The 144179-nt window shown below is 40.6% G+C and overlaps 1 protein-coding gene across 1 annotated transcript; it reads right to left on the bottom strand.

The window, feature by feature from the left end:
* Window positions 1–32579: 32579 nt before the first annotated feature.
* Window positions 32580–114109, bottom strand: LOC149289180 (E3 ubiquitin-protein ligase HERC2-like). The gene is made up of 93 exons (XM_089490854.1): window positions 113706–114109; window positions 106124–106217; window positions 99571–99685; window positions 98426–98563; window positions 90436–90655; window positions 89687–89787; window positions 87707–87860; window positions 87308–87418; window positions 86461–86632; window positions 85823–85996; window positions 85457–85645; window positions 84904–85055; window positions 84621–84778; window positions 84241–84354; window positions 83527–83778; window positions 82975–83168; window positions 82481–82681; window positions 82100–82328; window positions 81645–81769; window positions 81378–81556; window positions 80902–81086; window positions 80667–80822; window positions 80362–80547; window positions 80070–80240; window positions 79823–79926; window positions 79240–79390; window positions 78786–79000; window positions 76469–76601; window positions 76259–76386; window positions 75973–76168; window positions 75358–75488; window positions 74426–74599; window positions 73694–73830; window positions 73451–73602; window positions 73146–73337; window positions 72223–72410; window positions 71726–71918; window positions 71366–71548; window positions 70898–71082; window positions 68983–69130; window positions 68699–68895; window positions 68131–68361; window positions 67455–67593; window positions 66884–67027; window positions 66152–66294; window positions 65787–66057; window positions 65185–65324; window positions 64441–64539; window positions 63978–64146; window positions 63762–63887; window positions 62726–62834; window positions 62479–62618; window positions 61408–61598; window positions 60921–61026; window positions 60743–60834; window positions 60455–60630; window positions 59949–60060; window positions 59228–59309; window positions 58809–58952; window positions 58596–58686; window positions 57267–57444; window positions 56671–56752; window positions 56418–56589; window positions 56043–56187; window positions 55735–55960; window positions 55362–55539; window positions 54487–54673; window positions 54097–54234; window positions 53476–53667; window positions 52649–52802; window positions 52168–52275; window positions 50921–51052; window positions 49893–50051; window positions 49630–49748; window positions 48845–48970; window positions 47873–48028; window positions 47652–47767; window positions 47360–47558; window positions 47059–47273; window positions 46718–46895; window positions 45700–45861; window positions 43961–44052; window positions 43276–43415; window positions 42809–42996; window positions 42254–42451; window positions 41592–41675; window positions 41107–41248; window positions 40598–40792; window positions 39734–39846; window positions 39100–39290; window positions 34445–34550; window positions 33347–33559; window positions 32580–32852 (listed from the first exon to the last, which is right to left on the bottom strand). Exons 1-93 carry the CDS (start codon window positions 114107–114109, stop codon window positions 32580–32582), a joined length of 14943 nt encoding a protein of 4980 aa, XP_089346980.1.
* Window positions 114110–144179: the final 30070 nt, after the last annotated feature.

Raw genomic sequence — 144179 nt, 5'->3', positions numbered from 1 at the left:
TGTCCCCAAATTTTCAGCCAAACCGAATGGGCAGGGAGTGTTATTTGTTGCCTGAAAACTAATGGGCCAAAAATGTGTCTAAATAATTTTTGGTCCATTGGCACATGTCTAGGATGTATGTTTATATGTATGAGCATTAATGTGTATGTCTAAGGGTATGCGAGTATGGCTGCCTATGTCTAAGGGTACAGGTGCATGTGAGCGTGTCTGTCTATGTATATGTGTATGTGAGCACGGCTGCCTATGTATATGTGTATGTGAGCATGGATAAGTGAGTCCAAGCATAGATCCCTATGTATGAGTGTGTGCAAGCACAGATTCGTAGGCGTTTGTGTGCAGGGACAGATGCGTGGGCGTTTGAGTGCGAGCATAGATGCCTAGTGCTAGAGTGTATGTTGGAGCGGGGTAAGGGGCAAAAATGGCACAGACAGGATGTTTGGAGGTTAGGATGGCACTAATAAGCTGCTTGTGGACAATGGTGGCACTCACAAGCTGTTTGGGGTCAAACATTGTACTGTGGGACATGTTGCTTTGTGGAGTTGGAGCCCCAGGGCAATTTTCACACCAGGCCCTGTGATTTCTAGTTACGCCCCTGCTCAAGGTATAGAGAAAGAGGGACAGATGAGTTGTATTAGTGGCAGATACGATCAAACAAGGTTCTAGCTGGGGTTTTGAGTTTTTGTTTGATTATTGAGAACGAGGATAAGAGCTGGAGGTTAGCTGGAAGTGAGTTCTATAAGTATGAATCAGCACAAACAAAGTCTTGTAAGTGTGAAAAGGAAGGGTTATTAAGGGAAGAGGTGTACCTTAGTCCACAGGTAGAAGAGATCAAGCAAGGCAGATTAAGAGTGCAGAAATTTATGGGGTAGCAGTACCATGCAGAGCTTTGCATGTTAGTATGAGGAGTTTTAATTTAATTTTAAGGCAAGACAGGAGGCTCATATTTACTTATCTTCCTTTACTGTCACGGTAGCAGCAAAGACAAAAATAGAAACAATTTGAACCAATCCATATAAAGACTCAACAGAATATAGCTGGATGCAGCTATTCCTTCCTCATCTTTCTTTGCTGCTCACCATGACTCCAGTCAGCTCAATTATGTTACTGGTATTTGTTTCTCATTAATATGTCACTTCTGCATATATATCTATTTAATCTTTAATATTTAATCATACATTTTATTGTTATTTGATCTTTGTTTTATATGTGATTTCTCTATTTCATTTTTTCAATTTGCTATGGCTCTGTTTCATTGTTATTATTATTCCATCAGCATTTCCATTATTTCCTACGTTGCCATATATTTGTTGTTCCCTCTTTTTCCACATTGGATTGGTTTACAAGGCTGGATCTAAAAGATGCATATTTGACCGTTCCCATTCATCCAGATCATCGGAAGTTTCGTCAGTTTTGATAGGGTTGTCAGCTCTGGCAGTTCAAATGCCTGTCGTTTAGTCTCAGTTCGGCCCCTTGGTGCTTCACCACACTCCTTGAAACCGGTGATGGATCCAGGGGTATTCGATCCATCATTTACCTTGACGACATCCTTCTGTTTTTGCAATATCCGATTCTTCTTCAAAGCCACACCTCGCTTTGTAGTGAATACTCTCCATTAATTAGGCTTCTTAGTCAACATCCCAAAGTCAGAACTTTCTCCTCCTCAAAAGATATGGATTTTGGCATTCAAGATCAATTCAGTGTTGGCTCTTCTCCATCTACGTCTTCAAAGACTGTGGCCAACAAGTTGATTCGCTCCTTACTTTATCTACAGGCTTGTCCACTTCTATCTTCCAACATCCAGGCAATTTTTCCAGGTCCCCATTATTACCATGCACTACAATGTCTCAAAGGCAATTTTCTGACACATCTCCCATCCTATAACCAGCCGGTCGATATCACCGAGGATATACATCAAGAACTGCAATTTTCGGGTCCCAACCAGTTTTAATTCTGGAATCCAACGCCAGCATGTTAGGATGGGAAGCGATATCTTCAAGAGATGCCACAGGAGGTCGTTGGTCGTTACGAGAACGCAATCACATCAATTCCTTGGAGCTTATCACAGCCTCTTCTGCTATCCGCAGTTTAGCCAAAGACTGATCAGGTTGCTGCTTCTTATTATGAATGGACAATTTTTCAGCAGTTCGTTATATCAACTGTCCCGGTGGCACAAAATACAAGAAACTTACAGAACTGAAGAAAGAGATATTTCCGTTCTGTTTCGACCAGAACATCTCGCTCCAGTCAGAGTACGGTCCGGGAGTAGAGAATCAGTTGGCAGATTGGTTCTCCAGACACTGGATGGATGCAATTGGAGACTTAACCAGAAGGTCTTTAAAGATCTCAACCGACGTAGGGATCAGTTGACTCTGGATCTTTTTGCATCTTGCAAAAATTATCAAAACCAATTTTTTTTCAGCTGGCTTCCAGATCCGGACACATTTGCAACGGATGCGTTTCTTAAAAAATGACTGGTGTCAGGAGCTTATGCATTCCCCCCTTTCACGTTCATTCCCAGTGTCATTCAATATCTCCTCAACTCTCGGACAATGGTGGGTCTGGTGACTCTTCTATGGTGCTTAGAACCATGGTTCCCAGCTCTACTGGAGCTATCGGTTCAGGATCCTCTGGCGCTTCTTATTTCCCCCTCTCTCCTGTTAGGTCCAGAGGGTCAGCTTCATCCGCTTATCTTCAACGGCCATTTCTCTTTAGTTGCCTGGAAAATGTTGGAATATCTTCTCCAGTCCTTGATCTATCGCAGGACGCTAGAGATTTGCTGTGAGATTCCTGGGCACCCGGTACCCATAAATCTTATCGAGCAGCATGGAGAACCTGGTCCTCTTGGGGTGTAGGATGACTTTTTTCTTCTGAGAAATTTTACAGTTTTATTAATGTTTTTCGTTATGTTATTTCCAGCGGTCATATTGGATCTAAAGAAGGATCCATTGGCAAGGATACGTTAGTCTGCCGTTTACTTTTCGCACCTTTTATTTCAAACCGTTATCCTCTGCAGTTGTTTTCTCGACGCTAAAAATGCAAATATGGCCACTTACCTTCTGATGTAATAGTGAGTCATAAACTCCCAAACAGGCTAAAGTTGAGTAATAATTGTTTAAGAGTGCTGAAATCAGTTAAGGTTTATCTCACATGTGACACTGTTCATGCAACGTTTATTAAGCGTGAATGCAGGCACTCTGTCTGCAGTACAGGGGGACAGAGTTTCCACCTTACCATTATGGTGATCAGTCACTTAGGAAGGGAAGCCTCTTACTCTCTGGGTTCTTCCTTCAGTTACTCTGGCTGGCTGATTAAACTCCACAGTTTCGCAGCTCCTGGGAAACACCACTGAAGGTATTTCACAACCTCCATCCAGGTCTGCTCCAGCCTGCAGGATCAATGTCTCCAAGTATGCCTCGTGCAACCTCAGGCTTTGCACAGCTTCTCGCCCTTCTAATGGATTTGGGTCACCTGACCCCCAGCTCAGGAGTTGGTTATGCCACACCCTCTACTGTCTACACTGTACTAGAGGCCACAGTCCTAGAAATGCAGAGTACAGTATCTGAGTGACTGAGGGTAATATGTGTTGCTGCTTTAATTGAAAAAATAAATCCCATGCAATGCAATACACAGGAAAATGCTTGTAACACATGGGGTGCTACATTTGCTTTATTAAAACATCTTAAATTGATGGGTGATGAAATAATTAAACATTAACAAATTACAGTATTTGAAATCCCTGCATGGTGGAATCAAAAGCATTACCTCCACATACGTGATTGCATACAATTACACTATTTATTAAATTCATAATTTAATTTTGCAGATAAAGCAATGTAAGCCCACAATATTTAATAATATTTTATATCAAAATGTTGATTAGGGATACATAAATTTCAGGAAATATTATAAAAAGGATTTTTTTCCACTGTCATTCTAATGCATTTATTAAAACTGCAGGAATTCACATATAGGAGGGTACTCATTCAGGATTTTTTTAAAATTTTCTTATTTGAGAACAGCTATTTTTGCTGGAATTCTCACAATTTTATGTACAGATTCATTGAACGGTTAAAAGCATTTGCCTTTTCATTTTTTAAGGAAATTGTCTTTATGATCTGTACTTATTATGCTCCAATTGCAAAGGGATGTCAAAATTATATTTCTACTCTCTGTCATTCAAATGGTTAAATTTACTCTAAGGCTATTTAGCCCATACTGGTTATAAATGCCAGGTTTGTTATTTTTAATTTGCAGTTTTCCTTCTAGCGGTTAGGGACTCATTTAATCTCAATAAGAAGCTGGGTTTCTGCCTTTTCGTCATATACTACCACTTATGGGTTGCCTGGCAGCATATGTAACTTAATAGTCTTTATGGCTAGTCTCCATTTAAGAGCTAGGGAAAAACTTCCATTTGAACTCCGCCTCAAGGAATGTCATAAACATGATATTTAATGCAAAATGAAAGTATACTGTATGTCTTAATGTGTTTAAGCATACATATGAATATGCCTAATAAGAGCTAGGCACACACAAGCACACAAAAATGACATTCTATCATGGGCGTAGGAACCGGGGGGGGCGGGGGGGACAGATCCCCCCCAGTAACTCATGCGGGGGGGACCGATAATGAAGAAATCCCCCCCCGGGCCGTAGGAACCCCCCAAAATAGAAACGCCGCAAATGCGCCCCGCGAGACCTCGAGGTGCGGCCCGCGTAAGATCGCCAGCCAGGGCAACCGATCTTACGCGGTCCGCACCTTGAGCCCTGCTACTTGTGGGAGGGTCTTCTATACTGCACAGAGGAAGCGGAAACCAGCAGAGTTCACGTGACATCACATCACATCCTGCTTCCTCTGTGCAGTACCAGAGAACGCAGAGGGAGGCCGCGCCTTCTGAAGTCTGTGAGCGGCATCGAGGAGCTGCAGTGCAGGTAAGGGGGTGGGGAGGGTGTTTGAATCAGTATGCGTGATTGAGGGAATGAATCTGTGAATGAATGAGTATATGAATGAGTGTGTGTGTGTGTGTGTGTGTGATAGCATGGATGTGTAAGTGCTGGAATCTAAGCATGATGGGACTGTGATTGCTGTTAGCAATCACACTCCTATCATGCCAAGTCAGCCAGTACATGCTGAAACCCAGCTAGCTGCCCCCCTTGTGTATTGATGCTGCCAGCAGTATGGGGTCTGCACATCACTTACAGCCACCCTGTACCAGCATGTACTGGCTGACTTGGCATGATAGGAGTGTGATTGCTAACAGCAATCACAGTCCCATCATGCCTAGGTTCCAGCATTTACTGGTAGGATGTGTAAGTTGTCCAATTGTGGTGTGTTACCTACTTTTAGTAAAAATGTGAGTTTTTATTATTATTTTTAAAAGTGGGGGGTCATTTTCGGTTTTGGCTAAGTGAACCGTGAATGTTTTGGTCCAGAATTTTCATTTTGGTGCATCCCTAGAATAAATAGAACTATTTTATTTTTAATTATCCTGAGTCCTGAATTTGTAGTCACAAAACATTCTAGGCCCAGAAATCAACGAGAGGAAAAGTAAAGGTTTTGTGTCATTTACTTTATTTTAATCTGCATATTTTATTAAAGGCCATATTTTCTCACAGTGAAAAATGAGTGCGGCCTGCGCACATATACAATTCTGATGAAGTGGGCCACTGCAGAAAAAACTTGGACACTCCTGGGGTAGACAGTGAGAAGGGGGGTAAGGGAGAGGGTAGCTAGTGAGAAGGGGGAGTTGGGAGAGATTATCTAGTGAGAAGGGGGGTAGGGAGAGGGTAGCTAGTGAGAAGGGGGGTAGGGAGAGGGTAGCTGGTGAGAAGGGGGGGTAGGGAGAGTGTAGCTAGTGAGAAGGGTATGGAGAGGGTAGATAGTGTGAGAAGGGAGGGGGTAGATAGTGTGAGAAGGGAGGGTAGGGAGGGGGTAGATACTAAGAAAGTGTGAGAGGGGGTAGATAGTGTTGTAGTGTTTTGGAGAAAGTGGGGATCTGATGGGGGAAAATGCTGTCCCCCCCAGATTTTTAGGGGTTCCTACGCCCATGCATTCTATGTATATGATATATCTATCACAAAGGGCAAAAATGAATGCATGTAAAGATTTAATTTAAAAAAAAAAATTCTGCTACAATAAGCGCTGCTTTACATACAAGAGCAACAGGGCCAGTCCTAGACCAAATCTCACCCCAGGCAAGAAGATTTTGTTGTCCCACACCAGTACATTCATGTCTTTTAAATTACAGTTTAAGCATGGATTGCTTGTTCATGTGTCCCACATATTATCGAGGTTTCTAATGCACCCCTGCAAGGTACCAAACCAACTTCTACATATTGGGGCAGTTTCTTGGGTGACTGTCTACACCACCAGGTAGTTGCCTGACTAACCAGGCAGTAAGATTGACCCTTTACAGTAAACCCCTCTGCTCACTGAGTGGACATATAACCTACCAGTAACCCACTCCCTTATCGGTTCTACACTTCCCAACATTTCAAATGGCCACAGAGGGACTTTTTGTTTTAAGATGTGACAATGGGTATAGTCAGGGGCCAGGACAGCTATTTATGTAAATGTGTAAAGCATTGAGAAGAATAAAAATATGCTATTTACATAATTTGATTTATGAACCAGTTTTCTGTTATTTCTATACATTTTATTTTGTCATTTAAGGTTGTATAACAATGTAATGCACTCATACCGACCACAATGTGAGCTCTTAGAGTGGGGGACATCAAGAAAGCAAAGGGGTACCTTAAGTAGGTAATTTGGGAGGTATGGCTCCCTGTTTTTTTCCTGTTTCTGTATTTTTCTGTGGGATGTGTGTACTGTTTAATGCTAGATAACTCATTGTTCTTATTATGTTTGTCCAGTCTATACAAGCTTAAATGTAAAATCTGTGTCAATTAAGTGCACATGGTCTACAGAATAAAGTAGAAGGAAATGCAACTTTTTGAAGCATTATATTCATTATTATTTGTCCAGTTGTTGGCACTGAAATTGTAATACGGTTGCTGGTTTTGAAACCGTGTGGATCCAAACAGTGCAATCCTTTGGGAAGAATACAGATTATTCTTAAAACTTTGGATTTCGACATTGTGAAGTCTTCCTGAATCTTCACAACATCTAGTTTTAGAAACTAATAAAACTAATAATTAACCATTTTAGCCTCTAACAATACTTCTGTAAAAGAGTGGAATTGGCCCTAGGGTTTCTTTATAGAAGTTCAAATTCTCAATGAAAATAAAAAAAACATTTCAGACAACTCATTCTTTCATTTGTTTCATTTCATGTGATGTCCATAGAGACAGAAGTTTATAAGTTTGATTCACAAGCATCATACCTGGCAGGCAATCTGGAAAGCTCACGCAGTGAAAATGAGCAGACTGTAATCATGTGCTGAAAGGCTGCAATCTCTATGTCAGATGACATGTTGACAATGAACAATCGCTTGGCCAAAGGACTAATGAATTAGCTTTATATATTCAATGTAACTACCTCCAGAGATTTCAGTAGGAAGTGACATTTTGCAACTTTTCAGTTCTTCATTAACTTCAAATCCAAAGGTTTTTTTATTATTATTAACTTGCATTCTTCATTCCATTGTAATGCTACAGGAAGTAAAGCTAATTCCAACCTGATGATGTCATAGCGCTTAATCTGAAGAATGAACATTAAAGGCTATGCATGTAAAGTATGCTAAATTAACATACAAATTGTGTGAACTGATGGAGATATAAATTATACAGAAACCTAATATGGCTGCACAGAAGTATTGTATACACTGTGAGCTGGGATCATGTAACCATACAGTCTTAAGGTTTGAAATACCACATAAGGCTGAATTCTTTTTAGAAATTGTAGTCCTTTTATTAAAAGGTCTGTAAACAAACATAAATAAAACAAACAAAAAGAAAAACCTTGCTCTCTGAGCACTTACTGACAAATAGCAACTGACTCTCATTGGACGGCTTACCCGCTACCAACAAAAACATTTACCACAGACCTTTTCGTTTAGGAACCATTCAGTAGATTCTTTAGGAGAACAATGCAGTCTCACTCACTGCTTGTGTTTCTCACCTGACTAACTTACAGGGCTCCTTTTTGTAGCAGCCCCCTGCTGCTCATTGGTAACAGGTGAGTAAATCTCTGGGATAACCAGAACTCCTGGACTGGCTGCATCACCTGCTGCAAGTAAACTGTGGAGTGGAGCACTGGCCCTCCCTTCTCTCCAAATGCTCCACCCAGTGGCGGATCTACCGGGGTCGCGACTGCAACCGGGCCCCGGCGGCAGGGGGGCCCAAGCCAAGGGGCCGCCCGAAATCTTTTTTAAGTTTTTTTTATTTTTTTTTAATAAGGCAGGGGCGTCCAACATGCGGCCCGCGAGACCTCGAGGTGCGGCCCGCGTAAGATCGGCAGCCAGGGCAACCGATCTTACACGAGCCGCACCTCAAGCCCTGCTACTTACTTGTGGGAGGGTTTTCTGGACAGCACAGAGGAAGTGGAGTTCACGTGACATCCTACTTCCTCTGTGCTTTAGCAGAGAAGGCAGAGGGAGGCCGCGCCCCCTGCTGAAGTCTGTGAGCGGCATCGAAGGGAGATGCAGTGCAGGTAAGGGTGTTTGAATGAGTGTGTGTGATTGAGGGAATGAATCTGTGAATTAATGATTATATGAATAAATGTGTGTGTGTGTGATAGCATGGATGTGTAAGTGCTGAAACCTAGGCATGATGGGACTGTGATTGCTGTAGTCGCAAAACTTTCAAGGCCCAGAAATCAGTGAGAGGAAGAGTAAAGGTTTTGTGTCATTTTACTTTATTTTAATCTGCATATTTTATTAAAGGCCATATTTTTTGTCACAGTGAAAAATGAGTGCGGCCCGCGCACGTATACAATTCTGATGAAGTGGCCCACTGCAGAAAAAACTTGGACACCCCTGGATTATGCCCTTTGTACATGCGCCCCTTTTTCTTTGATTTTTTTACAGATATGATTCAATATGTAAATTGAATTTGTTGAATTAGTTGAAAAAAAATTGTTGGGTAAAAATCATGTTTTTTTGGGGGGGGTGAGGGGGTGAGGGGGTGGGGGGGCCCTTAACAGATTCTCGCACCCGGGCCCTGAGGCGTCTAGTTACGCCCCTGGCTCCACCCCAGGGACCCAAACATGACTTCAGTATTACCATTATTTTGTTGGTAACAAAACATTCTCGAATACATTGCACTGCAGTATTTTGTGGGAAATGTACATGTTATCCACCACCATGCCCTGTTCCCTGTCACAACACTCAATGTATTTACTAGACTTGGGCACCAGGGGGCTCTTCGTGTTCGTCTTCGTGCTCGTCTTCGTCAAAAAAAAATCTTCGTATTCCACGAATATTCGCCCGTTCCTGTCTTCTCTTCGGGCGAATATTCGTTTTTTCTTCGTTTTTTCCGGTTAAGGGGTTAATACGGGGTTAACGCGTACCGCAGCAGCTCTGCTGCAACTCTATTGGTCGCCAGCAGGGGGCCTCCTGCTGGGGACCAATGAGCTCACTACCATATATAGCTAATATATTCTCGGGCAGAATATTATGCTACTCAGAGTAAAACCAACAGAGGGCAGCATTCTGTCCGAAGATATATTAGCCATATGTGGCAGTGTGTTCATTTTCATCTATTAATTATTTAAATAAAATATATCCCCATGATCCGCTGGTCTCACCGCTGCAACAGTTAAATGTCCGCACTCGCAGACATTAATTCTGTCGAACTTGCAAACTCTTTTTTTCTATTTATTTTGGGGTTTTTTTTGTATTAATCCATTACACGAAAGGATCATGGGAATATATTTTATTTGAATAAATGCAAATGAGCACACTGCCACATATGGCTAATATATGTTCGGACAGAATGCTGCCCTCTGTTGGTTTTACATTAAGTAGCATAATAAATAACTGGATTTCAAGCATATGGAACAATGCTACTTAATGTAAAACCAACAGAGGGCAGCATTCTGTCCGAACATATATGGCTAATATATGTTCGGACAGAATGCTGCCCTCTGTTGGTTTTACATTAAGTAGCATTGTTCCATATGCTTGAAAGAAATCCAAAGTTATTATGCAACTTAATGTAAAACCAACAGAGGGCAGTATTCTGTCCGAACATATATTAGCCATCTGTGGCAGTGAGCTCATTTGCATTTATTCAAATAAAATACATTCCCATGATGCTTTCGTCTAACAGTTTAATACAAAAAAACCCCAAAATAAATAGAAAAAAAAAGTTTTCAAGTTCGACAGAATTAATGTCCGCGAGTGCGGACATTTAACTGTTGCAGCGGGGAGACCAGCGGATCATGGGGATATATTTTATTTAAATAATTAATAAATGAAAATGAACACACTGCCACATATGGCTAATATATCTTCGGACAGAATGCTGCCCTCTGTTGGTTTTACACTGAGTAGCATAATAACTTTGGATTTCAAGCATATGCTACTTAATGTAAAACCAACAGAGGGCAGCATTCTGTCCGAAGTTATAGTAAGTTATTTATGCTAAGTTAAATGTCCGTACCGGCGACTTTGTTGGTCGCTGGCACTGACATTTAACTTACACAGCGGGGAGACCACTGGTGTCCCTGCTGTGTCAGTTAAATGTCCGTACCAGCGACTTTGTTGGTCGTTGGCACGGACTTTTTACTGTTGCAGCAGGGTCACAGGTTGCTTTATTTGTTTTTTCTGCCTAGCAACTAGTGGTAAAGGGCCGTGCGAGTGAGCCTATTGGTCGCTTGCACAGCCCTTTACCCTACGGATTTCTGCTCCCGTTATCCAACGCAGCATCGCAGGGGTTAACGGGAGCGGAAATCAGGAGTTAAAAAGGCCGTGCGAGTGAGCCCTATTGGTCACCTGCAGGGTCTTCCTCTGGCATCAACCAATTGGTTGATGCCAGAGGAAGACCCTGCAGGTGACCAATAGGCTCACTCACACTGCCCTGTAACCCCTGACGACGAACCTGCGGATTTCCACTTCAGTCAACTCCCGCGATGCTGTGAAGATAAGGTAAGTTAGATGGGGAAGGGACCGGGGAGAATAGTAGACGAAGGCGAAGATTCTTCGTGTGTGAGTCTTCGTCTTCGCCTACGTTTTACCGGCACTGTCTTCTCTTCTTCATGTCTTCGGAACGAACACGAAAACGCACTCTTCGTGTTCGTTTTCATGTTCGCCCGAAGACGAATGCACAAGTCTAGTATTTACTAAGGAAAACCTTTGTGCATGCTCAAAATTGCAATACATATTCAACAGATTAACAGTACGGAATTTCATAATAAAGTATTTTTAGAGTTTCATTAGTTTTGGGGGCCAACAATGTTTTAAAGGCATTATAATTAAATATAGAAACAAATCTATACCAAATTACATTTGCAGAAAGTTCCATCAAACCATCGACAGGCTAGCCATTAGGGTGTATACCATCAATTTGTTCAGCAGGCAAGTTAGATTCAATTCCAATGTAGGGAACAATCAATATAAAGTTTCTCCTTTTGTTATCAGTGAATTAACAAATCTTTTGAACCAGTCAGGACATCTTACCAAGTACTAGCCTTAATCAGTCTAAAGCAGTCTTTAGTTAAGTGTGACTTACGTAGGCCCTAGTGTTTGCCTAGCATTTTAGAGACTGGAGTATCTTTTAGGTCAAAAATAGGATTTACAGGATTGATTTACAGATGGGTACAAGTAGCAAGGTCATGCACTCTGAAGGCAGCTGCAGGCAGAGAAGTACATTGTAATGAGGCGTGCTGGTCAGATAGTTAAGTGCTAACTGAATATATTGAAGAATTGTCATGAATATTTTTTAACATTGTATAACTTATATATTTTATTGTAAATAAAATTCAAGTGCATGTAACTGTCAGCCTCATCATATTGCAGCCCTTAACTGGATGTTGGAGTCCAGGAGCGCAGGAGTGTAAGAATGCAGTGATAGAAACACACTTCACAAATGACGGAATGCTTGGTTATAAGTATATTACGCAAAGCAGACATCTCACCATAAGCAGCAGAGTAGGAGGCATATCGTGTATGCAGACTACTAGGGAGTATGAAGGTAGAAAAGTCCAGGTAAGTATCCACAAGGGGTCTGGGACAGGTAGCAAGCAAAAAGGGGATATCCAGTAGGCAGTCCAGGTCAAACAGGTAACAGGCTGGCAAAAGGGTAAATCCAAAAGGCAGTCCGGTTCAAAGAGGTAACAGGCAGGTAGGTAGGTAGGTAGGTAAATCCAATAGGCAGATCCAAAGTCTGTCACGAACTATGGCTCCAAAGAACTTAATGAACTCACAACTCTGTTACTGGGAGGCAGGAATATAAAGCCTGTTCATTAGGTCAGGTGTGAGTGGTCTAGGCTTCAGGTGAGTGAGGCAGGGTAATAGCAAAACCAAACACAACTGAACAGAAAAACACAGCACATTCATTATAGCAAACGAAGGGTAAAACTTTAACTATCCTGCAGTCAGGATAGAATTCTGACAGTAACTTGAGCCTGTAGGTGGAGTTAACATCTACCACATCAGTGGTAGCTACACCAGGAAGTGATAATCATACCTGGGAACTTCTGGGCTCCGGCTACCCAGAGCCCTCCCTTGCGGGACGCGGCCAGGACTGCCCACTGATGTTGGCGGGTGGTCCAGCTGATGTCGGTGGGCGGTCCCGTGACATCGTGGGAGATCCCGCTGACGTCAGTGGGCGGTTACGTGATGTCCGTGGGATGTCCCTGCGAAAATACCCCCATTTGAAGGGAAAATGGGTGGGGAGCGGTGCTTCACCTGGCAATCTCCGGGTCAGACCTGGAGAGTTCCCAGGCATGCTGATAATGACATCAAGTGGGTGTGTTGCACAACATTTTAAGGGTACACGTAAAAGCTATAGGGCTGACCAGTACTCTCCTGGCGGTCCTTTTTTGTTGTAACAATACCAACTGAGAAGAAATCAGAGACCATAAGATAAGAGAATAGATAAGAATGAGAGATACGAGTGGTGAAGAAAGGAGAAGAGTAGAGGAGAGTCCTCAATTGTGGTTGGACCTGTGTCTTTAATTGTTTGCTTCAGAGTATAATCTTCCTCGCTGATGCTAGTGATTTGCAGGCCTGCAAGCGGCTAATTGTATCTTGGGATCCCAATAGGGGGAGAAAGTTTAGTCTAAGTAAGCTTTTCCAGAAATACCACAGCTTTTCAAATGTTAGAATAGACCTTGTGGAGCTATAATTGAGTTTTGTATTCTTAAGATGTGATCTATAAAATAAATTATAATTGGTTAACTGATGGACACCTGACTTCCAATTTCTAGTTTTCAGAGTTTGGGCTGCTATTAAGATATGACCCATTAACAACTATGATCTCTGGTAGTATATCCGGTCATATATGTAGTAGGGAGATTTTAGGGAGTTGTGAAAGGTCTAAGGCTGTCTTGGCATTTTATTAAATAAGAAACTAGCTTAAAAGCTACATTAAGCTAAATCTATTGGCCTTGCATTCTCTTTATATAGTATTATGTTATCAAAATGAGAGCCAAAAAAGGAGAAGAGAAAAGAGATGTGTCTGGTTCACTGCACTTTAGTCTACCTTTCTCTGAATGCTGTTGGATGAAGCAGATGTCCTGTCCCTGAGTATGGCGAGTCAACACTTTTATACAAAGTCGAATTGTTTTTGGTTCTTGGTTTTCTTTCATATTAAAAACATTCCGTATATTATTATGTAAGATACAAAATACACAAGTGTTCTTTAGTTATTACAATAGACATGTTTTATTTAACATTGTTTACAATGGTTGGGTTTGCAATAGGTGTAATTATACATAATAGTCTATACTTAGCTACCTCAGTCCTCAGGTTGGGGATCCATAACTGCTCATACTTATACACTGTTTTATGATTGTCTTACACTACTCCATGCTTGCTATCTATAATTTCATGTAACAGTAAAGATGAAAGTAAAATTCACAGACTTTAGGTCAGCAATCAAAAGTATTCATAATGATGGTTCTCAATGGTATATAAAAGTGATTCTGTATCATGAAAATTGGTCCATGCCAGATACTTATTCACAAAAATAACCTAATACCTCACAGTGGGGTGGAAGAGGACAGAGCAGTATAACTGTCCCAAGGAGAGCAAAAAAAATCAGCCTTGAATTGGGAAAGACAGCTGAGACAGACAATATCCCACATGAGTGTTGCAATGCAACAGCCTCAGGGGATAACACAGTGCATAAAGCCTCTCAGGCAGAATATACAGCATCAGGAAATTTGGTACGAATCCCAAGAGTGTTTGATGAATGTAGGCTGCAAAACCAAACAAAACCACTTCTTTGTGAACCAGGGACAAATTTAATTTTAAAATGTTATTCCTGTATTATGACCATTGTTCTTGTGTCACCGCTATTGTTGTACCAGTATAATAATATTATGATGTGCAAATTTTATTCTAAAAGATTTCACAGTCATTGTGCAATTGTGAAATATATCATATAATTTATATTGCTTTAAGAAAAATAATTTCAAAAAAGGGTATTACCGTATTTCCCCATGTATAAGATGCACCTTTTTGGAAAGATTTGGGGTGTAAAAACAGGGCGCGATTTTTTCCCGGCTTACCTCTGTGTTGCTCAGCAGCGTCTCTTGTTCGGTCCAGGAGACACAGGAATCCAGTGGAGTCACATGAATGTACATCACATCACATGACTCCACTCCTTTCCTGCTCGCCTGGGCTGGACAAGAGAAGTTCATTCAGAGTTCGAGCAACGCAGAGGGAAAGATAGTCTGCGAGCGGCACCGGAAGATCTGCAGTTCAGGTAAGGGTGGGGGAGGGTGTATGAGTCTGCATGAATGGGGGAATGAATATGTGTGTGTGATAGCATGGATGTGTAAGTAGGGGGGGCTGAAAGTAATGTGCATGTGTTTACTGCTTGTGCATGATAGGAGTGTGATTGCTATATTACATATACATGATTGCTAACAGCAATAATACTCTTTCATGCCCAATGCCTGGACATGAGAGGAGTGTTATTGCTGTTAGCAATCATGTATATTTAATATAGCAATCACCCAGATTCCAGCACAGCTAACATTACACTCATCCTTTAACCTGGGCATGATAGAAGTATAATTTTCAGGCCCGAAAATTAAGGAGCGTCTTATACATGGGGAAATACGGTAGTTCCTTTTGTAGTGGTTATTTAACAAATGGTATATTTTACAATATGAACATTTAACATAACATATGTATGCTGAGGGGATGACCTGAGTAATATGCTATCAACAAACCAATTCATTTGAGACTAAGCTACGAAAAGGAGAATTGTCTTGACAAAAGGCCACAAGGACCACCCTACGCAAATTTGAGTGAGTAATGGGTGATTGCATGTGTGTTTATTTTATGGCATTGTTCCAAATTAGAGTCAGTAAGTGGTACCTACCACCAGTTAAAGAGGTTTCCTAAAAAACAGAGGAATATAAGCAAGTGTTCAAGCCAGCTTGAACTCCTCTTGTTGAGCATGTTGGTTCATGGGGGCATCCATACAGATGATTGTGAGAACTTTGTTTTGTTGCTGCAAGGCTTGACTAAAAAAAAAGAGTAATTTGTCTGGCGCAACCACATATATTTCGTCTGGACATGTTAGATTGACTACTGCAGAATCTGGAAATTACCACTGTACTATGGGTCAGTCTGTCAGCTTCCATGCCCATGGCAAGTATTCACGACAGGTCAAGTATTCAAGACATAGGGCAATTCTATCCTATACTCACTGAAATGAGTCTGAAATGTGCGATTGTACAGAGATATTTTTCGTATTCATAGTTGCTCATCCAAATCGGCTTTCCTTTAATTAAAATGAAATGTCCTGGAAAATGTCTTACCATAATTAATTTAATTAGCACAAGTTCAAATCATCTGTTCATTACCTTTTTAAAATAACTAGAATTACATAGTGGTGTAAAAAAATGCTTGGGAAATGTACCATATCCAGAAAGATCAAGTATATACCAGTTTAAGTTAAAAAAAAAAACAAAAAACCATGACAGCAAATTAGTAGAAAACAAATAACTGTTGTTAAATGAAGCAACAGCTTTAAAATACCTTAATCACAAAAATCAGCAGATTATCATGAATATCCCTTGATCTTGTGCTGATGTGAAAGGAGTTTGTTAAATTAATACACAGGGTAGTACCAGCATTTGCCAGGAATGCAAAGTATGAATGGTTTATTTGGTGTTTCCTGCCTTTGAGGGCACAGCTAAATCCTGATGCAGTTGAAATTACTAACTAATTAGAGAGCAACACTCTACTAAGAGTCAGGTTTTGTTTACAAAAGATACGGCTCAACATTCTGCTTAAAGTAGGCTGCCTATGATTCAATAAAACAATTAAGACGCGTTTATGTAAAATAGTGGCAGCTTGACCACTTAGGGGAGTCTGGGGGGGGGTAAACCTGGCCCTGAATATATGATCAAAAGTGAATGTGTCCACCTGCATTCTTGGGAGCTTCTTGAGTCAATGCTCTCCTTACAACAGTGCAAGGGAGAAATTCCTGAGCCTGCAAATCCTATGGTTCAGTTATCTGCAAATTCAAAGTTAGACACCCCCAATAAAGGAGTGGTTCTGCAGGTGGTGACCACAGACCACTTCTCAGTTCCTATGCTTCCTGGCTGATGTTTTGGTCACTTTTGAATGCTGGTGGTGCTTTCACTCTAGTGGTAGCATGAGATGGAGTCTGCAACCCACACAAGTGGCTCAGGTAGTGCAGCTCCTCCAGGATGGCACATCAATGCGAGCTGTGGCAAGAAGGTTTGCTGTGTCTGTCAGCGTAGTGTCCAGAGCATGGAGGCGCTACCAGGAGACAGGCCAGTACATCAGGAGACGTGGAGGAGGCCGTAGGAGACCAACAACCCAGCAGCAGGACCGTTACCTCTACCTTTGTGCAAGGAGGAGCAGGAGGAGCACTGCCAGAGCCCTGCAAAATGACCTCCAGCAGGCCACAAATGTGCATGTGTCCACTCAAACGGTGGTATGAGGGCCCGATGTCCACAGGTGGGGGTTGTGCTTACAGCCCAACACCGTGCAGGACGTTTGGCATTTGCCAGAGAACACCAGGATTGGCATATTCGCCACTGGCGCCCTGTGCTCTTCACAGATAAAAGCAGGTTCACACTGAGCACATGTGACGGACGTGACAGAGTCTGGAGACGCCGTGGAGAACGTTCTGCTGCCTGCAACATCCTCCAGCATGACCGGTTTGGCGGTGGGTCAGTAATGGTGTGGGGTGGCATTTCTTTGGGGGGGCCGCACAGCCCTCCATGTGCTTGCCAGAGGTAGCCTGACTGCCATTAGGTACCGAGATGAGATCCTCAGACCCCTTGTGAGACCATATGCTGGTGTGGTTGGCCCTGGGTTCCTCCTAATGCAAGACAATGCTAGACCTCATGTGGCTGGAGTGTGTCAGCAGTTCCTGCAAGAGGAAGGCATTGATGCTATGGACTTGCCCGCCCGTTCCCCAGACCTGAATCCGATTGAGCACATCTGGGACATCATGTCTCGCTCCATCCACCAACGCCACATTGCACCACAGACTTCCAGGAGTTGGCGGATGCTTTAGTCCAGGTCTGGGAGGACATCCCCCTCAGGAGACCATCCGCAACCTCATCAGGAGCATGCCCAGGCGTTGTAGGGAGGTCATACGGGTACGTGGAGGCCACACACACTACTGAGCCTCATTGTGACTTGTTTTAAGGACATTACATCAAAGTTGGATCAGCCTGAAGCATGGTTTTCCATTTTGATTTTGAGTGTGACTCCATATCCAGACCTCCATGGGTTAATAAATTTTATTTCCATTGAGAATTCTTGTGTGATTTTGTTATCAGCACATTCAACTATGTAAAGACGAAAGTATGTCATACGATTAGTTCATTCATTCAGATCTAGGATGTGTAATCTTAGTGTTCCCTTTATTATTTTGAGCAGTGTAGATAAAAATGACACCTTTAAAGCAGTTGCTGATGCAGTTAGGGTGCTTCCCATGGCATCTTACACAGAATTTTTTTATAAGACGGCACATGACGTATATTTAACATCGCAATATACCACTTGCGGCTCTTCCGGCTGGGTCTGGGGAACACTAACTATTGCCCAAAATATGCATCCCCTGATGTCCATTCCCTTCACTGCTTCTGGCAATGTGCGTTGATAGAGTCTTTCTAGATATGATTGCAAAATGATCTCCTCATGCACAAAACTGCAGATCTCACGCTATCTCCCGTATTGGCGATATTTGGAATGAAGCAACCACAGCACAAGATTACCACAAACATGGCCCATATAATAACTGCAGTAGCAAGAAAATGTATTTTACAGTACTGGATATGACCCACACCTCCAACCCACAATTTTCAAATCCAAGTTATATTCTTCCTTTATAGACTTTTGGATTGGATAGAGACCACGCTAGATAAAGAGCAAATTACTAAAAAAAAAAAAAAAAAAGTCTTTGAACTCTGGGGGCACTATATTAACACCACATACATTGAGTTGCAAAAATTAATAAAAGCAACCTTTCAATATACCACTTGGTAAAGCCTGAAGTTACTGACACAAAAGAGAGGGCACCGAGTGGTTTTCGCTTACCAAGTTGTCAGTACCCGCTCGGCGCCCCTCTCTCTCCTCTGCGAGCCCTCTAGCTGAGCGACGGAAATGACGTCATCTTCTGGCGCTCCGCATTACAAGCCAGCACCGAGACCGAGCAGGGAGACTCGCTGCAGGACTGCTGAAAGGTAAGTACAAAGGGGGGGGTAGGGTAGATAATAGGGAGGGAGAGGAAGGGTAGATAATAGGGAGGGAGAGGAAGGGTAGATAAAAGGGAGGGATTAGAGGAAGGGTAGATAATGGGGGGGCAGCATTTTAAACTTTGCCCCAGGCGGCAAAGTCTTGGGCCAGCCCTGACCGTGGTTATACAATGACATGGTGGTTCATTAATGCTACCTTTCATGTTTAAAATACCCAGGTTGAGTGGCCTCTGATGTGTACAAAGGGAAAGTTGGGTGCCCTTGAGTTTAGTGTTTGGTTAATTTGTTTTAATCTTTTTGTCACACATTGTCTCCATGCACAAACTATTTATCCTTTATACATGCAAAGTGACTGGTTGCCCAATTCTTTCGCTTCTTCCTCTTGAACTATGTATAGGATGAAAGTACGGATCTGTGGCCTTAGCTTTCATGTAGATTGACAAACAATTGATTATCTGGAGCTGGCCGTCAAAAGTCAGATGAGGGAACAGTAAAGAAAACAAGACACAATTTGTTGTACAATCTTACTTTTTATTGTAATATAGCATATGCAACTATGTACCACTACAGACCATATTTTGTGATATGTGAAACAAATACTTATATGAAACAAGAATTAATAAAAAAAATGAGTTTATTGCATGAATTAAATTCAAAAGTTAACATTCAAACAATGTCATCCATTTCCACTTATATCGTGTCATTTAAAAACTGCACTATTGTTCTTGCACAATTTATACCATTATACCATTTCAAAATCAAAGAAACTGGTAATACTTGTAGCATGTGTATAAGGTGGTCAAATCTCCTGCTGCCTGTGTTATTGCTTAATGTAACATGTATCATGTCAGGCTTTATGCAAGCCACCTTCTTGCCACAAGTTCTAAACTTCCCTTCTCCCCATACTCATCCACTCCTTTGTTCTTAATCGATTCTATTTGACACCCTGCAGCCAATGTTCCCTCTAATTTTTCTTGGGTGATGTGCGCAGAAAATTTCTGTTGTGCAAAATTTTTCCCAGAGCCAAAATTTTGTGCGCACAATATGCTTCTACAGTCCACATAAAGTTGGTGGAGCTGAAAAAAAAATCACATTGCAAGGGGGTGGAGCTATATATTTCCAACCCTTTTGACTCCATGGTCTATTCTAAAGGTGAAATTCTCACCGCAAAAATTAATTATGAGCGAATCATGAGTGGGGGCTCCGGGCTGCATAAAGGATCAATATATATATATATATATTATTTTTTTTTTTATTGGGAAAAACTGCATACCATTGACAGGGGTACAGCATAACACCTATCACTATATACTGAGGCAGACATTGACGGTGGTACAGCATAACACCTATCACTATATACTGAGGCACAGCACAACACCTATCACTATACATTGAGCCAGACATTGCCAATAATGTAGCATAACCCCTTTCACTATATACTAAGCCAAACATTGATGTGGTGTAGGCCTACTGCTTCAGTGTCTGGCTTAGTATATAGGGATGCACCGAAATGAAAATTCTGGACCGAAAATTCAGCAATCACTTTATTAAAAATAACACACCAAAATTGGACAAAAACCATCAACAACAATATTATATATATATATATATATATATATATATACACACATATATATATACACATATATATACACACATATATATATATATACACACATATATATATATATACACACATATATATATATATATACACACATATATATATATATATATATATATATACACACATATATATATACACACACACACATATATATACACGCATATATATATATATATACAAGCATATATATATATATATATATATATAAATGCATATATATATATACACGCATATATATATATATATATATATATATACACATACACTCATTCACAAACATTCAGCATAAACTACAGCATAACACCCATCACTCTCACACACTTACTAATCCACTCTCACTTAATGTTTTCCTACCTTTCCTCTGTTAGTTACTTTTCCTCCTCCTCTTCGTTCTTCCTCTTGACTCTTCTTCTTCTTCTTCTTCTTCTTCTTCTGTGTCCTGTCCTTCCGGTGCAGTAAAGAAGGTGGGCGTGGCTTCAGTGCTGTGTGCCGGGATCTGACATCAAATCCCGACGCACAGCATCAGTTGCCGCGCGCATAGCAAGGGAGCAGGATCGGAGGTCTGTATTAACAGACTGAGATTAACAGAATGAGATTTTTGATCTCCCCAACCGAGCTTGCTCCTCCAGCGGCGGACAATGTCTGTATATGGAAGAGTGCCAGTGTCACCCTGGACAGACTGCCCGCCCCCCCCCCAGCTCCCCGTTAGGTACTGTGCACACAATGTTAGAACGTGTGCGCTCCCTCAAAGACATGCCCCACTCCCCACCCATTTCCCATTTAAATGTGTTTCCCGTGATGTCAGCAGAAATGCCCACTGACGCCAGAGGGAACGCCTACTGAGATCATCTTGAACTCCCTCAACATCAGTGGGGTAGGGTGACCACATGTCCCAGATTGCCCGGGAAAGTCCCGCAACGGGACTTTAAGTCCCGGGTCCCTGGCAGCCTCAATCCGGAACAATGCATTGTCCAGGAATTGAAACGCCTTATTTGTTTTTTGACGCGGAGGAGAGGGGCGCCGAGCGGTCACTCATGAAGTTTTCAGCAACCGCTAGGGCCCCTCAGTCTCCTCTGCAAGGCCTCTAGCTCAGTCGGGGTGCCGGCATGTAATGCTGAGCGACGGAATATGACGTCATATTCTGGCGCTCAGCAGTGAAGCAGCGTGCACCGTGGCAGAGCAGGGAGGCAGAGGCCTCTCCCTCCCACCTCAGGACTTCTGGAAGGTAAGTGAACTACAATGGGGGCAGATAGTGAGAAGGGAGGGAGAGGGGGTAGATATTGAGAAGGGAGGGGGTAGATATTGAGAAGGGAGGATAGTAATAATATTGAAATAAATAAAGTGAGAATAAGTGAGAGAATGAAAGAATTAATGTGTGAATGAATTGTCTCAATGAGGGAGAGTATGAATTAATGTGTGAATGAATTGTCTCAATGAGGGAGAGAATTAATTAATTTGTGAGAATGCATTAATTAATATATGTAAATGATTTGTGTGAATGATTGAGAGAATAAATGATTGTGTGAATGAAAGTGTGAATTAGTGAGTAAATTAGTGTAAAAGTGTTTGTGTGTATCATAGATGTAAAATTGATTTGTGGAAGGCAAAGATGGCACAAGCAGGGTCTAATATTTATTTATATTGACAGCAGGGGCTAATATTACCGTATTTGCTCGACTGCGATGGACGCAGACAACCCCCGCTGCTAACCGCACCTCCCTCCTGTAACTGAATCTTTGCTATGTATATGTTATCCATATCTAAATTGTACACAGCTGTGGCGCAATGAAGTTTAATAAGGAAGAGTAATAATAGTAAAGATGACAAGTTCTATATTTTCTATTTCATCATTTATGAATAGAATCCATAAATCATCAAAGCTATATAAACCTTTTTTTTTTCAAAAAACTGTCCAATTCATGGACTATTCTTAGGTTATCAACATGCTGCCAAGTATAAATACCTGCAATTATTTATTCATATCTATGTTACAGAAACCAACAGGCCAACAGAATAATTTTGCCAAGCACCCTAACCAATGAAAGTCACAACTGCAACAATTTACCACCTGAAAAAGAATCACTGATTGGATTACTGGATGGTTTTGCTTTCTAATCATTTTTACCTTATTTAGAAGCATTGGTAGTGAATTTATGGATTTTTTGAACAAAGCTATAAAGCAAGTATTCAGTGCCATCTTGTGTTCTTTTCCAGGCATGGCTATTATTAATGCAAGCAAGTTCTATGCAAATAATTCTAATATTTAATGCAAGAAAAGCATTTACATTATTAAAATGCAATAGATTTTTTCTGCTGAAATAATTGCCTCTGTATTCTCTTTAACAAATGTGCTATTAATGCAATTACCACATTTTTGATATATGCATATATAAACATATTATTTAGTACACATAATATATGTGCCTTTACTAAAATGCTGTTGGCTGTTGCACCGGGGCTTCTATAACAGAGAAGCACTGGTGGAAAAGCCGGCTGTGGAAGTTGTTTACGTGCATCGCTGCAGCCAGTGAACGTCTGTGCGATGCACTTCGACAACCTCCCCTGCCAGCACTGTGTATCACACAGACGCCGGCCGGCTGCCGGAGAGTAGGATCCAGTTCCCCTGGAGCGCTGCGGGGGATCTGGATTCTAACTCTGCTGCGTGCCCGGCGCCCAGAACTGCATGTCCTTTGCATCGGGCAATACGAATTGCGATTATAGGCCGCACCCCCACTTTAAAGACTTTAAGTGTGGGGGGGGGGAGTGCAGCCTATATTCGGTCCAATACGGTATTTAATGGATGTCATAATGTCCGCAGGTGGTTCCATATAGTTACAAGAGAGATCCATGCTAAAGCAGATGAAACTGTGTGTGCAGGGGGTAGAAGAATGTACCACAAGCATGTCCTAACCCCACCCCATATATATATATGCACCCTCACGCAGACACCAAGATTAAACAACTCCAGGTGGATAGACCGGGTTACAATTCATCCTTATTCTTTAACTAATGTTATCTTCGATTTTGGTTGTTTACCCCTTTTCCTTCTATTTATCACAGTAACCGCAATAGCGAAATATGATTTCACTGTGAACAGACTCAGTGACAACATTTTTCAACCAATGTCTCTGATAATGTGAACCATTATGTTGTCAAATTGAAATGTTTAATTTCCCTCAATCTGAACCTGTCACTCATAAAATAACCACATTTGACTTTGCAATGTGTTTTTGAGGTATCTGAAAAGATAAATATGAATTAAATAAATAGATTTTACTGGTTATTTTCAGACAGTTCAACTCAATTCTGTGTGATTCACAATATAATTTACTATGAGCGTTCGTCAGTTAGGGTCATAAACTAGAGCCAAAACATACCAGCAACATGGTTTGTAATTAGCGGTGGCTCTGGGTTTTTAGACAAAAGATTTATAAGGGCACAGAGAAACTCAGAATTTAAATTTGTACCTCAAATATATTTGTAAGAAAAATTACATTTTACTTTTAAGAAATCTGTCACTTTCTTCCAATCATCCAGTAAGGGGCCATAAGCAGCTGCTTAATCTGCTTAAATAGCCACCTCTGTCAGTAATTCTCAATACCTTGTCTTCATAAACCCTTACCCTTACGATAGTGTCAGTGTAGTACACCATTTACCGAAAAATGAAAGGCACTTAAATTAAATGGAAATTAAAAAAAGGAAAAAAATTTAAAAAAGGAAAAATCCGGTTAATGACAATGTACAGTATACAGAACCCCAAAAGATCACAAAGGAAGAAAACACCTTTTACACAAAGGAATTTTATTGCCATAGCTTTAATGTTCTCATAAATAATACATCACTATTTTATTTCTTATGCTGGAACATAGCATCTGCTTGTAAGGGATCTTTTAAGATTACCTTACCGGCCAAAAAAAAAATGAAAGGGACAGGGTTTCTGCCTTACAAAACAATAGTTACCATATACCTAGTCTTGATGAAATAATATCACAAGGGATGTTTCCTTAAAAGTTACCTATTAATAGGAAGACATTATATGACCATGCTAGTAGTAGCTAAAGGACCAGCATGCACCTGCACAACATGCGACATTTAGTTTACAATAGCTAGGGTAGTACAATTCCTATGGTGTTCAGCCAGTAATGGCTGACCGTATATCATGGGAGCTGCAGCCAACAACAGAAAACTTAGTGTATAGTGTAGGCCGCCACAACCCCAGTTTGTAACTGTAATTCCAATGAAGCTCTGATAGCAATATGACTGACTGAATATTATTGTAGATGCAATCAACAAAAGTTAGTATTTGTAGACCCAGTGTAGCCCCTACCTCCTTAAAGTGCAGTCTACAAGTACTAGCTACCATAATAATCAGCATTCTGAGGCATTAGAGAGTACTAAAAAGGGGACATAAAGGCTTTCAACCAAAATAGGACACTTGGTGAAGGAGGGAGGCCTACAGCCCCTGTAGAACCATGAGCACAGATGAGTATTTCTATATGGCCAGGAGGTAGATCTTGGCAGGTATATTAATTTCTTACTCCTTTTCTCTGCCATTGTCTATCTTTTTCCTCTTCTTAGCTATCTCCTTCTTCTTTGTGGGATACAGGGACCCATGTAGCTCAATAGTGAAGAGGGGAGAGTACCCATTCCACCCAGTTTAGGACTAACACCGCCTCTAGAACCCAACATGGTAGCGACAGAACTCTTAATGCCCTCTAGTTGGACCTACCAGTAAGTTTAGATTGGGCTTTCTCTGCCTGCTCATGTTGATTGGGCCCTTGGGGTGCAGATATGGCTCCTGGGGCCTGTTGGGCCCTTGGGGGTGCACTTGTGCAGATTGGCGGCTGTTAATGGTTGTGGGACAGCCCTAGTGAGGAGATTGGGATCAGCAGACACTGTGAAGGGACACTTAACCCCTTCAGTCCCTGGGCTTTTTGTCATGTTTACCATATGTGGGTTTAATTAAGATTCCCCTTTTCCATGTAGGATGCACCCACACAAATTACACATCCTTCTTTCAGAACAAATAGGGCTTTCATTTGAAACCATAGAAACATGCAAACAATAATAATTGTTATCGCTTTTTTTTTTCCACTTTCTTAGAATTTCATCTACACTTTAGGGGTCACCGTTGAACAATGACCAACTTTATGTTTGACAGCTTCCCCTAATTATAGACAGGGCCAGCACCACCTATAGACAAAGTAGGCGCCCTAGGTCATTGTTCAACGGTGACCCCTAAAGTGTAGATGAAATTCTAAGAAAGTGGGGAAAAAAGCAATAACAATTATTATTTTTTGCATGTTGAGATGAGATATAAAATGAGGAGACATAATGGGCATCAAAGAAAAAACAGAGATAAAAAAAGAAAGTACAAATAATAGACAGTAATAGACAGTAAAATAGGTTCATAATGATGACAATGGCTTGACAATTGCTCCCTTACCCAAAGATGTAGAGGCTTTGGGGTAGTTAAAGCACAAGGTGTTGTTGTTTTTTTTTTTAGTTAAATGCCTGGGGGAACCTACCGAGAGGGGGTTAAAAGGCATATCATGGGGCAGAGTGGCATATAAGAGGGTATAAGGCATATCAGGGAGGCAGAGTGGCATATAGGGAGGTATAAGGCATTTTTGACAGAGTGGCAAGTCTGGGGGCAGATGTGCATAACTGGGGGGGGCAGGTTGGCAAATAAAAGGAAATAAAAACAAAAAAATATTTTCTCATAGTTTTTTTTAAATATGAAAAAGTAGTTTACATGAATTAACAAAGAAATAAACGTTTCTTACAAGAATATCGTGAAAAATAATGTGATCACTGTTTTGTTCCATTGAATAAAATTTAACTTTTTCATCTAAAAATGTTTGCAGTAGCAAATGTTTTTATTCCATTAAATCTAATGTATTTCATTTATTAGGGCCTTTTAACCCTTTTACTTTCTGGCATTTTTATACAAATAATGTGATAAAAGAATGTTTTATAGTTATTTGTAGGGCAAATAGTGTGACTCGGGTATGTATTAGGGGTGTGTGTGGGTATATGAGCTCAAAACATGGTCTCCAAATGTTTCCAGGGCTGCTTTTCATTCCCAGTCCGGCCCTGTCAGCTGTTACACTTAGCTCAACAGATAAAGCATAGTGAGCAGAGGTAGATCTAGCAAGGCAGAAATATCACAAACTGACTTGTGGTATCACTGAGCTCTTCAGTAGAACCCATTCTACTGCTAATGTTTAAAGTGTTTTTTTTAAATAAAAGAGAAATAATGGGTCTTTATCAGATCAATGTGAACACAAACAGATTGTAAAACTAAATTTTCAGAATACATTTGTGGGGTGACGGAGGATGCATTTGGTTACTTTATAATATTTTACACTAGCAGTTTTTAAGGAGTAGGTGCATTTGCAGTTTTATTCTAATACCAGTCAGTAAGGAAATGGTTCTCTCATTGTACAGTTTATGGTTTATAATTTAACATTTGTTGAAAAGTGTTTTAGTTTTTTAATTATTCTGCTGCTTGGCAATTTGGTGCACAAGAGATCATTTCACAAAAAAAGAAGGCCAAGCTCATTACATGATTGCTGTAGCTCATTTTTCCATTTGTGTAGGATGTCACAGGAGACAGAAGACCTAACACCTTTGTACATTTCAATATCACCACACTCATATCCATTTGAAATTTAAAGTTAGCTTGGAGACTTTAAAAAAAATATGCTTATGAAACCTTATCTTGTGTGCCATCATTTTTAAATCAGTATTATTAATCATACTTGTAGCTCTGGGAGCAATTTAGAAATTGCCATTTAGTTTAAAGCCAATTGCAAGTCTAAAGTTGATTGTAGGGAAAAGACTGATTGCCAATTTATCTTAGTCCCGTTTATATGCGTTAAAAGTTTTTAGGTCATTTTAAGTGTTGCATTTAAGATGAGGTAGACTTTGTATTTTAATAAAAAACAGAGCAAAGTATATATGGTAGCTTTTTAGTTTAGCATGTAAATGTTAACAAATGTATGTGTGCATAGGATGATGAGATATTGTTTCCACCATTAAGGGGCAATATTTTTGGGTGTATGTTTATAAACTATGTGCATATACACTGATCAACCATAATATTACAACCACTGACAATCTTGTTATATCCCACCTACTGACAAGTGACAGGATATTAGACAGCAAGTGAACCTTTCACCCTCAAAGTTGACATTTTAGAAGCAGGAAAAATGGGCAAGGGTAAGGATCCGAGGGACTTTGACATGGGCCAAATTGTGATGGCTAGACCCCACAAGAGCTGCAGTTGTGGATATGTCAGAACATCTCCACAACTGCAACCCGTGTGGGGTATTTCCAATCTGCAGTGATCAGTACCTATCAAAAGTGGTCCAAGAAAGCAAAAGTGAGGAACCAGCCACATCGTCATAGGCAGCCAAGGCTCATTGATGCACATGGGTGGTGAAGCCATGCACCAGGATGCATGCATGGAGCCCCCAGTTTACAAGACTTAAATAATCTGCTGCTAATGTCTTGGTGTCAGATACCACAGCACACCTTCAGAGGACTGTTCTGGTAGCAAAGGGTAGACCTGCACAATATTAGAAATGTGCTCATAATATTATGGCTGATCTGTGTAAAGGTGCATTAATAGATTTATTGCATACTTAGTTGAGCTCCTTGGTATAACACAACCAGACTTTCATATTTTTTTAATCATTTTCCACCATCATCAAATGAGTACCTGTGGTGAGAGCATGATCCTCTGGCTTTCACTCTGAGTGCTCCTCACTGTGAAGCACTTAGTTTGTGTTAAAAGGGCATCAATTACACCTGGACTCTTCTGTGCACATTTTTATTTATTTCACTGACATGGCCTATGGCTGGCAGGTGAAGGATACTTTTTTTTTTTTTTTTTTTTTTTTATAATAGCATCAGCCTTGGACTGGGGCACTAAGGAACATTCTAATTTTTATTAATGTGCATTGTACTTTTGTCCACAGGTCATATCCTCAGCTTTAAGATCTCAGTGGTTCCCTCAGTGATCAAGCCAGTCTAGCACTCCAGAAGACCTTTTGCAGCAAGGAAGGGACCTCATATTCCATAGGGTAGCTAACTGAGAAGGATGGTTAAAGTAGTCATTGACACCCAACAACCATATAGACTTATTCAACATCATGACATTTGTATCTAGACATTGTACAGATGATGCTGCATTAGCCGGGAGGCGTAAGTGAGTCAGACAAAACCACCACAATTTTATAAAACCACAGTGGTGGGCACTGTCAAGCATCTAATTACTTCAGTTCATGTAGGATACATTTAAACATTGCTTTGTTTCCTATCAAACAGATTATATTCAAAGGGGAAAAATATAGATATACAGAACCATTGGTTTCAAAGGAATTATTAAAATACAATTTTTTGGACAAGAATGCAATACCTAGTAAGTGTCTGAATAAAGAAAATTAAGACACCGATCAAATTTGCACATAGGGTGCTTGTTTTGTGTTAAGGGGAAACAAATACACCTATGTTCATATTCATAGGGAAAACCCCTTTTTTCCTTGTTCTCTTATTACACAAGCTTTCCATACCCTTCAGTCTTAAATAACCCTAACTTAAATAAACCTAAATGACAGATATCTTACTGAGGCTGCTCCCTAAATTATGTTTTCCCCTTTTGCTTCTTTGATGGTTCATACATGAGCGCCTGATAACCAACTCTTGCTGCTCTAGTTCACATAATCGAGTTGTCAGAACATTGTTTCATGATAAGTGAATACCTTATTCATAGGTGCTGTGATTTCTGTTACAAGATCTGACATCTTGAGCATTTATATTCCCTCTTGGTAATAGAACATTGTGTTTTCAGATTTATTGTTCTTAGACTGATGAATTGCATTTGTCATGTAGGTTAGGTATTCATTTCATAATGTTCTGCATTACACAGGAAGGCTAACTCAAACCTTGTGAATTTATTCAAAAAGTGTTTTACTACCTTGTGATAACCAATGTGATGCATTGGGCCTCTATCCTAATGAGTTGCATCAAAGCATTCAGGTCACAAAATGGATGTCCTATTCTCTTAAGACTGCACAAAAGTATACTCTAGAGCAGCAATGCATTACAACTTCGGTGCTGCCCTGGGTCCGACCGAGGGCAGCCTCTATACTGTAGATTGGCTAGAGATCTAAAATCTCCTCTGTAACCGGCAGATTAAAGAGTGGAATACTGAACGGGTTGATCTATCAAAAGAGCAGTCTGCCCCATGGTTTGACTGCAAGCCCCCTGGACCTAACAGAATGCATCACTGCTCTAGAAGCTGTACAGACCCTATTTGCTGGCTACCAAACTAGAGGTTGCTGAAAGAAAACAACAGATGCAAGAAGACAATGACCAGCTAGACAATGCTCTCTTTTCTTGAAAGATGAATTCTCTCCAATTGTTAAGAGACTTCTAAAGGTTCTAGGGAATTGATGTATCTGCAGACTTTTGACGTGCTCCATAGTCCTTGGACTGAGCACCCTAGAAGTGTAGATACTCAACTGGTCAGACTTACACCCGTGGAGATGACTACCAGGTTCTGCATGTGCCACTGGAGCCCTCTGGACAAAGATGGTCTCAGCCACCATCTTTTATACAATAATCCTCATCTCCAAAGCCATGGCAGAGACATTTCAAAATCCTAAGAGAAATGTTGGAAATGGCCTCATGTGGGCTAGAGCCCAATCAACTGCTTATTTTCAGGCATGGAGAAAGCCCCTGTTCAAACACTGAATTCAAACCTTCTGGTCTGATGGAAGGAAGGCAGAACATAGTACAATATTTTTGATCATGTCCAGAAAAGACAGTCTTTGGCATAGCACTAGATGAGATTTCTTGATGTTGACCAGCCAAGCTCTCATAACAACTAAAGTACTTGGATAATGTGATCATTAAGAACATATTCTTATAGTGTCACCAGGAGCCAGTCATCTAGGTAGGGGAGCATCTTGATGGTGGGCCTGCCAAAAAAGGTGACCACTACTGCCATAATCTTTTTAAAAATCCATAGAGCATAAGCAAGGTGAAATGGAAGTGAAGTAAATTGAAGATGCAGGATCACTCTTGAAGAAGAGAGGGGCAAACCTAGGAACTTCTGATGAGACTCCCTGATGGGAATATGGAGGTAGGTGTCTTGCAAATCCCTGGTGACAGAATCTCCAAGGTGGAGTTAAAGGACTCCATGTTTAATCTTGGATCGATGAAAATCCCAATCCCAAATTCATAATGAGTCAAACCTCACAAGGCCTTTGGAACCACAAATGCCAGAGAATAAGTGCCTCTGTACTCTTCTGGAGGAACCTGCACTAGGACCTTCTCCGGGAACAAAACTTGAATCAGCAGAGACAACGCCTCCTATCTGGGGTGATCCGCAATAAATTGTGAAAGAAACCTCTGTAGGGGCAGAGAGGCATACTCTGACTCAACAATCTCAATGTCTCTGCACTGACGTTTCAATGATTTTTTAAATAGGGCCCTGAAAGGGGTTGAGAGATCTTGGGGATTTCCTTTTACAAGGAAGCTAATACTAGTATTACAGTCAAGGAGAACCTCCAACTTCTTCCTGAATAGCTGCTTCCCTGTAAGAGAATGCTGCACAGGTTATTCTCGGAAACTGTTTCTGCTGACAGCTACAGCTCTGGCAGACATACATACTGATCCCATGGCTGTATCACATATAAAATCAACAGCAGCACAGATTAATTTAGAGTCAGTGCTTGACTCCAGAAATCTCTAAATGCAGATCTAAGTATCTAAGAATCTAAGTATCCTCTAACGTATCCTCCAAATTGAGAGTTGAATGCACAGCTTAAATTGGGTCCTAGAACAAGCATTTAGAAAGGTCACTCAGCATATTTTTACAGAAAGCAGAGGCAGCATGCTTAGATTTAGATTAGGCCTTTTAATCTTATCTTGCCCTAACTCAGGCTCAAATGTTTTGACAGCAGACAAGTAATAACAATAAATCTCAAATTTCAATCCCAAATACAAGAAAATTATACTTGGACGCCCAGTCCAGGAAATCAGGCTGCAGTAGAAAGAAAACCGCATCACAAGCTTCTGGAGTTCCTCTGTACCGTAAGGAACACCAAAATCCAGCAGCCGATTATGTAACCAACTATACAGGTTATGTAATATTACATTTAACCTAACCCGAGGGAAAGTTGCAGTTCTGACATGGCAGCCTGACACAGTGAACATTGGTTATAAACAGCTAAATATTTTGTGTAGGTTATAATATATAACTATATAAAACTATCAAGTAAAAAAAAGTTAAACACAGAAAGGCTGAAGAAAAATAACCATCACTTCAGTTATCAATAAATGGTTATGCCAGGTGTGCAGAATTTATTATATATATATATATATATATATATATATATATATAAAAAGTTACATTTTTAAATAGCAATACATACTATTAAATCTACCCAGTGCTGTGTATTTAATCCCCAAGAACACCTTACTTTTATTCCTGATGAACAATGTTTGCTGGGCACCCAACAGCCCAATCCACCAGAGAAAACAGGCAAATTGTTTTGTGATGTTTTATTTGGAGAGTGAGAAAATGGTTTGCATATATATAGTGGCATTATGTAGGAGCTAAAATATACAGACAAGACAAGTGTTAGGAATGGGAATAACCCCTTGTCCTATGCAAATATAACTCTTTAGTGACTTTGAAATGCCTTTGAAAACACATTTTAATAAACTGAACATTAGCAGAGAAAATGAAAGTGATTAATACTATTCTGTTCTGCACAGTACTGTAATTTGCAACCATCGAGAAAGTACAACACCAAATAAGGGGATTAGGGAACTATTGCACTTACATGTAAAAGGCAGTGCTGCCTTAAGTTTGTTTCTGGACACTGCACTCTTTAATAAACATTACAACACGTTTAATAAAAACACAAAATAGGTGCAGTGCAGCGTAATTAGGAATAGGCACCCTCATCTCTTCAAATACAATGCAAAAATGTTTAGAAGTCTCACTCTCTATGACCCTGTAAAGTCCACTGCAAGCTTTGGATTGCTGGCTTCCATTCTAATGCTAGGGTCTTCAGTGCGATAGAGGAGACTAGGCTTTGCTGGCTTCTCCTCCATTCAGTGCCCTGTTAGGTAGTCCTGAGTGGAGTCCGAAGCAAAAGAATCAGCATCTTCATTATCAGAGTCATCACTGCTGTCATCTGCTGCTGGCTCTCCAGTTAGTGCAATCCGTGCATAGTCATCGGTATCTATGGACTTGCAGAAGTGAATAGCGTATTTTAATTTCTCTTCAAGTACCTGCTTGCAGGAATACCTGGGCAGCTTCAACAGAAAGAAGCAAGTATAGGATTCTGGAAGGAAATGATCCGCAGGGTTGTACTTATCCAAAACCTATTAAGATGAAGGGGAAAAAACCAAATACAAGCAATACATTAGACCACTCATTTCACTCAGAAAAGCAAATTAGATTCTAACTGTAGGGATTTAATCCAGTCTGCTTAGACTGGTTCTATTTTCTGCAAAAGAACAGTCTGTCGATTGGCCATTGTAATAATTTGTATTAGTTTCCCTAATAAAATGGAATTGCTTTGATATTAAGCTAGTGTCAGCTTGTCGCTCTGCTAATATTTTCAGTATCCATTCAGCTGCAGCCACTCAGTGCAGCATCTTTGGTTCTCCTTAATTTCATCTAATATGGGTATACACAATGGTAGAGCACTTTAAGGCATATATAATAATTCAAAACAGACACACATTATAATGTAATATAAGTAAAAACTATTTTTTCGGGTAATTAGATTCAAATTGCATAAAATATTGTGTGATGTTATGAATGAAATCTTAATTTGGTTTATGTAATACAAGAGAACAACAGATCCAAATACCTGAATGACAAAGTCTCTGCCTCTGAAGTCTGCTATAGTCCTGGGGAGCCTGGTCCTGCCCCATACAAACCGAAGGAACAAGGATCGTTCTGTATTGGAGAAAGACTCCATTACCTCCCAGAACCACTGGATGAGTGATGCAGTTGGCTCAATTCCTTTGTAGGTGGCTACAGACTTCAGAAGGTGAAGGGGAATATCTGGGCTGCCACACACCTGAATGAAGATAAATATGCAATGTAAAGGTCACATACAGAAAAACCAAAATTAAAACAATAAATACAGCTGTCCCTCATGTCATATTGTAAAGAAAATGTAGGATTCAAGGTTATGACTAAACTATGAGAGTTTAATAACTTATGTCACTAAAAACCTAATCTTAACAAAGGTCATCACATGGTTACGAATTAATGGCAATATTACAGACAAGCTATAAATTACAGAATATTTTCTGGGGGTGCATGGATTCCTATTTGTGGAAACAGAACTTTTTGAATAATCAAGTGATCTTTTGGGGAGACATACGCCTCTCCTACTGTTTCAGTTTGCTCTTGACTGCCCAATAGATTGTAAATTCCAAGGAGCATTCTTGTCTTTGTTAAATATTTTCACTGTCCTCTATTGTAATAGTGCTACACAACCTGCTGGGGCTATATGAAGAAAAATTAAATGTAAAGGCATCATCCATAAGTAATGGATCAGGAACGTCTTACATAACATAACATAGCCATTGTGTAAAACATTGCAGGAATTCAAACCAAGTTTGTGTTACTTGAACTGTCTACAGACATTAACGTTTGATACTATGGGCACTTTAAAGTAACCATTTCAGTGTATATAAGCCTTGAAGTATACTGTAAAAGCATAATATGGACTTAAGTACTTCACTGAATGACATTTTAAGCATCCGCTTATAGCTCTGTGGAGATTACATTATACAGACATCTGGGATTTGTGCAAATCTCTAGAATTTATGCAATATGGAACATACCATGTCTAAAACCCATTTAAAAGGACACAGAATGTATCTGACATCACCAGTCCGCTACCAGTAGATACCCACAGTAGCCACATACAGTTAACGTAAAACAGTAACAATACCATAGTTTCCAGTTCATAGCCAGTAAAGAGAGACAGAAGGGGCACAGGAACCACACGTGCCATTCCTTCGCGTACCGCAGCAACCTGCTCATCAAACTCATGCAGTCTGTGAATGCAGAAGAGAATAAGGAATCCAGTGAAAACAAATGCTTCCAAATAAATAGCTTTAGCTAACAATACAACTGAATAATTAAAATCACAAAAACACTGCCATTCTTGGTTAGTATGGTGTTATGACCACTTTTTAAACACTGGATCAGAAACACTGGATCAGAATCACTTTCTACACATAACCCAGATTACTCCATCGTATTACTGGAAGGTATGTATAGTCACATTGTACTGCACCAAAAAAATAAAACCTGTTGAGTTTATTAAGTAACAAAATAAACATTATTCAGCCTGTGTTTAAGTAGTTATTTAAAATAATGTTCATTTTTCTATAAAAGATTGCATAACAGGTTTGGGCATGTGATTCAAGTTTCTTTTTCTTTTTTTTTTTTAACCCCTTCGTGACAAAGGCTGATTTTACTTTTTGTACCCTTCATGACAATGGCCGTTTTAACATTTCTGCGCTGCTCGTGTTTAGCTGTAATTTTCTTCTTTCCCGTTTACTGAACCCACACACACATTAGATATTGTTTTTTTCAGGACAAGAAGGGCTTTCATTAGATGACATTGTTATGATTGTATCATATTATTTACTATTAAAAAAAGTACAAAATATGGTGAAAAATTTAGAAAAAAATGACTGTTTCTAACTTTTAGTTGAAAAATCTTTTACGCATCTATAAAAGGTAATGAAAAAACCTGCTAAATAGATTCTACTATTTGTCCTGAGTTTAGAAATACCCAATGTTTTTATGTTTTTTTGCTTTTTTTCTACACATTATGGGGCAAAAAGTACAGGTAGCGTTTTGCTATTTCAAAGCCATTTTTTCCAAATCTGGTAATTCTTCCCCTCATGTGCCATTTCGGGTATCTTTAAAGCCGGCCAATGCAATTTACCCCATCAAGTCATATATTTTTGAAAACTAGACAGCCCAGGGTATTCCAAATGCTAGTATTTTAACCATTTTCAAGCACTAATTCTACCATCAGCCTTTGTCAAACTTTATGGTAGTAATTTTTTTTGCATTTGTTTTTTCACACACATTTTACTTTAGGTATGAATAAACAGGTTCTGGTATATGTCACTATCATAAAACACCCCAATATGTGTTTAGCAACATATCCTGAGTACAGCGATACCTCACATGAATGATTTTGCCTGGCTGTTTGGGGGCAAAAGGGCCACATTTGGGGCATGCGCATTTTTCCATGTTGAACTTTGGCATTTGGGGATCCACTGCCCATGCCCTATTTGGTACATCTTTGAGCCGGGCCATTTCAGTGTGCCCAATAAAGCCATATATTTTTGAAAACTAGACACCCCAGGGTATTTTAAATGCTGGTGTGTTAACTCTTTGCATGCACACATTTTACCACCAGAATTTTTTCAAAGTTTGCAGTAGTATTTTTTTGTGTGTATTTTTCCCCCACACACCTACTTTATGTATGAATTTACAGCTCCCGGTTTATGCCGCTGTCACATGACACCCCAATATGTGTTCAGCAACATCTCCTGAGCGCAGTGATACCCCACATGCATGGGTTTGTCATTTTTTGGGGGAACTAAAAGGCCACATTTGGTACGTGTGCATTTTTCTAATTGGAAATTAGATGTGTGGCCATCCTTCCTCCCGTGTTATTTGGGACATTGTTGAACCCGGCCAATTCAATTTACCCCATCAAATCATACATTTTTTAAAAGTAGACACCCCATGGGCATTTAATATGCCAGTATTTTAACTCTTTCCATGCGAGAATCGTTTTAAGCTAATGTGCTAATTTTAGGACTTGCTCACAAAAATATATTTTTTATATATATATTTAATTTTTTTTGCCTTTTTCAACTTTAAGGTTCCCCTGATAGTGACATCAGTGGGAAATTATTTTTACATTTTACTGTTTTTTTTACTATTTTTTTCTAATTATTAATTTTATTTTATTTTTTAATTTATTTTTACTAATCACACTGTGATTAGAAAGCTGGGCTCCATTGACTTGCATGGTTGAATGCAGTACCTGTATTCAACCTGCAAGTGGAGCCAGAGTTCTCTAGAGGGTCAGGAGACCGTCTAGCGAACTTTCACCTTTACTGGTTTTTTTCCCGGGCCGCCGCCATCTTGCCAAAGGTAAGTGTTTGGTGTCGCTGGATGCCTCCTGATCGAGGCATTCCAGCGACACCATTTAAGTTTAGGAGGCACGTCATTTGTCATAATCGACTTGTTTTTCCGTGCCGTGCCAGAACCGGCAATTGTCATTAAGGGGTTAAAGAAACCCCACAAACCAGAGGATGATGCTGTGAGTGACTGTATTATCTGGTCAGGGCATTTAACAAAATTACATTTTCCCCCAGCGTGTTTTCCATTAGTTACTTATGGCCTGAACTGTAAGACGCACAGCTCTGAGCTGCTAAGCCCCTGCCCTTAGTTGCCCCCAACATCCCAGTATATAGAACAGGAATCTGTACCAATAGCAAAACAGAGCTCTGCTGGGTGCAATGATAAACCCAGATGGAGAGGAAGGGCACATATGCTTTACAACTGCCTAACACCACTGATAAATGCTGCCCAGTTTGCTGAAAGACAGGGTCAGTGATGCCACTTTCTTCTCGTGATCCCTGAAAACTAATACAAACAAAATTGGCATTGTCTGCTTTTAAAGAGACATTCCAGCCATCATACGCAATTTAACGCACATGATAGCCGCATCTGCCCCTCTGGCCACCCTCAAGCTATTTTCCATGCGGGAGATTGGTTTATGAAGATACCGGCTCATTCAAATGCACAGGCAGGGCAGATTTAAGACACCATTTGTGTAATTCCCTTGGCTTTCACTGTAAAATAGAAAGTCTGCATATTCCTGTTAATTCCATAGGCTGAGCTGCTTTTCTAATTCTAGAGCAGGAAATGGGGCCCATTGCACTGCAGTTTTACTCTTTTACTACCAAGTGGTGACCTGTTACAAATTCCAGCTTTCTTCAATTTTCATGCATCTTTATTATCTTGCCAGTATCTAGCCTTTGATCTACCAGAGAATTCACATTTGTAAGATTAAATGATGAAAAATAGTCAGAAATGCCCCCTATGGAGGATTAAGAATGTATCCAGGACACACCACAAGAGTGATGACCTTTACAGCATTACGATTTAATTTCCACTTTAATTTCCACTTCCACCAGTATTTAGGCAGACAAGCAGTTGCAAATCAAGAAGCGAATGCGTATTAGACCTGGAAATGGTTGCTGTTCCACAGCATATAAAACACTCTATTCTGATAAATGGAAAGTTACTAGCCAGGACTTACAGGGACATAACCCAATACGAGATTACAACTCCTGCCAAATATTTTATTACTAGTATCAAAATAAAAATATGTTTTCAAAAATAGGGGGAACACCTACCAAATGTTTTATTACTAGTATGAAAATAAAAATGTTTTCATTAAAAAAACTGTTCATGTTTCTTTGCATAAACGTCTTCAAGGAGCTTCATCTTAGCCATTTGTATGTATCTAATAGACAAGCAGCCAGACACGGCCTATTGTAAACAATATAGCAGTTAAGTATAAATCACCAAGCAGGACATTGCCTAATGAAATTTAAGACGAAGATTTTGTTAGCATTGCCATAAAGAATCGGCTCAGTGTGGAGTTTTAAACCCAAAATATCAAGGTGCTGGCAATGTACTCTGGTAATTGGTCCCTTGAAAAATGATTGAAAAAAACAGTATGATGGGCCTTGCATACATTCTTGCCTTTTCACATTAATCTCAGCTCTGAAAAAAGGGTATTAGATCATGATGTTCACCATTAAAGTAAATTTAAAATATATATTTTTTTTTTAAAGAAAAATTAGAATCATCTAGTTAATTTGTTTCATCCAGAGAAGCTAAATGCTCATTTGTACCCAACTGCTCAGTATGCCTCCTATTCAGCAAATCCTTCCCCCTACGGTGAGCAGTTTTCAGATATTCTATTCTCCGAACGGAAAATTCAGTAAGCGAAACACGTTTCATAAATCCATACAGACAGCTGGCCACAAAGGGAAACGGATTTAGCTGTGCTTTTTACAAGGTATGCACACATCCCCAGACCTCTGCCTAAGACAGAGGGTTGGGACTTCCTATTTCCGATACTGGCTAAAGATGTGTTTTATCTTCATTTACATGGAAAATAAAAGTAAACATGGTTCCTGCTTCAAGGTCCTAGAAAGTATTCTTATGGAAACCTGACAATTAAATAAATATTTGGTAAAACCACTTTGTGGTAAATGCATATACATACACTCTACATGCATTTTTAATGAATAAAATCAGGTAAACAGCATACTCAAAGGATGTAAAGCTTGCTGAACTAGCTTGGATGACTACCTTAAGAAATAGGCTTTATGTAGTGGTTTTCTGAAGATAAATCCTTACCCAAGCTCAAAGGAATTATAAATAAATAAAAAAAATGAATAACTGTTTTCTTGGCAAAGACATGAAACAATGATTTTTTCGTACCAACTACAGTTGCATGTAAAGAAGAAAAGGTAACACGTTGGTACAAACCTGTAGCCGATTGCAAGTCTCACATACTCTGCCCGATTCTCAAGGGTAATGTGGGTATGCTTGGAGCTGAGCTGTATGTCCTGACCACTTGCACTTGGCACAGTAAACGGAAGAATCATCGCTTCAAATTCTTCTGAAGTGGCCTCATTGTCTCGTATGTACATAAGTCCAGGAATAAAATCTTTATCCACCTTTAAATATGGAAACAACCAGACTTGGTATTTTTTACGGATACATCTCTGTTTAGTTTTTCCTCGGAATAAAACAATCTCATACACTTCAATAGGATACACCAGGATTAATGAAATATTTACTATTTATTACAAGTATTGTGAATCTCTGTAGTAATGTGTTGCAACCAAAAAAGCTTTATTCCAGCACAAACTGATTCTAATAACAGCAGCCAGAAGATAATTTAATCCACCATGGGTTTTATTAGAGCACTATTATGTTTTATGCGTTGATATGCATTATAGAAGGAAATTAACGTGACAAAATCTTTATACATGCTGTAACCCTACCCAGACGCCACTATAATGCCTATACAAACCTATATTAATGAACATGGATGAATGATTTAAAATCATTTCACCATGTCAAATCAATTTGTATATGCTATTAGTACAATGCTTACTTCACTAAGGTCAGCAATTGTTAAATTCATGCCTGCCAGCTGCTTCCATACTGGTTCGGCAAGATTAAGGCTCAGAGGACTCCCTGTTCGAATGGCAATTCCAAGAAGCACACCTGGACAGAAAAAGAACACGCTTACTTTAGCAACAGAGTCATTAATCCAACACAAAGGGAGATCATTTCATCCTATGGCACTGACATCCAAATCATTTAATCAGACAAAGCAAACCTCGAGTGCATGAAATCCTTTATAAACAGGAATCAAACTTAATTACTGTTCACCAGAAGTAAAACATTTATTATTTACCAAATTGTGTTATGTTTGACAAACTGTTTTTTGGTATTAAGGAAATCCTGGGTAAGCCGTTTCATAAACTGCTTGATTACATTAACACTGTAGTCGACTTATTGCTTATGTACTGATCAACTGACTTTTCCAACAAAAAGCAGAGGTACCACTAAATTACAACAAATTAAGGCTGCTCTGAGGTGAGGGCCTATATAAGCAGTGTATTTAGGTACCAAAAACCATAATCATAGAATATGGACTTGTGGGAGAGCTAGTAATTCCAGTATAACTTCACACATACAATAATGCACACAGAAGTCTTGGAGAAAACAGATGGCTTCCATATATTTTCTCTTAGACAGAGGGCACACTTTTCACACAAAGCATTGCAGAATACAAACTATGTTATTCTAACCATTACCAGATTTATTACCAAGTATTGGTATTGTACAGATTCTTTACAAATAATCATCAATGAATAAACAAGGACATCATCCTTTTAACAACGGCTGTACGGGCTTCTACATTAAAGTACTAACTCTATATCATAGGCCTCTATGCTAGTGAAGAACTCACCCAAGAATCTGAACATGTTCATGTGCAGCGGAGTTTTAGCAGCTGGGTTTAGCAGGAAGCAGTCCCTGTTAGCACCAGACTCATCTCGACCATTTGGTGTCACAATAAGTAACGGTGTCAGCCCATTCTGAAGTTCCTCACACATCTCAGCGATAGATTCACTGTAACCCCCACCACAGTCATCCACTGACTCACCTACGAATAAAATAACAATTGTTAGATGTGTAGTATTAAAAGTGGAAATTTTAGTAGAATAAGAAAGAAAAACAGTTGGGGGGATAGTAAGAAGTAATATTCAGTGCAAAATTTTTTTAAACCAACGGATTTTATCTAATTTTTTTTTATCGTGTTTTATGCGCATTTAGGGTTAAATGAGGAAAAGTGTTATAATTTATGTAATTATATTGCTCACACCTGGCTGGTAAGCTGAAAGTATCATTTATGCTACAACGTATCCAAGTGTACCGTTGAAACAAAACGACTCTCGAAAGATTCAATGAATCAATTACCAACAAACTTGACCTTCCAAACACGATGAGGTAGCAGAAGGCTGTCAGGGCTGAAGGAAGTCATTTTTGCACACATCTGGCCAAAAACAGATTTGGTGCCATCTGGGCCCGCCAAACCACCTTTACTCCTTGAGCGTTTAACCTAAATGAAGTAACCAACAAAAAATGACACCAGCTGGAGTTTTAATGACTTTCAGCAGAATGTGGTTAGTATTGCAATCAGTGATTTATATGAAAGCTAAGGAAACAAGACCCTGTTGGTATTATGTAAACAATAAATGGATTGTGATAACACAAAGGGATTTATTCACTAAATCTTGTGTTGGCATGAGAGGTGTACTTTCAACCCCTTGACGTCACAACACATTACAAATGGCTAAGTTTCTGCCGCAAGGCTTGGTTTTTCCCAGGTAACCCGCAATTAAAATGAGGCCGATCTGATTTATATGTAAAATGCCAGCATATGAAACAGAAAACAAACACACTTGTATCCTGTTCAATTCCACCACTGGGCCATGCTGTCTGTCTCGCACCATGGTAGCTTGGACAACTTTGCGGAATGCAGCCTCCTAGAAAGACACAAACATTTTTTCTAAATCTATATTCCTGGTGTAATCACATATTTAGCCATTTTATTGACCATTGCTAGGAACTGATGTAAGTTAAACACTACTTTAGCTACAACCTACTTTAAACAAAAAATTTCAACTGTTCTCTTCACATTTTAAGCATCTTTATGTTCATAGTATAGGTCATTTAGCTCTACAACATGTAAAGTACAAAATATAAAAATATGGTAAACAATTGATTCAAAAAAGAAAAACATGAAAATGTCATGAAGTTACTGAAGTCATGAATAACTAAGAATCATGAAACACAATTTGATAGATATCAGCAATCAATGGTATGCACCATTACTACTCTGGAAGGGGAGAATGGTTTTGCCCTACATTGTCTGCTCCTATGTTTCATCTGACAGTACGGTAATGATAGCATCATGCACGCATATCCCCATTCAGTTAAAAGGTCAGTCAATGCATCCACCCATGGCGATGTTAATACTTCCATACATTTACTTTTAGGGTATGACATCTCTACATACACGCACACCTTTTCAAATATTACTGTACACAGGAAATAAACATACCTTTCCTTGTGAAATGAGAATCCCACGTAAAGTGTCAAAACCAACAGAGGGACCCTGGCCAGTCTCATCAAGGCGTCCCTCTAGGTCAAACATGGGGATGCACGGGCAAAATAACTCGGAAATATGATGCAGCAACAGCAACCTATTTCTCAACCCAACAATCATAATCTCTTGGAGATGGTTATATTCCATTGGGACCTACATAAAGTTGAAAACATAGTTATGGTTCCATATTGAAAAGATGATGATGAATAAATAATTTTAAAGGAGCAGAGTTATACAGTCTATGAAAATAAAAACCAATCTAAAATGGTTCCATCTTGTTCTAATTATGTATTGCTGTATATGTTATACTGACCTGTAATCATAGGTGGTACTGCAAAACTGTTGAGTGTTTAATTGAATAAAAAAAACTACATTGTTTTATGCATAATTAAGATAATGAGTAATCACAAAACCTGCATATCAGGAAATTCCTTAATAAATGGGTTGATTTAAACAGTAAAAAAAAAAAGAAGTTACATTGTAAGTGAATAAATGCTGCTGAGCACATACCTGAGTGGGAAGTTTGCCTGCATTAGCAGGTTTGCTAGTAGACCAGGCTAAAGTGTGCGCAGATCCACAAGCAACTCTGTTAATCTTTTTACCCTGAAGTGCAGCGACAAGTCTGGGTCTTTGAATAGCATTGGTGGTCCCATCTCCAAGCTGACCCTCATCATTATCACCCCATGTGTAAACTTCACCTGGAAAAAAGAAATATCTCATTAGTTTCACAAAAGCTTTGCATTCCGAGTGCATTTCTCTATCCCCTACAAAGATTCCTGTAATAACCTCAGGTGGTAAAAGGATGAATATGAAGGAACTTGCCTAAAAAAATACAAAAAACATTTTAGAGGTTGCTTGTTATTAAGCAGGCATCTTATTTCTAAGATATCTTATTTTAAAAAGCTGGTCCTAGGAAAACATAATATTTCATAAATATGCTTTTGCCGTGTTATTTGGGGGATACTTTAGCTATTTACCATCTTCTGTGCAGCATACACAATGCAATGATCCAGTGGCAATGGCTATAACTTTCTTGCCCTGAAGACCCTGTACTTGTCGGGGTCGCCTCACGTGGTCATCAGAACCATGGCCTAACCGGTGATAATCTCCTTTGCCCCTATATATATATAAAACAAAAAGAACATTAGCCATCAACGAAGACAGGTAATATTCAATTTAATGCAGAGAACTATATTATATATCACAGCATGAGGATTAAAAGCAAAGGATTAATGGCAGCATGATGTTTGTATTTTTTGAATTACTAATTTTTTTTCTTTTTAATTTTGTGCGTACATTATGTAGTGCACTTCATAGAAGAGATGCCATATTGTAGTCTGCCTCAACAGAGGAATGCTGGAAGATACATTGTATTCCAGGAAAACACAAGATCACACGCCTACTTAATAGAATCAGAAAAGTACTAAAGGATAACACACAAGTAAAAGATAAGGCAGAATTTAACAAAAGCAATAAAAGCTAAACAAAAGTTGATATAATCATTATTGATTGTTTTATACAGCACTCTCATATGCCATAGCTCTATACAATGGACATTATTGAAAGGCAGCAAGAAACATGGTCATTCCTTAAGCACATGACACAAGTTTGCCATAAAACTGTGCAGAACTAGAACAGTTTACATTACCAAGATGAACATACCACGTATACACAGCACCAGACTTTGTCAGGGCCACAGAAAACTGAGATCCACATTCCACTTTTGTTACTCCAAGCCCTGTTAGAGAGTCGATCTATCGGAAAAATAGGAAATGGAGTTGTACTGAACATGGCCGCCAAATACAAAATATATGTATAAAATTGGTATTAAAAATAGAAATATTTTCAAAAATAGTACGTGTAAAACTACACATTGCTTACCAAGCCACTTACCATCTACATGGACTGCATTCACATAAGCACCTGGTTTCTGAACCAGCATGGCATATGTTTATTTGGGGTTAATTTGAAAAGGTATCTTAAAAACAGACAGGCTGGACCCCAAATAATTATATTTTTATATGCTGTAGCATTCTCTTGATAAAACTCCACTATGTGGAATGAAATGTCAATCTGCATTTGTACTACCAAAACATTTATGATTTTCAGTTTTCTAACCCATGAGTGCCTTGTTCTCAGGATACTTACTTATTGTTGATGAAGTTGCACATAGGCTAGATATATGTTCATTTGTTATGTTAAGTTTGAGCGCAAGAATATTGGAAGAACACAATACAATACAGTACTAAACCTCCACTCCTATTTGATGCAATGAGCTCCAGCAAACTGCTCCTTTGCTTACATATACAAAAATTCAACCATTTAAGATTCACTCCTTAGTAACGGGATTGAATATGGCCTTAGTATCTCTCCGTGTTCTGCACTTTGAGGTCAATTTATCAGCTACCATTTTTGCTTTTGTCATAGCATGCGCTTTGTTTCTGCCAAGTAAAACTGCCCCTTTTAGCCATAATACAGTAATAAAGTCTTATAGCAGTTTAAGTTCTTTTTAGGTTTGTGTTTGTATTTTTGCCAATGGCTTACAACTTTTTTGCCCAAAACACCACTGAGGCCTGCTTAACTGACAACATAAATATTACATATTGGTTAATATTGATTTTATACATGTACAGTATACAAATTACTGTGTAAATATATGAACAAAAATAACAAAATGAACTTGCATGGGGTTCTATTTTCTTTCATCGCATATATTTTAACAAAAAACAAAAAAAAAAAAAAAAAGATTTCCTTCAAGAAACCTTGTGTGTAAGTCCCTGAATTTAAAGCCCATTTATCAAAAATATTAATTTGGTCTCTCTCCTTGGACTGTCACATCATTCAGTGAAGCAATGCACTTGAGATAAACATGTTCAATTACCTTACACTGCATTGCTAAGTAACCTTGGATTCCTGAAGCAGTTTTTAGCAATAGATAAAATGTGTGATAAGTGCTTCAGAGCAACAACGTAGTCAGGTTTTACACTCCTAAAATCTATTCCTTTATCCCTTGATACACGAGTCACCCAATACAAGATTCCAAAGGTCTTTCCCACCTACCTTTTCATGCATGTCTGCCTGAAATAGGTTTATCCTCAAAACAAATGTCCATGGTAAGTTCTCAAAGTATTATATTACATTGTTTTTTTTGTCCTACTGAGGACTTTTCACACTAGCAAAGGCAAAAAGAAAAACGTCCTCATGTATATATTACTATTAACAGAACATATGTCTAGACTGCATGTCGTCTAAAGCCAGGTAGCAAAGCTGTGTTTTTGTATGTGTTTGAGAAAGACTGTCCACACGTGTGCATCGTCTAAGAAGGATTTCTCAGTTTTCTTTTTTGCTTACAAAATGGGAAATGTAAATAACTGCAAAAAGGGATTGAGAAGGCCACATACTTTCATGGGTACTTTGCAGCCATCACTGCCACCTCTTCCTAGTTTTCCATAGTCTCCATCTCCCCAGGACCAGACCGTATCATCGTCAGTCAGGCAAAGCGTTTGTGCATCTCCGCTGCCGCAAGCGATATCTATAACACGATATCCCTGCAGGGCTTCCACCTACAAAAAGAAAACAAAATAGGTTACCTGATAAAGGGCCTCTGCATGTCTATTTTCAGCTACAACTGTGATTTACAACATTAACAATTTTTACACTGTTTCTTATCCATTTGATGTTATTTTAATAATCAAAATTTGCTTTTCTCTGGAAAGACATTTTTGCTTTTCTTTTCTTCTTTGAAACCCATGAAACGTTATCTTCTACACATATAATGGAGATTGAGATCGGAGTGTAATCCACTGACAGTGTAGCTGAGAACTGATAACTGATGTTATCACTGACGGAATGGGGTTATAAATTGAGCTGTTTGAGTAGCATAATGCCAATGGCTCTATGCTGGTCTCTTAGATTCATACAAATCATTGTTATTTCTTTTGCCAATGGGACAGACATAGTTCCACATAACAGTTGCTGCTATTATTGTGTTTTGTGCATATTTATGTATGGACTATTTGTTATTAGTCATTAATAAAAATGTAGTTCTATCTTTATAATGTAGATGGTAATAATGAATAAAATCAAATATATAGATTAATCTGAAGCATAGCAAGATTGCTTGGAGGAATAGGTGTGCTTTTGTCAACCAAGAACATCGGTGTGGTTGTGGCGCTATATATAAAAAGCTTTAACTTTTTTGCACATACACCAAAAAATTGTATGGTTTGTGAAATCTGTTTCTACCATAACTATTACCAGCGAGTGTTCCAGTTCTCCATGATGCAGGAAATAAGGCAGCAGGGCTACCTCATTTGCATACACAGAACCTGATGTCAGCAGCTAGGTACATAATCAAGCAATTTTTTTTTCAGTTACTCATTTATATGGGAACTTTAGAAAGCTCTCCATTAGACTTACCAATTTTGGCTTCAGTTGATCCTCGCTGTCTCCATGACCAAGTCGTCCATATCTTCCCTTGCCCCAAGTATACAACTCTCCTGCAGCAGTAATACAGGCACTGTGTGCACCTCCTGCAGCAATGTCTATTACTTCTGTTCCTCTTAAAGATTCAATAACACGGGGACGGTCACAAGAGCTAAAATAGAACCAAAATTAATCCTTGTCGAAAGAAGTTCCACTATAGCTACACCTGAATGAATGGATCTCTGTAGTTTTTGACACTACATTTTAAAAAGCAGGCACCCTTTTTTAAAATAGGAAAAAGAAAACTATTCAAATGTGCTATTGTTTTATTTTACCTTCTGTTTCCATGGCCTAGTTTTCCATCTTCTGCTTCTCCCCAAGAATAGACTTCCCCTTCAGAAGACAGGGCAAGACAGTGCTTCCCACCTGAGTTGACAGCCACCTTCTTTATGAAGACATGTTGAACAGATTCCAGTAGTGTGGGTGTGGATACAGATTCTGTGCCACCGATACCTAGCCTCCCTCCTGCACCATATCCAGTGGCATACAACTACAAGAACACAATACAAAGTCATCATCTAAGTGGAAAACTATGACATTTAAATGCATAAACCAATAATCCCTTCAATGATTCACCTTTCCGTCGGCAGTAACAGCAAATAGCGTTTGTTCCCCTCCAATTAGCTGTATTGGTCGGAGTGTCGCTAAAGCTTCACATGGTGTAGGCACTTTGACTTTTGCACCTTCAATACCTCCAAGTTGCCCTCTATGATTATGACCCCAACCATATATCGTTCCACTTCCACCAGCTGACAGAGTCCAATCATCAGGCCGCCTTTAGTGAAGAAAAAGATAGAATTAAATAAACACTCAAATATTCATCTGCCATATTTGCCGTTATTTCCAAAACAGACAGCTTTGCACAGACCTGTTCATCCATTGGACAAGTTGTTCGTCTTGTTCTCTTTTAAACACATCGTGGCTTTCATGTAAGGTATTCATGCTCTCATTGTCTCCCATTAATTCACGGATTTTTTTGCTCACCTATATCACACAAAAAGGTTACATACAGCCTGATATGAGAAGAACCTAGTCAAGATTAAGATATACCATAAAATACATGTACTAATCTACTTCTAAAAGCAGTACCTCATCTAGAAATATACGTGGAAGAGGTGTTCTTTTGTCAAGTGCAACAGCAACTCTGGAAGCCATGCAGTATCTTCTAAACCATGCCCATTTGTGGGTCTCTGCACAGCAGGGAAGTGTATCCAACTCGAGGTCACAAGCAAGGGCCACCAAAACCTGAAAATTGAGTAGACCAATAAACAAAAGGAAGAAAAAAAACACTTGGAGCAAGTCATTTCTCCCAGCCTTGTTAAGGAACGTGTATTTAAAACAATAAAAAAAAACTACTAGGTTTTTGCATACCTGAGAATACCCAATAGCGTTGGCTGCCGAGAGGCCCACTCTCCTGGAGGTGTGGTTTGCCCCCAGTTAGACATAAAAGGGATTGGAAGAGGATTAACCAGTGCGGGAAGTCTGTGTGGCCTATCCACTGTGCAGCCAACATTAATTAGCATTGACCAGTACATCCCCGTTCTTGACGGGTTCCACATATATAGCTTTTGTTTTACTCCTACATGGCATTTTGTTTTAGTGACAGGTTCATTTTAAAAATCCTTTAGAACATTGGAAGTGCACACCAGGAGGAGGAAAAATGGCTCTCTCTGCTTATGGTTATATACAATAGAGCTGCAAGAGGAATTCAATGTATGCACCACAAACATTTTAAATGTGATGTAGAGTGAAACATCTATGCTATTTTACCTTACTGAGAGGGTACTAGATTACCGGAAGCGCCTGCCTGGAGAAGCGGTAAAGACTAATACAGTGAGGCAATTTAAACATAGGATAGGCATATGACTATCCTGAATCTGAAACACACGAACGACCGCCCTCTCACTAATTTAACTTTACATTGTGCACGGCTAGCTTGTGAAAAGTCCACTAGTGTCAACCCAACTTAATTATGTTTACCTGTTTGAACATGGCATAATAGCAACTCAAAAGGTAAAATGCATTATGCATCATAGGTTCTTCACATCATTTACACATTACCTTGAAGAATGGGCTGTGAAGAAGCTGCTTGCCCCCTCTTACAACTGGATCTTCGTATTCAAATTGCCTCTGCAAAGCTTCAGGAAGACCTTTGACCAGAGCTGCTAAAGCACTTCCAGTGAAACTCTAAGACCAGGATGTTAAAAAATCATCATATAGAAGCTGCCAGAGATATCACAAAACCTCAAAAGCAAACATTTTGTTTGTTTAAATTATTGGAAAAGCCCACTTTATCGGTTCAGTATACTTGAGCAAACGGGCATGTAGATAAGGACACTGGGTATGCCATTTTTTTATTCCTTACCCATATTACATGGGCTCCCTCAATTTCCTGCTTGTGGCTTGTTGCTGTTTTCAGATTTACCTGCTTGAACCAGAGTTGTTCCTATCATAAGACTGACATATCTGTCTGTAAGTGGATGACTTTGCATTGTGTTTAGTTCTAAGCCTGTGCTGTGCTCTTAAGTGGTGTTTAAAACAGGGGGCAAAAGAGGGAGCCCATGTAACCACTGTTGAGGAGTCAAAACATGACATGTGATGTGGACATAACTAAGGCTAGAGCAAACATACACATTGGTTAAGCGTGTTTGATTTTGCATGCTGCAATCTACATAAAGAAACAATTTAAAATTACATACATTGTATAACTGGAACAGGCTTGATATCATAATCAGTACAAGTCACGACATTTCAAACATTGTTCAATGCATTCAGGGTTTTCCTTTGCATTTACAATCATCTATATATCTGATGATATCCTATAAAGGATAGAATCTGCCTCTCACCAATGTCCGAGCTTCTGCATCAGCATCTCCCAGGAGCCTATTGATGTTTATCGATTGCCCGAACTCGGTGGTTAGAAGTTTCCTTAGCCTCTGAAGGGCCCACATTCTGTGACCTGCAGCTAAAATGTACATTTGAAAATGTCATGTGTGTCACAGATAAATGTAGGGGTTTTATGCGTGAAACTGATATTAACAAAGTTGCAGACCAAAGTTTCAAACACCAAGCATACTCTGAACTGTAGAAGAAAAAGTAAAATATTTACCCAGGGCACTTAATTGAGCACATGCAGCAAGGGAAGCTGCAAGACGAGGAACAATACCCCTGTTGGCTGCAAAGTTAAGTCGGAAATCAAGAAGGCAAGTGACCAGATCCATGGATGGGCATGATAGGATGCAACGATCCGACAGAAGGTCTTTCGGACCTGCAGATAAAAAAAAAATAAAAAAAAATACGTAAAATTAGATAAAACACTGATGAGAAAACAACTCTGTTTCTTTGGAACACTATATAGTAAACCACTTATCACTAAACATTTTGTATTTCACCACAGTTCTGTGTACATTTCACATGAATTCATTCATTAGGGACATAGACTGGAAAAGAGAGGAGTGGAAAGATGAGCAGAATGTAACCTAGTTCAGCATTTCTGTTCCATCTCATTTCCAGTACCTTTCTCCTTAGTTATACAAGTATAGTCCCATCCCTCTGGTTCTAACAAAAGAAATCCTATGCTACAACACATTGTTAACACTAATCAGAGTTTCACTCTTTGCCCTGAGTTCTTTCTTTAAATTCATTGTTTTTGTGTATATGGCATATCTATACTGTGATTAGTGTACCCTGCTAAGAGGTTTTTTTTTGTTTTATTATTGAAGCAATAGAAAAGGAAAACAAAGTTTTGCCCGGGTGTTCCTTAGTTCATGTGTAGTGTTCACTATAATTCCCTGCCCTTCATAACAAAACTTTGGGCACTATGGAGTGGTGGGTCTGAGCTGAGCCGACATGAGAAGTGCCACACGTAAAGCAAGAGAGTATTGCCACAAATAGAAGCATTTTGCTATTTTTGTGACAATGTTTGACTCCATTTGCAGAATAAATATTTAAAGATTATGTTGCACACCGATTCATGCATAAGGCACTCACTGCCCTGTTCGACAAGAGGCTTCCAGGTTGCGAGAAGTAGCTACACGAATACCCTTTAAATAGTCTGGCTTAACTACGCTGGCAAAGAATGAGTGCATTTTCAATGGAGCACCGATTTAAACAGCAACCGCATGAATCACAAGTTACCTGCGGCAGGCATTATAGGATATACTGTGAAGCGCCAGCCCCAACCATTGACTGAACCATCACTAATAAACTTCCACTTTAACTCGTCACCAGAAATCCGCAGCTCACTGGACCAGTCAGACCACTCTCGGCCTATTTATAAGAAAAAAAAGTAATATATTCTTAAGTGTTCCTGTACATGTACAGAATTTTCTTACACACAGCCGCTGAGAACTGTTAGATGAAAATAACTGGAATTGTGAAATGAAATTGACCAGAAAGCACGGTTTTATAGTTTGATGCATGTTTCTTATATTCCATGGTTGAAATGACTAGAAGCCTGCGAGAATGTGTGGGTAGGGAGAGAAAAAGAATTGGGCTAAGGATTGGGTAGAAAGAATGAAAATATAAAGGCAACGGAAAAGGGTCAATACATTTCTTAATGGCAAGCATAATAGGAAATATAGGTTTTTAGGACAATGTGGGGAAAATGAATGATGTTTGGATAGATAATTAAGCCAAGAAGGTTGGGTGGAGACTGGAAGGGTTAAAGAAGATAAGGAGCAGGACAGAGGTAAGGATGCGATTAAAAAGATGATGTTGAGGGTGTTTGTGGGTTTAGGGCTTTATAATGTTCCTCACCAATAAAGATGAGACAATGATAAAAGCAGAGGGGTTGGGATGAATGGAAATCTCCAGTTTCATATCACACAAGTATTCAAATGTTTAAAACATACAATTCACACAAAATTTGAGTTCAAGTCTTTCATGACAACACTCCTAAGCAGGACTAGAAAAATCTGAGTTCAGTATCAATAATGAGTTCGCCTGAAGGAACTCATAAGTTAAATTCTATTACTGTATAAACTGTTGGCACTAGATTAATAATAACAAATAACTGTATCCCAATATTGAAAGTGGTATAAAAATCATGCATTGTCATAAGCCATACCAAATGCTTCACAGAATGTTACGTATGTCTGTGAACATCTAAAACAAAGCAAGAATTCAGTGCACACCCTAATTTAAGGCATAAATATTGGGCATTCTGTCACACTATGTGACCATATATTGCTTAGCCCGCCACTTTGTCTGTGTGCATCTCTCATAATGCTCAAGGAGGCCAACCGTTAATTTAAGTTGTGCAAAAATATGAAAATAAAAATAGTAAAAACATATGACAAATTTAAATATATTTATTATGACGGCACAGCACAGAGGAATACAATAGCGCTCTATAAATCAATAAATAATAATAATTTCATCACCTGATCGGACTGAAACTATCCTGTTGGCCCCATCCATAACGGTGAGTGGGTCGTGACGCCGCTCTGTAGAACATTGGCGGTCAAACTCTACCCTAAGGCCCTCAGCACCTAAAAAGTCACAAAAGAGAATTGCTTGATTTAAACTACAAACAATCAGTTGTATTCTTCAGGAATAAACACTGGAATAATAAATTCCAGTTACACATTGGATTGCATTAAGCCAAGTATAAAGATTGGGGGGGGGTCTAAAATAACCGGGGGAAAAAATGAAATGTGTCACAAAATGTGTCATTTTGTCAAGATAAAGTTACAATAGCAATTCTATAATATTTTACATTTAAAGCAGCAAGAACCCTATATCATGATGCAATCAATTTGCACCTAATTTTGACCATTTATCTTGGACAGAGCATTAACCACATCAAAATGTTTCCACATAAAACATGTGTATTCCATTAATATGAAACAGCTGGTCACATACCTGGTATTTTTACCGTTCCGCTTGTGGAAGTGTCATCTGTATATGGATGGCTGCTTTCCACCACAACAGGCTGTGAGGAGAGGCGACCACTCTGGGAGTCAGTGGCCACATCTTCCAGCTCTGTGACACATAGCTCCAACAGCATGTCAGCCACCTGAATGACAGGTAACGCAACATACAATTAATACTCAACAGCAAGAAGGCCGACGACAGAACACATTGGTATGAACTGGCACTAAATGCTTGTGGAACTGAAAATATTACCTTTACAAGCGGAGGATGCCAGGAACTGAATTTAAATACTAGCCAGCCCTTGACATGAAAATTGCTGATCTTTCCTGTTTCTGGCCGAGTCCACCTTTCTTTGATCAAGACACTGGTGGGTGCTTAGGTGGTTGTGTGTGTGTGTGAGTATATTATATATATATAACATCCAAAAATAGTTACCGGCACTCCAGGGACTTCTTTAAATAATAAATTATATAAAGAAGTCCCTGGAGTGCCGGTAACTATTTTTGGATGTTATATGATTTGCTGTTGCAGCTACTTGGCACCGGGCTAAAAAAGTGGTGATTGGTGTGCAATTGTTGATTTTGGACTGTGTGTGTGTGTGTGTGTATGTATATATATATATATATATATATATATATATATATATATATATATATATATATATATATATATATATATATATATATATATATATATATATATATACATACATACATTTCTTGGTAAGAGTGATCCCCATTTTACAATTAAAAGGGCAGCGTTTCACTCTTGAAAACAATGCTTATAAGCATGTGTATGGGGGTGTGAGTACTGACCTGTGGATATGCTGTGCCCATACCAGATAGCACAGCAGAAAGAACATCTTTCCCCTTCTCACCAGCCCTGTTAGAGACAGCCAGTTTCAGAAGGTCAACCATGACTCGCGTGTCATCAGGGATAAGCAGACTTGTGAATTCATCCAAGCACTGAGGTTCAGGGCCTGATACTTTGCTTTGGCTTTCCACATCCTAAGCAAATAGATGACATTTATTTTTAAATAAAGAAATATTTCAGGGGACAATATAATGACACTTTTTCCACAATTTATTACCATAGAAGGACAAAAAAGGCGATGTGCTGTGTCTAACATGGCCTCTACCAATACAATGGTGAGCATTTTTTGTTTGCTCTCAATTTACTCTGATATGCAGACATTTAACATGAAAAGAAAAATTCAATGTAAGCCTGTTTTTTTTTTACATTTTAATTCTAACAAGCACACTTATTAAATAATTTAACTTTTTTTTTTTAACAAGCCGTGTAAAACTGCTTCAACCTGCTTCAAACAGAAAAGATGGAACACTGAAGTCAAACACAAATTATTTATGAGGTTAGCAACAAGAGGAAGCATAAATCATATTTTATGAAAAATTATGAACCTATGTGAGACTACTCACTTCTTTTGTTTTTGTCATGGTCTCTGCAATGATACTTGCTGCTCCTGGATCATCTGTGACCGGAATGAAAGGACGGGACGAGGCCGCAGAAGCAGAGGGAGTAACAGCAGATGGTGTAACAGCATCTTCAGAAGGAACCTGTACAAAATGGGACACTTGGTGAAGATCAGAGCTGAAGAAGTTTAAAACACCAATGATTTGGAGATCAGATCAGCAAACGCTTGCCCATATATGCGATATGATTAAATACTGATTAGTTAAGAGTTGAGTTAATTCAAGTAAAGAGACACTTCTCCTAATATGCCGTTTCTGTACTGGCTAATTATACATAAAATGTTGTACTGCAACACAAGCATTTAGTGTGAACATTTCAGTATATTTAAATCATACCTCCCCTCGTCTGTCTTGCCAAGGACTTGGGCTCAATCGCTCCTCTAAATCCATAGCCAACCCCACATCATCACTGTTAATAGGACTGGATGTTCCAGACATATCCGATGGTGGAGCTGTGGATAAAGATGGACACTCCACTGGTGCAATCATACTGGCTGGCATCAATGCCGCAACCACAGCATCCCTGCAAAATACAAGCACACAGACTGAGGCCCATACAAATATTTAACCAATTCAGCATAACCAAATGAAGGCATCTACAAAGTGTGTAAAGCAGAGGAAGCTGTCACATGTATATCATTGAGTCTGCAGTTGCCAGGAAAGCAACATATCTTTCAACACATACTGTAAATGCTACAAACGTTTATAAAACAATAAGTAAGCAAAACAAATTCACTTTGGCTTATTTACTTTGGTTTGTTTGATACCTGGGGGGCAAATTTGCTTTGTTATTAGAATCATGCTTTGGATCACAAAAATGTGAATGAATCAACATTCAGGTGTCTCTGTATTTGGTTGGAATACTAAGGTGCCTATAAACATTGACTTATTTGTTTGGATTCCATAAATCATTATCCACTTAAATAACATACTTTTGATTTTTGTTTCTGCACATCAAAAGTGGACAGAGGCTAGTGACACATTATTTTGACATACTGTAAACACACCATGGTTTATAGAACACCTGCATAATTAACATTAAGTTTCTGATCACAGGTGTATGGTCCAACTACTAACCCTTATCCTGAGTCATATGGTTAACTGTGTACACAAACTCAACCTCACCTGATTGGCTAACACGTGCCTTGGCCTATAGCGAATACAAATGATATATACATATATAATGATTGGTGCGATCCTGTGTTTCGTACCTTGCAAACATTATCTGCAGTGCTGTCAGTAGGTGAGAGAGTGCTTGTTGTTTAGCAAGGCTGCCATCAATAGACAGAAGTATTTTGGCTAGGGATGGTCGGTTAGGTTTCAAGTTATTCACTCCACTTATTTTATTGCTGGAGGAGGTGGAAGATGACTCTGAATCTGATGGAACACCTTCACAAAAAAGAAAATGTGCATGATAAGACCAAACAAAATCCAGTCCATTGCTTAAGCAAGTCTACTCTAAAATACGAATATCATAGGTGAATAAACGGCCTGTAATTTCCATTTGGTACACAACACACATGCTCTTTGGGGCCCACATAGCCATGTAATCTGTACGGGAAAATAGTGGAAATTGTATTTTACCAAGATAGGAAGCTCCAAGGGGGTCCCTGGCTGTTTGGAAAAGGACAGGTTCATGAACAGAAGGCGTGGCTACATCCACAGTTGTCCAAGCCACACTGTGAGAGGACCCACAAGCCACACGTGTTATCTTCTGCCCTTCCAACCCATGAACAAGTGTAGGTTTTCTGTTGACAGTAGTTGTCCCGTTGCCTTGTTGGCCATGATCATTGTCACCCCATGCATAAACCTAGAAGATTAATAAATTGGTCACTTCATGCTGAGCCCAATAGCTTGCTGTGTGAAGAAATCACTCCAACACAATGCATTACCTGTCCTGTGTCAGTAACTGCAAGGCAATGGAGAGCACCAACTGCTACATGAACAATCTTCTTTCCTCTGAGCCCTTCCACCACTTGTGGTTTTCTTACATGGACATCAGTACCATGACCAAGCCGGAAGTAGTCACCTTTTCCCCTAAAATGAACAGTTGACATTAATTAATATGTTTACACTGGAAATTCAAACGTGAAACAGTGCTTGATACACCACCGAAATAAATGGTTTAGGAATTTTAAGGAATGGGTCTACGTGCTTCTATACATTAGAAATTAGGATTAAGACACATAATACTGTAGGATTTTGATCATCTTTTACATGTGTCTTCTAGTAAAATATAAAATGAGCTGTACTTATTTTGACCTTACCATGTCCACACAACTCCGGACTTTGTGAGTGCCAAAGAAAACTGAGCTCCACATTCAATCTGGCAAACTCCTTGTCCATTCAGTCTCTCGATATTCTGAGGAATATTGCAGCCTTCGCTGCCCCCACGACCTAGCTTTCCAAAATCTCCATCACCCCAGGAAAATACCAGTCCTGAAACCAAGAAATCCCGCTTTAGTACAGATCACAGATAATTCTGCAGCACAGCATCTGTGTACCTTAAAATTCACATACCCTCATCTGTCAACGCCAGAGTCTGTGCATCCCTACTTCCGCACGCCACCTGTATCACCCTCTGTCCCAGAAGTACCTTTACCTGAAGAGAAAAATTAGTAAATAAAATAGTTGAAATCCTGTGTGAATACCTACAAGCAGGGTGCCCTGGTACAGAACAAATATGAAGACTTATCAAGAGGAGCAAGGCAAGTCATTATTAGTAACAGTTGCTTATTAGAATAGCATGATTAGGGCTACCCTTACTGCTTATGCACAGGCATGCTATCCTAATGCGTCCTGAAGGAAACATACAAAGTAAAATTACTTGAAAACTGCATGAGGCTTTTTTCTGTGAATATTTTACATTGAACCATGAAAATAAGTAAAATCTAATGGAGGATAATAACACATGTAATCTATGCACAAAGCATGCCATAGACAATATTATTTTGTAAATGGCACATTTGAAACATACTTTTCCACATACACACAATGCATGGAAAACATGTTACACTATGCATGGCAAATAATCTAGGTATGGCTTCTATATTCGCCTGGCTCTTGCCTCAACATGATGGTTTAATACACCTATTTACGCTTTTTTTTTGCCTCACCATTTTAGGTTTTAGCTGTGTTGTGTTGTCCCCATGTCCAAGGCGACCATATTCTCCAAGGCCCCATGTGTACAATTCACCACTAGATGTAATCGCCGCGCTATGAGAGCTGCCACACGCAATGTCCCGAATGCGTTTAGTTTTCAGCGCCTCTACAAGACGAGGTTTATCACAGTTCCTAAAGAAAAGAAATACTTAATGAAGCTTTTTTTCCCCCAGAGATTTCGTGATTTAAAATGAGTACCACCGGTCTGCTCCGATAATCCAGATTAACCATCCCATTGCCAAATTCTATTCATGATTTATTTACCACAAATTATATTGCGCAATTACTGATTGTGCCACTAAATGTAAGTGGACATCATTTTTTTATCCATTTAAGATTAACAAATATACAGTATAACAGAAAGTACTAGTTGGTTTTTATTTTTTCATATAAATTCATCTGGACGACATTGCTGATTGATCTTGGAAGATGCAGAAGTATCATTTTGTTTGTTTATTTTGTATTTACCGGGACCAATATCCCTCTTTTTAATTTATTTTCACATTGTCACCCTCCAAGTTTCTTGTTCACTATACCACCTGTCTGTAATTTCATGATAAATTGATCAGTTATGTCATCAACGTGTAGTTAAATTTCACATATTTATATAAGTCACTTTACCAGCACTTTGGTGCTGTACACTGTCAAAGTCAAACAAAGGTCATAGGTGTTCTTAAGCCTGAAAATGACATGTCTTCATGTCAATTTAAAATAATGAAACAAATATAGCTAAAAATTGGAGAACTTCAGAGCCAATAATGTGGGTAAAAATCAAATCCCAAATATTACACCAATGGTATATGGAGAAACTGATTACGACTCATGAGAGATGGAATCAAAAAAGTTATGAAGCCTGGGAAAAATGGATAAAAATTCTTCTAGATTGTAAAATGGATTGGTAAAAAAAAAAAAAAATTAGCACCCTAAAAAAGAAATCTTCATTGGTTAATTTATACCAACGGATTAATAGCAAAAAGATGCCCTAAACAAGTCAACAACACACTGATATATTTTATACTCTTTTGGTGATAAATTGATACATGGAATCCAAATGATGTATTGTCTATAACTGTTTGATGATATGTATGTAATTATGTAACTATGTCTAAATCTTTTGTATTTTTGTATAAATTAAAAAAAAAATTTAAATAAATAAAATAATGAAAATTTACAACGGGTAAAATCCCAAACACATAGGGTGACATAATGCCTGTGTGCTAAGCGTACTTCCAACTAAACAGTCTTTATTGAAGCATATGCAGAAAATATTATAATTTACTTACATTCTGCTAAAATGTCCAAGCTTCCCATCATCACCCTCACCCCAGGAGAAAATCTTTCCATCCACTGTTAAAGCCATCGCGTGCCTTCCACCTGAAAATATTTTTTGCTGTATTATTATTTGCATTATTTGAAGAGATGGAGAGGGGGCAAATATTTACACATTGAAACAATGATGAATTATTGATGTACGTGCACACATATTACTCCATTACCTGAATGAACAGCAACTTTCTTCACTACATAGTTACTAAGAGCCGTGGTTTGGCGCGGAATGGGCACAGTGCCACTGGAAAGGCCAAGGCCCAATCTTCCATTTGTGGCCTCTCCACATGCATACACTTTACCCTCTGCAGTAACTGTAAAAATGAGAAAACAGTGAGAAAACAGTGAGAAAACAGTGAGAAAACAGTGAGAAAACAGTGAGAAAACAGTGAGAAAACAGTGAGAAAACAGTGAGAAAACAGTGAGAAAACAGTGAGAAAACAGTGAGAAAACAGTGAGAAAACAGTGAGAAAACAGTGAGAAAACAGTGAGAAAACAGTGAGAAAACAGTGAGAAAACAGTGAGAAAACAGTGAGAAAACAGGCAACAATGCAGCACACAAAGCTTGCGTTGCGTCATTAAATAGTACCTGCAAAAAGGCTTTTTGATCCACCAGCAACCTGTACAACATTAAGAGCCGAGAGCGTCTCAGAAAACGAAGGAACTTTGATCTGCATTAGAAAACCAAATTCTTATGAGTAATTCCATAGCATGACATGCAGTAGGAATAAGGCTGTGTCTTCCTGTACCATTGGTACAAACTTGCCATTTGTTTTATTAGATTGGCTCTCTTTTTCATCAGACTTTCATATACAAGGAAATTACCTCGGGCTTTAGGAGTAATAGCCTAAATATCTATATCATGATAAAGCTTATTAAAGTATTAAAATGAACTACAAAAGGAACCGGTAAAAGGCAACATATAGGTATGCAAAGGTTAAGCACAATTACAAAACCTGCATAGAAAATAGGTGTTTTAAAACCATCTCCATCTGCTTTGATGAGATATTATGCAGCTAAGTTGAAACAGCTGGTTTGCACGCAATATAGCAATTGCAATTCTGTAAAACATCCAGTGGAACATTCCAGCTCACTCTTATATGGCACAAGAATTGTCCTTTTCACATAACCCAAGTGTGAGCAAATAATAAACAAATCTCTTTATGTGTTTGCCAGCAATTCCGGAGGGTGTACAAAGCAGCTTTAATGTACTATACGCACAATACTTGGATAACAGAAGCTGTCCCCTTCGTGTGTACAGTATGTGTGACTTATGCTAGATCAATGGACAGATGCAGATTGGGCCTTACCTTGGAACCCTTTAGTCCTCCTAGCTGATCTTTGTCATTTAGACCCCACACAAAAACCTTGGTCCTGATCGATGCTGTCGATTCTAAGCCAGCCGTCTTTTTCCTCACAAAGCTAATAAGCGACAATAAAAAAAATATTACTCAAGCTTCCTTCACTCAGATATGACCATGAATTCTAAACAAAGCTCATTTTAATTACAGGACATAGAGTTTGGTAATTACTCAAAGTTATAAAACATTTTATACAATCTGAAGATATTACAGAATAATCCAATTTAAAATAACGATATCTATTTAATTATAAGGTGCTTTATAGAGGTGTGCTCTAATGCCAAGTGCTTTACAACCCTATATAAATCAAAGTGATACTTATGAAACAAAATATTGTTAGGGAAAAGATGGTGATCCAGAAGGTGTAATGTATGTGATGGTTTTCTCCGTACTCACTTTCTGTTACTGATTAAAAGCATCTAAAATCTCCTGGATCTATTTTCATCATCACTCACCTGCCAGTGCTGGCTTTATCATCATCTTCTTCCTCATTATCTGAAGCAAGGAAAGGAACAGTAGCCAAGTCCTCATCTTCTGCCCGAATCTGCCCAATGATGCTCAGCTCATGGATTTTACAGTCTATGCCAGAGCTTCGGCATTGCTTTATCGCAATTTCTATATACCTGTGATACTTAATTTGGCAAAAAAAACAATAGCTATTAGAAACCAAGTTGTAGTAGCTGTAAAAGCTTTAAAATGGTGTTTAGATTACACCCAAAAACATACACAAATTATTTTCTTACTTCTGTAGAGTCACTGAGGAGCAGCACGCTCATATCTGTTGGGTTGATGTTGATTGTCTTCAATTCTATCAAGTTATTGAGGGAATTGCCACCTGTGGTAAAATGAAACAATGAGTCTGTGGGTTTTCTATTATGCCTGTGTAGTTATTTTACATAAATCAGAAATGGAATACCCAACCTGAAACAACAACGAGAGAAGGCATATAGCTGCTGTCTGCAGGATCCACAATCATCATCAGTCTATGAACCAACACATCGGGGAAGATCTCCAAACGGATCCAGTGCTAAACAGGGAAACAAATGAACCCTTGTTATGGACAACAATTACAGAAACCACAAAATCTTCTTACATAGTGGACCAAAAAAAATTAAAAAAAATCAGTAAATTTACTTATAAGAAATCACAACACAATTTTGGTTTTGTAGAAAGTGTGCAAAGTGAATTTATATTTTTCCCATATGGTATAAAGACAGTCCCCCATTCCAAATGTGCAGTTCGTATCTATATTTAACATTTCTATCATGACTGCTTTGTGAGGTTAGTTTGATTCAAAACATGACAAAGGCTTCACTGTCTCTTAGGCAGCAGCCTTCCAACAGCCATTAGCTACAATTTAATGTATAAACCCATTGTTGGTCTTTATATACACACTACTGTAACTTGCCTTTCCTTGTGACCCAGATGATTGCCAGCACTGATCACTACTGTCAATAAGACGTGAGGCTTGATTCACAGATGAGGAAACATTTAGGTTTTTTACAATCCTTGACCAGTCATCAAGGAGCATTCCCCGCTGTCCACTATGGCGCCGCTTCAGCTGTCTGCCGGAGCGTCCGCAAAACACGGGGGACTGGCCTGTAACAAGATGCAAAATATGCATAAATACATTTACCGTATTGGCTCGATTATAGGCCGCACCAGAGTATATAGGCCGCACCCTAAAAGTTAGGTGCTTTTTTAAAGAAAAATTGTAATTCTAAGTATAATAGATATGCTGCCACTCTGTGCCACCCCCCGAGATACGCTGCCACTCTGTGCCACCCCCCCCCGAGATATGCTGCCACTCTGTCCCCCCCCCCCCCGAGATATCCTGCCACTCTGTGTCGTCGTCCCCGAGATGTGCCCCCCTCCCCTAGACTTACCAGTGCAGACTCCGAGTCCCGGAGGTCTTGCGGGGCCGGCGGGGGACATCTGTTCTACGCAATACGCGTATACAACTTCCGGTGCCGAAGTGCCGGCAAGGAAGATTAATAAAGCGCATCGTGCAGACGTTCACCGGCAAGCGTAAACAACCTCCGCTACCGGCACATCTGCACGATGTGCTTTAACAATCTCCCTTGCCGGGACTCCCCCCCGTGGGAATTCCTGGCAAGGGAGATTGTTAAAGCACATCGAGCAGACATGCCGGCGGCGGAGGTTGTTTACGCACATCGCCGCAGCTAGTGAACGTCTGCACGATGCGCTTAGACAACCTCCCCTGCCGGCACTCTCCCTGTGGAAAGTGGTGGCAGGGGAGTGTATCGGAGAGTAGGGTGCAGGTCCCCTGCAGCGCTGCGGGGGATCTGTATCCTAACCCTGCTGCCTGCACCGCACGGCATGTCCTGGGCATCGGGCAAAGTGGTGGGGGGAGTGTGGCCTATATTTGGGCAAATACGGTATATGCAATAAGAGTCACACCCACACAACATATAAATACACAAAAGCAAGCGTATGTTAACACATATAAACTTATTACCTGGTTCATTTATCCTGCCAAACGTGTGTCTTGCATTATGTTTTCGGTTTTTGAAGCATGTTTCACAGAAATCAAAGTCATCACAGTTGCGACATTTGAACCTTGGTCCATGAATAGGGAACATCTGGCAGCCATCGCAGCTGTTGAGACCAAACAGCCATATTACTTTGTCCAAACATCACTTCTCAAAAACAAGCATACTGCTTATAGTTATTCACAAAAAAGAAAGTTGAAATGTAATCCTTACGTTACTCCAGGGTGAATGCTCGGGACCAACTCCATTTCCGACAGCAATCCTGTCCAATGAGACTGCTGAGGGAAATCTACAATAACATCTTTTCCATTGGCACTGAAAGCTACAGAACAAAACATAACTTAGAACTTAAAAATAACTTAAAACATCCAGAAAAGAATACGTCTTTAAAATATAAATCTGTATTAAAGAGAATGCCAGGCCCTGTTATAAGAGCCAAGCATCGTCAAAGGAAACAATGCAACAAGCAAAAAGAAAATGATTTAAACTCAAATTAGTGATGACAGTAACACAAACAAAGACAACATGTACACTAACAAACTGAACCAGAATAGTCTTTTTTTAGTTAAATGCACGTTTTCCCACCAGAGCAAAATTCAAGGAGGGATTCATCTGAAACCACTTTTTGTATTCACACTATGTTCCTACTTGGTTTGTAGATGAACTTAGCCAAAAGCTTCTCCTGTTTATCACTGCTCACAACACACTGACAGCCAGTACCAGCACTGGCTCTTATGAGAGTTCAATGGCATTACTTTCCTGCCAGTAATCGGATGCTACAGGCCTTTTTTGTTTTTGGGTCATGTAAAATACTATGGTGCGTCTTCCCATACCCAATTAATAACCAGGTGATGTTATTTCATTACTATAACCACTATATGCGAAAATATCTCATACCCCAAATAAAAGGAGCATTTTCCCTTCAACTAATTCATTAGTAGTGTACAGTGCTGTACACCATCTGCGGCCGCTGACGGAGTCTGTACGAAAGCTACCAACATTTGTTTCACGACCGATGTATAAGCAGAAGGCTAGCTACATATTAATCCAATTCAAACTGACAGTAAAGCAGTTTGTATGTTTATAATACAAACAATAAAAATACACCAGTGGGAATTACTTTTTTCCCAGCATTCATCTTGAATAAGAGTTCTGGCGCAAAGTATGGAAACATTAAAACTACTACATTCCCAAGGAGATGAATGGTACAAACTAGTGATGTTGACATTCATCCGAGAATGTACATTACCTTTTACAACCCCCACGCTTCTATGAGTTACGGATCCCCATTTGTATTTTGGTGTTGTAACTGAGGCCTTCACCCGCACTTTGTCACCAATTTTGATGTGTGACGGAGAACTCTGTGGTGGGAAACCTGGAGATTTCAACGACAGATAAGCGTGTCTTAATTCTACCACGGATTAACTATACCTAGAAAAACGCACCACAATGGAAGCAGACTCACCTAATAGTTCCACATGGATGTACCGTACCCAATAGGTGCCACCTTTCTGCTGCCAGTCACACTGAACGTTAAGGTCATGAAGCCCATCTCGGTCCAACTTAATAACTTTCCCTACATCGCCCTCGCAAACTTCTTCATATGTTCGGCAACATCGTACCATCATACCAACCTAGAATGAACAATGCAATACTATTAAGAAGAAACCTTCAAATAATCAAACTTCATATTTCTGATATTTGCCTAAAAGAAAAAAAGAGAATTGAGATAAATATAATAGTCCAGACAGCTTTACTGTCTTAAAACTCTGATTTTAAGTAGCAACTGCAGGCAGACTTCATTTGGGTTCATCCTACTAGATATAGATTTCGGTCTGTTAGTATCTAAGAGAAGGATTAATGTAACATTGTTTACAACAACATTTCAAATTACTGAAACAAGGGTATGCCAAGACAATAACACGTACCTGGATATTCTCCCTCACATACACTGCATAATCATCGTTGCTTAAGAAATCAGCTCTTTTCTTATAAGTTTGACTTTCTGTCACAACTGCACCACTGGGCTACAACAGAAAGAACATCACGAATCAACCGCAGTTAAAGTTTTTTATAATACAGCGAGGGAATTAGATGAGCATGGGATAAATCTGGATATCATATGCCTAGACAAGATCAAGTGGCGGTTTTTCTGCCTTTAAACTCTCAGATTCTAACCAAATGATCAGCTTTTGAAGAGGGGGAAAAAATACTTGCATTTTATAGAACAAATTTATGAGAGAAAGTCATTACATCAACATATAAAAACACACAGTTCATTATTTTCCAGAAATGCACTGAAATTCTACCACCCGTGAGCAGTTTACAGCATGATATCAATTGAGTTTTCAAGCATGATTGGGCTGCAAGATGTTTACAACCAAGCCCTTTGTATGCAGATAAAGTTAATGTCACAATTTCAATATAAATTTTTTAAAGAAAAAAGTACTATATCACTTCACTGATTTGCAGAAGGGGGAGTTTTTAAATATCCGTGTCTGTAGAATGGATTAGCAATGAACTAAAATTGAAATATGATTTTATGACCTAAAACAAGTTGTATTGCTTAAACAAAAAAAAAAGTCTACATACTATGAATTAAAAATACCATAAGGTGCTGTTTTGAGGGTGATTTAACCGATTAAATTCACATTAACAACAGTAAAACCAACCACTGGGTATGTGGCTTCCAGCTCTTCGACTTCTTCTACCACTTCATCATCTGACTCTTCTGAAGCTGTGTCAACATCAGACAATTCGGTGACCTGGATGTCAGGGTGATCCACCAGCCACCCTACTAAAGCCTCCACTCCTACAAAAATAAGTCCATATGAGTTATCGATCAACGAAGTTGCATATTGATTATCTGTTGGCAATATTAATCCCTTTCTAGACAAAGAAGTACCAAAAGTTTTATCATTGGAAAACCATATACACTTTTTAAAAAAAAATTCTAATTCTCCTCTTAGGTTGAAGTGTGTGATTTCTTTTTGGTCCCACATCTGACTGGGTGGCTGGCCATGATTAGGCCATGTTCATTCTTTACCACTGTGAACTACTTGTACAAACTGCACTGAAATTATTGTAAACACCAGAAATTGTCCCACACCTTCAAAATGTGTGTATTAAAACATTAAGACATCAGGAGCCGACTGAATGACACACTCATTAACTCTCAGGCAGATCAGGGCTGTGATTTGGTTTTCTGATATATTTGCATATTGTTACTAATAAAAACATGTAGAAAGTTTTATTTAAACATCATTTGAACTACCTGGGGAACCTGATGCTGTTCCGGATGCTCCAGAGAGGGACTTGAGAGCAAACTCAATGTTTTTTCTCTGAAATCCCATGTCCATCAGTTGAACTACAATGGGAACGGGTGGGACAGGAGACTGCTTGCGCTTCTTTACTTTTGGCGGATGGATGTGTTGCACTGTGACAGGCGAAGATATCTCACTGGAGCTACAAAAGTCCTCAAAGAGGGGAGTGGATGGATGTGTAGACTCCACCGCTAAATACTGACAGACGGCCAAAGCAGCAGCCTACACAAAAAGCATAAAATAATTGTGTTTGTGTAATATATTTAATATATAAAAATGGCATGTTAATTTTCTTGCAGTGAACCTGACAAAATACCTCCAGTTCTTGTTTGTCAAATATGGCTTTCACTGGAGAAGGCTGAGTAGCTGCTGTTAGTAACTGCTGCAGAAGTATCATTGGTGGCTGAGGTCCATCAGGAGACATATCACCAATGTCAGGTGATGCTGCAGCACCTTCATCTGGAAAATAAAACCCAGACAGATTTCATATTTCAGCCTAACGTACCAAAGATAGTTCAATGTCCAATTCAGCTGCACAAAGACTATTTATTAAATCAATTTATTATTGCGGCAGAACTCTTCCTATCTGCCAGTCACTATTAATGGGAATGCCTTCTTTCATCAGACACCCTAGAACCGTTACACAAGTCTAGGGCTGCGGAAGACAAGCAGGAGCTGTGTTTAAACAAGCAAAACTGCTTGTGGGAGGGCAAGGCACTGGTGTAGCCCCTCCATGTATTTGCAAGGGAGGAGAAAATGTTTATTTAAAGGGGCCTTAATATGCATTATGACGGAAAAGTGAAAATCCAAAAGAATTTCAAAGGATCCACACCAATATATTTTGTGCATATTTTTGTTCTAATCTATGGCACTAAATAAGGTATACAAGAGAGAAAGGGCAAGGACAAAGCAGGTTTTGGGGAAAAATGGAATTGGTGAGATAAGAGTCATTGATGAAAATCATGCCAGAAGTCAGCCTATAACCAAGTCAACGACAACATAGACCATCATTTTCATTTAGGGTTTCATCAAATGCACTTGTCCATACCAGTTGGAATGATGCCTGCCTCTTGAAGTGATGGCTGGGATAAAATCTGTCTCAATCTGTCCTGGTGAGAGAGAAGGGCCCAGCCAGCTTTCAGTATGTACAGCTTCAACTGCTGGCACCTCAACCTGTCCAAGTCCACTTGGTCTGTTAAAAACAATACATAGATACATACATTAAAGAGGAGTAAAGGTAATAAAGGGTTCCTAAACAACATGAGGTTAATAAAAATGGTTGTAACACAAATCAAAACACTCTGACTTATACGAGCAGAACATTTCCACAGCGAAGCAAGTGGCTACCTCCCCAAAGTTCTTAGAAGAGCCTGTTAATTTTACCTAACATTGTTCATGATTTTAAAATTGGTTTTCATTTACTAAGAAAATCATTGCTTTTAAAATTTAAATCTAATGGCAGATAATATTAACGCTGCAAGATCAGCAATATAAAACAAGAGTTAAGAGAAAATTGAAATGCCTGATAATCTATAATTACGTGTTCACGGTGGTAAAGAGAATATATGAAAGTTATGCACTGCATGCCTAATAGTTTGTGGCTTCACCCAGGAACATACCTACTAGTCCATGGCTAAGAGACTTCTTCAGCTTGTGTTTTTCTACCTTGCACCCTGCCAAATTCACCAGCTGAGCCCAGACAGACAGCATCGACTCAGTAAAGGGCAAGTTGTTCACACTAAATGGAACCACTGGTAACTAAAATGATACAAAAAGAAGAATATAAAATAAACAGCGGTATTGATGTACACATAATAGGAATCCTATGAAAAAATTCTCCACAGTCTTGCACCTGAGCATGAAAACCGTCATATTTTGGGTTTGCAAGAAAAATAAAATGAAAATATGGAAGCTGTATAATTTTAATAATAATCCACTGAACTAGAAAAGCACACGTGCGTTACATTGAAAGAAACCATCTAGTATTTTGATAAAACAGGGCACCTCAACAGAATAATAGCCAAACTGCTGGATTAGGCTAAAATACATCCCATCAGATTCCTCTTATGAGAATTCTAATTACGTATCAGTTCTGTATTCATCTATCGGAGGCATTTTTTGCGTTCACTATGCAGTGACGTTCTATGACTCGCTTCTATGATATATATTGCTATGGTGCCTGCTAGTGGAAGGACAATGTATTAACTATATAGAATTTGATACAGCACATCACTTCTAAGAACTGACAGTCCTGGCCAAACCAACATTATTGAAAATTCACATAAGCCAACTTACCGGGTGGAGCTGATTCAAAGGGCAAACCCGACTGTTTCTCATTTCATGGAACTGTACTGTGATTTTTCCTTTTGGAGTGATCCTTGTAACAGTTCCCTCACCAAATTCATCGTGCACTACGTGACCACCCAGACGCAATCGGCTGTCTATACCACCAATAACTGCCAAGACAGCCATTAGGCTGCCCACATCTGGACTCTCTGAATCCGGAAAGTAGTCTTCTAAAACAGCCTATTAAAGGAAAAATTATGTGCAAAACTTGACATAGAAATCATAAAAAGCTACACTGTTTTAAATAAATAAACCTTTGTTATATAAAAAGAATAGAACATGAGTTTTAGAAGCCAGAAGTCATTCCTACTACCAACTTGAATAATATATCCTTTTTTTAATTGTCAAGCTGGAAAAAAGTTACCACTACAGCCAACATATGCATTCCAATACACATAATATTTGAACATATTTCTTTTTTGGTCATTTATCTATTCTTAAACATCATTCTTGGTATTGCAAATACAGCTGGCATTTTGAAAACTGTTTCATTAATTACAGAAAAAACTAATCTTACCATATCAGCACGTTTTCCTTCAAAGATGCTGGTTACAGAGTTAAGCTGGGAGTTTATGTATTTGTTGATGAGGTTGTTCCACTGGTTCAGGGAATGGAGAGTGCGCAGTAAAGCCACAATCTCTTCCGCCAACGTACTGCTGTGGGTGGCAGTCAACGATGCCTGGGGACGTGCCTTTCTCCTCCGCAAGGTGGACTCTAGAAGGAAAATTACCATTTTTAACAGAGTTCCATGAACTGAACATATCGATGTCCAGTCCAGTGAGCTGTGGTATAGCAACCTACCTCGGAGCAGGGGGATGTCAGAGGAGCAAGTACTCAGCAGACTCCCAAGAAAACCAAACAGCTTTTCAACAAGAAGTTTCATGTCACATAACCTTTCTGTTTTGTCCCAAGATGGAAGCACTGCCTGTAGTAGTCGGACAGCAAGAATCTGTGCAAGATGGGAAGAGCAATACAACATGAAGTAAATCCATAAAAATTATTAAATGTTTTTGGCTATGGGTCCTGCACAAAAAATTATCTGACATATATGGTAAATGCCAGAAATATTCACCTATACATGAAACTTCTAAGGAAAGGTGTGAGTTACATCTGCAGTCTTGCATTGACAGAAAGGACAATCAATACCAACACTACAGTAAATGACTCTTCTGGCAGAGAAAGAGAATCCAGTGAAATGTTTGGGACTATTTTATAGTCCAAATAATGTATCGTGTTCTGCTCATGCTTGCTTATAAAAATAAAAAGTTAAATAAAATGTTTCCCTTTACACTTTCGAACACAAGAAAACCTGAATTATCCTAACTCGCAAAATGTAAAGACTTGAAGAAAAATAAAAAGGATTTAGAAGTTGAAGAATTTTAATACATTTGGTCCTCCAATTCTAACAAGGAGCAAGTGTCATGATTAACTCATATAACGTAGTGGATGCATGGAAGGGTAACCCAGCAGAGGTGGTTAGTTTCTTTGTTTAGGCATTCAATGAGTTAATCTGAGGTTGATGTAAATGTGTTTTTGTGAATGCCCTCTGTATCTGTTCTGGCTAGAGGTGTCATCTTCCCAAAGGACCCCTGTGGTGATTCATGGCCTAACAGATAAGGACCCTGAGTTATAGGAATTCCATTCCTATCTTAAGTGGGGGGTTTCCATCACCTTTACCCCACCATAACTTATTGGCACATCAAAGATGGGACCCGATTCTTGGGGATGGTGTCATATAATTGGACATGTGGTCAGAGGGGCGTTTGCTTGCAAAAGTCTGATTTAGGGACAATGCAGCGACCTCAAAGCAGAACTCCATGATATACTCTGAGCGGAACAACATCGTAAGAATCCATCTGGACTTAAGGAGTTCCCACAGGCCTACTTATTGGAGAAACTCGTGAGTGAGGGTCCTGTGTTTAAGTCCTATTGTTTTTAAGAACTGTTTGCTGTTTTACTTTTATTTTGTATGTCTTGTTTCTGTAATTCTGGCACTGTGTAATCTTTGTCTTTTTGTTATTAAAATATTCATAATCAAAGTCTGTCTTTGGGCTCTAGTATCGATATCCACAAACCCTAAGAGAGGATAACACGTTACCATATTGTTATTAAGTTCTACAGGATATATATATGTTGGTTGCCCAGGGTGGGTTTATATATATATAGAGATAAAGGTTCTAATTCGGATTTCTCACGAATCCGGTATCAAAATCGTGAGTGGTGGCAGACTACCTGGGGGGATACAGGCAGGATTTGGGGGTTAATTTGGTGTAATTTATGCCTTGTTAAGGGGTGAAGTTAGTAAATCCAGAGGCCTGGTGCTATTAACCCCTTCATGCCCACGCCCTCCACACAGTCACGGCTTGGCAAGTAGTCCTGACCGTGACAGCAAGACTTAAACCCAGCGAGCAACACAGGTTCTACTACAATGTATTGCACCGTGTATGTGAAGAGCAGTTTAACTCCATCGCTCGACACTGCCTTTATATACAAAGAAGTATATAATATAAAGAAGCACTTATTGGCAATTGACTGACCATCAATTACATAAACTGCTACGTTCACACTGAAACACCATATGTAGAGACAAGTAACGTGATAAATTATTTCACAGAGGCTTCCTAAAATGTTAATTTCTAAAATGCTGTACAGCAAACTAATTTAATTTACACTTCTCCTTAAAAAATAAAAACAAAACAAAAATAGGTCTGATTACCTGTCTCTGCAGAGAAGCAGCTGTGAAAGATTCTGGTCCCTCCACAATTTTCATTAGAAGTGATATCCACTGTGACATGCTGAGTGTACTACACATCTGGGGCATAAGGGCAATATTACGAATAAATCCCAGAGAGCACCAGTTTTTATGCTGTTCTTTGTACACCATCTTACTGGATGAGGTCACTGGGGAAAACAAAAAACAAAAAGGCTGCACGTTAAATGCCAAGAATTTTTTTCCCTGCAGTAGGCAGATCAATAATGATACAAAAAGCCAGCCATTCAAAAATGTTTTACAATTTAAGTTTGCATACAATGCCCCACTATACACGTGAGGTTACTACATGGAGTAGTACATACGAAAGCTTCTGTATTTCATACAAAAGGTAAGCAACTATGTTTTACAAGCCATGCCTAGAAGATTATTGTTATTGGCATATAAAATTAAGTAGAAGAGACCCACACTCACCAGTCTTATCCTGTGTGCCACTTTCCACCAACATGCGCAACAACCCACACAAAGTTCTAGTGGCTTCACTTTGCATGACCTCAGCATTGACACCTGCTGAAAGGCACAAGTTCTGAAGGAGGTTTACCGTGCTCATCAACATCATTGAGGTGGGATGTAAATTCCGCTCAAGCTGGTCTCCCTCTGAAAGCATAGAGAAGACAATGTGGTGTCAATTGATTTAGTGAAGATTGCGGAAACAGTTGCCTGAAGCCCCTAATGATAAGTGGGTTATAGGAAAGACAGATATCACTTTGTAACTACCACAATAAGGGGCAACAATGACAACAATAACAGTTTTCCCCAAATAGCTCAACGAACCTGAATCATCCTCTGTGTCAGAGTCATCTGCCATAGGCTGAGTAGCTGGGGGAGGCTCAGTGAGCTTCAGGTCATACTTTCCTTCTTTTCCCATTCGGTAAGAGTTTGTGCTACCAGTATCCCACTGTACTCTAATCCAGCCGTCCTCTCCAAGTTCTCCAATAACACGACCCAAGCCAGGTGGTGGTCCATCCTTCAGATATATGAAAAAAACAACAATTTTATTACCAGTATTTTAAGCAGATATGTAGATACAGAATTACATCAGAAAATAATGCATACATTTTACCAAAACATTTGAAATTTTCACCTTGTGCTCTCTCAAAACACTAATTTACTGTACTACAGATCCTTACCGAGACCACACATATATATATATATATATATATATATATATATATATATATATATATATATCTCAAATAAATGGTGGAATATATACAGTTTACAGGTAGCCCTGTTGTATACACTAATAGTAGTTTAATCAACTTTCTCACCTGGTCCCCCCATTTCCAATCAACACCTCTCATCACTCTGGTTCCAATTTTCATCATAGCTGCTAGTTCTGGGCCAGATGCTGGGAGCTGAACCGGCGTGGTCTCTTTTCTCGACTCTTCCAATACTGTGGCTGAGGCTCCCAGGACAAAAGTGCCAGATTCATCTTCAATGTTATCAGAACTAGGACCTGTGTTGTAAAAGACAATGTGTAAATATAAGAAGTTCATTTGTGATTAAAAAGATAAACAGAAATCATGTTAGTCTTTAGATGTCTGCACAGTAGTGTCCTTTTCTCCTGGATCACTTTAGGAAATATTTGTGATTTTTAAAATCATGTCAAAAAAGAAAATTGAAGACAATGTGCCATTCCAACTATACAGACCACATCTGTAACATAAAAAATATAATATTCGGTAAAACCGAAACAAGGTTTCTAATCGTTAACTCTAATAGCACAAAATACAATATTAAAAGGGGTAATCATGGTTTCAATGCTTGAATAATTAAAAATGAAGGGGAAAAAACGGCCTTGATGACATTATATTATGATTGACATGTATACATTAGTTGCTTAAAACTAGTTTTAAAATAACAAGAACAAAATAATAATTCATCAAGGGTTTGGGATCTATACACTAGGGACAGTTGGCAGGAGGTTTGCAGTTTTATCTCCCCAACTTTAGATTATGAAGACCCAAAGACCATTGAGCTTCAGCTACAAGAATAATTTTGATGGCATAAAGCATTATAAATCTGAGGCACCTCATTAACTGAACTAGACATTACGTTGGGCAAGTTCACACCTTCTTGCAAATTAATTTTCCAAATTGGATGGCTCTTTCTAATGCATAGTGAATTCAGGAAGCTGAACACACAAGTCTCCATTTAGAGCTAAGAAATTTGCCCCAGGTTTTGTGCCTACCAATGAGACGCAGGATAGTCTGAGTAAGAGCCAGCATGCCGGAATTGAGAAGCAGGTTGAGGCTGTTTGCTCCATGTTGGCGTGTCAGCATGTTTAACATTACAAGCAAGAAGCGCGCTTGTGGGATTGTCCCCAGGCTTGGTCCTGATGGATTTTCATTAGTTATCATCTGAAGAGGAACAGGCTGAACACCTAATAGAAAATATACAATCAAAGTGTGATATTTTAACATTTACTGCTGCAATACGGCATAAACAGGAAATGCTAAGACATAGCAACATTTTCCTGGAAAAGAAGCTGCTCACCCATTTCCTTGAACCTGCTAATGGCATCCAGTAATATGTTCCTAATATTTTGAATAGCCCATGCATACAGTTTTCCAAAGGTCACCTCAAGAAGCATTCGGTTAAAAGGTGGTATGAGATCAATCTCTTTTAAACAGTCTGTCAGAGGCTCACTGAAACAATAGAAAGGGTCTATATTAGTATAAAAAGGTGATGGAATATACAGAACACATTAAAATAATAAAAAAAAAGAACCCCTTGTACCTTAGGCTGGTTCCCTCAGGGACAAGTCTCTGCCATCCACAAAACATGGCATATTGCACCGACGGGAGTAAGAAGGTTTTTGTAGCCAGTTTTAGCATAGTGTCAATTCCTTCCAAGCGAACCTCTGCTCTCTCCAACTGGAAAAACAATATTTCATTGGAGCAGATTAACGATAACTTAAATAATTATTTAAGTTCAACCGCCCCTCTTAGAGTTAAAAAACAAACTAATCTTTCCTTTCATTTCAGTTTCTCCAAAATATGTTATTCTTTAAAGTGCACAAAATACAATCAGTGCAGCACACTCTCTAGACCAGGAGATGGTGATGGCAATTTTCTTATATCCAGGTATATTTCACATAAATACACTATGTAATAGTTAATGCACAGGATTTATAAAAAGAGGCTTGTAACGGATTGCCAATAATCATAAATGTGCTGTCCCATCTATTCTGCTGAATTTAACATGTCATAACAATAGTATTGGAAACATAATTGATTACACTGCTGTATTCCCATAAATAATTTTTTCAATTGTCATGCGACACAAAAGCAGGCATTTAAAAGGTTGTTGTTGACAAAAGTGGTAAATGTAGTTCATAAAATGATAAACAAATCAGTCCTCAAGAAATGTCTTGAGGACGTACAACACACTGCTTGGCCGTGTGTTTCTTGCCAGTCGGCAAGCAGTCATTACAGCAAGAAAATGTAACTAAGGCAAGTTGTATATTACCTGTTTTAACAAGCATTTCCTCATTTTCTCCACATCAACTGGTTCTTCCTTTAATGCAAATTCAACAATGGTGGATAACAATGCAGACTGTGGATAAGTGCCCTGCACGGTATGTTTTAGCCACTTATATTTGTGAACCCCAGTGACAGTACTCAAAATAGGCTGCAATTTATCCTGTGGGGGACAAACAAAAAATTGTTTAACCTTCCGAATAATCACAACACATTATTTGTTGGCCAACAATCCATATGTCGTCTAATACCAAGAAGACTCTAGAACAGGGGCGTCCAACCTGCGGCCCTCCAGCTGCTGCAGGACTACATCTCCCATCCTCTTCAGCCAGCCCCTTAGCTGAAAGAGCATTATGGGAGATGTAGTCCTGCAGCAGCTGGAGGGCCGCAGGTTGGACGCCCCTGTTCTAGAACCACCCTAAACATATATCAGCCATTCAAAATATCCAGTACATTATTACACATTAAAAATGTACACTGAGCAACAGCTAACATTTTTGACCTGGCAGAGGAGCCCCCTGCTGGCAGCCAATGGGAGTCGCTCGTACAGATCTTTAACTCCTGACGCGGAACTTGTTTCTTCGGTATTCGGGCTGAACAGCGGAAATGGACCTTTCGTTATCGTTTTCATGTTCGCCCGAACACGAATGCACAAGTCTAATGTAAATAAAAATACACATCTGCAAAAAAGGTCCAACTAGCACTAAAACATATGATAACCAACATAATTAACAGACTATCATTTATAAGATGGACAGGATGCAGGCCTTATGGTGACATACAGAAAGCAAAAATAAAAAAAATTACTACCAACTTGGAGTTACTAATTTCCATTTGATGTTGTAGCAGAAGCCTAAGACACAGAATTTTTTCAAAAATGCACAGAGCATGGCACAAGTTGGAGAAACAACAGGTGTTTACCTTAGGAGATTTCACAGTTATGGGTTTCTTATCCAGAGACAAAGGGCTGGATGGGAGGACACAAGGTTCCTCCAATTCACCTTCTTCGTTTACAATTTTTGTGTCTTCGACATCTGAAGATTTTTTGGATACTTAAAAAAAAAAAAAAAAAAAAAAAAAAAGATCAGCGTTAAAATGAGTGTGTAAATACAAAATACATTTATAAATAGTTATTGTCCTTAGTAACATTTTTGGGTGCTGTTCTGCTGCATAGATAAATTATGTTGGGGAGGACAGAGCTTATTAAGTCAAAGTAAAGTTTTACTTTAGATTGTAAGCTCCCGAGTGGGGCCCTCAAAAAGCCCACCATTCCTGACTGGAACTACCATAAGGCTAGATGGCAACCTCACAGGCAGGGATCTCTTCTCCTGATGCATTAATGTATATTTGTTATGCGTGTTACCTGTCCTACTTAACGTGCTGCATAACGTGTTGGTGCTTAATAACACATAACATTAACAACAATGCAGATTGTCACTGAACCATATTTTTCAAATAGAATAAGACTATGAACATTATCCAACATTTACACTGGTCCCTTGTACTGAACAATTAGGCAAATTAAATAAACCATACCTTTTTTTTTCCTTTTCTCGCGGATGATTTTTTGAACAACTCTCTTCCAGCGAGGTGCTGAGCTCAAGAGTTTTAGCTTTGACAAGATACACAAGTCATTGCATACTGCAGGGCGAAGTTCGTTGAACAAAAACCTCAAGCGCTCAATGACAGGGGCGCACACTTCCTTGTAAGAGCGTCCTTGTTCCTGATGAGTCTATAGACAGTGGTCAAACAACAAAATGCAATTAGACAGGTACTAGATTACGTTTTCCTCCAGATACTAAACTAGGAATTTAACACAAACCTTAATAAGAGAGCATTTGGCTTGGTAAACAACACGACAAACATCCGCTACAGATTTGGGAAGCGCTTTTTGTTTAATGTGATCCACATTCAGAACGGCATGGTGAACCAGAGAAAGAGCTATGGTACCTAAAGGAGAGAGGAATAGGGTAACTATAAACCACTTTCACAAACATTTTACTCTTTTATCTGACGTGCATGGAAAACATACCTAAATCCTCATGTTTCAAAAGACAACACAGCAACAAGCGCCCAACCTCTTCCACAGGATGCTCTGGGGGAAATGTTATTGGCGTGATCAAGTGACACTGCTTACAATACCTTTCTATTTGACACAAGAAGTCCTGTGAATGGGGGAAAAATATAAGTTGCATGCACAAAACAGGAGACCAATAAGCATTTATACAGATTAGTAAAAAACATTTTCAGGATATTGAATTTTTATAAATACAGATTTTTTTTTTTCCAGTTTGTTACTGAAAGGTATAATGGTTTATTCAGTAAGGCGAGCCAAAACATTCTGTTTCACCAACTTTTCCATTAAGGAATGCGAACTCTTGCAAATTGCACCGTTAATGCAGGAAGAGAACCTAGGAAAAGCTCATTGTCTGGTGAATGTTTTTCTTGTATCCACTTTTGATGGTATTATGAATAAACCCTAATTTCTTCCGCTTGTAAACACAATAAACAGCATCCACACATTACTAAAATAGTTATTTTTGAAGATTTAATTGGCTTAAGTCTTCCTAGAACATTTTCTGTCCCTAACAGGTAAGTTTCTAATAACTTAGAACTCCCATACAAACATTTTTTATTTGCTCCTTTGCACTTGGCTCAAGCAACCGCAATAAATGAACACTATAGTAAAATTATATTTTTAAATGCTTTTTTTATGCCTATAGTGCCTTCTAAGGAACCAGTCTTGCGGCTAAATTGTTTTAACAAATAGAAGGACTGTCTGACCTCTGATGGTGGGGAAATTCTTAACCAATAACACTGCTGTCGACAACTAAGTTAAGCTAAAACGACTTCCCAAAGATCAAGGAAGGCGATACTTCACCCCCAAACAAAGGCAAGTGGAGTGCCTGGATGAGTGAGAGGTGTCACTGCCTGTTAGCCCTCTTGAAGCCTTGGATCATAAGGTGGATGATATAACTGGGACCCTACAACGATTTAGCCGACCAGCATATCTCTCTTAAAAATGAAGTCCAGCAACTATCAGGAAAACTAATGGATTCTTGAGGATTGCACCAGGTGAAATAATAGTAAGATCTCTGGTATACCTGAGGATGTCACAATAGCGGATCTGCCTACCTTTCAAAAAAGCTTCTTTGCCTATATATTACGAGATGCAACTGCAGACGAGATTGTGTTAGATCAAACACACAGGCCCCTTAAACATTTAGGATTAAAGAGCGACTCTCCGAAGGGTACCATTATCAGACCCACACATTCTTGAGGAAGCTTTGGGAGGGTTATTTTTATTTCTTCCGGATTCTCTTAAAGGATTTCCCCACACACTGGAAGGTGTCACAAGTAACTACTTTTTAATATACAATGTCTCTACGTCAGCAACGGTGGACTGACGTTTTCTCTTTAAGGGCAGTTTTCATTACTATGATTGCAATATGGAGCTATTTTTATGTGTTATAATCATATTTAACAAATTAAGCATCCACCTAAACATATGTAATATTTTAAAATAGGAAGCAGAATTAAACACTGTCAAGAATACACAAATTGTGCAATAAGACCCAATGCTGGAGACAATGTAGGGTAATTGGGAAGATGTTGCATTTATGGTGGCAATGCCCAAAGTATGCAGCATGGAGAAATACTTTTGAACTAGCCATAAGAATGTTTGACGGTCCAATGACCATGGTCCAGAAATTGCTCTGCTAAGTACTTATCAAAATCATTTCCTCGTAAATTTCAAAACCTGTTGGGATTACTTTTCTCGTCAAAATTATGATCGTTAGGAAGTTGAGGAACAGTATTAGAGATTATATAAACTCATATTTATATCAGACTACATCACATACTTGATCAGTAATAACTTGACTTTCTATGGGGGAAAAAAAGCATGTCTTGGTAAATACGATACCTTTATTGATCTTTACTAAATATGCTTTCTCTCTTTCTATTGCTATCACGGTACAACTCTATACCTTTAAAGGAGATGTAGAAGTCCATAGTTGTCTGAAAGGTAGTCTGGGATAGTCAACTCTTTGAAATGCTTATTTTATGCTAATGATAAGCAATTTCTAAATCTTACTATACCCTGACAGCCCCACCGAGCACTATTTTGACCATAGTAAAGAATGTATTATAGATGTACTCCAAAATATGTAAGGCCACAATTGTCAAACTTACTCTGATGTATATTGACCAATGGTGTAGAAAAATATTCTTATCATACCCTCAATAGTATTTTAGATCAGAGTTTACTCTGATTGGTTACTTTACATACAGTCACAAAAAAGCTTTCCAAATAAGAACTAATTTGACCTCTTTCTCTAGGAACCCACCTTCACATTGTGGTCTTGGATATTGTTATCAGCAATTGCCTGTAGGAAAGGCTGAGAATGATCACTCATTGAGAGCCGATGTGAGTAAAGCTTGGCTTTGTTGGCTGCTGCATTTCCAGGGGAGCTGCAATGGTCCTCATCTTTCTCTTCGTTGTAACTGTAGTGAATCTGACTGGTCTGCAGACCCCCAGAAAAAATGGAGGACTTCAGCCATTCTAAGAACAAAATATATGTCATATCACATACTTGGCAACAAATTCAACCCAATATTTTACTGTGAAAATGATAATACCAAAAACTTTTATAACAAAATATACCATACTCTTATGAGACATGCATTCAGTTTGCAGATTTGTGTAGTTTCTAAGGACCTAAAACAGTTTATAAATGTAAATTGTGAAAATTAATTTCAGCATAAATTTTAAATACTATAAGGGTTTAAAAAGCTGCTTACTGGCACACTCAACCTCCACAGAAGACAAGGGTGTACTTAATGCGAGGTAGGATGCATGAAGTCCAAGAAGAAGGCCCAGATTTCTCTCTGTGTCCATGAGAGGGGAAGACAAGGTGCTAAGGTCTGGCGCAGTAATCACTTCTTGATCTGGCTGTTTGTACAATTATAAAAAAACATATCAATTAAACCTACATCATAAAACATTGCATTTGGATATTTATTTTTTGGGGACAAGAATATCAAGAGGAAGCCTACAAGTCTACAAAGCCTATTAGATCAGAAGTATACAAAGTAAATATTTGTAGATTTTATTGCTGGTAAGATAGACGAGTGCTTCAGTACTTGAAGGAACCTAGTTATTTTTAATACCATTAGCCACATTGAGAAGCTTTGGCTGATCAGCAGCATTCTCTTTACAACAAACAGAGCCTTGTGCAAATGGTAAGTACAAGGCTTTCATGCTTACAGAAAGAGACAATGATATGGTTTCCACAAAGAGTGCTTTATTTTTTTTTTCTTTTCAAATTAACTTTCAGAAAATCTCATTGTTTTTGACTCAGTACCTGACCGCATTGCATCTTACCTCCATGTAATGACCAACACAGAATGCTTGCATTGACTCTCTGGTGTCCTCAAACTGTAGGGCAGCCTCAAGAGCAACTACTGGGTCCTCACCAGCAAAATGAGCTTAATAGAAGAGACACAAAATACGTGTCAAATAGAAATCGCTGCAGCAAGTCTTGATTTAACCCCTTAAAGACTAATTACACAAAAATATTTATTTAGTAGTTACTATATAAGTTAAATTTTTTTGAAGCAAGCATTCATACCAAGTATTGTGTTTGCATGCAGAGACTGGGCTTGGAAATCCTTTATGTCATAAACTTTTCCATCTATTACAGTCCAGAAACCTCCATCTTTGTTGTGGTTCTCCAGATCAGCTTTACGTATCAATGTCACCTCCTCATTGTTTCTAGAGCTCTGGCCACTAAAAAACGAGTCTTTTTGCAAATGAGAAACAAATGTCAGAATGACTTAATACACACACAAGCATCATCTGCAACACAAGAGATTTTCCTGTCCTTAAGAAAACGTAACCCCGCAAAAAAAAAATTAAATTACTCATTATTCCTGGCCAGGCTAAGTCCTCGTTGTCATCCCTTTCCTTTCCTGGTGCCAAATGGTTGAATCTATCGAGAGGCTCTAGAAGACTGGCGAGAAGAGGGATAGCTCCAGCTTCCTGCATGAGCCAAGCATTTTTGGAGAGGAGCAGCACTGTTGACGCCACAAGTTCTGGAAGAAGAACACCTTGCAGATGCAAAACAAAAACAAAAAAAAACAAAATCAGGCACACAAAGTGTTCAGACTATTAGACTAGTATGCACTAGTCTATCACCATTATAATTGTCTCTCAATACTAGCATTACCTGTTAGATCACCTGCCACAATACGGGACACTTCTGCAAAATGTCTGTGTGAGGTTGAGGCAATGTTAGTTGCAACAGGAAGTATATCTCCAATGTGTGTGCATAACAAAGCTGTGTACTTCTTTAAGAGGGAACCAACACCTAGGAGTTCAGGGGCTGAATAAAAAAATAAGAAGAAATCAGTGCACAAACAAAAAAACTCCATTGTTCATTGAAATACACCAAAACAACATACCATGTGTGTTTGTAGTTTGGTCAATGCCAGTGCCAGGGTACAGCTTGCTGATAAGTAATCTCTGAAAACGTAACAGCAGATCCATCGATGCTGACCTCTCCTTACTGTAAAGCTCCTGTTCCAGGCAAGAAGAAAGGTGCCTGGCCATATCTTTCAGTTTAGCGATTGTTTGGGAAGCAATGTTCCTGTGAAAGCAAACAAGTAATGGGAGAATATAATGACAGCAACACAAAGAGAAAAGACCCGGCATACAAAGTTTTCATTGCATTTTTCAAGATCAGTGCTGTGTCACTTATCGTGTGATACACTTTAGGCCAGACACTCAAATATTTGCAAAATCATTTTCCTAGCTCAATGCAAATTAGTTAAAGAACAAATATAAACCAAGATAAATGCTAAAATTGTTATTAAAACAACTGAGGAATTTAAGCTTAGCGCTGGAATAATGATTCATGTAGTACGAGCTCCGCACTAACCTTAGTAACTGCTGTATGAGCTGCACTAGAGGGAGAGTCTGCTTCCCAGCCGACTCATATATACCAGTATTAATTAAATCCTTATCCAGAGGGGTGCTGCTCCTGTGCAGCGTTGATGCATTGGCTTCCTGTTCATCAATTTCCTTCTCCTTCTGTGCTTCCTTTTTGGCTTCTATATCCTATAAAATGTAAATAAAAAAATATAAGAAGAGCGTGACCATTTCCAACTAAAAATGAAAACGGTTTCATAATTAAAATATTAATTACCTGAATCTCAGCAGTTATTGCAGTTTTTAAAGCACACTCCAGGCCCCCATCTGCCATCAAACTGCTCACTAGCAGATCAATCATAAAGCGCCGGCCAGGGCTTATGGTCATTTCATTTCCAGAAGCTGATCAGCACATACAAAAAAAAAAATATATACCAAAGGGGTACTTGTGAAAATAATGGCAAAATCTGGTAAAACAGATGAAATTAAGCCCCAGTCAACTTTGTATAATTTTAAAAGGAACCCTGCAAAACCAAACATCCTTTAGAGCCTAAATAGTGAAATAAATTAATACATTTCATATGTAACATGTGGATGACCTATATTTGCAGTTGTAACCTAATCAAATATTAGAGCACAAACAAATGTGTTTAAAAGTTATTGAGCTTAAACACACTGATCATACACATCGCTTTGGTAATATTGATAAATACGTAGGGATAGACGTCATACCTGCATTCGGAAGAAGGGCAGAGAGGGCCCTGGCTCTCTCTTCGGCCGTTGGCAAGAGGACAGACCATCCACTTTGTAATACAGCTTGGGCAGCTGTCTGCACTGTATTGAGCACCCCGGCATTGCTGGCCAATGTGACTACTGTCTGCTTCAAACTATTTAACAAGGTACTGCCAAGACCAAGGCTCAGGCATTCTGGATCAACTTGGTGGCTAATGGATGCATGTAGCTACATGGAAGAGGAGATACAAGGTGCATAATTTAGAATTTACTGTTGTGAGAACAAGTCCACAGTGTATCTCAGTGACATTATAATCCACATTTTGAAATGATTCACAATACAAAGAGTAAACCTAAAACCCAGAGGCTTGTGAGCAGTACCTGCAGCCGCAGAAGATTCAGTGTTGCCACTGCCATGCACTCCTTCTCCTGCGGAGGTGGCCAGTCTGAACTCCCATCCATTCCTTCACTGACTTGGCGTAGCAAAAGGTCAAGCTGTTCAAAAGTCATCGGGCAAACGTCGACCACAAAGGGCACACGTAGACCAATTGACCATTCAGAACAAGATGACCAGGTGAAACTCTGCATTGTAAAAACAGTAATACACATTTTTTCTTTACCAAAACTGCTGATATTTCTTTTAAGTCTTAGTTCTTTTGTGAAATAAAATATCACAACTCGCATATAGCTGAAAATTTACATAATAAACCCCTAAGTTAGTGTTTTTGCATAAAAATATCTGACAATTTTCAGTATTTACTATAGGAGGTTAGTATCTGTGATAAGAATACATAATGTATTCATATGAAACCACTTCAAACTGGTGAGAACTGTGTCAGACAAGAGAATGGCAGAAATGAATACAGGATACATACCTGTGCCGGGCCACATGAAATTCCAACTATGTGTTTGGAGTCCAATCCTGGAAGCACCGAAGGCTCAGGTTTAGCAATTCTTAGGGTGTCAAAATGCTGGCACTGGTCATTGCTCCCCCAACTATAGACTTCACCAGATTCCGTCAAAGCTAAGCAATGTGTGGAGCCCACTGCTACATCAACCACTTTCTTGCCTGAAGGATACAAAAGAACACAAATACTTCAGGGACCCTACTTTGGTTCTAAACATGGTGGTATACAGGCTTCAAGAACAACGCAGGTATCTAAAGTGCAGCTCTGTTCATTTGAAGGTGTGTTGTCACATACTGTCAAAATGACAGGCAAAAAATCTTCAAAATTCAGATGCTTCACTGAAACTGAATGCTGCCAATTGTTGGCCTTTTGTAAAGTATAAGTTACACTGTATATTTCGATTTTCTTGTAATCGTATTATCTTTGATAACTATGACACACAAATCAAAGGGTTGAATTAATAAAACCAATGTAACAAAGTAATGTAATTAAATTGTCATAAGGTATCCCGTCCCTGACCTTGTAAGCCATCCAAGATCTTGGGGTATCTGACATGCTCTTCTGTTCCATGGCCCAGCCTCTGATTGTCTCCTTTTCCCCAGGAGTATACCTGTCCATCTTTGGTGATGGCTATGGAAAACTGACTGCCACATCGCACTTTCACAATATCCAGGTCTTGGAACTTGTCAATGAGTTTGGGGGTTTTGCAGCCATCACTGCCACCTCTTCCTAATTTTCCATAGTCTCCATCGCCCCAAGACCATACCTGACCTTAAAAGATAAGGGCAACACATATTATAAATAAATACTGCATAATACAATATATATATATAAACCACAGCTTCTCAAACCGCTTAGATAAATTTGCCTTAGTTGATAGAATTGTGTGTATGTGAACTAACCTACATTAAAACATATGGCTAAATATGAATCAATAGTGCAACCAAATAAGAGCCCAAAAAGTATTTATCTAGCACAATGTATGAAATTTCCTGCCCTAACAGAATGTTAACATCCATTTTCTCGTGGCATACCTATAAGATGCGTATTGCTTTTTCTACTTTAACACCGTTACATAGTATTATTTAGCATAAAGAGTAAAATGCAAGATCAGAGAAAAAAAAAAAAAACAGTCCATATAGCTGGTAATTATCCTACAAAAAGTAACGTAACATCAAGAATCACATTAAAAAATGCACCTAGTACCGTATTAGCTGGGACACTTGCACTCACCATTCTCAGTTACTGCCAGTGTTTGAGCATCTCCACTTCCACATGATACATCCACAACCTTAAGCCCTTTAAGTCCTGTTACTATCATAGGGACGGTCTGATCTTCACTAGAACCTAAAGCAAGTAAAAATAAAAAATTAAAAAAATATGGAATATACTATTAAAACAGATTATCACATGCATACGACAAATTAAAGAATAACCCTAACAAAATAACATTTTGGCCACAGAGCTCTCAAACAACAACGTTTAAATAAATATTTCTGCTTGCGTGTGTACCAGCATCATCTAACAGACATTCTATTTCCTGAAGCGAAGACAAAGGATGATATAGAAGCATCTGTACAAGTTTACACAACGTTAGGACTGTGTATACTTACCATGACCCAGCCGCCCATAATTGCCACGACCCCATGTATACAGCTCTCCATCTGCAGTGATAGCCGCGCTATATGTGCTCCCACATGCAATGTGCACAATATGTTTTCCTGTCTGCTTGCCACACAATGCAGATATTAACTTGGGCTCTTCTAAGGACCTGATTGGGAGAATACAGACTTTTTTGAGCACAAAGCAATAGATATGGGATAAAAGATAGGAAAGAAAACTTACAGAAGGTTATTTATGAAAATAATAGAATCAATGACTCATAGTATAACTTACACAGTGTCTCCATGGCCTAGTCTCCCACCATCACCGCAGCCCCATGAAAAGACCTCACCAGCTGCAGATAAAGCCAGGTAATGCTGTCCATCAGAGTGTGAGGCAATCTTCACAATATTGCGGGAAGCAAGACCTTGCACCAACTGTGGTCCCTAGCAGAAGAGGAAGCCCATAAATGTGTAAAATATATAGATGTGACATTATAAGGAAACATAGAAAGTGAAAATGAACAGCAAAAAAATAGTTGCCACAGCTTCCTAGAATCTAGATAGAGAAGGATATTATAGTACGCAGGAATACTTTTACAATTACTTCTTAAAATCTCTGTTAAAAATATTGCCTGTAAGCATCTACAAGTCAAAAGCAATATTAATCAGAAAAACAAACTATACATGTCAGGAGGGGGCAAAGATACACTGAAAAATTGTTCGATCACTCATTTAATACGCACACACAGCTGACAGATGCCATTCAGAGAGCACATGTGACGACTGGAAACATTTTACAATACAATATAACATTTCTAAATGCATATATGCATCTGTCAACATACCAGTGTATTATTATTGTAAGCCTGAGTGTATACTTTCCCATTCCTGGAGAGTATGAGAAAGCATTTCTCAGCACAGGCAATATGCGTAACTCCAAGATTAGCCAGAGCTTCACATTGAATCGGGCCATTCACATTGGCATAATATTTCCATCCTAATAAACCCCAGCTGATCACCTCCTGCAGTGAACCCTATGGGAAAGAAAAAACAAGGTTTGACAAGTAATTTATTTAGAAGGAAGTTCATATTTATTGTTAAAAATAGTAATCTTACAAAACAACATTAACCAACATCTAGCCAACAAGCATAAGAATGTATTTTACTACAAGCACCAGTTGACCTAGTAATGGGTTCATAGGAAAACAAACCTTGTGTGATGTTGGCGAGCTGCATTGAGGAGGCATACAAGGAGCAGCCAAGCGGTCCAGATGAGCCATGACCACAACTGCTGTTTGCCTCAAATCGATAGCCAGGTCATTGTCTTGAGGCAAGATCAGATACCTCAGAAAGCTTTCATTTGGGCTCAGAGGGCAAGAAAGTATCTAAACCAGACATAGGAAAGAATAGAAATGCACAAGTGGATCAGTGAGTCTCTCTGACAGGTCTCACATTTTTAGCTAATAAAGTTATGTTTTGGTATTTACTGTTTTTGGATATAATTCCCTTCCAATAATAAACAGACTACTTTAATATGCATTCTTCTATAGTTGGGGTGTCAGGGACATTTGACTGTCCGTTTAAGACTAACATTGAGGTGTTAATCCTTTTAAAGAGTTGTATAGCAGAAATCAGAAAACTACATTGTTCCCCTATACAAACTAAACAAATAAAAAGGGTTTAACCCCTTAATGACAAAGCCCGTACATGTACGCATTGTTTTCAATGGGTTTTGGGACCGCCCATTGTCCTTAAGGGGTTAATAATCTTGCTTTAATAATTCTTATTGTAAGAGAAAATGGTTCATCTAAAGGGAATCAAAGGGTTTCTAAAATGATCTATCGATTACCTGTGCTTCTTTCTCCAGGTTATGGGTCTCTTTATTGCACACAATGCTCTGAAACCTTTGTAACAATGGGAGGAGAGGCGCGCTGGTTCCCTGGGCTGACCTTTCATTGTCAGTCTCCCTAGTTCCATTGTCCCAAAGCTGAAGCAGCAGCATAACAGCAGATAACATTTGGCTAGCGAATAAGAGATACATGAAATAGTTACACAAACGTTTAAGGAAATTTGCAGATGGACAAGTGTGTATTCAGGAACCAGACAACATCTTAGGAGCCAACTGGAGTTTTATTTTTTAGCAGCCAGAAATGAATGTTTCCCTGTAAATTAATAAAATATGGCACAAAACGTTTTTTTCCTGCAGTAACATATTTGATGCTGTTGCGATCTGGCTCTAAAAAACAGAACAGCACCGTATAGAATTATCTATGCAATAAAGCCGTTTATCTATGGTAAAAATTGCACTCAGACTCCTGAAGGAAATCCTATCTTACCAGGAGTGCCGATTTCACCCTCAAAATGCATGCTAAATTGACACCATAACTGCTACATTGGTGCATATAACACAAACTTCATAACACTCAATGTCAGAGGCCACTAGTAAAACAAATAACAAATAAATGCAGAGAAATATAGGTATGAAGAAATGTATGTAGTCCAAAGTGTCTGGTACATTAACAAATGCAGTTAAAAACGTCAGAAAATATATTCAAAACGATTTGTGATGACCATTTTCCTAGAATCTTTTTATCAGTTAATACTTCCTACTGCAAGTGGTAGTACCATGAAAATACTCAAGGGAGTACACATTTAATAGACAAAAGCAATAACCTTCAAGGTCAGAAAATACGTACCTTAGGGTACCCCTCTGGACAGCCAGCTCAAGTAAAATTGCAAGTGCCAAGTGCTGATCTTGCAGTGGAATGTTTCCTGGACTCCGGGGGCTCTGAGCACCATGGACATCACTGTAGTAAAGACAGGAGTTACAAAGAAGGATGTTTGCTACATGTGATCAGGTAACATAAGTAACATGTATAGACAGCTAGTTATTCAGTCTCTAGGCTGCTGTGACCACAAACTAATACTCTGGCTAGTTCATGAACACATATATTCAAATAAAATTAGATAAGGAAAACCTAACAAACAAAAAAAACACTTTACACACAAACATCTTGATCGTTGAATCTTTAAAGGCTTCATATTGTTTTCCAACACATAAGCAAAATTGTTTTAATCCAATCACACCGACTCACCCTGTAACAGACCTTAAAAATTTGGTAGCCCTCTCTACAACTTCTAGCCAGACAGATGAAACGGTGCCCTCATCAAACAGTGTGGCCTCTGGAAGCGCTCTCAGTGCATCAAGGGATTCTTGTAACAGTTCACTGCAAAGATCAGCATCCTCACCTGGTAAACAAGAGATCAGTATGGAAAGAATAAGCGCTAGTATTATGCAAGAATACAGCTGAACATATCATGCCAATAGTTAAATATGTTTTTCAGAAACACGGAATTTGACAGCAATTAAGAAACAACCAGCCTATCTAGTCTGGGCACTTTTCCTGATGTAAAGACTCAAACCTTAATCAGTCCTTGGTCTTGTCATAGATTGATAGCTTTATGCCTTTCTAATGCATGTTTAAATTGTGATATTTCTTATCTCCTTTCCTGAAATTTAAAAAAAAACAAAAAAAAAAACTGTCTGCGCTTCTCACCCTAATAAAGTTGGCAACAAATATATAAACATAATATAAATGAGAGGTTTTGGTTATATGAATTGGCCAAAGCATAATTAAGCTCACCCGCCACGTCAAGGCACATTCTCAATAGGGTGAGAACCTACTCTCCCCTCCTACATAGTGGGCACACAAAGCAGTTGGTAGCAACTGGTTGGTAGCAGTATAAACTGCTTTGTGTGCCCACTATGTAGGAGGGGAGAGTAGGTTCTCACCCTATTGAGAGTGTGCCTTGACGTGGCGGGTGAGCTTAATTATGCTTTGGCCAATTCATATAACCAAAACCTCTCATTTATATTATGTTTATATATTTGTTGCCAACTTTATTAGGGTGAGAAGTGCAGACAGTATTTTGTTTTTTGTATGCATTGTACAGCCAACACACTGTATTTGCAGCATTCTCACACTGTTTGGTAGGCCTCATATTATACATTTGTATTATTTGAGCCTGAGACTAGCTTAGCGCACAGACTTTTTCTTTTCCCTTTCCTGAAATAATGTTTGCCAGGGAGGAGTCGACAAACGAATGGACAAAACATAAACAAGTTTTGATACAAACATATCTGAATTACAACATGGCGTGTTGAAAACGCTACAGACATATGATGATTAGAGTCAAATTTATTTTTTATGAGATGGCAGCCTTAAGAGTTAATATTCCCTTATCTGTTCATTTGGAAATTACTAATCCTGAATAGTGTTATTATGGCTAAGATACTGTTAGCACAGAAAACAAGTTCAATTGAGCCTTTTTACAAACGCCCGATCTGCTTTTGTAAAGCATGAGTATAAAGGTTGCTACCTTAAGTATGGTTAAATGTTCAGCACCAATTTTTAACTCAAAGGACATATGGACATCTCTGTGTATGTGTGCCTAATCCCCAGTGCAGCACACACTGCTGGTGCAACATGATAAACATTATCTAATGTTTGCTCCACTTGTGCTGCAAGGGCAATGAACACTCACTTGTCAACATCAGTTATACAAACGTTTCATTGACCTTTCAAAAAAGATGCTGTTCCACCTAAACTATTTACAGGGTACTCAAACATGTTACACAAAAGCATATAGTTTTTGAATTGGTTATATTAAAAAAAAAAAACAGACTAAAATGTACCATTTCACGTGAAAACACAGATTAATCACTTTCATCTGATTCAACAGTCATTGCTTAGCATCTCTGCTCTAAAAGATGGATTATTTGCCGGTGGATGCAAGGGACTCTTCTTACCCAAGTATGCGTAGATGTTATAGCTATAGGTATATGGTGAACAAACAGATTTTATGATGTGAAAATCTTTTGGTGCTGTTGGGATGATATTGTGTAGACCTCAGTACTACGAAAGTCTTCAAAATCATGCTTCATCTTAGCTTGCTGGGATTTCCCAATCTATGTTAGCATGGTTTAGTTTTTGTAGTAATCACATACTATAACTCTACAGTATCTATTGCCACGCAATGTTCCGTATCAAAGAATATAAAAAAAAAAAAATTACCAGATCTCCATGCCCTGCGTAGGAATGCAAATGCAAAGGAAAGCGCAGCTCTGGAGCCAACCCTGGCAAGTCCTTCAACGCCCTGGCCAACTGGACGTGAGCTGTGTACATGAAAGGTATGTTCAGAATTGTCCTCACTGCAAAAGGATGAAGTCACTTATTTCAGAAACAAAGGATAAGGGACAAGAAAATTGGAAAAAGAGACAACGGCACTCACAATATGAGTAACATATTTATGGTAACAATAAAGGCTCTAGCCGCATGTTTCTACATCATGGCATAGAATTATGTTGATTACACTTAATATTAAACTACTAAAAATATAGAACTTTCATTGCTATCCTGTATTTTGAAATTCATTAACAGCATTACAGGCAGTGGCCTATGCTGGCCTAGGCCATCTAAGCATAGGATGGTACGTCCAAGAGGGCAGCACAAAACAGGGGGAGGCAACAATCAGTTCCCAAATATCAGTGTGCACTCCTTACTTAAAGCCCCGCCTGAAGAGATCAGAGATCTCTCTTGTAAGTGGCCTAATACATATGTATGAGGGCTATGTCTAGCCTGCAAAGCTTTTGGTATCTGAACAGAACCCAGAGAATTGTAGCATGGTATGCTGGGTCAGGCCTAGCGTTTCCCACTGATTACGAGTCACAACTCTTTCTAAATGTAAGCATAGTAAAAGATTACAGCACAAAAAGGATTTCTGGGAGCGAACAATATGGAAAATTCCCTTTCAATTTGATTACCTTTTCTTTTCAGCAGAAGGCACAGGGACACTGGTACTTTTCCATTTTGCTTTGACATTGTACTGAAATACTGTCCTGTTCAGTGCAATAAAATAGCGTTCTAGAATCACCAGTCTTTGCTTTAACCTAATTGCAGATAGTGTGGTTGTGGCTGTCTGCACTGCAAGCGATTGTTGCTCCTTTACAAGTACAGAGAGGCATTCTTTCAGCTCATTCACATCTGTAATTAAAGAGACACACATCAATCTTTATTAGAACCATTTTCCAAAATGTAACAAAGAAATTACAGTTGGGAACACAAAGCAAATAACCGCATTAATATATAGTATGCACATACAATTTGTTACATATAGATATTTGCGCCAGGCACTTTTTCAGTATAAAATGTTCAGTGTCTAGATGTCCAGACCTGTTACAATGTTCTCGTCCCACTCCCCATCCATTCACTTTTTGCTGTCTGTCAGGACTATTGTTGCTTCTTTGTACTCTTTTACATCAATTTATAAATGACTATTGTGCTGTGTCATGATATACATTGTAGTCAATGCTTCCACATATTACAGTTATAGGAAAAACCTTCCCACCTTTACTTAAAAGCAACTCATCAATAACATGGCATTTCTATGAATTTTTCTACAATGACCACACACTAACAGAACACCAGTTCAAGTAAAAAAGAGGCTTCCTGTACAGTTCTTAACTCAAAGAAATCATTAAATCAGTTGACACTAATTAGATGTAGAGATACTGATATATTCCATCAAATCCAAACCTACATACTTTAAATAAACATGCGGCTGTACTACTTTATTTGGATCAAAGCACATAAGGTCATCTGCCACATGCAGGTGTGTTGACGTGACAGATGAGCTCATCTGCTTTGCCCATTTTTTCTGAAGCAATGGTCTCCAGGGCTGCATAAAGTATTGTAAGACAGGTCTCACCACTAGAGTTAAACTCACCAAGAGTGTTGGCCATAAATCCAGTAGAATGTTGAATGCAGCAATGTATTCTGATGTAGGGAAGCATGATCATGGGGGCCCATGTCCCCTACCGCAAAACTAGGCCTATTACAGGGGAGACCTTTAACCTGACCATCTGACCCATTTAAAGTATGGCTGCCTGTGCTGTGCCTTTAAGAGACAGAGCACTGGGATATGATATACGTGGGATGATGTACGTGGAGTGGGCCACGCAGACGTAAATAAGTCTCTGGTTACGAGTTTCAAACATACATTATACCTATATAACTGTAACCAAATATATAAAAATAAGCAAATCGTAAGTAGAATAATTGTTCTTATATATGCTGCTCCTCAAAAAAAAAAAAGTTTATAATTAAGATGCTAATCAAGGCCATTGTTAAGTAATTAAAGGTTAGTTACTCTCTACAGATCTGAGACATCACACAACAAAACGGATATTATGGCTGATCCAGCCTGGATGTCTGAAAAATCAATAATCATTCATGTGAATTAGTAAGGAATTGTTCGAGCCGACATATCTGCATGCAAATCTCAGAAAGACTTCCAGGGAGAAAAAATATGGCAAAGGTCCATAGACATAAAAAGACATGTTGTGGCACCCCGTCACATTAGGTTGATCTATAAATAATGCCCTCCAGGAAAGAGTACAGCAATGGCACAACACACAGTCAATAAGACATTTGAAAGCATTATACTAACAAATCCTCTATTTTAGGGCATGTAAAGTGTTGGTGTGTATTCTATAAAACACAACATGCTTCTTGCAATTTTGGCTGTTACTATTATTAATCATTGATTTACATCATGCTATTACATTACATAGAGCTCTACAATGTCCAAGTGAGACCTGCAAAAGTAGTGTATCACTTACCAGTTTGTGCAGGAACCTTTCAGTAACTACAAACAATCTTATAAATCGGGAAAGTCTCAACTACCTACATGCTAGACTGCTTTGCATCCACACCGTTACACAGAAACGTCAGACGAACATTTTCATCACACCAGACTTTACTATATAAAATATTTTAATGCACGTCATTATGCATGTAACTACATTATTGTATGGGATCTGCTGCAAGAGCAGCTACTAAGCACATTGTGAGTATAAAATGCTCATGTCTTTATTTGCATGTAACTAAAAAACCTACAATATTATTTGTATCGTTTTTAGTAAGACTTATACTTCGAAACAGAGAAAGTGACGGCAGATAAGAACCAAATGGCCCATCCAGTCTGCCCATCCCATGCTTGCTTAAAAGTCTTCACTGTATTAACACTGTATTCTACTGGAAGGCTATTTTATGCATCCACTACCCTTTCAGGAAAGTAATATTTCCTGATGTAACCTTTAAACCTTTGCCCCTCTAGCTTAAGACAATGTCCTCTTGTTTTACGGATCTCTGAGGTACCCCACTAGTAACAAGACCTTGCTCCGAATATACGCCATTGACTACAACCCACTGTCACTCAGTCACTGCCTAATCCATTCAACAATATTGTGACTGCAGAGATCTCAGTTTATTTATAAGTCTTCTATGTGGGACAATGTCAAAGCCTTTACTGAAATACAGATACGCAATGTCTACTGCACCACCGCGATCAATTACTGAGGTAAACCCATGTTGTTTTTGATCTTGAAATCCATGTGACCTTAGATGTTCGATAATCATATCCTTTAACACAGTTTCTATTAATTTCCCCACTACAGACGTAACACTTACGGTCCTGTAGTTGCCCAGCTCCTTCCTACCGCCTTTCTTGTGAATGGGCACAACATTTTCTAATTTCCAATCCCCTGGGACGACTCCCGTTACCAATGATTCATTAAATAAATCTGTTAATGGTTTTGCTAGTATACCACCAAGCTTTTTTAATAACTTAGGGTGTATCCCATCAGGCCCCATCGACTTATTTGTCTTTTCCTTGGACAACTGAAGTAGAACCTCCCCCTCGATAAACTCACATTTACCAAATGAGTCAGTCTTTTTTCCTAACTGAGGTCCCTTTCCCTCATATTCATCTGTAAAAACCGAACAGAAATATTCATTGAGGCAGTCAGCCTGACCTTTGTCCTCTTCTACATACATTCCTACCTTTGTTTTTAATTTAACTAATCCTTGTTTTATTTTCCTTTTCTCATTTATATATCTAAAAAATGTTTTATCTCCCCTTTTTTTTTTTTTTTACTGACCGGGCAATTCTCTCTATTCTATAACTTGCTTTGCTTCTTTCTGCCTAATCTTATAGATCTGTCTGTCTTCCTCACTTTGGGTTTTTTGTATTTACTAAAGGTTAACTTCTTGTTTCTTTACGATTTTGGTCACTTCTGCAGAGTACCACAGTGGTTTCCTTAACCCCTTAAGGACCAGGCTCATTTTTTCTTTTTGTACCCTGTGGGACCAAGTCTGTTTTAACACTTTTACAGTGCTTGTGTTCAGCTGTAATTTTCTCCTCACCTATTTAGTGTACCCCACACGTTATATATTGTTTTTTTCAGGACAAGATGGGCTTTCTTCAGATAGCATATGTTTTGATCATATCTTATTTACTATAAAAAAAAAATAAATAATAAAACATGGTGAAAATTTGAAGAAAAAAAACAACACCTTTTATGAATTTTCTTTGAAAAATCTTTTACTCACCTACAAAAAGAAGTAAAAAAAACTAGCTAAATAGATTCTACTATTTGTCCTGAGTTTAGAAATACCCAATGTTTTTATGTTTTTTTTTGCTGTTTTTTGGAAGTTATTGGGCAATAAGTACAAGTAGCGTTTTATGATTTCCAAACCTGTTTTTCCAAATCTGGTCATTCTGCCTCCATCTCCTCTTTGGAACATCTTTGAAGCCGGTTAACTCAATTAATCCCCACCAAACCGTATATTTTTGACACCCCAGGGTATTTCAAATGCTGGTATTTTAACCCTTTCCATGCACTAATTATACAACCACACTTTGTCAAACTGTGAAATAGTCATTTTTTTTTATTTTTTTTTCACACGAATTGTAATTTAGTTATAAATATAAAGGTCCTGGTACATGTTACTGTCACACAACACCCCAATATGTGTTCAGCAACATCTCCTGTGTATGGTGATACCCCACATGCATAGGTTTGTCAGATTGTTTGGCTGGTAAAAGGCTACTTTTGGGACATGCGTAATTCGGGTGGTCATTTGGTCATTCTGCCTCTATCTCCTCTTTGGAACATCTTTAAAGCCGGCTACTTTAATTTACCCCATCAAACCATATATTTTTGAAAACTAGACACCCCAAGGTATTTCAAATGCTGGTATTTTAACCCTTTATGCATGAGATTCTACCACCTGCCTTTGCCAAAATTAAATTTTGTATTTTTTTTCCCCACACAAATTGTATTACGGGAATTCATAGCTCCTGGTATGCGTCACTATCAAACAACACCCCAATGTGTGTTCAGCAACATCTCCCGAGTGCAGTGATACCCCACATGCATTGGTTTGTCATGTTTGAGATTTAAAATGCCACATTTGGGAAGTGCGTTTTTTTTCTCCATTTTGGTCAGTCTGTACCTATGCCCTATCTTTGAGCCCCGCAACTCCAATTTACCCCATAAAGCCTTTTTTTTTTTTTTAAATTAGACACCCCTTGGGTACTTGAAGTGCTTTTATTTTAATTGTTTCTATGTTTATATATTTTTACATATTTTACTGGTACTGGATGGTTCCTCTGGTGACATCACTGCATAATTATTTTTAAATGTAAGCACATTTTTATTTTTTTTCCCCATTTTTATTTTTGAATGTGACGGAAGCCTCCATCACTGGGGCCACTGGAGAAGCCGGACTGCCAGCCTCCTCCCTATTGACTATGGGCCCTGGGTTTGTAAAGACTTCTGTGGCTACCCCCAGCAGTATCACTGGCTGAGGGGATTATCTCCAGCAGACAGCCAGGATCTGCCACCAGGGAGTGACCACCATTCTTTGATGTTTAATGTTGTATAAATCAGTCTCCCCCCTATTGTATTGTTAATCCCATTACTGCCCCTGTTGTCTCTGAGAGGCAGATTAAGGGGGCGGTTTGTGTCCCAATATCTTGTTTTATATTAATGTGTGTTTTGCTGGATATATCCAGCTCTGTGTGTCTAAAATAAATCAGTCTTCGTTTGGTTTTACCCTACACTGAGTCTCGGCTAGTGACTGGGGAACCGAAGAAAGTGTGTTGTCCCAGGCTAAGGGAGCACAAGACAGCGGAGGTAGTCGGTCGGACTAGCCAGATCCGTGACATTGAATATTTTACTAATCACATTGTGATTAGAAAGCTGGGCTCCATTGACTTGCATGGTTGAATGCATTACCTGTATTCAACCTGCAAGTGGAGCCAGAGTTCTCTAGAGGGTCTGGTGACCGTCTAGCGAACTTTTTCAACTTTATTGTTTTTCTTACAGGGCGGCCACCATCTTGCGGATGGCAAAGATCATTGGCAGTGGCGGCTGCGACCGCTCTCCGGAGCGGTCACCGCCCATCCTGGGGTAAGTATTTGGTGTCGCTGAATGCCTCCTCATCGAGGAAACCATTTAAGTTTAGGAGGTGATCGTTGATTGCCTCCTAAACTCTTTTAAACCGGGCGTCCGCCGCCATACAATGTATGGCGGATGTTGACGCCCCGGGGAGGGGCCAGACATGGCCCCCGATGCCGATCTCGGCGTTACTGAATGCCTCGACATCGAGGCATTACAGCAACGCCGTTTAAGCGAGGAAAGTGATCGTTGATCACTTTCCAAGCTTATTTAAGTTAGTGATGGTTCAGGACCGTCAAAGGTCGTTACGTGACCGTTTTTGCATGACGGTCCTGAACCGGCAAAGTTCGCGAAGGGGTTAATTTTTTACTCTGACTGAGCAGCCCAATACAATTTTCTGTTATCTTCAATAACTCAACTTTTAAATATTTCATTTCTCTGGGAAATTGCCCCAGTCTGATACCGACTCCTCTACACATTCTCATTTTAGAAAAGTCAGCTTTTCTAAAATCTTAAACTTATGTTTGTGTGGTACAACTCAGTCACTGTTTGTATATTTAAACACACAGACTGATGATCACTAGATACCAAACTTTCACCTACAGAAATATCAGTTAACACTAAATCCAATATGGCCTCCTTACAAGTTGGTTCTACAACTACTAGTTTTAAAAATAATCCCAGCAGGGAGTTTAGAAGATCTACTCTCCGGGCACAACCAGCTATTTTAGTTTTCCAGTTTACATCAGGAAGATTAAAGTCACCCATAACTATAACTTCCCTTTTCACAGTCATTTTAGCTATTCCCTCAATTGGTAGATTATCTACCCCTTCTACTTGTCCTTGGGGTCTATAAATCACTGTACTTTTACCAAATTATAATGTAACCCAAACTGACTATGTTCTCCTCACCAACTTGCATTAGGTTAGATTTTGTGTTATTTTTCACCCCCCCTTCCTTGCCCTTTCTATATAAAGAGTACCCCGGTAATGCTATGTCCCAATCATTTTTCTCAGTAAACCATGTCTCAGTAACAGCCACTATATCAACATTCTCAGTTGCCACTACTGTTACAAGTTCATGGATCTTATTCCCTAAACTGCAAGCATTTGTAGACATAACCTTTAGCTTGTCATTTAACACACATGCTGCAAGTGCTTTCTGTCCTTGTTTTGGGGGCCAAAACTTCTAATATCTGTACAGACCAAGCCCCCAGATCCACCCACCTGGTTACTAAGGCACCTTCCCTTCCCCTTCTATACTGTCTAGCCCAGTATTTATCTCCCCCCCCCCCAGTCCTAGTTTAAAATCTCCTCCAACCATCTGGCAAAGCTGACCCTCTTGTATTCAGGTGCAAGTCATCATGACTATAGATATCATACCCCAAAGCAAAATCAGCCCAGTGCTCTAAAAACCCAAAGCCCTCCTTCTTACACCAGCGTTAACCTTGTAAGTGTGCAAGATCTTAGGCCTCTTCTTTTGCACCAGCAAACCTAACCTTATAGAAACATAGGATTTGATGGCAGATAAGAACATTTTGGCCCATCTAGTCTGCCATCTGTCATGTTATAGTGATTTTTCACTACGGAAATCCCTAGGTGCTCTATAAATAAAATGGAACGTAATTGCTCTGGTGTAAAACATGTTGGCTTTTCCTTCTTCATCTTCAGTCTATACAATTTCTCATAAACCTACATGCAAGTATGGTATTTTGCCTTTATTGATAATTACCCTGTATTTGAGCACATATGACGCACGGATAGCTATTATTAAAATTTCCATTAAGAGTTGGCCTAAATATCATAGCACACATAGCATTTCTCTTACATCTTATACAGTATACAATTTAATACAAATTAACTCATCATTCAATATTATAGTAACAATGATAACTGATATTGGGAGACTGATAACAGGCCAACTGCACCGGGTGTGCTCGATACTTTGCACAGAAACTGTCTGATAACTCTCCAAATTGAAGAAAGTGTGAAGATTCTCTTCAGCTGAGCAAGCATCTGCCTAGGTATAATTTCAAGTGCCACATGAAAGGGATATCCTGTGCCTGTTTGGCAACAGATCTGTGTTTATGGCCTGCTTAATCCTATAAGTGAGTATGGTACTGTGACAGCGAATGCAAAAAACAGCAATGCTGCTTTTTGTTTTTTTTGAATCCTCACTTCTTCCCTTCATCGGCAAGCACAACCCAAAACCTATATATCAACAATTAGCTACTTATCAATAGGGGAGAGGCAACCTAAAGACAAGGAATAACCACATAGAACCGGAGTATATATGGTTGCTCCAATGAGAAGCGTATTAAAGTGGCCATTCTATAATGAGTTGTAAAGTGTAGGATTTTGGAAAATTTACAGATTCAATTTAAAAGGATTAACAGAGCAATTCAGCAGTATAAGTTTATTATTTTATTACAGAATATGTGTAGGGCAGCATGTCTCCACTGATATACAAGGTTTGAAGTGCTTTTCCAAAAAAGAACATGTGGATTACCTGGTTGTCTGCCCCACACCCAGCTGTCCATAATAGTTTTGGCCTTATAGTTTGGTGCTGGTACATCATCTTCCTCTTTTTTCTCTTTGTCATTCTGATCTTCCTTTTTTGTGCTGCTTTGAGGATCATTAATGTCGTCTACAAAACATATACATACATACACGATGAAGATGATTACATATTTACCAACAACAGAGTAAGATACACACCACTGTCCATATGTTAACAAAAAAAATTAAGGCTCCATAGCCAGACAGTTCCTCAAAGGGACATAAAAGGAAAACGAAGACAAAAAAGGTATAAAAGCAAAAATATTGTTCCATGTAAGAAGAGATAACAGCTGTTTATCCACTTAACAAGAGTGTAGTATATAGATGAAAGCAAGTTGTTTGATATATATATAGATGCTAAAACCAGTATGTGTATTAGCAAACACCCAAAGAGGAACAGCACATGTAATGATGCCAGGACAGAAAATAAGCTGACACACTGATCACTTTCAGTCAAACTGAAACAATCTCAAAAACAACCAAGCTTAAGAAAAGTGGATAATATGGACACTCACATATCACTTTCAACCAAATAGCACTCTAGGCTAAGCAAAAGTTGAAACACATACATGTGAGACAGTACGAAACACAGGCTCATGCATTAAAAGTGAAATCCCATAGAAGAAGCAGAACATACATTAATTTAGATTAACTTGGTTTTGGTTCATTTTGCTCCATTAAATGGCCTTTATCAGCACACCTGGATCTGAATGCGATATTCTAAGTGTCTTTTCCTGTTACTGTTACGCTAGTAGCATGGGACCATATCACCCTGCTAAAGGTTTGCCTTCTGTGTGTTGATAGGAGCGCTTATGGCAGTAAACCGTTCAATTTTAGTTATTTTTCCTGTGAGAAAATTGATTGTGAGATTTTCACAACTGTGATACCAGTTCCATTATGTATGAGACCAGCACTACAGCAAATTTTTACAAACAGGAATAAAAAGTTTGTGCTTTGTTTTTCTAAGCCTGGAACTTTCATGATTGCAAAGTGAAAAAAGGATCAAGGGTTATGAGCAAATACATCCTGTTTCAGAAATAAAGAGGACAATTCTAAGAAATAGGAGAAAAAGCAAATAAGAAGGCCTGCCTTTACCTTTCCTTGAAGCAGGTTCTACACTTTGTGACAAGTCGTTCCCAGAATAAACAATCTCACCATCTTTCACCATTTCGTTCCATAGGCTGCAAAACCCATCTCGTGTAAATGCAAGCTGTGGAAAACAAAATCCAAGTGAACTATGAAAAGCATGGCATTAAGTACATTTTTCCTGGAAAAATATGTGCCTTTTTATAGTCCTTGATAAGCCTTACATATTATACGTATGCATTATAAGCAAAACATAGTTTTATTAAATATTAGTAAAATCACCAAATATACACAATTGCCAACTTCCTAAGTAAAAGCTTCTTTGAAAACTGAGAGGGACCCATTATTTTGTAGATTTATTTATATTGTACGTTAGCAACTAGGTTCACCAAGAAGAAAACTAGAAGTTCCTATGTGTTTTATAAAGAGAAACCACCGCCAACCAACATATTATGAAACCAAGATACCTAGCTAAAATAGTTAAAAGACTAAGATCACATATAGTATTAGTTTCCATTCAGCTTTCTCTCGTAGAGAAAAGAACTCTGCTTAACGTAACGTTCCAACAAAGGGACATTTTCCAAACTTGGAATTGACAGGATAAGTGTGAAGAATCAAGTGTCAGTGGGCCTTAAAACAGGAACTCCTTAGTATAAAGCTAGAGCATTTTTAAACATCAATACTTTTCGACTGATCTCTCTGCCAAGAAGGAATAACAGATCAGAAAGTGTTCCGCTATAGCTGCTGCACATGTCCATTCTCAATATGAAGCCACTGCCGGTACTTTAGAAGCATCATGTAACTAATTTCTTCAACTCCACGGCAAATAGTATAACTATTGGTCCTCAATACAAGATAACGTTAATGTATACTTTCAACTGCATTCACAACAAACAGATTCACTTAGGAGCTTGTGATGTCTGCACTAACAAGACATGTTTGTTTTGTTTTTTTACCAACAATACAAACACAACTTATAGCAAACCTGTTTTTGCTTTATATGAGAACAGACAAGATGAATAGGCGGATACAAAAGCAAACTGAACTATAGATCTATGTAAAGTAAAAAAAAAAAAAAAAAAATCATCTGGTAGGGTATTGCCTTGCGACTGAATATCAGAGTGCTTTCAACCCCCTGTAACAAAGGTCCCTTGGCAAAAAACTAAGAAAGTAAAAAGGAAGTAACTAAAAATGCTGTTTACAAACTCCTTAGCTGAGCTGAAGCAAAACAAACTTAAGGAACACTGCATATTAGGTTTCCAAACAATTTTATTTGTAGTATGTTTTAGAAAACTGATACCAATATCGCTGGTCACTATAAGCATTAGATATCTTTATAAGCTAAGCAAAGCTAGATAGTCTTACAGACCAACTGTGATTACATAGAAATCCTTGTGCAAAATGATAAACACGGTATAGTTACCATGCAGATCAATGGCATGTTTGTGCTTTACTAGCACCATAAAAAAGTACGTTCAGACATTTACACACCCTTTTTTAGTCCATAAACAGACAAAGGGGGTAACTAAGCCATAATCAAACATTTCATTTCAACTTTTCATTGCTTTGCTACTCCAAGTTTTTAGTTTAAAAGAATACCGGATGACACAGACTCAATGCTTATGGTTCCTATTCCTGTGAAGGTGTGCTGTGGTATCCGACACCAAGACACTAGTAGCAGATCCTTTAAGCGACGCAGCCCCATACACAACAAACCCCAATGCACTGCGTGTTCTGACACCTTTCTATCAGAATCAGCATTAACTTTTTCAGCAAGGAGAGGGGGTAGATAGTGAGGAGGGAGGTAATAAGAATATTGAAATAAAAAGAAACATATAGGGGAGATTTAATGAGGAGGAGAAATAAAGGTGGAAGTTCGCATATGTGCAATCTGGGTGCTGGAGCAAGTCCTGTGAGTGCAATATGGGTGCTACGGCTGGCCTTGGGTTTGCAACCATGGTACTCATGGTATTATGCGCATTGTCACTTGATTGCACTCAGGTAGATTTCTGTTAGTTTTTTTTTTATTCTTTGTTAATACCAGGAATCAATGTTCATAACCTTAATTCTGCATTCTGATGGGCCAACCTTTCATAGTTTCCTCTACCTGGTTCTTTTACATACTTAAACTGACCCTTCATAATGTTTCATTATTGGACACAATACAGCTACTGGTGTAAAAATTAGGAAAGCTTGAACAAATAGCCCAGCACATAAAATTAAAAATATTTATATACTGATGTGGTATTGGGAGTTATGCTGCACCACCGTCCGTGTCTGGCTCAGTATATAGTGATGGGAGATATGCAGTACCACCATCTATCTTGCTATAATGATGATACACTTATGTACACCCCTGGGTGTCTGGATCACTAAAGATAATGATAGGAATTAAACTGTTGTGGTATATCACTATCAGGCTCAGAGTATAATATATATCAGGCTCAGTACATTGATGGGATTTGTGCTATACCACCCTCACTGTCAAAATGTGAATAAATGACTGGGTTTGGGGAAGTTTGTTTAATATTTATTATATATTTTTTTTTTTTACTCTGCAGTGCTAATATCATGAACTTCATGTTATTTGTTTATCTACTTTCCTCAAAATTACCTCTGTATACATATAGTAGGGGCCTGTTTGGGCCCAAAATGGCACTGACAAGCTGTTTAGGGACAAAGCTGTGGGGAGTGAGTGACATGTTACATGGTGAAGTCAGGGGCCCAAAGTGGTAGAGTAGAAAAAGGATGTGGTTAGAGGGTTTATGTTTGTTAAGGTGAGGAGTTAGGAATATTGCCACACCGACAGAGGGGTGGTGCCAAAAAATGCTTGCACCCAGGCATCAGTGACCCTAGGCTCAGCCCTGTTATTGACCACAAGTAACACAGGGAACTTGTTTCCCCAGAATTAAAGCAGATCTGTGAGTTCTCCCTAAACGCATAATTTTATGGTTCACTACACTGAATAAAACATTTAATATAGAGATTGAAATAAGCAATATACATGTATTAAAAATCCACCTTGTATGTATACTGCAGGGAATAGTATCCTCACATCGGTTCCCACAAATTCCTTCCTAGGAGCTTGGCATTGCCCATTGGTCCAGGCAGCCTTTGTTAAGGGGTGGATGCAAGGAGGTGAGAGGGCACTTATAGAACAGGAAAGTAAACAGTAAATGTTGGCTGTACCACAGGCTGCTACCTATCTCAGCTTCCATTATGAACCTTTATATTGATATATTGGAAAATAACTGCATTGACAAACAAAAAACACCAATATAAGTAGATTTTTAAAAATTACTTATTCTAAAAGTTGTGACAACAGTTGTTCCCCTTACTGAATGCAGAAAGAAAACGTCTTCTAGCAGCCCGGATAAAAGAGGTAAGCATTAGAAGAAGAAAAACAGCAGCATGGCGTGGCAGACATGTGTGCCAGAAACAGAGGGAATATAATTTAATGAAGTCAATGTTGCACAGTGCCGTAAGCAGCCAAGACATGCTAGGTAATAAAGTTGAGAGCTGTGAACCTATCATTTAGCAGGGAGCAGATCATTATCCACTTTAGCGAATGTGGCCTCCTTGGTATGTCTGGAGCTTGAAGATGGCCCAGTATAAAGTCAAGTCATGTGGACTTAATATTAAATCATTTTAGTCCTTGCAAAACTTGACTGAGCAACAATTGTTTTTTGGGATGCAGTCTACTCTTAGTTTACACAATAGTAAAAATGATTTGCATCTCATGTCCTTCTTGGGACACTACATATTCTAAAGCCTCATAGGTCGGAAAGGATAACATTTTTGTATAAAGACTAACCTGTAAAAATAGAGTAATGAAGATTTCTCAAGAGATAACCAACATCTTCAAACATTTACCTAAACTGATATCAAATCCAATACAGGAATAATAGTTTTTTTTTTATATTTTTTCATGCTAACAATAAATAGCACAAACGTGCACCCAATGATAAACTAAACCAGCATAAAACTTACTCCACTGACTTACTACTATTGTACACCAGTATCACGACAAGAGACATTTGCTTAATATCATTAAACAAGAGATTTATAATATTAAATTGAAGGATCATTTACTTGTCCAATAAAATAATCTGGCTAATTTAAGGTCATTTTCTACTCACAAATAACCAGAGGCCATAAACCACAACATCTTCCACAAGTGAAAAACACAGAAAACGTAACAAGCTATTAACCCCTTAAGGACCGGGCTCATTTTTCGTTTTGTACCCTGTGGGACCGAGGCTGTTTTGACACTTTTGTGGTGCTTGTGTTCAGCTGTAATTTTCTCCTCACCCATTTAGTGTACCCACATAAGTTATATATTGTTTTTTTCAGGACAAGATGGGCTTTCTTCAGATACCATTATTTTGATCGTATCATCTTATTTACTATAAAAAAAATTAAAAAAACATGGTGAAAAATTGAAAAAAAACACATTTTATGACTTTTATTTGAAAAATCTTTTACTCACCTAAAAAAGCAAGTAAAAAAACTAGCTAAATAGATTCTACTACTTGTCCTGAGTTTAGAAATACCCAATGTTTTTATGTTTTTTTGCTGTTTTTTGTAAGTTATAGGGCAATAAGTACAAGCAGCGTTTTATGATTTCCAAATCTTTTTTAACAAATCTGCTCAGTCTGCCTCCATCTCCTCTTTGGAACATCTTTGAAGCCGGTTAACTCAATTTAACCCCCTCAAACCATATATTTTTGAAAACTAGACACCCCAGGGTATTCCAAATGCTGTTATTTTAACCCTTTCCATGCACCAATTATACAACTACACTTTGTCAAACTTTGTAATAGTAAATTTTTTTATTTTTTTTTCCACACAAATTGTACTTTAGTTATAGATATACAGGTGCTGGTATATGTCACTGTCAAACAACACCCCAATGTGTGTTCAGGAACATCTCCTGAGTACAGCGATACCCCACATGCATGGGTTTGTCAGATTGTTTGGCTGGTAAAAGGCTACTTTTGGGGCATGCGTAATTCAGGTGGTCATTTGGTCATTGTGCCTCCCTCTCCTCTTTGGAATATCTTTGAAGCCGGTTAACTCAATTTAACCCATTCAAACCATATATTTTTGAAAACTAGACACCCCAGGGTATTCCAAATGCTGTTATTTTAACCCTTTCCATGCACCAATTATAGAACTACACTTTGTCAAACTTTGTAATAGTAATTTTTTTATTTTTTTTTTCACACAAATTGTACTTTAGGTATAGATATACAGGTTCTGGTATATGCCACTGTCAAACACCCCCCCAATGTGTGTTCAGGAACATCTCCTGAGTGCAGTGATACCCGACATGCATGAGTTTGTCGGGTTGTTTCAGATTTAAAATGCCACATTTGGGAAGTGCGCTTTTTTTCTCCATTTTGGTCAGTCTGTACCTATGCCCTATCTTTGAGCTAGGCCACTCCAATTTACCCCATCAGCCATTTTTTTATATATTAGACACCCCTTGGGTATTTGAAGTGCTTTTATTTTAACTCTTTGTTGAGATTTTTGAGAAATTTTAGCACTTGCTCAAAATAATAAACTTTATTTTTTAATTTTATTTTATTTTTTTAATACTTTTTTTATATTTTTTTTTTACACATTTTGCTGGTACTGGATGGTTCATCTAGTGACATCACTGCATAATTATTTTTAAATGTTAGCACATTTTTTTTTTCCATATTTTTTTTTTTTTTGAATATTTTACTAATCACATAGTGATTAGAAAGCTGGGCTCCATTGACTTGCATGGTTGCATGCAGTACCTGTATTCAACCAGCAAGTGGAGCCAGTTCTCTAGAGGGTCTGGAGACCCTCTAGCGAACTTTTTCGTCTCTATTGTTTTATTTCCCGGGCCGCCGCCATCTTGCTTGATGGCGAAGATCACCGGCAGCGGCGGCTGTGACCGCTCTCCGGAGCGGTCACAGCCCACCTAGAGGTAAGTGTTTGGTGTCGCTGGATGCCTCCTGATCGAGGCATTCCAGCGACACCATTTAAGTTTAGGAGGCGATCGTTGATCGCCTCCTAAACGCTTTTAAAACGGGCGTCCGCCGCCATACAATGTATGGCGGCTGTTGACGCCCCGGGGAGGGGCCAGACATGGCCCCCGATGCCGATCTCGGCCTTGCTGAATGCCTCGACATCGAGGCATTGCAGCAAGGCCGTTTAAGCGAAGAAAGTGATCCTTGATCACTTTCTAAGCTTATTTAATTTTTTGACGGTTCAGGACCGTCAAAGGTCATTTAGTGACCTTCTTGTTATGACGGTCCTGAACCGGCAAAGGTCGCGAAGGGGTTAAGATTTATCGTTTAGAGGTCAAGTAATGTAATGAAACAAGTCTACAGGAAGAGATTCTTATACATTTCTGCTAAATCATATTAATATTTCAATAAAACTAGTTCAATGCTATTGGAATGTCAACAGTGCAAGTGGCAAGTGATGTTTACATCAACTTCAGAAGCTTCTGTAAATATACATGAAATGTTTTCATGAGGGGACAGCCATGTGAAGTAAAAATGACTAAGAAATTCATGTTTACCTGCAAGTCTGTCTTTAGCCATTTTGAATCAAACCTTGATTGCGCAACCAGGCTGAACGTATCAGAAGACGACATCTTGTTTGATGTTGCCAGCCTAGAATTAAGAAAAGAAAGATTTGGATAAGACAATTTAAACAACACTTTTAAAGAGTAGGTGTTTTATGGTTTCCTAAAGAAAAAACACATGTTCCATGTTAGCAATACCCCGATTTCATAGGTGTGTATTCATTTTGTTAATTCTTGGTAGTCAGCCTGTATAAGGCCATAAGGTTAAATCTGTATAAATCTGGTATTTGCAGTAAATATAATTTTACAATAAAATATAAGTACTTGCAACATACAAATCTTTCAGTAAGGGGCAAAGTCATTTTTTTTTAAATGATGCTTTTTATCCTCCTCGCTGCAAACCAAATGGAGTACTTTAAAGCACTATTTAATTATGCAAGAGCAATATGTGCATCTGTTTCTCTCCCACAAGCCAACCCATGTACCATTACTAGGGAAGAAGAGACTGGACAGGAACAATTACCAGAAAGTCAAATAAGATACAAAGAGGTCACACTTGCCAGATGCGCAAAGCCTGAAATGAGATCTTACTAAATTATATGTAACGTGTGTGTTTCAGACCCCAGAGATTAGACACAATGGGTACAGTTGAATTGTAACAAATGATTTGTTTGTGCACATAATGGCAACATTGTACCAGTTTGTGTATATTTAAAAAACGCAAAGAACCATGGTAAATTGCTCAACAGGCATTTCTAACATCAGCACAACAGCATCAACAATCTGATTGCCCTAGATTTCTTTCATTAAACATCAGGCTGAGTGAGGGGTCCCAGTGCTGATCAGAAAAAGTCACAATACACATTCTCAAGTAAGAAGCCTCCAGGGCCTACACATACAGTTATGCTTTCAGTAAATGCAAATATATATTTTTTTAATTAAACAATTTTTTAATGATGCAAGATTATATACTTAGAGCAGAGCCAACATTTTGTTTCCTCCCTTCTCTCCTCCAAATGCTCTTATCGACGGGTTATTCTCACCAACACACAGGCACACACACCGTTCTCCTCGCAGCTACATAACTTTTTTTGCGGATGCTAAACTTGCATAAATATTTTTTTTTCCCATAGGGGAACTAAAAGAAATTAGGTTAGCATTTTGGGTATTCGACACAATTAATATTTTTGGTATGCTCCAGCATACCTACATTTGCACGGACATAATTTTTACTAATGCTTTACTCTGATTTGATGTGAAATACTAGCCAACATATCTTATTTAATTAAATAAATTGCACATATTTCCATAATGTAGTAGTAGTAGTAGTAGTAGTAGTAGTAGTAGTAGTAGTGCAACTTACTGAAACTATTTCACCTTCACCGTTAGTATAGAACATTACAGAAACTGTGCAGGGACCACCGAAACAGCAAAACTATGTAACAAAGTTAGTTATAAAACAAAGTGCTAACCCTGTATTACTAAAACAATGTGATGTAGTGCAATATATAATTTCAACTCATTCTATTCATTATCACGAAAGGGCACATCAATGTTGTCTAGGAGAGAGCCAGAGATGCCTCTTGTAATGTATAGCTTGGACACATACAATAGGACTATCATAATTGTACAGTATACAATCAAACACACTAGGATGCAACAAAGAAGTAAACAATGCAAAAACAAACTACAGATAAAGCAAATAAATCCGTAAATTAATACTTATTCAAAGCAACAATAGTTGCACACACATTTAGAAAGCAATTCCATGTCAGCCCTATGGAATATAATGGTGCTAAATAAACAAATAATAATAATAATAATAATAATAATAATAATAATAATAATACAGGGTCCCGACAATGATTTCCTTGGCAAAACAAACTTGTTACTTTTACGTTATAAACTGAAAAAACAAAATCTATGGACTTGATTAATTCCAGAAAAGGGACACAAAAACTATTAACTAGCCAATAACTGCAGGACCTGTATAAGCAGACACAATATAAAGCTGTACGGTTTATTTATGGCACACTAATTGATATAGACATATAGAAAAATACACATTTATATGTCTTTACTTGTAAGGTTATACAAAAGACAGATAAAATATAGATAGTGTGTTATATCCTTTTAACACTAAATCCACTTAAAAAAATAAATCTAATACAAAGCAGCCAGACCATAAATCAAGGTATTAAAAAATCATGTCTATATTTTACATACAAAAGGATCTCCCAACCGTCCCTATTGTATACAATTTGCATGGCTAAAGCACCGTATACATACATAAGCATGCACTCACGCATACACAGGATAGCATACATAATCATACTCATTACTACTGCTTCCATATCCTTACATTTTACAGCACACTAGATATAGGAAGGAAAGCATGTAGATCAGAACAGAAACCGAGTTCTAGTAACACCCAAATCAACATTCTATCAATTATTATTATTGGCTAAACACATAAACGCATATCCGCGTCTAATAATCAAGTGTATGTATTAAGCCGTCTTCCTGGGCCCGTTATGTGTAGGTATATTTGGCAAATACAATTAATAACAGACCCGTGCGCATATATTTACACATACCCCGGTTGGTTGTCAATGTGTGTGTTTTCGTACACATAACGAACACACACAAAAATAACAGAGCGCCTCTCCCTCCCATTTATGTAGTAATAACACCACCTCTCACCTGCTACGACCGTGCAGGCGCCCACCCCCTGCGGGTCACACACAAACCCGGGCACTGCAGGTACCCAGTACACCCGTCAGGATCAAACGCCCGCTGCGGGCAACACAGGAAGCACAAAATGTAGCCTTTAGCTGTGTGTCCAATCAGCTTGCAGCTTTCGTTGACCTCGGCAAATCCCAGCGAACCAGGGGGCGGGACATCCTTTTCGTTTTGCTAGGATGCAAAGGAACGGGAGAAGGGGAGGGGGTTATGTCATATCAGAGGGGATCACGTGACGTGTCAGGGACCGATCTTATGTACCGATCTGAGGTCTGGGTGTCGCTTCCATTCGATTCAATGTGCTGTTTGTTATGTTGTTATAGTACATGTCCATGCGGTAAATAGATTATATCGTATCTGCAATAGATGCGTTATTTTAAATGTCGCTCATTCCGCACAATCTTTAGTCTATTGATGGAGAAGCTCTATAAAATATAAAAATAATTTCCAGGGCGGAAATACTAATTCTAATGCAACTCTTTAAAGTAACAGCAATGTATGCATCTGTGATAAATATTGTCACTATATGATTTATCATAAACATACATAGTGGTTGGTGTCAGGACCCCAGCATGGCGAGGCCCTTTGTCTTGCACATTACGTAGAGCTTTACAATCAGAGACAGTAGCATACATTTAAAGTCGCAAACAATAACAAACAAAAGGGCCCTGCTCATGGGAGCTTGCAATCTAGTCAGTTGGTTGAGTCTGGATGAGCTGTTTTTGTTGTTCAGATGGCTTGAAACAGGATGCTGGCTGAGTGTTATGAGGACAGTTTGTATGTGTCACGAAATAGATGGGTTTTCAGGTAGCTTTTTAAATTTGCACTAGGGCTGCAACTAATCGATAAAATCAATAATAATCGATAATGAAAATCGTTGCCAACGAGTTTCATTATCGATTAGTTGAATCGATTTGATCAATTATAAGATGAGTGTTTTTTAGAGCAAATGCTCTGAAAAATACCCCTCGTTTCATAATCCAACCTCAAACAGAGGTCGTATACTAACACTACGATCCGGATCCCACGCAGCGCTCCAAGGGACCCGGATCCTTATCTCTGACAGCCAGTGTCTGTGCGATGCGCACAGACATTCTTCGCTACTGTTCTCCACTTCTGCACGGGGGTTCTATGATGGAGCACTAGCGTGACCTTTCCGGTGCTCCACCATAGAAGCCCCGGCGGAAGTATCGGCCAGGATACCCGAGGTGTTATGCGCGCATTCCGTAACGTTCGGCGGCCGCCGGAGGAGGATCCGCTGCAGGGGACTTGGGTCATTCTCTCTGGCAGCCAGTGGTTTTCTGTGCGATGCGCACAGACATACTCTGCTACTACCGGCACTTCCACTGGGGCTTCTATGATGGAGCACCGGTGTCACATGACCTTCCAGTGCTCAGTCATAGAAGCACCAGCGAATGTACCGGCCAGAAGCAGAGGTTGTCTACGTGCATCGCGCAGATGCTCACCGGCTGCCCTTACTTTGACACCAAGGAGTCTGGGGGGGGGGGGTATCAAGGGCACAGTGGTATATAGGGGGTATAAGGCATATTTGGGAGCAGAGTGGCAGATCAGGGGGCATATCTGGGGTATAAGGCCTATCTGGGGGCAGAGTGGCATATAGGGGGTTATACGGCATATCGGGGGCACAGTGGCATATGAGGGGTATAAGGCATATTTGGGGGGCAAGTGGCATATCTGAGGTATAAGGCATATCAGAGGGCACTACGGCATATGGGGGGTATAAGGCATATTAGGTTATATAAGGCATATCTGGGGAGAACGGAGTGGCATATCAGGGGGAACAGTGGCATATCAGGGGGTATAAGGCATATAGGGTATATACCGCAAATGTGGGGAGGGCAGAGTGGCATATATGGTGTAGGTGGCATGTCTGGGGAGGGCAGAGTGGCATCTCTGGGAGGCAGTGTGGCAAGCCTGGCTCAAATGTGCATAACTGGGAAATAAAAACAATAAATGCATTTTTCTCAAGTTTTTTTATTCTGCGGTTTATTTATTAAATTATCTTAAATAAATAAAAAATTTACATTTCTTTTTTAATCCGATTAATCGAAAAAATAATCGGCCAACTAATCGATTATGAAAATAATCGTTAGTTGCAGCCCTAATTTGCACATGAGGGAGCTGCGACATTCAGATGCCATCCTGCCTTGTATCAACGGTTTAGGCTGGTGGTGTAATGGTGTAGGGGACAGCCTACCTGAATATTGTTGCTGACCATGTCCATCCCTTTATGACCACAGTGTACTCATCTTCTCATGGCTACTTCCAGCAGGATAATGCACAATGTCACAAAGCTCACATCATGTCAAACTGAATTCTTGAACATGACAATGAGATCACTGTACTCCAACGGCACCAGATCTAAATCCAATAGAGCACTTTTGGGATGTGGTGGAATGAGAGATTTGCATCATGGATGTGCAGCTGACAAAAAGTGCAGCAACAGCGTGATGCCATCATGTTCATACGGACCAAAATCTCCAAGGAATGTTTCCAGCACCTTGTAGAAAGTATGCAGCGAAGAATGAAGGCAGGGGTCCAACAAGGGACTAGCAAGGTGTACCTATTGAAGTGGCCAGTGAGTGTATGTTAGGGTGTCATCTGCATATAGGTGGTATTTGAAACCAAAGAAAGATATGAGTTGTCCAAGTTAAAAGGTATAGATGGAGACGAGTAGAGTCCCAATAACTGAGCCCTGAGAAACACTATCAGATAGTGGTATGGGCGGATTAAGAGCATCATGGGTCTGCTCTTGAGGATTTTGGTGGGCCTTTTTATGGAAATAAATAAAATAGACAGAATCTTAACTCCTCAACACCCATGTGTACTGCATAAAGATGACATCAGTGCTAGGCAGAAAATATAGGATAGAATCATATGTGATGGGATTGGGAGTACATCAGTACGCTGAGCCTAGAAAATGTTGTCCTCTGAATTGACTATAAATTCAGGAGGGTGTTTTATCTCTTGATTTATTCCTACAGTATTCCTAAGTAGTGTGAAACCAATGACCAAACACACATCAGGACAGGCTCTGCCACACCGACACCCAAACACACACACCAGGACAGGCTCTGCCACACAGACTCCAACACCTAAACACACACTAAGACATGCTCTGCCACACCGACACCCAAACACACACACCCCTTTTTGTGTTTTTGCCCCCTTGTGTATCGCCCCCAGCCTGCTCCTCCATTCAGTATTGATTTATGAGATGACTGCAGCTGTCCCCTTGTGTATTAATGCCACCAGCCCCACATTGTGTATTTATACCACCACCCCCTAGTATTGATTTATGCGATGGCCCAGTCGGCCCATTCTTGTGTATTGTTGCCCCTACAACCTTGCATACTTATGAGAGGTCCAAGAGTATAAGTAGTGAGTAATGGCCTTTTGTTTTAGGTCACAGGGCTCCCATCAGGGGGCTTGCATAGGGGGGACAGTCTCCCTTCATTTAAAACTTAAAAAAACCTCTGCACTGGACCACTAATTAGAGTGGGCTGGAGGAGCCCTCACTAAGGTGAAGTAGGTCTCAGCCATTCAGGAGAGACTTTCCAGCTCAACAAATGGCTTGTAAGTACCCCCAAACGGTTTGTCTTTGCCACCAAAAAAGATGACTAGGAGAGAAAATCCTGGTGGTGCAGATCGAATTTATCTGGGGAGAGGGATGCCAGACCATTTGTTGTGAAAGGGGCCCCAAAACTTCTGATGACGGCCCTGATAGGTCATGAAGTTCAGCACATTGGATACAGCTGCATAATACAGTTTTAACAACTGGTTTCTGTAAAATTGTACACATGTGTCAAGGTACTCTTGTCATAAAGGAATCACAAAAGTGGTGTAAAAATGGTGTATACCCTTAATAAGATTTCGGAACACTGAGGTAACTTTTTCAGGCATATTTACACCTACAAAGCTCGACAAATGTGGTTGTGACATTCATACTGTGGCTTACTGCTAGAAATTACATTAAACATGTTTGAACTGTTCTAGTATTTGATTTAGACGATCCGTCTGACCGTTGGTTTGCGGATGGAAAGCCGTGAACAGTGTGGGACGAATGCGCAGATTGCGACAGAAAACCTTCCAGAAGCGTGATGTGAATTGTACTCCACGGTCCGAGGTGATGGTCTGCGTTAATCCATGAAGCCGAAACACGGTATTCAAGAACAAGGTGGCCGTGGTTGATGTGGAGGGGATGCCGATGGTGGGAATAAAATGTGCCATTTTGGTGAATCTGTCTACCACCACCATTATTGTGTCTTGTTTTTCTGAGGGTGGTAGATCCACAATAAAGTCCATAGAGATTTTAGACCAAGGAACTGAAGGAGTAGGTAACGGGCAGAGAAGACCCACAGTTTTTCTGCGTATGGTTTTAGTTCGGGCACAGATGGTACATGAGCGGACGAATGAAGTCACATCTTGATCCAGTAAAGGCCACCAAAAATGACGTCGGACAAGGTCTGTGGTCTTCTTAACACCTCCATGTCCGGAAAGGAGGGAATCATGGCAAATTTGTAATACGAGCAGGGGGTGGTACAAATATCATATTACGATAGTATAAAAAGTTTCTGGTACGACAGATGGGAGGATTTGTTCTCGGGACTGAAGCTCTACGGATAAAGAGTGGTTGTAGTCCATAAGAGGTGACTGGTGAGTGAGAAACAGGCTGGATGGAAGAATAGTATCCGGCTGGGTTTCCAGGCGATTCAATACAGGTGGTAACCAAGACAAGGCACCCGCTTTGGTATTACGGGATCCTGGACGGTACGTGATGTATAGATTGAATCACGTAAAGAAGAGAGCCCACCTCGCTTGTCTAGGGCACAATCGACATGCAGAACGAAGATACTCGAGGTTCTGGTGGTCGCTGGGTGCAGTCTCTGTTTTTCCCCGTGTCTTTGGGACAAGATTGCTCCTACAGCTAAATCCGAAGCGTCTACCTTCATGTGAAAAGGTTTGGCTACATTGGGTTGTATGAGGATGGGTTGGATGAGTAAAATGCTGTTTCAGAGTGTCAAAGGCATTCTGGGCTTCAGGCGTCCATGAGAAGCGAGAGAATTGACGAGTAAGTCTTGTGATGGGTGCAATAACGTGAGAGAAGTTCCGAATAAATTTGCGATAGTAGTTTGCGAGGCCGATAAAGCGCTGGACCGCTTTTTTATCAGAGGGTACCGACCACTCCAGTATTGCTGACACCTTCCTCAGGTCCATTTGTAAATTTCCAGGCGTGATGATGAACGTCACCCGAGAGGATTCAAATTAGCATTTCTCTAGTTTAGCGTAGAGGTGGTGTGTGCGTAGGCGTTCTAGGACCAATCTGACCTGATCACGATGGTCAGATAGTGTTGATCAGAATATGAGAATATCATCCAGATCACCAGGAAGATATTGAGATAGTCCCGTAAAACGTAATTTAAAAAATATTGAAACGTAGCAGGGGCATTGCATAGAGGTACTCAACGCGTCCGTAACGGCTTCCATTTGGCTTCCATTCGTCTCCTTCGCATATGAGAACTAGATTGTAGGCCCCCCCGGAGATCAATTTTAGTAAAAATAAGAGCATTCTCGTATTTTGGAGTCGATCCAAGAGTTCGGGAATGAGAGGCAATGGGTATCTGTTTTTTATGGTAATTTTATTTAGTTCTCGATAGTCTATGCAGGGGCGTAAGCTTCCTTCTTTTTTCTCCACGAAGAAGATTCCTGCACCTGCTGGAGAAGTGGATGGCCGGATGAAAACCTTGGCTATATTTTGTTGGATGTAGTCCTTGAGGTGACGCAATTCAGGTTCAGATAGTGGAAATATTCTGCCAAAAGGAATGGGAGTCCCTGGGAGAAGGTCAATGGGGCAATCATAAGTCTTTTGAGGAGGAAGCGTGTCAGCTCCCTTCTTGTCGAACACATCACTGAATTCTGCGTATTGTTTAGTAAGACGTGGATCAGGAGGAGAGGACGAATAATCAGGAAGCAGCAGGAGTGATGGATGATCGGAAAGACAACGATTACGACAAAAAAGAGATTGGAAGGAGAGGATGCCCTTGCCCCAGTCTATTGTAGGATTATGAAGTCTTAGCCAGGGTAGGCCAAGAATAATCGGAAACATAGGTGATGGGATCAGGTCAAAGTTCAGATGCTTCGTATGATTATTCCCCAATAGTGCATGAAGTGATGATGTTTCTTGTGTGATGGGTCCGGAGGATAAAGGAGAACCGTCTACCACTTGAATATGTATTGGAGCTGACTTGGTCAATGTTGGTATGTGCAGATGATTGGCGAAGTCCTGATCAATAAAACAACTGCTGCCTCCAGAGTTGATGATGGCAGAAACGTTAGTAGAGTTATTGGTCCACTGTAAAAACAAGGAGATGGATAGGTGAGGAGAACCGCCTTTAGGAAATTAACTTAGGCAAACTTTATTGTATGTGGGCTTACTCCTAGGAGGGCGTCTTGGGCAGGAGTAGATAAGATGCCCGGGTTGACCACAGTAAAGGCACAAGTTGTTCTTCCTGCGAAAGGCTTTCTCGGTCTCGGACAGTGGGCCACGTGTCAACCCGATCTACATTGGTTCTTCCGTGGGAATGGTAACAGGAGGTTGGATCGCTGGAACAGCGGGAGGGAAGTGGTGCCTCGGGTAGGGAAGGACGAGGCAGCGCGCTCCAGACGCCTTTCCCGTAGTCTGCGGTCCAACTGTATGACCAGATATATAAGGTCTTCCAATGAGTCAGGGATGCCCACGCGGGCCAGTTTATCTTTCAACCCCTCGGAAATTGATCCAGAAGTGCTGGTTCGTTCCACTTGCTTTCAAAAGCCAGGCTTCAAAATTCAGTAACGTATTCTTCCACAGGTCTCTTCCCCTGATGTTCAGAGGCGTAGGGAGCTCCCCTGTATCTGTCTTGTATCAATTCTGTTACTCACTGCAAGAGTAAATAATGATTGTTGAAAAACAGTTCTCTACTTTCAACAGCCATTTGTTTTAACCCCATAAGGACCAGGCTGTTTTTTACTTTTTGTACCCTTTGGGACCGAGGCTGTTTTAACACTTTTGCGGTGCTCGTGTTTAGATGTAAGTTTCTCCTCACTCATTTGGTGTACCCACACAAGTTATATGTCGTTTTTTCAGGACAAGAAGGGCTTTCTTCTGATACAATTTTTTTGATCATATTATCTAATTTCCCATTAAAAAAATAACAAAATATGATGAAAAAAAACCCTTTTCTTTTACCCCAAAAATATTTTACTCATCCAAAAAAGCTAACAAAAAACCTGCTAAATAGATTCTACTATTTTTCCTGAGTTCAGAAATACCCAATGTTTTTATGATTTTTTTTTTGCTTTACCTGTATTCAACCTGCAAGTGGAGCCACTCTGGTCTCTTCCCCTGACGTGAAGCACGTATGGCAGCTTGTGCAGAGGTGGCCCATGAGTTCAGAACAGAATTGTTGTTGTGTAGTAAATGATGGGCCCAAATTTGGGGTTCACACGAGAGTAGGGAAATCACATGGTCAGAGGCGTAGGTTCTGGGTTGGAGTGAGAACAAGATTTGGCAGGAGGTCATAAAGGAATGGTAACGAGTTCTGTCCCCGGAGAAACATTCTGGTAATTGTACCTTGGGTTCAGGAGCAGCGACAGCAGAAGCCCCTTCCATTAGTGGAAGCAGAGCGGTTCCAGAAGATGGTCCACCGGAAGTAGGTGGATTCGTCTGGAGTTTGTGAAGCTGGTGCTGCATATGCGTATGGCTGGTTTGGAGGTCTTGAAATGAACGAGTAAGTGCGGCAATCTGTCCAGTCTTACCAGGAGGAATCCGGAATGCAGGAATGGAACACACTTGCTCAGTACAGAACACGCACAAGGGGCCTGGTGAGGGTAACGGGGCACTTGTCAGTGTAACTGTAAGCACGGGTGGTCAGGACGGAGCCGTTTAGTAGACCAGGGTCAGGATGCCAGAGGTACACAGGAGCCGTTGAGGAAGCCGGGGTCAGGAAGCCAGAGGTACTCAGAGTTGTTAGGATAGCCGGGGTCAGGATGCCAGAGATACACAGAGTCGTTAGGGAAGCCAGAGTCAGGATGCCAGAAATACATGAGAATCGCTAAGCAGACCATGGTCAGATACCAGGATACACAGGATACAAATAACTTGATAAAAGGAGGGGCTCACGAGATACAGGAAGCACCAGTATAACTCAACACTGGTAGAAGGGAGAAACGAGGTTTCAATAGCCCTGGGGGAGCGTTCCCTGACGTCCGGGACGTAACCGCGTCCTGCGTCGCAATGGCGGAATCCAGTCGGCGCTCAGCCTCATAAATATTCATGAAGCGGCCTGCGCAAGCAGCTGCTTCATGTGACAACGAACGGTGCCGGCGTTTCTGCCGGGAAGAAGAAGGGGACGTCTGCGGATCGGTTAAGGTAGGCGGGTTACAGAGTGCTTCTAACCCCTGGTACAGAGTCCAACCTTTCCCCAAGTACCAAAGGCTCTGAATACTGTGGCGTTCGGACACAGATTTGGGCGACTTGCATTTTGGGAGCGGGTTTATGTGTGGTGTTTTACAATCCATTGGGTCAGGACTTAAAGGACAGAGAGCTCCATGACCAATATTTACACCAGGATCTGATATCCAGCAGGTTTCAGCCAGAAGTCGGGGAACCACCGTGTTTACCAACCTCCCCACTACTACAATAGTGACCCCCTACTGGGCTGACTGCAAATACCGAGGAATGTGCAAAGCAAGGCCTGATGGAGAACTGTCAGGGGAGGGCTGGCACCCTAAGGCCTGGGGGGCAAGTCTAGTAAAGTGGCCCATTGCGCCACCAAAGCGGCTGCGAGCGACATTGATAGCAGTCACTCCACCGGCGCCTAACGATATTAAAGCGGCCTGCGTGCACGCACCGCGCCGCCCAATAGCCGTGCCTCAGCTCTTTACCCCACCCCTTTTAAGACGTGGGACGAAGAGCTGAGGAATGGCCATTGGGTCTGACTGCTGCATGATGCAGGGGCGTACCTAGAGTATTTGGCACCGGTGGCAGATCCTGTATGTGGCACCCCCCCACACACACACACACTTTAAAACTGCATAGTTTCTATGGTTAGGCAAACATTGACAGGGGTACAGCAAAATTGTTATCATTATATACTGAGGCACACATTGACGGTGGTACAGCATAACTGTTATCATTATATACTTAGGGATTACGCTGCACCACTGTCAATGTGTGCCTATACATTGAGCCAGACACTGACAATACTGCAGTACAACCCCTATCACTATATACTAAGCCAAACATTGATGTGGTGTAGGCCTAACACTTTAGTGACTGGCTTAGTATATAGTAGGGATGCACCGAAATGAAAATTCTGGACCTAAACTGAAAATTCAGCATTCATTTGGCCAAAACCGAAAAAAAAAAACCGTTTAAAATACTTTATTAAAAGTAACACCAAAATTAGACACAAAAAAAATCAATAACAATATTAATATATACATATATATATATATATATACATATAATTAACAGGCACATCATAGGTCGTTAAGTGACCGTTTTTCGTGACGTGGCCGTTATTCTTTACCCATTCTTCAGGGCAAAACTACCCCAGCTCCTTCAAGTTGGATGGGTTCCGCTAGTGTAAAGCAGTCTTTAAGTCATACCACAGACTCTCAATTGGATTGAGGTCTGGGCTTTGACTAGGCCATTCCAAGACATTAAAATGTTAACCCTTAAACCACTAGAGTGTTGCCTTCGCAGTATGCTTAGGGTCATTTTCCAACTGGAAGGTGATCCTCTGTCCCAGTATCAAATCTCTGGAAGACTGAAACTGGTTTCCTTCACGAATGTCCCTGTATTTAACGCCATCCATGATGCTGTGGGGGTGGTGTTCTTTGGGTGACGAGAGTTGCACCAAATGTAGCATTTTCCTTGATGGCCAAAAAGCTAAATTTTAGTCTCATTTGACAGAGTCATATTTTCATATGTTTGGGGTGTCTCCCACATGCGTTTTGGTGAACACCAAACCAAACATGTTTGCTTATTTTTCTCTAAGCAATTACTTTTTTGTTTCCACTCTTCTGTAAAGCTCTGTGGAGTGTATCGCTTAAAGCGGTCATATGGACAGATAATCCAATCTCCACTGTGGAGCTCTGCAGCTCCTTCAGAGTCATTTTTGGTCTCTTTTTGCCTCTCTGATTAATGCCCTACTTACCTGGTCTATGAGCTTTGGTGGGCGGCCCTCTCCTGGCAGGTTTGTTGTGGTGCCACATTCTTTCCATTTCTTAATAATGGATTTAATGGTGCTTCATGGATGTTCAAAGTTATGTAAATTATTTTATAACCCAACCCTTATCTGTACTTCTCCACAACTTTGTTCAATGGTGCTGGAGACTCTGAGGAGAACAGGTGTATATACAGAATCTCACAAAAGTGAGTACACTCCTCATATTTTTGTAAATATTTAAATTTTATCTTTTCATGTGACAACACTGCAGAAATGACACTCTGTTACAATGTAAAGAAGTGAGTGTACAGCCTGTATAACAGTGTAAATTTGCTATTCCCTCAAAATAACTCAACACACAGCCATTAATGTCTAAACCTTGGCAACAAAAGTGAGTACATCCCAAAGTGGAAATGTCCAAATTTCGCCCAACGTGTCAATATTTTGTGTGGCCAGCATTATTTTCCAGCACCGCTTTAACCCTCTTGGGCATGGAGTTCATGTGACTCGTTAGTGTTACAAGGTCTCAGGTGTGAATGGGGAGCAGGTGTGTTAAATTTGGTGTTATCGCTCTCACACTCTCTCATACTGGTCACTGGAAGTTCAACATGGCACCTAATTGCAAAGAACTCTCTGAGGATCTGAAAAAAAGAATTGTTGCTCTACATAAAGATGACCTAGGCTATAAGAAGATTGAAACTGAGCTGCAGCACGGTGGGCAAGACCATACAGCAGTTTCACAGGACAGGTTCCACTCAGAACAGGCCTCGCCATGGTCGACCAAAGAAGAGTTGAGTGCACGTGCTCAGCGTCCAGAGGCTGTCTTTGGGAAATAGACGTACGAGTGCTGCCAGCATTGCTGCAGAGGTTAAAGGGGTGGGGGGTCAGCCTGTCAGTGCTCAGACCATATGCACACTGCATCAAATTGGTCTGCATGGCTGTGGTCCCAGAAGGAAGCCTCTTCTAAAGACAGACATGGATTACTGGAACCATGTCCTGTGGTCCGATGAGACCAAGATAAACTTATTTGGTTCAGATGGTGTCAAGCATGTGTGGCGGCAACCAGGTGAAGAGTACAAACACAAGTGTGTCTTGTCTACAGTCAAGCATGGTGGTGGGAGTGTCATGGTCTGGGCCTACATGAGTGCTCCCGGCACTGGGGAGCTACAGTTCATTGAGGGAACCATGAATGCCATCATGTACTGTGACTTACTGAAGTAGAGCATGATCCCCTCCCTTCGGAGACTGGGCGGCAGGACAGTATTCCAACATGATAACGACCCCAAACACACCTCCAAGCCGAACACTGCCTTTCTAAAGAAGCTGAGGGTAAAGGTGATGGACTGGCCAAACATGTCTCCAGACCTAAACCCTATTGAGCATCTGTGGGGCGTCCTTAAACGGAAGGTGGGGGAGCGCAAGGTCTCTAAGATCCACCAGCTCCGTGATGTTGTCATGGAGGAGTGGAAGACGACTCCAGTGGCAACCTGTGAAGCTCTCCATGCCCAAGAGGGTTAAGGCAGTGCTGGAAAATAATGCTGGCCACACAAAATGTTGACACTCTGGGCCCAATTTGGACATTTCCACTTAGGGGTGTACTCACTTTTGTTGCCAAGGTTTAGACATTAATGGCTGTGTGTTGAGTTATTTGGAGGCTGTACACTCACTACTTTACATTGTAGCAGAGTAGGGCTGCAACAACTAATCGATAAAATCGATAATAATCGATAATGAAATATCGCTCTGAAAAATACCCCTCATTATATAATCCGTTTAGTCTGACTCACAGCAGCAGCTCCTACCGTGTTTCCCCGATAGTAAGACACCCCCGATAGTAAGACGTATCGGGAGTTTCAGAGGGGTCAGCTAATATAAGCCGTACCCCGAAAGTAAGACATATGTCTTACTTTCGGGGAAACACGGGGGATTTGCCTACGGCCTACGGCCGCATTAACGCAGGGCATAAGGGGCGCCTGCCCCTTAGGCCCGCCGCACCTGCGACCGGGTCCGCCACTCTAAGGGGCCGGGAAGTCCCCACCAAGGCCGGCCTTACGTGTCTGCGGCCGCACAGGATTTAAATTAAAACATCGGGGTTTTTTTTTTAACTTTATTTAACATCCTCCATGTTAAATAAAGTTAAAAAAAACTTTATTTAACATGGAGGATGTTAAATAAAGTTTTTTTAACTTTATTTAACATGGAGGATGTTAAATAAAGTTGAAAAAAAACCCCGATGTTTTTATTTAAACCCTGTGCGGCCGCAGACCCCTAAGGCCGGCCCCTTAGAGCAGGGCCGACCTTTGGGGTGTGCGACCGCACAGGGCGCCACACTCCAGGGGGTGCCAACCTGCGGCACCCGGCACCCCTCCAGAGACGGACAGTAATGTCCGCCGCTGGAGGAGCAGGCTCGCAAGGGAGCGGTATCGGAGGTCTTTAACAGACCTCCGGCTCCCTTGAGTGATTTTAAGCCGGGTTCAACCCGGCTTAAAATCACTCAAGGGAGCCGGAGGTCTGTTAATGACCTCCGATACCGCTCCCTTGTGATCTGCGCGGCAACAGCTGTTGTGCGCCGGGGTTTCTTGTCAGATCCCGGCGCACAACACTGAAGCCGCGCCCACCGCTGTCCGTGCCCTCTGACCCGGAAGGAGACAAGAACTGGCGAAGAGGAGGAAAAGAAGCTGAAAGAAGAAAGGAAAGGTAGGAAAGCATTAAATTCGAAAAAATTTTCCCAATATAAGACATACCCCGAAAGTAAGACATAGTGGGGCTTTTAGGGATAAAAAGAAAGTAAGACGCTGTCTTACTTTCGGGGAAACACGGTACTTACCAGTCCCTCCCTGTAATCACTGGGACAACTGGCCCCGCCCCCTTCCTTCTCCCAGAAGGCCAGAACCACATGGCTGTGACACTCATCTAACTGTAAGTATAAAATTAATATTTGGGCTGCTGAAAGTTAGGGGAGGTGGGGTTTAATTTAGGGGCTGTTATGGTTAATGGGGTGTTTAGGGGCAGCTATGGTTAATGGGGTGTTTAGGGTTAATTTAGGAGCAGCTGTGGTTAATGGGGTGTTTGGGGTTAATTTGAGGCAGTTGTGGTTAATGGTATGTTTAGGGTTAATTTAGGGGCTGTTGTGGTTGACAGGGTCTTTAGGGTTAATTTAGGGGATGCTGTGGTTAATGGGGTGTTTAGGGTTAATTTAGGGGCAGTTATGGTTAATGGGGTGTTTAGGGTTAATTTAGGGGCAGTTATGGTTAATGGGGTGTTTAGGGTTAATTTAGGGTAGTTGTTTTGATGGGGTATTTAGAGTTAATTTAGGGGTAGTTATGGTTAATGGGGTGTTTAGGGTTAATTTAATGATGAGGACTGAGGGTTAATTTGATTAATTTAATAAAGTTAACTTAAGGTGCAGTTAGAGATAAAGGGGGGCCAAACTAAGGGGAATCTAAATCCTGGGGGCAGTGAAGATTAACACAGTACTTATTTAAAAAAGTATGGTGTCGGTGTGCTGTGAACGGGTCTGTGACTCTATGAGGGGACTATGAGATATCTGGGGGGTATAAGGCATATCAGGGGAGGACGGAGTGACATATCTGGGGGTATAAGGCATATACATTATATAAGGCATATGTGGGGAGGGCAGTGTGGCATGTCTGGGGAGGACGGAGTGGTGTATCAGGGTGTATAAGGCATATCTGGGGCCACAGTGGCATATCTGGGGGTAGACTGGAGTGGCATATGTGGGGAGGGCAGCGTGGCATGTCTGGGAGGTAGTGTGGCATGTCTGGGGAGGATGGAGTGGTGTATCAGGGGGTATAAGGCGTATCAGGCACAGTGGCATATGTGGTGATGGAGTGGCATATGTGGGAGGCAGCGTGGAGTGGCATATGTGGGAGGCAGCGTGGAGTGGCAGATGTGGGAGGCAGCGTGGAGTGGCAGATGTGGGAGGCAGCGTGGAGTGGTATATGTGGGAGGCAGCGTGGAGTGGCATATGTGGGAGGCAGCGTGGAGTGGCAGATGTGGGAGGCAGCGTGGAGTGGTATATGTGGGAGGCAGCGTGGAGTGGTATATGTGGGAGGCAGCGTGGAGTGGTATATGTGGGAGGCAGCGTGGAGTGGTATATGTGGGAGGCAGCGTGGAGTGGCATATGTGGGAGGCAGCGTGGAGTGGCATATGTGGGAGGCAGCATCGAATGGTATATGTGGGAGGCAGCGTGGAATGGCATATGTGGGAGGCAGCGTGGAGTGGCATATGTGGGAGGCAGCGTGGAGTGGCATATGTGGGGGGCAGCATGGCAAGCCTGGGCTCAAATGTGCATTAATTGGGGGGGGCTGGTTCGGAAATAAAGACAAGAAATGTATTTTATCAAAGTTTTTTTTTATTCTGCTGTTTGTATTTAACAATTTGTTTATTAAATTATTTTAAATAAATGAAAAATGTACATTCATTTTTTTTATCCGATTAATCGATTAATCGAAAAAATAATCGGCCAACTAATCGATTATGAAAATAATCGTTAGTTGCAGCCCTATAGCAGAGTGTTATTTCTTCAGTGTTGTCACATGAAAATATATAATACAATATTTACAAAAACGTGAGGGGTGTACTCACTTTTGTGAGATACTGTCTGTTTTTGGAGAGAAGACAAGCAAGGGTATTTTACTAGGAGCATTTGGACACTTGCCATGCAACCAGTCGGTCGCCAACCCATGGGAAAGGGAGTCATAATGTTATTTTTTGTTGTTTTTTTTTTTCTCTAAACTTTCCCTATTTCTTAGAATTATTTGCATAGATTACATTTAACTGCAACCCCCCCCTAAAAAATATTCAGCTGCATCTCTAGATCACAGAAATACCCCACATTCCCTTTTTTCAAACTTGAAATTTTCTAATTGCATTTTCTGAAGCCTATGTCTTGTTTGGGACTGTTTAGCAGCTTAGCAGCTCAAAATACCCCCACTAAAGTACATATTTTTGAAGAGAAGACAATTTCGATACTTGTCATGCAACCATTTGGTCACCAATCCTTGGCTAAGGGAGCTGTAAAGTAAATTTTTATTCTTCTAATTTTGTCATAAACATAAAGAATGCTTTATTCACGAAAGAAGAAACAACATAAATCAAATACATAACATAAAAGATAGTTAGGCTACTTATTAATCTTAGTTAAGATTTTTTAAGAATGAGTGCATTGGAACCAATATATTTTTTGTTATAGGGATAATCAGCTCTCATTTTTTTCTCCAAGGTTTCCAGATTGTCTCAAATATTTCCAATGATATGAAATATATATATATTTTTTTCCAGTTGTGGTATTGCATCGCCAACATATATTTGTTGTACATGTTTGAGGTACATTCTATGTAAAATAGTTGAAACTAGGTGCCAACTATTAAGTATCTTATAATGTAATTCAACTAGATTTAGACAACGAAGTGTCACCTACCTGAATCGGCAGCCGCGGGTATGGAGGAGAGAGGGAGACCTCCCTCTGGCAGCCAGCAGTCTCAGCTGCCGCCACGGAGGAGAGGGACACCTCCCTCCGGCAGCCAGCAGTCTCAACTGCCGGTACTGAGGAGAGGGAGACCTCCCTCAATCAATCAGCAACCACAGCTGCCAGGGAGGAGAGGGAGACCCCCTCCGTCAGCAAGCAGCCGCAGCCGCCACGGATGAGAGGGAGACCTCCCTCCGTCAGCCAACAGCCACAGCCGCCACCACGGAGGAGAGGGAGACCCCCCCTCCATCAGCCAGCAGTAGCTGTTATGGAGGAGAGGGAGACCTCCCTCCACCAGCCAACAGCCGCAGCAGCCAGTACGGAGAAGAGGAAGACCTCCATTCACCTCTGTGCGCCCTATGGTGGTAAGAGCACCTATACTTATAGGCTATGGTCTTGCCACACTCAAGATGGCTGCCGGATTCCACCAAACGGGAAGTGACATCAGACTTTTCATATTTTGGTGCCAAAACCTCTAATTGGTGTCTATGTAACTTCCCATCCTTTATAAACCCCATAGTGGACATCAAGACCTTGCCCTCTGATGGTGATGCCTGTCACGGAGCTGGATAGTCTGACTCACTACCTCCACTGACTTGTGCTCCCTTAGCCTGGAACAACACACTCTTTCCCCGGTTTCCCAGTCACTAGCTGAGACTCAGTGTAGGGTATAACCAAAATGAAGACTACTTTATTTTTCACACCCATGGCTTGATATAGCCTGCAAAGCACACATTAACATAAATCAAGATATTTGGATACAATAGGTACACAACCGCCCACTTAATATGCCTCCCATAGACAACAGGGTCAGTAAAGGGATTAACAATACAATGGGGTCCCAACCTCCACTATATATTACTGGACAAAATCAGTTCCAGGGATGGCTTGGCCGGGGTAAATGTCTGTAGTGGTAGAACTGGGGGGGGGGGACTTATACAACATAGTAGTGCACCATGGGGTGGGGTGTCTGACATTAAACTAAAATAATGGCAGTCACTCCCTGGTTACATATCCTGGCTGTCTGCCAGAGACAATGCCCTCAGCAAGGGATAGGATGATATACTGCTGGGGTAGACACCGAAGTGTTTACAAAGCAAGGGCCCAATAGGGCAGTGGCTGGCCTCTCCAGTGGCCCCAGTGATGGAGGGTTCCGTCACAGTGTCTATATTTCATAGTGCTACTCCTCAGTGCGTGTTCTGGTTTTCGTCTTCAGTGTTTGACCTTGGCTTGTTCGTGTTTATTCTGACTTCTGGATTCTTGGCCTCGGCTTGTTTATCGTATTTCCCTGGTTCACTGGCGTAACACTTTGAAGGACTTACCGACTAAAACGGATCTTATTTCTATTATTGCTGAAGCCCACGCGCCCTTAAAAGCTGACCTATCCGACATCAAGAAGGACCTACAGCACATGGGGGATCGGGTCTCTACCCTGGAGGCCGATGCTGTCACTACACGCTCTACTGTCGACACTATCTCTGACCAGCTGAAGGTGCAACACGAGACGATGCAACGTTTAATGCAGAAAATTGAAGATTTAGATAACCGAGGCCGCAGATCAAATTTGCGGATCCGAGGCATTCCGGAGACGGTTCTTAGTTCGGAGGTGGTTAGTGTCATTAGCACTATTTTCAACCGCCTGCTCCAGCAACCTGAAGACACCGTCATTAAGTTTGATCGAGCTCATCGAGCTCTTCGGCCTAGGCCACCAGACGACCGCCCTCCATGAGATGTCGTTTGTTGCCTCTCGGAGTACGGGGTCAAAGAAACCATCCTCGTCGAATATCGTAGGGCAGGCTCCTTGGAGTGGGACGGACACAAGCTTCAGGTTTTCCCTGATTTATCACCTATAACGCTCCAATACCGACGTGTCCTCCGGCCACTCACCTCGGCCTTGCGCGAGGCTGCCATCCCATATCAGTGGGGGTTTCCTTTCTCCCTCATGGTCCGTAAGGGCCCTGACCGTTATACCGTACGCTGTGTGGCTGATATCCCTGAGCTGCTTGAGAGACTGGGCCTACCTGCCATTACAGTCCCTGACTGGGAGTTATCCTTTACACCTCCCCCCAGACTAAGCGACCCGACCCGGGACTGGATGTCTAAACCGCAGCGCCGACGTAGACCCAGGCAGGCCGACCCTCTGCCTACCTGAATTACCATTAACTGTTTCTGAGTTTTTCTACATACCACCGTCTTTACTGGCATATGCCCCCCCTTTTTCTCTTTTTCCTTTTTTTTTTTTTTTTTTTTTTTCTGGACCTTGTAGTCCCTCTAATGGTTTTCGTCGCCTCGACACTTCTCCTCTCTTCAACACACGACGACAGCGGCTCCTGTGCCTGCGGACCCTCGGCCTTTGCCTATTGGATCTCCAGGACATCATGTTTTTGCTGTACCTCGACGACTTTCCCATCGTCCTGCGGCTTGCATTCCCGAATGGCTCTCCTATGACTCTCAGCCCACTCGGTGCAGATGTGCCGGCTTCAAATTGGATCTTCTTGATTCTTTGCCGTACCGGTCTCCATTGGTCCATCCCCATGGTTCTCATTATATCGTTATAGCATGTAGACCGTTGTACCTTCGGACTGAGTATCTGCTTGCCGGGTTTCTTCGCGTCGCGATGGACATTGTTGATAAGTACCGTTTTTTTTGGGGGGGGGGCGGCGGATTTCCTTTTTTTATATGTTTCGGATGTTTCTCTCATATACACCTACATTACATTTATGTCTCCTTTAATCTGCACTCACTTTATATATACATTTTCTGCTGACACATATGATGTCTTTGAAGTCCCTATGTATTCCGCAAGGGTGCTTTGACTTCTGGTCTTCTACCTCACTCGACTCTTATCTAATCTTCACAGGCCTTGCGCTTGTGAGGTCTCTCGCCTCATGCCCTCGTGCAGGCTGCTGTTCTTGCCGTTCCCTATTATACACACCATACGCAATACCTCTTTTATTTGGTTTCTACATATGGCCGCTGCGATCATTTTTATTTTCTCGTCGTACAGAGGTTGTCTTCCTCTACGCATAACTGTCTCAGAGCCGATACACTTCCGTCGTTGTGTCTCATACATTTTCCACATGTTACCTTGCATTACACTCCTTTGTGACTCTGTACGGGTTCACTCGGGGTCTATGTATACTGCTATTATATTGATTGTTCTAGATTGTGTCTGATAGTCCTGTATTTTATTTTTTTTATGTTTTTTACTGTGTGGTGCTTGGGTGTGGTGGTTGAGGCGTTCTGCCTTGTCCCCCGCGGCCCTGCACCCCTGGTTATATTTGTAAACACATTCAGGTTCAGTTCTACATGCACCGACATTATCTGGCTGCACTGGCAGCTTTTTGTTTTATATCCAAGCAGTGGGTCTTGGTACCTATGTCTCACCCTCTCCTTTTCGCTTCCTACGTTTCTGTACTTCCCCTTTTCTCCCATTATTGTCTCGCTGTTTCCCACCCCCCGAGCTGACCATCCGGATTCTAGTGGTCCGGGTTTTTGGTTTGATCCTGTTTTTGGATCACATGGCTCTCCTTCGGATGCTCTTGCATCATTTCGGAACCCGCGTTCCGAACGTTCTGCATTCCTTTTTGTTCCGTGATTATTGTTTTCAGTTCTCGTTTTCTTTGATTTTTTTCTTGATGCGTGGTGTCTGGTTGTCCACTTTGGGCTCTTTTGGGTGTCGCCTACATGTATCACACTACACTTAATTTTGTCACTTTAAATGTCAGGGGCCTAAATAAACCGGAAAGCCGCTCCAGTCTGGCTCACTTTCTGCAATCTACTAAATCTAAGGTGGCTTTCCTCCAAGAAACCCACTTCAGGGACGGTAAAGAACCGCCTATATGCGCTACACGTTTCCCCCTGCGGTATTTCTCTAGTTCACACAACACTAAGACTAAGGGTGTCGCTATCTTGTTACATAAAAGCTTACCTTTTCAACTGGTTGACACCTGGAAGGACTCTGAGGGGAGGTGTATTTTCGTCAAGGGATATATTGTTTCGCAGATGGTTACTCTTGCCTGCATTTAGGCTCCTAACCGCAACCAAACAAGCTTCTTAGTCTCGGTCTTGCGCAGGCTTGCGGATTTTCAGGATGGGATTTCTATTGTGGGAGGCGATTTTAACATGACATTTGACCCCAGACTGGACTGCTCCTCTGGACGTTCCCATATCCCCTATTCTCGCATATTTCAAGTTAAGAAGGCCCTCCATAATATGCAATTAGTTGATGCTTGGAGGGTATTACACCCATCCGTTAAGGATTACACGTATTACTCAGCGGTACATTCCCGTTATACGCGAATTGATTCAATTTTTATTACTCATTACCACTTACCTATGCTCTCCTCCTCCAGCATTGGGCCTACTACTATAGGGGATCATGCCCAGTTACATGTCGCCTTGTCCCTTGCTCAGCTCCCGCCTAAGGTGTGGAGTTGGAGAATGAATGAATCCCTCCTGTCGTCTTCAGCTGACGTTCAGGTACTGGCCGAAGAGCTTCGTCATTATTTCCGTGACAATGTCTCCCCTGGGGTACCCTTCTCCACGGTCTGGGAGGCTCATAAATCTGTTATTCGGGGGCACTTGATTAAGTTAGAGGCTGCTGCTAAATGCCTTGCACTTGGTGAAATTACCCATCTTACTAACAAAATAGCAGCCATAGAGGGAACCCATAAATTCACTTTGAATCCGGATCTTTTGACTCAACTAGGTGTGCTAAGAGAGAGGTTGGCATCCCTGGTCAATACCCGTGCCAAATGACATTACCTTCTGACGCGTAGACATTTTTATGAGCTGGGAGATAAAGCAGGGAAACTGCTAGCCAGGGCAGTCCGGGCAAAGCGGGCTATGTCCTTCATCTCTAAAGTGCGAGATCAGGCCGGTAAAACTCATCACTCCACCCCTGACATAGCAGCCTGCTTTCAGGCCTATTATGCCTCGTTATATGGCTTGCCCCCTGCCCCCGGTTCAGTGCCTGCCGCTGGGGACTCGCTTCAGCAGTACCTGAATAAATTTCTTCCGGTCTCTAGACAGGACTCCGCAGTACTGGATGCCCAGATTGAGCTCACGGAGGTTGAGGCGGCAGTAAAGTCTCTGCCTAATGGTAAAAGCCCGGGCCCTGACGGGTTTACCAAGGCCTATTACCAAAAATTTCTTAAGATACTTGGCCCCCATTTGGTCACCCTGTTTAACGGTCTGACTAAGGGAGATCATTTTGACCCCAATACTAATATGGCTCATATAACTCTTATTCTGAAACCGGGTAAGGATGCGGATCTATGCGGTAACTATCGGCGAATTTCTCTGCTAAACACAGATATCAAATTATTGGCCAAAATATTGGCAACGCGTCTTAAACCCCTTATCCCGGGCATAATCCACCTGGATCAGGTTGGGTTTGTTCCGGGGCGGGAAGCGCGTGACAATACCATCCGCGTTCTAGATGTGATAGCCCACGCGAACACTGCAAATCTCCCGCTTACCTTGGTCTCTACTGACGCAGAGAAGGCCTTTGATAGGGTCTCCTGGCCCTATATGTTTCAGGTCCTCCGTCACTTAGGCCTCGGTGGAGTCTTTTGCAGTTGGATATCCGCCTTATATTTTAACCCCTCTGCTAGGATTAGAGTAAACGGCTTCCTCTCAGGCCCAATTGCTCTTTCCAACAGCACGCGCCAGGGATGCCCCCTCTCTCCCATCTTGTTTATCTTTTGCATGGAACCCTTAGCTACTGCTATACGATTGAATCCCAACATCAAGGGTATAAAATCCTCAACCATGGAACATAAACTGTCCCTGTTTGCGGATGATATGCTGGGAATGCTGTCTGATCCTCTATTATCGATCCCGCTTTTTCTAAAAGAGCTAGAGACGTTCCAACAGATTTCTAATTATAAAATTAATTTAGCTAAATCGGAGATTCTGGGGGTTCGGGTCCCGGAGTCGGTCAAGCAGGTCTTGACTGCACGCTTCCCTATTAAATGGTGCCTTACTAGTTTTAAGTTCCTGGGACTACAGATCCCTGCCGACCTCTCTTTCTTATTTTCTTTGAATTTTGTTCCTCTTTTTGACCGAGTGTCTCGTGACCTTCGGCACTGGTCCTTCCCACATATATCTTGGTTTGGGAGAGTTGCGGTGTTAAAAATGAAGATAGAATTCAATAGAAAAATTTAATAGAAGGTGGTTTTGGTGGAGGGAATTCATCGCCTCCCCTCAGTTCCCTGAGATACTGCACCCTGAGTGCCGGGCGCTGGGACCAGTGTCACTGCTCCTGTTCAGGTCTCACTGTTCAGGTACTATTTTTGTCTGCTTGTGACACCGACTCACGCATCGTTTTGTGTTTTTCGTTTATCTTTCCTTTTGTTCGTATGTTCACGGGTTCATTATGTCCTTTGTTCTAAGCCCTGATTCTCCGGCTCTTATGTCTCGGTTGAGATGTATGTTAGCTATGCGAATGTACATTCCGGGCATTCTGGGCGTCTCTCGCCCTAATACAGGTCCTGGACTTCTGTCCTGTTCAGTACCTGTCCTTATGTATTCCGTTATGTACTTTTATGACGCATACCTATACCATTGTATTACGGCACGAATGTCCTAGCTGATTCTACATGCATTTTCAGACCTGTTGTTTTCCGTGGACGGATTTTTGGGTACCATCCTAATCATAATATTATTTTTTGAATATGTTGTTTCCCAATGCATTATTGTATGCTGTCTTACTACACTGTGCTGTACTGTGATGTTTTTCTTTACACACCTTGCAATAAACTGAGAATTTATAAAAAAAAAATTAGACAGACTTGCACTTCTGACATGATCAAAGCCTACCTTAAATAACTGCCACTGCCTCTTACTACTGAGCTTCTAAATTACAATTTCCTTTCCTTAGTAGTCCTGCTCATTCCTTATTTTGGGGGACTGATTTTTTTTTCATTAGGGATCTCCCAGTTGGAATAGAATGTGATAATTACCAAATACTAAATTGTTGTTGTTCCCTCAGGGGTGGATTGACAATAGCTAGCTGTACATTTTTCAATTAAATGTATCAAAGATTTACCCGGGTTTCTATGCAAACACACTCAAATTATCACACACATGCTCACTTTCACACTTGTACACAACATCCTACATTTTTTTAAATGCTGTTTCAGACAACATATGAAACAAAATAAAACCATGAGGCAATATACAGTATATAAAAATAGATGTTCACTTTATTATAAAATGATATGCTTACTTTATTAAATATGGCCAGGAAGCTCACTATACACAAACCCTTTCGTGTTTTGGATAGGGAGATAAGAGATCTATGGGCCAGGCTTTTCCCCTTACCAGTCTGCTGCCGCTGGCTTCTTCACCCTACTAGTCTGCTTCCTGCATGTTCTCCTCTTTCACTCTGCTGCTTGCCTGTTTCTAACATTTGCTGCCTGCCTGTTACCTCATGCATGTTCATCCCAGTTTGCTGCCAACTGCCTATCCCCCACCCTTCTAGGTCTATTGCAGTGTCCCCATTTCTCCAGTCTGTTGCCACCATCTGCTACAGCCTAACTGTTCTCCTACCCAGTCTGCTGTTGCCTGCTTGTTCTCCTTGTTCACTCTTCTACCTGAGTACTCCCGCCTGCCCCCTGAGTTTGTTGCCTGCCTGTCCCAGGTTTGCTGCTTGCCTAATTCCACCTAGTTTTTCCCCTCCTAGTCAGTTGTTGTCTGTCTGTTCCCACTCCCATTCTACTGCTTCCTGCCTATTCTCTCAGTTTGTCTCCACCTGCCTGTTCCCCATCTGGTGCTGCCCGCTTGCCTGGTCCCTCATCTGCTCCTGACTTCTTATTCCTACCAACATAATGCCCTAGTCTTTTGGCACCAGCCTGTTTTCCCTTAACAGTCTGCTAGCACCTACTTGTTCCAACTTGTTCCTCCTGTCTATTCCTGCCTTCCTATCCCTCCCAGACACCTGCCTGCCCCCCGTCTGCAGTCTGACTTTTCTCTTATCCAGTATGCTGCCTCCCAGTTCTGCCTCCAAGTTTGCTACCCGCCTGTTCCCCTCCATTTCTTCTGCCTGTCTATTACTTCCTCCATATTGCCCATCCCAGTTTGCTGCTCAGTCTCCTCAGTCTTTTGCTTCCTGCCTCTTTTTCCTTACCAGTATGCTAGCACCTGCCTGTTCCCACCAAATCTGCTGACACCTGTTTATTGCCCCACTTTGGTCTATTTCCGCTAGTTTACCCCCCAGTCTGTTGATGCCTGTCTATTACACAGTCTGCTGTCTACTTGATCTGCTTACTTCACTCACATGCTTGCCTGTGTCTCCATGTTAGGTGCTTGCCTATTCCTTCCTGCATGTTTTCCACAAGTCTTCTGCCTGCCTCATGTGCCTAACACTTGCATGATTTCCTCATGCTATCTTCCTATTCCTTTCTGCATGTTGCCCCAGTCTGCTGCTGCCCACCTGTTCCCCCTCACCATCTGCTCCCACCTGCCTCTTCCGTCTGCTCCCTATTATTCTTTCCTGCGTGTTCTCCTGTCTGCTGCCGCCTGACTTTCATCCTACCTAGTCTGCACCCTGCCTCTTCTTCCTGCCAGTCTGCTGTCTCCTACCTGTTCTCCCTACTTAATTCTGCTGCCTGCCTGTTTCCCACATTGTCTGCATGTTCCCCCAAAGTATGCTGCCTGCTTGCCCCCCCAGTCTGCTGCCGTCTGTCTGTAACAACCTGTCCTTGTGCAGAGACTCCCGCCTAACATAATAATCACAGTGTTGACAAAAGGTTACCTCTGGACTCACGAAGAGTCATCCTTCAGCACTCAGGAGAGGAAAAACCCCCTGAGGGGGAAACCTCCGAGGGACCATGGTTTGAAGGACTGCCCTCCCTCTGGGCACTAAGAGGCAAACACAAAGTCTATAAATATACTTACTTTTAACACATAAATTATTATCTTGTTTCTGTCGCTCTCAAAGCAGCATGCAAGGATGGTAGTCATGTAGAAGCATCGATCTCCAAGAAAGGGAATGGGAGTAGCTGCACCCAGTTTCTTCCATAGCGAAAACCTTCAAAGCTCAAACAGATTTCAAATATTTTAAGTTACAAGTTCTGACAAAATGCTACCTCTGGATTCAAGAGGAGTTATCCTTCAGCACTCATGAGAGGAAAAATCCTTTTCTAGCATACTGCCATCTGCCTGTTCCCTACCTTTCCACTGCCTTTTCTCCTCAATTCACTCTACATTCTGCATGTTTTCACCTGCCTGCCTATTTTCACCTGCCTGACCCAATATCCGGCCTCCTGCCTTTCTCCCTTTTTATGGTGCTCCTGTCTGTCTGCTCCTCACTCTGATGGCGACTCTCTTTTTCCCCTGCCAATCTGCTCCCATCTGCCAGTCCCCCCAGTCTGCTGCCTGCCTGTTCTCCCTCAGCCTACTGCCATCTGCCTGTTCCCCCAATAATGTGGATGCTGATGCCCCCACTCTAGCCTGCTGCTGCCTGCCTGTTCCCTTCCCTAGTCTGCTAACACCTGTCTATTCCCACCTGCCAGTCCACCCAGTATGCTGCCTGACTGTTCCCCCTTCAGTCTACTGCCACCTGCCTGTTTCTATTGACATCTGCCAAATCTTTTGACACCTACCTGTGTCCCCCTGTCTGTTTCTTTGCTGCATGCCATTTTTGCTATTTCTTTCTTTATGTTTGCTTATTTTTTCTGCTTCCTTTCACTCACAGTCTGTTGCCTCCCTATCTGGTCCCAGTCTGCTGCTGCCTGCTTCCTAACCCTCCCTGTTTGGTGCAACCTGCTTGTTATCTCCCCCTTCACTCTGCAGCCTGACTGCCCCCCATCAACTGCCTGAATGTTCCGACTTGTGTGCTACCCCTAGTCAACTGTGACATGCTATCCCCCTTTCTGTTGCTTCCACATACATACATGTGGCCACTTTCCCTTTCCCCTTATTCTGTTGCTGTCTGGCTGTCTCCCCCTCCAGTCTGCTGCCTGTTTGCTGTCTACCAATTTCCACCTACCTTTTTCGCCTCCTAGTCTGCTGCCTGCCAGTTGCAAAAGTCTGCTGACAATTACCCCCCCACACTCTGCTGCCACCTACCTGTTAACAACTCACAATCTTTTGCCACCGTTCAGATCAAACTATCAGTTGTCACCTGCCTATTAACCCCCTACAGACTGCTGTTGCCTGGTTTAATCTTCTTCAGACTAATGCCGCTTTCCTCTATCCTTCCCAGTCTGACGTCGCCTGCTTATTCCCCTTCCTAGTCTGATACTGCCCATCTAATCCCCACGGCATTCTGTTGCTGCCTGGCTGTACCTTCCTCTCTCTAATCCCACATTCCTGTACCCTTCCCATCTGCTGCCTGCTTGTTTCCCTTCCTAGTCTGCTGCTGCCAGCCTTTCCCTCAGTCTTTTGCTGACTGCCTGTTCCCCCGTCTGCTGCCGCCTAACTACTCATTTTGCTGCTGCCTGCCTCCTCCCCCTCCTAGTCCGCTGCTACCTACATGTTCTCTTCGCTTCACTCTGCTGCCTGCTTGTTCTCTTCCCTGTCTGCGTAATATTTTCTGCTTTCACCCTAGATGGGGCCTTCTTCCTCCCCAGTTTGCTGCCTGCCTATCCCCCCAATCTCTGGCTGACTGCCTGCTTCCCTCTGACTATTTATTACTGCATGTTCCCACTTAATCAGCTGATTGCCTATTTCTTCTTGCATGTTCCCACAAATCTGCTGTCTCCCTCACCTCCTCCCCCTAGTAAGCTACCACATGTTTGTTGCCCTCTAGTATGCTGCCCCATGGCTAAAACCCCTTTGTTCTACTGCCACCTGCCTATCCCCTAAGTTTGTTCCCATCGCACTGTCCACCCCAGTCTGCTGCTGGCTGCCTGTTCTCCCGCTCGACTCTTTTTGGTGCCTGCCTGTCCCCAATCTATTGCCTGCCTATTCTTTGCTACATGTACCCCACAAGTCTACTGCCTGCCTCCCGGAGTGTGCTGTATAAATATTCCTGCATACCTTATTGCCCTAGCTATTTTGTTGCTGTCTTTCCCCCCCTTCCAGTAATGCCACTGCTTGTTCCTTCAGCCTGTTCCCCTGTCCAGTCTGCTGATGCTTTTCTCTTCCCTCCTGCTACCTGCATGCTCCCCCTTCTGCTACTACTGCTTGCATGTTCCATCACCCAGCCTGCGGCTGCCTTTCTATTCTCCCGTAGTCTGCTGCTACCAGCCTGTTCCCCTCTTCTGCTACTACTGCGTGTCTGTCCCATGCCCTAGTCTGTTGTTGCCTGTTACTTCACACAATCTTTTGCCACCTGCCTTATCAACCGTTGGTTGTCACCTAACTATTCAAACCCTTCACTCTGCTGCCTGCCTGTTACTACACCAGTTGGCTGCACCTGCCTTTACCTCCCTCAGTTTAATACCGCTTTCCTCTACCCTTTCCAGTGTGATACCGCCTGCCTGTTCCCCATTTCAATCTGCTACTTCCTGCCTAACTTCCTCCCAGTCTGTTGCTGTCTGGTTGTACACAGTAGGGACACAATAGGTATATAGGTTGAACTTGATGGACTTTGGTCTTTTTTCAACCTTATGAACTATGTTACTATGTTACCTCCTTCAGTTTAATGCCACCTTTCTGTACTTTTCTAAATCTGATGTTGCCTGCTTGTTTTCCCTTTCAAATCTGCTGCTGGCTTCCCCCCTTCCCCCAGCCAATTGCTGACTGCCTACTCACCCCCCTTTTAATGACTGACCATTCTTGCATGTTTCCCTTGATGTCGCCTGCCTATTCCCTTACCATCAGCTACCACCTTCTTGCCTCTTCCCTCCAGTCTGCTGTCCTCTGACTATTTCCCCCTTCCATCTGCTAATACCTGACTGTCTGTTCTCCCTTCTCTCTGCCAAGACCCCTAGTAATTTGCTGCCTGCTCCAAGTTTGCTGCCTGCCTATTGCCATCTTCCTGTTTCCCTCCTAGTCTGCTGCCTGTCTGTTCCCCTCTTCCAGTCTGCTACTTGCCTGCTTCCCCAGTATGCGTCCCCATGCCTATACATCTCCAGTCTGCTGCAACCTGACTGTTCCCCGACTTCTACTGCAACTCCTGTTCTCCTTCCCAGTCTGCTGCTGCCTCCCCCTTTTTCTGTATCTACTGCCACCTGCCAGTTCAATGCCAGTCTAATGCTGCCTTATTGTTCTTCTTCCCCATTTTTTGGCTGTCCGTTCCCCCTACAGTGTACTCCCAGACTCTTCTTTTCCACACATTTCTACTCATACCTACTGCCAGTTTCCCTTTCAGTCTCCTGCCGCTGCCTGTCTGTTTTACCGCCATATGCTGCCTGCCTTTTCCTTTCTTTATGGTCTCCCCAGTCTGCTGCCTGCTTGCAACCTCCCCAGTTTGCTGCCGTCTGTTCCTGCCTTCCCTTTCCCCTCCTAGTCTGCTGCCTGCCAGTTGCACCATCCTGCTGCCACTTAACTCTCAGCACTGCTGTCGCCTCCCGTCCCATCTACTCCCACCCGCCTGTTCCCCTACCGAGTCTGATGCTTGCATCTACCATTTTGCTGTCCCCTATTCTTCCCCTTCACTCTGCTGCCACCTGCCTGTATTCACCCTTCACTCTGCTGTCTGCCAGTTCCCCTGATAGTTTGCCATCTTCCTGCCAACCAATTTTGCTGCCTGCCTTTTCTCCTCCTAGTCTGCCGCTGCCTGTCTGTTCCTGCCTCCCAGTTTTTACCTGTCTGTTCCTCCCAGTCTGATTATGCATGCCTATACCCCCCTCAGTCTACTGTTCCCCCTTTTTCCGCTACAACTTCCTGCCTGTCACCTGCCATTTCCCCCTGCCTGTTTCCCTATCTGCTGCTACCCTCCAGTTACTCCAAACTCTGATGCCTTCCTTTTCCCATCCTAGTCAGCAGCCTCCAAGTTGCCCCAGCTTGCTAAAAATGCCGCCTTCCCCCACTCTGCTGCCGCCTGCCCGTTGCTTCCAACAATTTTTAGCCATCTGCCAGATCAATCAATCAGATGTCACCTGTTTACTCAACCCCTCCAGTACTCTGCCTGTCTGTTAGTACACAAGTCAGCTTGCCTTTACTTTGCTCATTCTAATGCTGCTTTCCTCTACCCTTCCCAGTGTGATGCTGCCTGCCTTTTCTCCTTCAATTTGCTTCTTCCTGCCTAATTTCTCCCCCCAGTCTGTTGCTGCCTGGATGTACCTCCCTGAGTCTAATGCAACTTTCCTGTACCCATCCCAGTCTGCTGCTGCCTGCCTATACCCCTTCTCTGCTGCCATCTGACTGTTCTACCTATTGTGCTGCATGGGACTTCCCCCTCGCCGTCATGCTGCTGCCTGTTGTTTCCTCCCCTGTCTGTTGCCTGTTTATTCTTTCCTGCCTTTCATGGATGGAGTCTCCCCACCCCAGTTTGCTGTCTGCCTATTCTTTAGCCAGTCTGCTTCTGCCTGCCTGCCTTTTTTCCCACTTGGTCTATTGCTCACTGCCTATTTGTTACTTGCCTATTCTATTCTGCATGCCCCCCTCCAATCTGTCTGAATATCCACCCACCAAGTCTACTGCCGCTTGACTGTTCCCCACCCAGTCTGATCCTTTCTGCCACTCGCTTCACATACTGATGCCACCAGCCTTTTCCTCTACCCAGCCTGACTCTTGTCTCTTCCCTCTACCATTCTGCTGTCCTCTACCTGTTCTTCCTCATTACACTGCTGCCTGCCTGCTGCCAATTACCTCCTACACTTGTGTTGCCTACTTGTTACTTCCTACAATCTTTAGCCACCTGCCTTTTCAACCTATCGTCTGTCTATTCAACCCATCTAGTACTGAGCCTGCCTAATACTTCACCAATCTGATGTTGCTTGGCTTTACCTCCCTCGGTCTAATGCCACTCTCCTCTACCCTTCCCAGTCTGAGGCTACCTGCCTGTTTGCCTTCACAGTTTTCTACTGCCTGCCTAATCCCCCCACCCCCCAGTTTGTTGTTGACTGCATGTTCCCTCCCTCTGCTGCTGCCTGCTTGTTTTCTCCCTCACTTGATCCCCCGCAGCTTTCCACCTGTCTATTCCTCCCAAGTCTGGTTCTACCTGCTTATTCTCTATTACCTACCCTCCGTTTCCTGTTTACCTATTCTATCCTGCATGTTCCTCCCCAATTTACTGGCTGCCTACCCCTTCCCATTCTGCAGTCTGCGTATTCCCCCAGTCTTCTTCCGCATGCCTGTTTGCCCATAGTGAGCTAACATATGCCTGTTGCCCTCTGATATGATGCACTCTACCTATCATCCCATTGATCTGCTGCTGCCTGCCTACCTCCCCCAGTCTTTTGCCGCCTGACTATTCACCCATCTGCTGACACCTGCCTATTCCTCCTCCTTCTAGTCTGTCGCCTCCTACCTGTCCCCATCTGCTGCCTGCCCTTTCCCCTATTCTTCTAGAGCATACCTGTTCCTCCTAGTAAGCTACCCCATGCCTGTTATGCTCTAGTATGCTGCCCCCTGCATATCATGCCTTTGGTCTATTGCCGCTTGTCTATGCACCTAGGCTTTTTTCCCCTGTCTGCTGACATCTGCCTGTTCTCCCCTTCATCCTGCTACCACTTGTCTGTCAAGATGAGAGATCTATGGGCCAGGCTTTTCTCCTAACCAGTCTGCTGCCACTGGCTTCATCACCCTACTAGTCTGCTTCCTGCATGTTCTCCTCTTTCACTCTGCTGCTTGCCTGTTTCTAACATTTGCTGCCTGCCTATTACTTCATGCATGTTCATCCCAGTGTGCTGCCACCTGCCTATCCCCCACCATTCTAGGTCTATTAGTGTCCCTATCTCTCCAGTCTGTTGCCACCATCTACTGCAGCCTAACTGTTCTCCTACTCAGTCTGCTGTTGCCTGCCTGTTCTCCTTGTTCACTCTGCTACCTGAGTATTCCCGCCTGCCCCCTGAGTCTGTTGCCTGCCTGTCCCAGGTTTGCTGCTTGCCTAATCCCACCTAGTTTCTCCCCTCCTAGTCAGTTGTTGTCTGTCTGTTCCCACTCCCATTCTACTGCTTCCTGCCTATTCTCCCAGTCTGTCACCACCTGCCTGTTCGCCATCTGGTGCGGCCCGCTTGCCTGGTCCCTCATCTGCTCCTAACTTCTTATTCCCACCTACATTATCCCTAGTCTTTTGGCACCTGCCTGTTTTCCCTTAACAGTCTGCTAGCACCTACTTGTTCCAACTTGTTCCCCCTGTCTATTCCTGTCTTCCTATCCCTCCCAGGCACCTGCCTGTCCCCCATCTGCAGCCTGACTTTTCTCTTATCCAGTATGCTGCCTCCCAGTTCTGCCTCCAAGTCTGCTGCCCGCCTGTTCCCCTCCATTTCTGCTGCCTGTCTATTCCTTCCTGCATACTGCCCATCCCAGTTTGCTGCTCAGTCTCCTCAGTCTTTTGCTTCCTGCCTCTTTTTCCTTACCAGTATGCTAGCACCTGCCTGTTCCCACCACATCTGCTGACACCTGACACTTTGGTCTATTTCTGCTAGTCTACCCCCCAGTCTGTTGATGCCTGTCTATTACACAGTATGCTGCCTACTTCACTCACATGCTTGTCTGTGTCTCCATGTTAGTTGCTTGCCTATTCTTTCCTGCATGTTTTCCACAAGTCTTCTGTCTGCCTCATCTGCCTAACACTTCTCCTTACTCCTCATGCTATCTGCCTATTCCTTTCTGCATGTTGCCCACCTGCTCCCCCTCACGATCTGCCCCCACCTGCCTCTTCCGTCTGCTCCCTACTATTCTTTCCTGCTTGTTCTCCCATCTGCTGCCGCTTGACTTTCATCCTACCTAGTCTGCACCCTGCCTCTTCTCCCTGCCAGTCTGTTGTCCCCTGCCTGTTCTTCCTACTTAATTCTGCTGCCTGCCTGTTTCCCACATTGTCTGCATGTTCCCCCAAAGTATGCTTCTTGCTTGCCCTCCAAGTCTGCTGCCGTCTGTCTGTAACAACCTGTCCTTGTGCATAGACTACTGTCTGACCTAATAATCACAGTGTTGACAAAAGGTTACCTCTGGACTCACAAAGAGTCATCCTTCAGCACTCAGGAGAGGAAAAACCCTCAGAAGGGGAAACCTCCGAGGGACCATGGTTTGAAGGACTGCCCTCCCTCTGGGCACTAAGAGGCAAACACAAAGTCTATAAATACACTTACTTTTAACACATAAATTATCATCTTGTTTCTGTCACTCTCAAAGCAGCTGCTGCCTGCCTGTTCTCCCTCAGTCTACTGCCATTTGCCTGTTCCTGTTGCCATCTGCCTGTTCCCCCAATAATGTGCTGATGCTTGCCCCCCTGTAGCCTGCTGCTGCCTGCCTGTTCCCTTCCCTCACACCTAACCGAGCAAATACGGTAATTTAGGGGCAGTTATGGTTGATGGTGTGTTTAGGGTTAATTTAGGGGCAGTTATGGTTAATGGGATATTTAGGGTTAATTTAGGGGCAGTTATGGTTGATGGGGTGTTTAGGGTTAATTTAGGACAGTTATGGTTAATGGGATATTTAGGGTTAATTTAGGGGCAGTTATGGTTAATGGGATATTTAGGGTTAATTTAGGGGCAGTTATGGTTAGGGTTAATTTCATACTGAGGACTGAGGGTTAATTTAATTAATTTAATAAGGTTAACTTAAGGTGCAGTTAGAGGTAAAGGGGGGGGGCAAATTAAGGGGAATCTAAATCCGGGGGGCAGTGAAGATTAACCCAGTACTTATTTATAAAAGTATTGTGTCAGTGTGCTGTGTCAACGAGTCTGAATATATGAGGGCACTATGGCATATCTGGGGGTATAAGGCATATGTGGGGAGGACGGAGTGACATATCTAGGGGTTTAAGTCATACTGGGGTATAAGTAATATCAGGGGGCACTGTGGCATATCAGGGGGTATAAGGCATATGTGGGGAAGGTGGAGTGGCATATCTGGGGGTATGTAACATATCTGGAGGCAGTGTGGCAAGCCTGGGCTCAATTGTTCATAACTGGGGGGCATGTTGGGAATAAAAACAAGAAATACATTTTTATCAAAGTTTTTTTTTATTCTGCCGGTTTTTTTTTTTTAACATCCTGTTTATTAAATTATTTTTATTTATAAATTATTCTTTATTAAATTTTCCTTCTTTTATAAGACATAAAACAAAAAAAAAAAAAAAAAAGACAATTAAACTTAAACACATAAACAATCATATTCTTTCTATGACATACATAGACATGAAGGTAGTTAATACATTATCTTTATACCCCTTCCATCTGTAGTATACTTAATAAGAATATTTGAAGATACATATCTTCAAATAATAATTTAACAGATTCGCATCATTTACCTTCTACATACGAAATTTACACAATGCCCTATATAGCTATCCAAATGAGACCATAGAGTTCCGGGAGTATCTAACTTCGAAAGCTTAATATTATAGTAGGGTTAAACATTAGGAGTATTCCCCTCTAAGAGATAGAGTAATTCGTTTGGTTCCATCCAGCCCAAATTTTAATATAGAAATCTAAGTTATTCCGGTAGAAATATTTTTCGGATATTGATTGAACTTTTATTTGATTGGAAATTTCTTTCCATGGAGGGATTTCTTGTTGTTTCCAAAAGCGAGCGATACAGATTTTACATGCCAATAATATATTAACTAATAATATTTTATTGTATTTCGAAATTTGAGGTATATCTAAATGAAACAAGAAAATCTGTGGAGTAAGAATTATATTAATCCCAGTAGCTAAACAAAATAAAGAAATTACTTTTTCCTTAATTGGTTGCAGATAGTCGCATTCCCACCATATATGAAAGTGATTTCCAGTTGTTCTATAACATCGCCAACATAGATCAGTCGTATTATTAGATATTTTATTGAGTCTGGATGGAACCATATACCAACGATGCAGCAACTTATAATACTGCTCGTGAAGATTTAAGCAGTGAACTGCTTTCCTAGTATGTTGCCAAGCTTTATGCCAGTTTTGTATTGGAAACTCTTTCTGTAAATCTCTTTCCCACAGTAGGATTGTTTTAACTTTATCACAGGATGAAGACGAGTTTACTAATAATTTTAATATTTTGGATATCATATTTGTTTGAGGTGGTTTCAGAAAAAAGTCATCCCATTTATCTCGTTTTCTTAATAGATTTTTTAACAAAAAGTTTTTTATACGCAGATATGAAAATAGTTCTCTATTTGAAATATTATATCTAAATTGTATATCCAAGAATGGTATCATTTTTTGGTCCTCCATAATGTCGCCAATATTGGAGATTCCACAGCGAGTCCATTCATGGATATTCAAATCCTCTAGGTATATACAGAGAGTTTCAATTGGGGAAGATTCAGATAGGGTTGAAGATAATCCATATGTTTTCCGAATTCTGCGTAAAGCTTTAAGTAGATCTTTCACTATAAAACTAGTTATACCCAATTTTTTAATTATGTTCTTATCGAGCCAGATTAAATTAAATGGGTTTATTCCATTACATAAAATTTTCTCTATTTTATACCAACCTACATTATATTTATTTTTTAGGCCCCATGCTAAAATGTTTGAAATTTGTGTAGCATCCTGTAATCTATATAAATCTGGGTAGCCTAGTCCTTCTTGGGAGGTACTCTTCCTCAAGATATTTTTTGGGATTCTGGGTTTCTTTGCTGCCCAGACAAATGAAGAAAATAGCTTATCAAAGGCTCTCAATATAGATTTAGGAATCGTATATGGTATAGATCTAAATAAATATAAGATTTTTGGTAATAAATATGATTTAATAATATTAATTCGACCCATCCATGATAGTTCTAATTTCTTCCATTTGTTAGTTTGATATTTTAATTCCTCCAGTAGCGCATCAAAATTAAGTGAAATTATATCGAATATATTCTTAGTTATTTTAATACCCAGGTAGTCCACCGTTTTCTGAATTTTTATCGGATTAATTTTTTTAATGAAAAGTTGTTGTTGAGTTTCATTCAGATTTAACGTAATCACTTGGGTTTTAGTTAAATTTATCTTATAATTAGAGAAAAACGAGTAGTTCTTTATCTGTTCTAAAAGAAAATGATATGACTTTGTAGGAGAAGACAATGTTAGTAATACGTCGTCTGCATAAAGTATTATTGTATGTTCCTGTGCACCAATTTTTATACCATGGATCTCATGTGACTTCCTTATAGATGCCGCAAACGGTTCGATGGATAAGGCATAGATAAGGGGTGCTAGAGGACAGCCCTGACGGGTACCATTACTGATAGAAAAAGGGTTTGATTCAAAGGCTACTCCTTTTATCATGGCCGTAGGGGTAGAATATAACGCCATGATTAGTTTTATAAATCTAGTGCCTAGACCAAATACTTGTAGAGTCTTTCTCATAAATTTCCAACTAAGCCTATCAAATGCTTTTTCTGCATCTAATGCAAACACAGCAGATGGGATTTTTTTCCGATCAATCTCTTCAAGTATATTAAAGACTCTGCGGGTATTATCTCCTCCTGACCTACCTGATATGAATCCTGATTGATCCGAATGTATAATATTTGGAATAATTTTTTGAAGTCTAAGAGCCAAAATCCTAGAGTACATTTTAACATCTAAATTTATTA

This window comes from Sceloporus occidentalis, unplaced genomic scaffold (genome assembly GCF_023333645.1).
Source record: "Sceloporus occidentalis isolate IW3139 unplaced genomic scaffold, rSceOcc1.0.p SCAF_47, whole genome shotgun sequence".
Classification (NCBI taxonomy): domain Eukaryota; kingdom Metazoa; phylum Chordata; class Lepidosauria; order Squamata; family Phrynosomatidae; genus Sceloporus; species Sceloporus occidentalis.
The sequence above is the reverse complement of the archived record's forward strand: the minus strand, read 5'-3'. Positions and strand labels throughout refer to the sequence as shown.

Excerpts from the sequence above, each read along its gene's own strand:
- LOC149289180 (XM_089490854.1), bottom strand. The coding sequence starts at position 114,109 with ATGGACCTGAGGAAGGTGTCAGCAATACTGGAGTGGTCGGTACCCTCT. Across the intron at positions 106,218-113,705 it reads TTGTGCCCTAGACAAGCGAG|GCTGGCAACATCAAACAAGA; the intron begins GTGGGCTCTCTT and ends TCTTAATTCTAG. Across the intron at positions 85,646-85,822 it reads GCTCGCCAACATCACACAAG|GGTTCACTGCAGGAGGTGAT; the intron begins GTTTGTTTTCCT and ends TCTTTCCCATAG.